Raw genomic sequence first — 144,179 nt, forward strand, 5'->3', positions numbered from 1 at the left:
ATAAACGGAAATATAAATTTGTACCACTTGAGTTGTTCTTTTTGAATTGATGCCGTCCCTTCCAATCTTCATCAAGTAAGGGTGCTAACATGTTGATGTTGATCTTTTCACTTGAGCATAACCATCTTGAGCATGTGACTTGATTCCATTCATCAAGTTTGAATAATCCCAAATGTATCAAGTCACTTCCATCAAATACTTCATCATAGATTTGATCCTTCACATCAATATGACCATCTTAGCTTGATTAGTACCTCAACTGAATGCAAGTACTTTCTTCTTCACCCTAGCTAGGTTCTTTGGCCGCCAAGCCGTCGCTTGCCCTTCACCCTTGCTTAGTACCTCAAAGCCTTTCCTTGCTATCTTCACCATCTCAAGCCATCAAGTCACATCTTGTGTTGAATCATCCATTCATATGTATTGTTATCTTTTTCATTTTAATTTAGCAAGCTTCAAATATGAGACCATTCCATATGCAATCCCTTATGTCTCATTAACTAATAATCATGAGCTTGCTTTCACATAGTACATGGAAATCCCACCATAAACAAGCACTTGCATGAATTCCATTTGCATTGTTGTCTTGTGCTTGAACTAGATTGTTTATACAACAACACATCATGTTGGCTTTCATTAAGTACCTGTGAGATAACCTATTACCTGTCCACACTTAGCAAACGGGTTAGTTCTTTAATCACGTTGTCATTCAATCATCCAAAACCCACTAAAAGCTAGATGCATTTTCAATCTCCCCCTTTTTGGTGATTGATGACAACTTGATTAAAGCTTATAAAATGATATAAACATTTAAACTTTTGGGTTCAATGATTTATGAGAGGCTCCCCCTTAATATGTGCTTATGATTAGAATTCACAAAATGACCTCAAATATCAATTGCACATACTAAAACATATAGGAGACTCCCCCTAAATCATTGCATCCGTGGGGTGCATGTGTGTGTGACAAAGTGAAACCGTGATGCATATGACAAGATATATCACACAAGAATAAATATAAAGGCATCACATCAAATATTTTCATTCTAGCATGCATAGTCCTTATGAAAATAAATATGACACATGTAATTCACACATAGCACTCATTACAAATTTTCTCAAGTCCAGAAACCACTGATATATAGATAAAGATCATGTCTCAAGAGATACATAGATAAAGCATAAGTAAGTCTCATCTCTCACATGATACAATCTATCTCAAATCCAAGATACATCAATGAAGCTCAGAAACAAACTACAACCGGCAGTACATATCTTCAGGTACAAAGATAAGCAAATGAAACTATCCTGAAGCTTTAATCAGTCTCTCTCCCCCTTTGTCATCTATCACCACAAAGGTCCAACAATGACATACTAAGGACAAAGGGGCTACAAGCTGTCACTAATCTCTGGCATCACTCATCATCATCATCATCTCTCCCTGCATCTTCATCATCAGAGCGGATAACACCAGCCGGACGAGAACCACCGGCACCAGATGGGTCGTAGCCACCAGAGCCATAGTAGCCGCCACCACCTATCAAGTCACTCCACCAATCTGTAGCATAGTCGTCGGCAGTGCTGGGACGTGACTGAGAGTGAGTAGGCACACGAGCCTGAAGTGGTAGAGTGTTAGGGTGCTCAGGTGCCTGTTGCTGCTGCTGTCGCTGTATGAACTCAACATACTCTCTATCATATCTAGCCTGCTGCTGCTCCTCAGTCTTAGGCTCACTAGCTGCCTCATCTGATAGAGGAGACCTAGGAGGATCAAGCTCAAGATTAGAAGCAATTTGCTTCAAAGTCCGAGTGTCCTTCCTCCTAGCCTCCCTCTCCTTCTGCTACCTAGTCTGGATGTCACGGCACATCCCAAATATGGAGTTGAAAAGCCTATGGATAGGCGAAGGAGGACTGCCACAGCGTGAAGTAGAACGTGAAGGTGCACGTGGTGAAGGTGAAGCTCCTGCTGGTGCACCACTCCCAGGTGCATCTGCCTCAGGCAAATCTGCAATAATCTTCAGGGCCTTGTGAATCTTATCATACTCAAATGTGTGCCCTGTCACCTGCTCAATCATATGCATGATATAAGGAGCAAAACCACAGCCCTTGAGGGGCCTCTCTCCAACACTCCTGATCTCGGACCAAATAAAGTCAAACACGCTGAAGGGCCGAGCATCAGGTGCCATCCTATGGAGTAGGTTCCTGGAGTAATCAGCAATGGTGCCCTTGTCTCCACCCTTGTAGTCAATAGTCTTCCTGAACATCCTGTCTAGGTACCTGTAGGTAGGGTGAAGACCTAGAACCTTCCCCACAGCTCCTCTCTCACCACCAGGAGGATACATATATGCGAGCTGCTCAGGGGGTAACACCTGCTCGGTGTGGATCCTGTCCCTCTGGAGATCATCCTCAGAGAAGCCAAGGTGGGCAGCAAATACATCATAGTCAACACTGTACCACTAGCCCTCAAGCATCCAGTGCATCCGCCTCTCATCCTCCTCAACGAACAGAGTAGCATAGAACTAAGCTACTACCTCTGTGTTCCAGTCATGCTGGAACTCCATGATCTCATAAACTCCTATGCTCTGGTAGATGGCAATAGCATGATCAACTGAGGCCTTCTGCAACTCTCTAATATATTGCCAGTCAATCCACTAAGACCTGGCAATTACTGGGTTCCTGGTAAGAATCACACTGGAGTAGAAGTCCAAGTGAAAGGCTGTCTGGAAGCGGTGATCGTACTGAACCTTAGGTAAGCTCCTCGGATCAACCCTTCGCTCATCTCTAGCCTTCCTGGTCATACCCTTTCCCCTATAGTCAACTCTGGGAACATAGGAGGGCACATTGGGCAGACGTGTCTCAAGAAGACCATAATGCATCCCCTGACCAGGCTGGTGCTGAACTGGAGGAATTGACTCCTCCTCAATCTCCTGCTCCTCATCTGAGCTGTCACCATCTGATCCTCTGTCAGTGCTCTTCCTCTTTCTTTCATCTCTAGACTCCACTCTGAACTCATCAGTGTCTGTGTCAGAAGAAGAGCTCCCGGACCCCTCTGCATACTGAGCTGCTGCACTAGAGGTAGCCCTAGTGGACCTCCTGCTGGTTGGCTGAAATCCAGGATGCATATCCTGTCTCGCCATCTTGTACTTCTCAAGTGCTAGATCATGCCTATGCTTGGACCTCGACTCCTGTCGTCCACTCATGGCTGCTGTCCTGTATCCAAAGATTTCCAAAGAATTTTAGATACATGCCCATAGCTTATACTTGAATTGTAATTAGACATAGATTCTTTTATCCAAGGTTTTACAATCACCTCGACACACCATTGTCACAAGGTTTGCAAAACATAGATACAGAAGAAACTGTGCCTAATCAACAATTCTAGGATAGCATTGAATCAAAGGAAGCAGAGAGCCTGCTCTGCTGTGTCATACCAGACACGTCCGGTATGGGCGACCAGCAACCCTAACCAGGGTTCCTTGATTCAAACCAACACGGATTAATACCAAACTTTGGGCATTGCTTCTCCATCACCAATGCAGCATAATCACCGAAGAAATTTTAAAATCATGCATTGACCATGTAGATCGGATGAGGTCCATGATCAGGGTACCTTGAGAGGAGAGAAGAGAGAGCGATGTGAAATCCAAATCCACGGGCCTTCAATCCTTGATCCAAGCCTTCTCCAATGCAATCTCCCTCTCGCTCTTTTCCTTGGTGAAATCCTTGGTCGCCCTAGGTGAGAAGAAGGGCGTCGTCTGGTTGGTTTGGAGGAGGCAAGTTTGTTTGGGCCGAAGGGGTATGCTCTGTTTTTATAGTCCCGCTCATACCGGACACGTCTGGTAGCATACCGAACACGTCCGGTATTCACGGGCTGGCCCAAATTATTCCAAAATGTGTTTTGTCTCTTCCAATCCCTTTCTCTGTTGTTGCTCAGTCCAAAAAGGTGTATGATCTTGATCCAAACTGAGTACTATCACTTTTCTTATCGAATGCCATCAATTTATTTTCTCTCTTCCAAATATATGGCATAAACAATAATTTGCTTGCTTGAGAGAGATAAAGTGAGATAAAGTAGATTGTGGACTTAAGAAAACCATGTCATGTGTGATTAGCTGATCAAACAATCAAGGAGAGCTATAATCACCACATGACAGGGCTAGGTCGCAAAGACCAAGATTCAAATAGTTTTTCAAATTCACACCACCTACACATGCTAGTTATGGGTTTTGAAAAACATCTCTCCTATGTCACACAAATGCACATTCTAACATGTAAAGGGCCTTAGATGCACTTACAATACATGTATGTAAAAACATACCTTTGCCTTGAGCCCACAAGAATACCACTAAGAAGATACATGACATGACAATCTTTATGTTGACCTTGATTGCCAAGTAACCATGCTTGATATAAATTCAATTTTTCATCCAAAGGACTACAAAGAGTGCTAGATAAATTTGTTAGTCCACAATGGTGCAAAATAGAAATTTAGCTCCCCCTAAATAAGTGCTTCAAGTATTTTGAATGACTTTCAACAAGCACTTTTATTCTTTTAAGAATTTAGGAGTCAATTTTCTATTTTGACCATAAACTAAATAAAAATTGCCATATTTAAAATTAAGTTCGGGAGATGCTCACAATCCACTTAGATTTAATAAATCACAAGCTTCTTTGTGAATTTGTGATATATGAATGTATATGAAAAAAAACAGTTGGAATCCAATTAGTGTTCTGGTTCTAGTAATACCGGACACGTCCGATAGGTTCAGGACAGAACCAATTAATTTACAGCTTGTAATTTTAGCTCTAGTATTTATTGTAAACTTGCATCTTAACAAATGAATTGCTTTACTAGAGAGCCGTTAAAAGCATCATATGGCAAAGTAGAATTCCTTTTAATTTAATCTTATTAGCCACTTTCATTATTTCACAAATGTACCTATTTGTGAACTATAGAACACGAAACGAACAAAGTGGCTATCCTACAAGGTTTAGGTACTTGTTACCAATGGTGAGGATGAAATATATGAGATGTTCATTGAATTATCTTCGGGTCAACCATATAAGAGATTATGATAAGAATTGGTTGATAGATTGAGTGAATATAGTCAAATTTCTTGCTCAACCACCCCGAAGCCTTCATCCCATCACCAAGTACCTACATCATTAACCTAAGCACACTTTGGTACCCAACTCTTGTTGGGTCCTTTTGTGTTAGTCAATAAGTGCTTAGGCACTCAAATGGCTTTAGCATTAGTTTGTGGTGAACACATCACCTTACTAGTGCTAACTCTATTTGTGGTCTTCCTAAGCATATCATTATAAACAAATGTGTTTGGCTTAGGAGTTTTACCATTTGGGCATTCATAGCTTAGATGCCCCTTTCTTCTACAAGCATAGCATATGCGGCCTTTGTGTGCTCTATGCTTGCTTTGCTTGTATGGACATCTATCAACCTTGTGGCCCATCTCATTGCACCCATAGCATCTTCTAGTTGCAACTTGGGCTTCCTTTCTTGCTTCTTTGTACATTGGGCATTTCTTGGTAGAAGCCTTTTGATTGGCGGCTTCAACCTTGTCGGCCCAACTCTTGTGTGGACACATAGCCCACTCATGTCCATACACTCCACAACCATAGCACATCCTTTTTCCATGTTTCTTGCTCTTGGTTGTGTTGGCCTTGCTTGAGATGTGATACTTTTGTTGGGCTTTGGAGGAAGCAAGGTTTGAACCCTTCTCAAGCTTCTTCACCATGTTATCACGGTTATCTTGAGAAGGTTGTGCTTTCTCCTTACCCTTCAACCGAATCACATCTTTCTTTAATCTTTGCACTTCTTCTTTGAGCTCTATGTTTTCTATAAGATTTAGCTCAATCGAAGATTGGCTTGCTTGAGTAGCACATTCATTAGTACAAGAAATATTTAATTGAGATGGTGTACTAGTGAGCGGATGTATGAGAGGTTGAGAGAATTTTACCGATGTAATCACAACCTCATGAGCCACCTCAAGCATGATGCTTGATTCTACTACTTCCTCATGAGAGCACTTTAGATGAACATAATTTGCTTGTAGCTCATTATACTTGCTTGATAGTTCATCTAGCCTTGCCTTGAGCTCAAAGTTTTCCTTCTCTAGTTGTGAAACACTAGAAGAGGAGTTAGTAACTAAAGCATGCTCAATTGACAATTTTTCATACCTCTCATTTATTGCCTTTAGCTCTTGCAATTTGGAGATGAGAAACTTTTCTTGATTTTGAAGCGATTGCTCTTGCTTCTCAATCTCTTCTTCAAGCGCATCATTCTTTTCAACTATCTTCATTATGATGAACTTGTCTTTATGGTTGAGATGATCAAGGTTGTAGTTGTCTTTAACTTGAACATCACTCTTATCTTGATCATCTACTTGTGCTTTCTCCTTTTCTTGATCTTTCTTGTTATTCTTCTTCTTGCTTTTCTTGGCCATCAGACACAAGTGATGAGTATCATGAGATACTGAGGTTGACTCATCACTTGTTCACCATCGGGCTTGAGCATCGCTGCAAACAGCTGCTTGCTGGTCTGCTGCCTCGGCCAAACCGGACACGTCCGGTAGGCATACCGGACACATCCGGTATGTGCAGGCAGACAGCACATCATGTGCTGCTTGCACTTCTTGCTCCGGCTCGGTGCTCATGAGGTCTTGTGAGGCTTCTTTGCTGCATGAAGACACAATGGACATACTTTCCATTGACTCGACCTCAAGTGCATCATCGCATTTGGATTCTCCATATAACTCAACGAGTTTGGTCCAAATGAGATGAGCACTCTCCGGAGGTGGTTGTCCATTGAATATTGCCTCATCTTGAACCTCTGCACTCAATGTACTCAAAATGATATTAATAGCTTGAGCATTGAGTTGCACGCATATCTCTTCCTCTTTTGATAAATTCTTATAGTTGCTCCAATCAACTATAGGAAGAGGTATGCTTGCAAACACAATATGCTCAACAATAGGACTAATATGTCTAAAAGCATTGAGTACATGAATTGACCAAGGTAGAAAGTTTGAACCATCATTTTGGAGAAGCACCGGCTCCAACTCGATAGGCGTCGACATCCTTTTCTCACGGCGGTGAAGCTTTAGGTGAGAACCTTGCTCTGATACCAATTGAAAGGGCCTAGGATGCCGCCTAGAGGGGGTGAATAGGCGTTTCTAAAAATTAACACCTTTAAAAGCGGAAACAATTAGAAAGGGGAGTTTCCAAAATGGAAACTCCAAATTAAGAGTATTACCACCCCTCACAAGTTAGCCACAAAGTAAACAAGGTATAAAGAATATATCTAGAAGCTACAACCCTGCAACACCAAGTTAAAACAGAGAATAAATAATTTCAGTGCAGGCAGGAAATACCGGACGTGTCCGGTATGAATACCGGACGTGTCCGGTATACACGATTTCTACAGATCGGCCCCGAACTTGCTCCTTTTGATTTCTATCTTCAAACCAAACTGCAGGCACCTAATGGAGATGACAAAATACACAAAGAACCTATAGAATAGCTAGAGCAACACAAATATCAAATGAAATGCGAATTTAGACACGATATTTGTTTTACCGAAGTTCGGACTTGTTCGAGTCCTACTCTCCGTTGAGGGGGCTGCGGGCGACCCAGCGAAGGTCAGCCCTAGAGGGTACCACGAAGGTCACTCTAGCCGGAGTCTTTTCCAACTCCTTTTCCTCCTTCCACTAATTTGATTCCGAGGCGGCGGAATCGACCGTTACAAACTTTCCGACGCAACCACAATCTCTCGGTTGCTCTCCGGCGATGCCTAGCCGTCTAGGACCGAAGAGTCCAAGAGTAACAAATGCAAATCACGAGATTGACAATATGCACAAGTGCTCAAGTGGTGGCTTGCTCTCTTTTTCAAATTCTCTCTTAACCCACAAATTGATTTTGCAATTTGGATCACACACTCACTAAGAGAGGGTTTAGGAGAGTTGGCAAGGCTCAAAAACGTGTGTCTATCTCAGCAGAATCAGCAGCCTGCAAAGGTGGAGGCTTGGGGGTATTTATAGCCCCCTTGAAAAACTAGCCGTTGCAATACCAAACACGTCCGGTATGACGCATACTGCGCCAACGGTAACTAAGTTACAGTGAAATTGTGAGGCGTCGGAACTCCCAAAGAACGCCAGGACTTCCGACCGTCGGAACTCCTGACTCAAGTCGAAACCCCCGACCCTCAGTAATTTTGAAAAACATGTAACTAAGTTAAAGTTAGTGAGGTGTCGGAACTCCCGACATATGTCGGAACTCCCGACCATCGGAACTCCCGACTTACGTCGGAACTCCCGACCCTCACGGCTTTTGAAAGCTAGCCATTGGTTTCTGGTCATCCATACCGGACACGTCCGGTATGACCAGGACAGTGAACCCTCCAAGTCGGTCGAAGTGCGACACGTCAGAACTCCCGACCCATGCCGGGACTCCCGACCGTCGGAACTCCCAACCTACGTCAGAACTCCCGACTAACCAACCCGAGAACAACAATTTTACACCTGCTGGACAAATACCGGACACGTCTGGTATGAATACCGGACACGTCCGGTATTGCCAGACCAGCAAAAAATCAGTTAGCACTTTTGTCGCTCAAATACTCAAAACTCACATGGGTTGGCTTCAGCACTTATGAAACATTATCTATCAACATGATGCATCCCTCTTAATAGTACGGCATACCTATTAAACTCAAGATAAACGGAAATATGAATTTGTACCACTTGAGTTGTTCTTTTTGAATTGATGCCGTCCCTTCCAATCTTCATCAAGTAAGGGTGCTAACATGTTGATGTTGATCTTTTCACTTGAGCATAGCCATCTTGAGCATGTGACTTGATTCCATTCATCAAGTTTGAATAATCCCAAATGTATCAAGTCACTTCCATCAAATACTTCATCATAGATTTGATCCTTCACATCAATATGACCATCTTAGCTTGATTAGTACCTCAACTGAATGCAAGTACTTTCTTCTTCACCCTAGCTAGGTTCTTCGGCCGCCAAGCCATCGCTTGCCCTTCACCCTTGCTTAGTACCTTGAAGCCTTTCCTTGCTATCTTCACCATCTCAAGCCATCAAGTCACATCTTGTGTTGAATCATCCATTCATATGTATTGTTATCTTTTTCATTTTAATTTAGCAAGCTTCAAATATGAGACCATTCCATATGCAATCCCTTATGTCTCATTAACTAATAATCATGAGCTTGCTTTCACATAGTACATGGAAATCCCACCATAAACAAGCACTTGCATGAATTCCATTTGCATTGTTGTCTTGTGCTTGAACTAGATTGTTTATACAACAACACATCATGTTGGCTTTCATTAAGTACCTGTGAGATAACCTATTACCTGTCCATACTTAGCAAATGGGTTAGTTCTTTAATCACGTTGTCATTCAATCATCCAAAACCCACTAAAGGGCTAGATGCATTTTCACCAAGAAGACATTCAAGTGGAGTTTCATTATTGATGACTCTGGATGGGAGACGATTGATGAGGAAGACTGCTATGAGGAAAGCTTCATCCCATAATTTTAGGGGCATGGAGGTGTGAGCAAGGAGAGATAGCCCTACTCTAACAATGTGTCTATGTTTGCATTCAGCTAAGCCATTTTATTGGTGTGCATGGGGACAGGAAACATGATGATTGATTACTATTCATTTGAAGAAAGAGTTCAAGGACTGATACTCTCCTCCCAAATCAGCATGGATGGCTAAAATTTTGCGATCAAATTGTCATTCTACAAGGTTTTGAAAATCATGAAAGCATTGGAAAACTTCAGATTTATGTCGCAAAAGGTTAACTTGCTATGATCATCAATAAAACTGACATAATAATTATTGCGTCCAATCGAAGTTGGAGAAGGACCCCCTACCTCAGAAAAAATAAGATCCATAGGACTAGTATACACACTAGTGGATCGGGGATAGGTCAACTGATGACTCTTACCCTTTTGACATGCATCACAGACTACATTCTTATTCGAATTTTTAACAAAGGAAGCTTGTGGCCACTTAGAACTTTTTAGACTACTGGAGTGAAAGCATGCCCTAGTCTATAATGCCACACGGATGTAGACAGCTTAGTGACAGTGAGCACTTATTTATTTGGTAGTGGCTTCAGGGGATAGAGCCCTCCTTCACATCTGAGGAGAGTCCTCTTCGCCCCTTGTTCCTTAATGACAAAATGACCAGGATAAAATTCAAGAAAGGCGTTATTGTCATGTGCTAGATGATTAATAGAGATCAAATTTTTGCTAGCCTTTGGAACATGTAGAATGTTATTGAGATGAATTTCACGAGTAGGGGGACAAAAAATGCTATGACCAATGTGACTGATCTCCATACCTGCCCCACTAGCAGTGCGCACCTGCTCATTGCCGGTGTACTTGTCACGGTCGATCAGCTTCATGAGTTCACTAGTCATGTGATCCATAGCACGATGTCCATGTACTAGTTGGTGTCGACTCCATATGACATGGTTGTAGAAGCCACACTTTTCTTCAAAGGACTGATGAAGGATGCATCCAATCATTTGTAGCAATGCATGATACAATACCCCTCCTTACCGTAGAGTTGGCAGATGATGCCGGAGGATGCACCATCTTGGCTGCGACCATCACCATATATCCCTTTTAGCTGTGCCTAGAGCCGCAACCAACACCATAGCTGTGGCAGAACCGCCTGATTTCATACGCTCCTAGGAGTACTCATCTTCCATTAGACACTAAGTACCTATGGCAGAACTGCCCGAAATAACATACTCCCAGAGGCGCTTGTCTCCCTCTAGACACTAAACACCCCAAAAGTGGGTTACTTCAAGCAGTTCTGTCGAGCACACCCCAAGGGAGAGCTCAAACCATCCACATTTTTACATCCAGGATCCAATAATAAGAACGAGTTTACAATACTTAGTCCATTTCGTACAACAGGAGTCCATAGAAATAAATTATTACAATACCAAGTTCAGAGTGCGGAATTTAAATAGCGGAATTGAAATAAACATCTAACGATAAAATACAAGGATCCATTTGTGCCCACCAGAAGAATCCTCCACACAAAGCCACTCCTCAAGCTGCACCTGCAACAGGGGTAAATAAACCCTGAGTACACAATGTACTCGCAAGACTTACCCAACTAGTGGGAATAATTTTCTGACTCCAAATGATATGATAGGCTTTATGGTTTGCTGGATTCCTTTTGGCGAAAAGCATTACTAATAGTAAATCCTTATGTATGTGTTTTATTAGCAGTCATGATTAGTTCATTAGCCAACCATTCTATGTAAGCACCTATTCTACTTTCAAGCAAAAGTTGAGCAATCAGATCCATTCATCATCTTTCATCTTCCAATTCTTACTACGGTGCTAGACCATAGCCAAGTCGTACCGTATCACACGGCGATTCATGAACCAATGTATCCCAGCTAGGTACCCCAAAACACACGCCCTGCTTGTACCCCAAGCACAAGCAAGACCAACCCACCGCTCTCCTGTCAAGGGGTCCAGGTCTCCATCCAAACTTGGACTCCAAGCCCCCACACCTGAGTCTCGGACTCAGTATGGTGCTTAGACCTCAACTATCCCCGCCTCCAATCAGTCGGTCCAGAAAAGAGCCAAAACCCATGACAAGAGAGCAACGAGCCTTCCCGCTCTCATAAGCATGTATGTGCTCAGGATAATAAGTCTGTGACCTGACTACCATCCACAGCAATGGACGGTCCTTAACCAACGTGGACAGGGAAATAGTGTAACCAAGCCATGAGCCATTGGCCATGGGACACAACCTATTACACCCACCAATACCCGTACCCTATCCCTGCCCGGTCTCCAAGTCCTTTCACCATTTATCATGAGAGTAATAATAATAATCACCTATTGTGAGTAACAACAGGTTACTCATGCTACCGATAGCCTAAACATAGCAAGTATTCGACCTATGCTAGTAGGATTCATAGGTAGGTTATCTATGCATGTAGTTTCAATATATCCTATAACATAAATGCACATCACATATATATATCTAGTGATTATTCAAAATAAGGGTTATGCATCAGGGCTTGCCTTGGGCAGGCGGGTTGTCAGTTATGTCAGTCGTCGATGGCTCCAAGGCTTCCCCTGTACGAAGACCTCCTCCTCGTACTCCTTGATCACCTCCTCATACTCCTGCTCCCCGACGGTCTCGAACTCCACCAACGCGTTCTCTACACGCATGCAATGATGATGCGATACTTAGTATGTTAGCAACAGCAGCTCTTAAACTAAGAATACATCTATTAAGCTACTAAGCTAGCTCTAATGGCTAAGATACTAGCTACCTATCATTTCCACCAAAACAGGTATGGATCTATCTAACAAGTATTAACTTAGCAACTAAAATGTAGTCTTATTCTTATTAGCGATTTAACTTATATTACACAAGGAGCATCTAACTGTCCTAGTGCTTAGCCTATTCTAGGGCTACAAAAATTACAGGGAGCACATAATAACACAATGAAGCTGCTGTAAAATTTTCAAAGCTAAAACTATCACCATTTTGCCACAAAAATTCCCATAATATTTAAACTAATAATATTAAGCATTTCCACATGATTTAGTAGACCTCAGTTTCATCATAGGTAGGTATGAAATAATTGTACTAACAGGTAGACAATGTTTTTAGGAACCTAACAAAATTAGTTTCATAATTTTTGGACATCTACATTATTTTATATTAATTACCAAAGTTTAGCTCAGAATTAAAATGAAAAGCTATTTCTATTTCCCATGAAAAAGATAAATTGAATTTCGGCGAGCTGGCACTCTTGCAAAAACATCCTTGCGTTATCAGGCAATAGCGCGGGCACTACATGTACTATTTCTATAGAGAACAACTTTGCTATGGAACCCTCATATCTTTTCACCTTCGCACCGAAGAGGTCCCCGAAATGCCGTGGGCGGTGGCACTAGGCGGTACGCCGGCCACCCGAGGCTCACACCGGCTCAGCTAACAAGCCAACCTCCTTCTACGACCCTAACGCCTACCCTAAGTGGTGATGCAGAGCAGCGGGACACACCAAAATGAGCGACCACCGCGCGTGGTCGCCCACGACGACGGCACAGTCATCCCGACGAGCTACAGCGCTAACAGGACGATAGAGATAGGGATAAGAACCAGGGGCACACCGCAAATCCAGTCGAAGTGGTGGTTTAGCCGGTGACTACCTGAGCAGAGCTGGCCATGTGTGTGCGACGAGCACAGCGACAAGCTGCCGCGGACATGGCCGTGTCAGCGGTAGTGGGGAGGCGGTAGCTCTCCCACTAGCATGCGCACTGTGGAGAGGGAGCCAAGGCGAGCTAGTGGTGTAGAGGAATTTGTGCGGGGTGAAGTGGTGGAGGACTGGCCATGGCACGGGTGGTGACGGGTCTTAATGGCGCAGTGGTGGGGCGAAGCTCCAAATTGGAGCTTGGCCTTGCATGGTTCAAGTCTGGGTGGGGGTGAGCAGCGAGAGGACATGAGGGCGCAGGTGCAGGCATGTGGAATTGATGGGGGGTGGCCTCTCGCGTGCAGGCACGCTAGCATGGCTCGGCGGTGGCAGCAGAGAAGAGGATAGGGGAGGAGTGGGAGACGGTTGGGACGTAGTCAAGGCTCGACCTATGCTTGCTTAGCGGGACACGGTTGACACGACCGGAGCGACCACGGCCATGCGCTAGCCGATAGCTAGGTGCTCACTGCCGACGTGACCCGTGCACCACAGTGCCATAAATGGCAAGGCGACAACGACTTGGCCTCATGCACGTAGCGTCAAGGTGGGCCAGCGGCGTAGCGTAGAGGCAGGCACGTAGTGCCACCGGATAGGGAGGTGCAGTGCTCCTATTTCGTGGCGTCCTTACCGCATGGCTCCTAAAGAACTAGTAGAAATGAAAAAGCAGTTAGAGGAATTGTTGGAAAAGGGATTTATCCGTCCTAGCTCTTCACCATGGGGTTGTCCAGCTATTTTTATGAAGAAGAAGGATGGCACTCTTTGGATGTGTGTGGATTACCCCCCTCTCAATGCGGTAACCATTAAGAACAAGTATCCTTTGCCTTGTATTGATACTTTGTTCGATCAGTTGGCTGGTGCAAAGGTGTTTTCCATGATTGATCTTCGTTCGGGTTATCATCAAATTAAGATCAGACCATAAGATATACCAAAGATAGCTTTCTCTACTAGGTATGGGTTGTATAAATACCTAGTCATGTCTTTTGGTCTCACCAATGCTCCTGCGTTCTTCATGTATCTCATGAATTCAGTCTTCATGCCAGAGTTAGATAAGTTTGTAGTTGTGTTCATTGATGATATTTTGATATACTCCAAGAACAATGAAGAGCATGCACAACATCTCCAGATAATACTAACTTGATTAAGGGAACACAAGTTGTATGCCAAATTCAGCAAGTGTGAGTTTTGGTTAGATCGAGTGTATTTTTTGGGACATGTTCTAACACCTGAGGGTATCTCTGTGGACCCAAGCAAGGTGCAAGATGTGTTAAATTGGAAGTCTCCAAAGTCAGTGCATTAGATCCGTCAGTTCTTTGGTCTTGCTGGTTATTATCGATGCTTCATCCCTAACTTCTCCAAAATAGCCCAACCAATGACCAAGTTGCTCCAGAAAGATGTCAAGTTTGTATGGAGTCTGGCTTGTGAAGAAGCTTTCCAAGCTCTGAAGCATTTTCTTACCACTGGTCCTATTCTCGCCCAACCAGGTATTGACAGGCTATATGATGTGTATTGTGATGCCTCGAGAACTAGACTGGGATGTGTGCTTATGCAGGATGGGCGTGTGATAGCTTATGCTTCACACCAGCTGAAAAAGCACGAGGTGAATTATCCCACTCATGATTTAGAGCTGGCTGCTGTGGTGCACGCTCTAAAAATTTGGAGGCATTATTTGTTGGGAAATAAAGTGCATATTTATATAGATCACAAGAGCCTCAAATATATTTTCACTTAGTCCGAGTTAAATATGAGGCAAAGGAGATGGCTGGAATTAATCAAGGATTATAACTTGGAGGTTCATTACCATCCTGGCAAAGCTAATGTGGTAGCTGATGTTTTGAGCCGGAAGTCATATCAAGTTGAAGAAGCACCATTGTCTCTCAACCATGCTTAGGTGCTAGCTCACATCGCTCTAGTCTTGGATCTACTTGAGCAAATTATTATCAAGCAAAGGCAAGATACTTTAGGAATCCCTCACATTAAGAAGTTAATCGCCGAAGAGCATGGTCCACATTTTAGTATTGATGATCAAAGTGTAGTGAGGTTCAATAACAGATTGGTTGTTTCGTCAAGTGAGGAGCTTAGGAGAAAGATTTTGGATGAAGATCATAATTCCAAGTTGTCCATCCATCTAGGAAGTAATAAGATGTATCATGATTTGCGTCATTTGTATTGGTGGTCAAATATGAAGCAGGATATTACTAAGTATGTCTCAGAGTGTGACATTTGTGGAAGAGTTAAGGCAGACCATATGCGTACGCCTAGATTTCTACAGCCCTTGCCCATCCCTGTTTGGAAATGAGAAGATATTTCTATGGATTTTATTGTGGGTTTACCCCGCACGTCCAAGGGTTACGACTCTATTTGGGTCATTGTGGATCGTCTTACCAAGTCCGCTCATTTTCTTTTGGTGGATACTAGATATTCAGCCAAGACGTATGTCAAGTTGTATTTTGACTGGATTGTGACCCTGCATGGAGTTCCTCTTACTATCGTCTCTAATAGAGGATTAGTCTTTGTCTCTCGTTTCTGGGAGCAACTCCAGAAATGCCTTGGTACCCGTCTTCTCCGAAGTTCAGCTTATCATCCGTAGACTGATGGGCACATAGAAAGGGTCAACCAGGTACTTGAAGATATGTTGAGAGCTTGTGTCATTTCTTTTCCTGAGAAGTGGGATGAATGCTTGACTTTAGCTGAGTTTTCCTACAACAATAGCTATCAAGAAAGCATTCGTATGGCACCTTTTGAGGCTCCGTATGGAAAGAAATGTAGAACACCACTTAACTAGGTCGAAGTGAGTGACCATGGATATTTTGTACCTGATTTTATCAAAGAGGCTCGAGAGCAAGTTAGCATTATTCAGAGCCATTTGAAGGCAGCTCAAAGTCATCAGAAAACTTATGCGGACAAGCGAAGAAGGCCCTTGCAATTTGAGGATGGTGACCATGTGTATTTGAAGGTATCTCCCATGAGAGGTGTGCATCAATTTGGTGTTCGTGGGAAGTTAGCCCCTCGCTATGTTGGGCCTTATAAGATTTTAGAGCGATGTGGTCCTGTTGCTTATTGCCTCCAACTTCCAGATATTTTGTCAGTAGTACAAAATATCTTCCATGTTTCCTAGTTAAAGAAATGTTTGAGGGTTCCCAAGGAAGTATTGGAAATTGAAGGGCTTCCCCTCTAGCCCAACTTGTCTTATATTGAGCACCCCGTCAAGATCTTAGATGAAAAAGAAAGAGTGACTAGAAACAATGTGGTGAAGTTTTATAAAGTTCAGTGGCAAAATCACTAGGAGAACAAAGCAACGTGGGAGCAAGAAAGCTATATCTTGAAGCACTATCCCCATCTTCTTTCTAGTTCATCAAGGTAATTATTTAAATCGAAATTAACCTCTTATCTCTTTTTCCACACTAGGCACATGAAATCTCGGGACGAGATTTTGTTTAAGGGGGGAGTTGTAACACCCTCGGTGTTACACCACAAATCATTTACTAAAATACTTCATAAGCATCATGTTTATGTGGTAATGCAAGAGATGAAATGTGTAGATGAAGCATTGTGACTGAAACGACAAATAAAAATGCAAAACAAAAAGTTCCTCCGCGATTCGTATAATTATCACATAGGGTTGTAAAGTAATTTTTTATTGAACAAAAATGCTATAGAACATGTATGTGACACTTAAATGAAGTTTGAAATATGAACTTTGTAGATGATAATTAAATACTTGGTATTGAAGAATAATATTGCTAAGTAGTAGTTTCAATAGCTTAGAAATGCAATTTGAAATAGAATTCAACTCAACACTTAGAAAAATTCTAAGCTTGTGGACAGTTAGACATTGCCTTATTTAGCGATTTATTTTGCAAGATTGGGTTAAGAGGTGGTGTTGTTTTTAGCTTGGTTTAGTAGTCCAATATACCACCTTGAGTATAGTAAAGATGGTTTGGGTGTAGGGTCAACCGTTTAGTCGTTTTGGGTGCTTTAAAAATCTGTGCACAGCGTGTCTTCGGGCTGCTTTTCCCGTCTAGACGCGATCACCATGCTGAGCGGCCTCAATGTCGTGGTGCTTGGTGCGCGCAAGCATGCGTGTGGCCACACCTCTAGCCACAGCACTGGCCGCACCGCAAGCCACCGTGCCCCACCGGTCCCCTCTGCGCCCGGTTGCCCTGCCACCGTGGCTGCGGTTGCTGCTGCCCACCGTGCCATGCCACTGCTGCCACCGTCCCATCACCACACTACGTGCCTGCCTTTGTGCTGCATCGCTGGCCCACCTTGATGCTACGCACATGAGGCCGTGTCGCCGTCGCCTTGCCATTTATGGCACTACAGCGCGTAGGTCATGTCAGCAACGCGCGCGTGGCCATCGGCTAGCGCGTGGCAGTGGTCGCTCTGGTCGCGTCAACCGCATCCCGCCAAGCAAGCACAGGCGAGCCTTGACTGCGTCCCCACCGTCTCCCGCTCCTCCCCTGTCCTCTTCTCTGCTGCCGTCGCCAAGCCGCGCCAGCATACCTACACGCGAGAGGCCATCCCCCATCAATTCTACATGCCTGCGCCTACGCCCTCACGTCCTCTCACTGCCCACCCCCACTCAGACTTGAACCATGCAAGGCCAAGCTCCAATTTAGAGCTTCGCCCCGCCACCACGCCGTTAAGACCCGTCACCCCCCACGCCATGGCCAGCCCTCCACCACTTCACCCCGCATAAATTCCTCTACACCACTAGCTTGCCTTGGCTCCCTCTCCATAGTGCGCATGCTAGTGGGATAGCTATCGCCTCCCCGCTGCTGCTGATGCGGCCGTGTCCATGGTGGCTCGTCGCCGTGCTCGTTGCGCACACGTGGCCAGCTCTGCTTAGGTAGTCGCCGGCCAAACCACCACTTTAGCCGGATTCGCGGTGTGCCCCTGGTGCTTATCCCCTCTCTCTACCATCCTGTTAGCGTTGTAGCTCACTAGGATGACCGCACCACCGTCGTGGGTGACCACGTGCGGTGGTCGCTTGTTTCGGTGTGTCCCGCTGCTCCGCATCGCCGCTTAGGGTAGGCATTAGGGTCGTAGAAGGAGGTCGGCTCATCAGCTGAGTCGGTGCGAGCCTCGAGTGGCCGGCGTACTGCCTAGTGCCATCGCCCGTCACACTGGTGAGCGCGGGGCGTTTTGGGGACCTCTCCGGTGCCAAGGTGAAAAGATCCGAGGGTTCCATTGCAAAGTCGTTGTCTATAGAAATAGTACATGTAGTGTTCGCGCTATTGCCTGGTAACATGAGGGTGTTTTTGCAAGAGTGCCAGCGTGCGTGTGGGCTCTCCGCCGTGGGCCACCTCCATGCGCGGGCCGCGTCAGGCTGAATTCGATTTATCTTTTTCGTGGGAAATAGAAATAGCTTTTCATTTTAATTCTGAGCTAAACTTTGGTAATTAATATAAAATATTGTAGATGTCCAAAAAATTGTGAAACTAATTTTGTTAGGTTCCTAAAAACATTGTCTACCTTTTAGTACAATTATTTCATATCTATCTATGATGAAACTGAGGTCTACTAAATCATGTGGAAATGCTTAATATTATTAGTTTAAATATTATGGGAATTTTTGTGGCAAAATGGTGATAGTTTTAGCTTTGAAAATTTTACAACAGCTTCATTATGTTATTATGTGCTCCCTATAATTTTTGTAGCCCTAGAATAGGCTAAGCACTAGGACAGTTAGATGCTCCTTGTGTAATATAAGTTAAATCGCTAATAAGAATAAGACTACATTTTAGTTGCTAAGTTAATACTTGTTAGATAGATCCATACCTGTTTTGATGGAAATGATAGGTAGCTAGTATCTTAGCCATTAGAGCTAGCTTAGTAGCTTAGTAGGTGTATTCTTGGTTTAAGAGCTGTTGTTGCTAACATACTAAGTGTCGCATCATCATTGCATTCATGTAGAGAACGTGTTGGTGGAGTTCGAGACCGTCGGGGAGCTAGAGTATGAGGAGGTGATTGAGGAGTATGAGGAGGAGGTCTTCTTACAGGGGGAAGCCTCGGAGCCACCGACGACTGACATAGCTAACAACCCGCCTCCCAAGGCAAGCCCTGGCGCATAACCCTTATTTTGAATAATCACTGGATATATATGTGATGTGCATTTACGTTACAGGATATATATTGAAACTACATGCATGGATAACCTACCTATGAGTCGTACTAGCATAGGTCAAATAGCTGTTATGCTTAGGCTATCGGTAGCGTGAGTAACCTACCGTTACTCACAATAGGTGATTATTATTATTACTCTCATGATAAATGGTGAAAGGACTAGGAGACCGGGCAAGGATAGGGCACGGGTATTGGTGGGTATAATAGGTTGTGTCCCACAACCAATGGGGCATGGCTTGGTTACACTGTTTCCTTGTCCACGTCGGTTAAGGATCATCCGTTGCTGTGGATGGTAGTCAGGTCACAGACTTATTATCCTGAGCACATACTTGCTTATGGGAGCAAGAAGGCTCGTTGCTCTCTTGTTGTGGGTTTTGGCTCATTCTGGACTGACTAATTGAAGGCGGAGATGGTGGAGGTCTAAGCACCACACTGAGTTTGGGACTCAGGTGTGGGGGCTTGGAGTCCATGTTTGGATAGGGACCTAGACCCCTTGATAGGAGAGCGGTGGGTTGGTCATGCTTGTGCCTGGGGTACAAGCAGGGCATATGTTTTGGGGTACCTAGCTGAGATACATTGGTTCATGAATCATCATGTGATACGGTACGACTTAGCTATGGTCTAGCACCGTAGTAAGAACTGGAAGATGAAAGATGATGAATGGATCTGATTGCTCAACTCTTGCCTCAAAGTAGAACATGTGCTTACGTAGAATGGTTGGCTAATGAACTAATCATGACTGCTAATAAAACACATACATAAGGATTTACTATTAGTAATGATTTTCGCCAAAAGGAATCCAGCAAACCATAAAGCCTATCATATCCTTTGGAGTCGAGAAATTATTCCCACTAGTCGGGTAAGTCTTGTGAGTACATTGTGTACTCAGGATTTATTTACTCCTATTGTAGGTGCAGCTTGAGGAGTGGCTTTATGTGGAGGATTCTTCTAGTGGACACAGATGGCTCCTTGTATCTTATCGTTAGATGTTTATTTTAATTTTGCTATTTAAATTCTGCACTCTGAACTTGGTATTGTAATAATTTCTTTCTAAGAACTCCTGTTGTACGAAATGGACTAAGTATTTTAACTCGTTCTCATTATTGGATCCTGAATGTAAAAAAGTGGATGGTTCGAGCTCTCCCTTGGCGTGTGCTCGATAGAACTGCTTGAAGTAACCCACTTTTGGGGTGTTTAATGTCTAGAGGGAGATAAGCGCCTACAGGAGTGTGTTATTTCAGACGGTTCTGCCACATTCCCAAACGTGTTAGAGGCTCTAGGTCCCCGCTCAAGCTCAGACTCTGAGTCCCAACACTGCGGCCTATGCGGCAGGTTGGTGCCCTTGGAACTCCACCTGCCCCTGACTCCATACAAGTCAGCCCGAAAAGAACCGGAACCCATGACAAGTAAGGTAGCAAGCCTTCCCGCCCCCATGTAGCATGTATGGGAGAGGGACATTCAAAACTTGACAGGTGGTCTAGACAACGAACGGTCCTTAATTGACACAGGCAGAAACTGTGCACCCAAGATAAAGCCCCGTGGCCACAGGACCCTGACTTGATGCACCAACCACTAACCCAATAACCTTTCCTGTTTCCCAGCCGGTCACCAATTTCTTTCCACCATTTTCCCTGTCAGTAATAAATATCCTATTGTGAGCAAAGGCAGGTCGCTCACACTACCGATAGGTCCTAAGGATAGCAGCTACACGAACCTACAACTAATAGGACTCATAGGATAGTATTTTATGCACGTGGGTTCCATAAAATTTCTGCAACATAATGCACAAACATATATATGCGGTGAATATATATATATATATATATATATATATATATACACGGTGAATATAAAAATAGGGATCATGCACCGGGGCTTGCCTTGTGTAGGCTTAGTGTCAGCAGAGTTAGTCAGCGGCTCCAAGTTCTCCTCCTACATGAGGACCTCCTCCTCGTACTCCTCGACGATTTCCTTGTACTCGGGCTCATCGGCGATCACCTGCTTGATCGGCTCGTGCTCTATATGCATGCAAGGATGATGCAATAATTAAAATGACAACCCACAAATTCTAAAATACATCTAGAGCAAACCAGCAAGCTAGGATGAGTAGCAAAATTTACACTAGTTCACGCACAAGACAAAAAGAAACACTTATCTAAAACTACAAAATGATATTTATGCTAAATAATGGTTGAGAGTAAGAACAATTTATAAGTTGTTCATATGACCTATTCTGGGGATACAAAAATTAGAAGAGGTGCCTTATACTTATTCCAACCTACTGTAAAAATTTCAGGTCAAACACTTTTACCATGCAGGCACTAAAAATAGCACAATAATTATATCAACACATTTAATTATTTATTGCAGACCTAAAAATAGTAAGAACCAGGGGATTTAATTTACTCTATCACAAAGTATACATTATCAGGAGTCTAACAAAACTAGAATCATGATTTTAGGACTTCATTTCGAATTTAAACAGATTTTACAAAGTTGAACCGATTTGATCCATCTTCGAAAAAGAGAAGAAGCTAATAGACACAAATGTGTTGGGAACCCGAACTCCTTTTAAAATTGAATCAGCTCTTTTACTATTCACACTAGTATAGTGCCCGTGCTAACGCCACGGCTTTATTTTAAGGATGCACATTGAAACAACCAAACTACGGTGGTACTTCGTCACATAAATAGAGTACAGCAAGACAATTAAAAGAGATTCCAATTCATTGCATCATTCTTAGTATATTATAGAAACTTGTCCTGTACATACACCATTTAGAGAATGTGTATTATACAGCTAAATTTAACCAAAAAAACATCATAAACATTTAGCCAGGTATAAAACATAAATTCTCAATTCTTGCTACCGCTACCGATCTGCCAATGTTGTCTTCTTACTTCAGGTGATGTCCAGACATCCCAAACATTTGACTGACATTTTGGTCCTGCAATGGCTACTCTATCAGTACTACAGATTAGTGAAAACAGAATGAAGTTCAATTAAGAACGACAAGCTTAGATAAATGAAGTGCTATGATCTTCGATAAATGCAGGGGTCAACAGAAATGTAACATATGATTTCACCACCAAGCCCCAATCAAGCCAAAAAATAAGGCAATGTCAGTGTACAAATTACAATCATTAGTTGCTTGACCGGATTCCACATGCCAAGCATCCAACTCAAACTAACACAGCCTCCACCAATGCCAAATTTTCATTATTTTACAAAACATGCTGGGTGGTAAGCTGAGTACGGAGCTGAGACACGGCGATGAAGGGAACCCCTAGAATGGTGTTCCACATTACTTACCTGATATTCTGTAACTCTCAGATTGATACATGTCAGATTACTTATCTGGAACTCAGTCCTGGCTGAACCATGTGTCATGATACTTATCTGAACCATGTTTTAGAATTACATACTTTATAAACAGGGAGTAGCAGAAAAATAGCATAATTATGTATCGTTTATAGGAGGAGAAAAATGATCACTTACCTCCGATCTTTATTTTAGCAATATGCCTGTCCTGTAAGCAAAGCCAGAGAGCATATTGTCATTATTGGCATTCTATAAGTAAAAAATATTTTAATTTGTACCACATCTGATAGGTGGATATTATGCATTAAAGAGAATGATGCAAAGATTTGTTTCCTTCTTACCCCAACTCACAACAATGAATTTGTGGCTGTTTCCCATTAGTGACTTCAAGGTGTGGGGAATCTATCAAAATTCAAACAGGACTAACATGGTGCCTGATAGCTAACGCTGCGGTAAAATAAAAAAAATAGGATAAAATTTATAAAAAAAGTAAAACGAACAATCAAATTCATTAAGATTCACGTTTCTCGTTGATCAAGTTCCTCCCTGATGAACTATTGCTTTTTGGCCTCCAGCCTCCTGTAGGTCAGTTACTCAAATAGCAATATGAAGATATCAAACAAGTTTAAATACAAGTTCTCAATGGGCACGAGTTCTATCTTTGCAGTTTCATAATGGTATATGCTGAAGTTACATATCCTTACCAAAATAAGAGGCAGGTACAAATTCAAGTTAGATATACCAAAGTTACCGTTTTTTTGTTAAAATCATACCAAGTACACTAAGAACAAGAATACACAGATGTAATTAGAGAAATCACAATAAAATCTGTTAATCTGACATTGCATAGTTCCCAGTCAACAAAAGAGCTTCCAGTATGAAGGCAGGATCAAGGGTGCAGGAACAGGAGGCAGAATCTTAAAAGCAGCGTGTACACACTCAATTTACCAATGGCTTCTATGAATTTTCTCCAAAGGCAGTACATCAGAAACAAAATACAGGGGATATCGAAGTGCCTAATTCCTTAGCCCATGAGCTTCCCAAGGATATTCAAAGTATATTCAAAGTATGAATAACGGAGGTGCAGTATTCAAACTACAATCAACTAACGAAAAAATATAGAGGATTATGTTTGCATGTCTTGCATACTTCTTTTTCCCTACATACAGATTCTCTGGACAAGAATCTAAAACAAAACAAGGCACAGCTTATTCCGGATTAGGAAGTTTGGACAGTTGCTATGCCTAACTTATGCAATTAGGCCTTCAAAAAGAAGCATTTATAATCCCGCACAACATGACATATTCACACTCAATGAAATACAAGAGGGTATATAGTTATGGCTTTATTAAGCTTTTCCATATCATATTCCAGTCATCAACTAATTCCTCATGACGCTAATAACTGGAGGTACCACGGGCTTGCATTGGAGATAAAATGGGTTAGAACCTAGAATTGATGACAGCTAGAGTGACAACACTTGATCATGCAAAAAAACGCATTGCCATAACTGATGGCCAACACGTTCACTCGACAAACTTGTATTAAAATACATTAACTGAGCTCTACATTTACAAGCGTATATGATAGGAAGTGAGTGGTCCCTTTCACAGGGATTTTATGCAATTAGTCCTTTTTTTACCAGGGATTGAAGTACAATGTAGCAAGCACACCACATGGATAGCAAGAGATATACTAGCTGGTACCAGTGAATCCGTAACTGCAAGTATTTTACCTTGGGCAGTGTCTCCAGGAACACTTCGGGGATTTCCATCTCCGCGAGCACATCGCTGTTAATCGCCATGGCCGCCTTCAGTATCTGGTTTGCACAATCCCTGCTCTGCTACAGCTTCCTCCTCGCATCCTCGGACAGCCCCTTGGGCGGCACTCGTGGGTAGGGCAACCACCACTTCTCCTCCTGCCGCACCGACGGTCGGCCACAAGACGAGGAGGAGGATGACGGGAACGGGCCCCCGCTGTCCTCGACCATGACCCCCCTGTCCACGTACCAGAACTCTGTCCCCTTGAACCCATCAATCATGGCGAGAAGCATGGCGTCGAGCTTCCTGAGCGTGGGGAGGTTCATGTAGAGGTCGCTGCGCGGGTGCGGGACCATGACCTTGAACTGGCTGCCGCCTTCGGGGAGCTCATGGATGGAGGGGGTGAGCTCGATGATGGAGTCCGCGACGGAGAGCAGACACTCCATCTCCTGCGTCCACATCGCCTTCCTCGCCATCGCGAGCGGCTCCAGCCTCCAGAGCTCGCCGAACACGGTGGCTGGACGACAGGAATCGATAAAGGAAAACCATCACCATTAGGAATCCGGGCAATGCGGGTGGAGGAGTAGCACGGCGGCGGCGGCGGGCCATGGGCGTGAGCGTACCAGAGAGGTTGGTGATGGCGTTGTAGATGGCGAGCGTGGTGCAGACGCCCTTGCCGCTGCCGGACATGTCCTCGCCGAGCAGGTGCTTCGCGAAGCGCTCCTTCATCATGTCAATCTCTGGTGCACGGTACCAGAAGGCAAGAACAAGAACTTGTTGTGAGAGGAAAGAACAAGAGGGGATTTTGGAGTGAGATCTAAGCAAAATAGCGAGGGGGCGGGGCGTCGCTTACCGGAGAGGTCGGAGGTCGCTGCGCGGGCGTGGGACCATGACCTTGAACTGGCTGCCGCCTTCGGGGAGCTCATGGATGGAGGGGGTGAGCTCGACGATGGAGTCCACGACGGAGAGCAGACACTCCATCTCCTGCATCCACATCGCCTTCCTTGCCGTCACGAGTGGCTCTAGCCTCCAGAGCTCGCCGAACACGGTGGCTGGACGACAGTAATCGGTAAAGGAAAACCATCACCATCAGGAATCCGAGCAATGCGGGTGGAGGAGTAGCACGGCGGCGGTGGCGGGCCGTGGGCATGAGCGTACCGGAGAGGTTGGTGATGGCGTTGTAGATGGCGAGCACGGTGCAGATGCCCTTGCCGCTGCCGGACATGTCCTCGCCGAGCAGGAGCTTCGCGAAGCGCTCCTTCATCATGTCGATCTCTGGTGCACGGTACCGGAAGGCAAGAACAAGAACTTGTTGTGAGAGGAAAGAACAAGAGGGGATTTTGGAGTGAGATCTAAGAAAAATAGCGAGGGGGCGGGGCACCGCTTACCGGAGAGGTCGGAGGCCGGCTTGGAGAGGTAGAAGGCGGTGGCCGATGCTGGGGTGGGGAGCGACGAGGAGGAGGACGCGAGGCGGGAGACAGTGGCGGAGGGCGTCCCAGGCGTGGTGGCGGCCTAGGAACCCTAGTCGCGCGCCGTTTCCCCGCGATGAGAAGAGGAAGTGTGGACGGAATAGAAGGGAAAAAAGAAAAACAATGAGCGTGGGTGTGGAATCGAACTGTGGCCAACGGGAGCGTAGGCGTGGGCGGGGCGTGGACAGCTGGTTGCGGGAGGGCGATGGAGGGCAGACACACTAAACATGAGCCGTTGGATCTGGATGAGTAACGAGAGAGAATGGCTAAGAGATAATCTGGTGTATCCATTTTGATGGTGTTATATTTTCTGGGTGCATTTATGGGTGTGGATGTAGTATAGGTCATGACTGTGGAGCAGACATTTATTGTGTGACTGTAGATTTATTCTAACTGGTGTATTATAGGGTAGGGTAGAAGGGTAGATGTCTCTTCATAGATTCACACATAACCCCCTGTACTTTCCTCCTTTTCTGCACCGCGCTCCTCCCTTCTGTACCTCACACACGAAACAGGGGAGCTCGCGCTCACGGACGCAAAGCACGCGGCGGCCGTGACTCGGCGAGCCGACAGCATGCTTGCGGGCGAGCAACGAGCAGGGGAAATCCTATACTACACGTGCGCGCCGTGGCATGGCTAGCCATGGGCGACGGCCATGGCCGCGCAGTTCACGGCGGTGGCGCGACTGTTCCGGTGAAAAAGTGTCCTGGCGACGGAAACCGGCTGCCATGAAAGTACCAGGGACCTACCACGGACACGTATATGGTGAAGGTTGAGGTCGGCCACGTGCGCGCGATGAGACGGCGGCGCTCCGGAGCTGGCACCCGCGGTGTCACTCCATCTCCGGCGATGCCTCTGGTCAAAACAACGAGAGCATCGGAAATGGTGCCCCCCCATACCCCAAACGTGCTCTGTAACGGCGGGAAGCGAACTGACCGGTAGGCGAGCAAATGCCAAATAGGCCGGCAACAGTGCACGTCTGGTTCTCGATGTGGGTTGGCGCTTAGCTAGCTTCCGTAGCTACTAACTGGTGCGAAGAATCGGGCTGGTTCGTCGTGAGCTGCGCGAATTTGAAAGGAGAAGGGAGCTCTGTTTTCTGCATGAAGGTGTGTACGCGAGCGGCGACGGTGGTGGCTTTGGTCAAGGGGATTTTTTTAAATTTTAACATTTCTTGAAACTAATTTTAAATCTAACACGGTCGTTTTTTTTAAATAAAAAAACTAACACTTTTGGTCACGCCTATTGCCCTGGCGCGGCCAAATGCCTATGCCACGCCATGCATGGTGGCGTGGCAGAGGTCTGACGTGGCGATGACCGGAAACACGACCGTTGACGTGGCAGGGCCTGCCGCGCCACCTATCTTGGCGCGGTAGTGCCGCGCCACGGCGCATGGCGCGGCGGTTCCTAGACGGTTTACCGCCTCCACCGTGCCTCGTGCTTGGAACTGCGCCATTCGCCGTGGCCACGCGCCCATCCACCTATTGCGGCCACTACCGAGGCCTGTGCTGCCAATGAACTTCGTACCGGCGGCCACCCCGTCACTCCATGGCATCGAACTCTGCGCCGGCATCGAGCTCCGTGTTGACGAGCCTTTTGCAACCGGATATTTGACGCATTTCAGATGTTTGTTTCATGTGTTTTCCCTTTCAACGGCCGCTCATATTAACCACCGTAATGACTGGTCTTCATTTCCCCCTTACATGCCTCTCACATTAATTATAGGTGAATCAATCGATCACAAGCACTCGTGGACTCATGGTGTTGCTCCTTAACAACTCATAGGATATATACGTACGTAGTCATCATGGAAGTTCATCAGATGCTTTTGACTTCTGGCCTCCTCCTCCCTGTCTATCTTTTCAGCTCCATAGAATAGATAGAAATACAACTATAAAGCTGCGATCCTGGATTTCTGGTGGATGATCTTCAGGTTGTGGGGATATATAATATGTTCCTCAATTGTTATTCGGTGCTCATCTGTTGTTTAGTATCTTGGGACGCCAGGAAAGCTAATCATGACGGCAGTGCTGCCGCGACGCATAGAAACGAATATGAAGCAAATAAATGAAGTCCGTGCACAACTTCACAAGCTGCCACATAACATTTTTATTGGTTTGACATAAGTTTAACATAGCATAACCAACTTAGCCTACAAGTTTCGGACGCCAATAATAGTTCGACCTAACAAACTAAGACCTAGGAATGTAAGGATCCCTCGGACGCTCCTGTCTCTTTAGATTTGTTGGCAACATATTGGGAGTGTAGCCAACGTCAGTATGGTCGCGTCGACGGTACGTACGGCTCGTACCCTGAAAGTATATGATACGCACGATTACTTATAATTCTTTATGATCGTTAGTTCATGAAGCATATATATTTAAAGAAACTACCTCTGTTAGTACCTGTGAGGCTCTTTGGGTACCAAGCGGGGCACCACCTAGCTGAGACATGCCGATCTCGTCCTGCGATCAATCGTCCCACTGGTCGTGCTGTCTGCGGAAGCCCAAGGGGTCGTCGTCGTCATCGTTGTCCTCGGTTGTAGGGTCCTTCCTAGCGCTATGATGTGGTGGTGTACGCACCACGGAAGTGGCACCTGTCATCGGCTGAGAAGAGTCGACTGGTGTCCTCAAAGAGGCTGAAGATGTGCCACCCGACCGCGCCGAGAGTGGCGGTTCCTCATAAGGAGTGTCCATGCAGCTCAGCTTCTGAGCTAGCTTCCTGCAGCTCTTTTTCACCTTCTGCATAAATAGACGTTAAAGTTAGTGCATTTCCAAACGCATATACACTAAAGAAACATTTTTGGAACGGATAAGTTTATGTTTACCTCCACAAAAGCCACGAGAATGTCTGGCCCCTGCCCTCTAGACTCATGAAGCCGAAACGCTGCTTCATTGGATAGCCTTGACAATTGTGTCGCCTGGGTACAGAAATGCGGTTGGACAGTTTTAGTACACATACTTAATACCAAAAGGATAACAAATTATACCATTCAAGTATCTTACCACGTATCTTTGAAGTGGGACTCTCTATAGCTGTGTGTCCTCCCTAGTGGTAACGTCGTACACATCTTCGATGACATCTTCCTCCAAGTCCTCGTCAATCGCCTCCTCAGTGTACGGGGGCTTGATATGTGTCCTCGTAGACTTGTGAAGCCACCGTAGGTACTTGTTGAAGGTGTGCTGGTCATGTGGAGGACACGCATGGACCGGATGTCGTATCCTGTTCTGCCACAAATGGATGTGCGCGCTATGTGTCATGCGGCAATCCTTGGTCTTGTACCTCTTCCTGCGGTCATACCTGCAACAAAACGATGTTAGTTGTACCACATATATCTCTGAATTATAGCTTTGTTATTAATTGATAACACACCCGTGCAATTCTTGGTTAGTGGAGTAAAGCGGTGGTGGGCAGCCTGTCATTCTTCCAAACTATCTGCAGACCCTGATGGGCAAGTGAATCTCGACCACATGGAAGAAAATAAGAGGGACATCGCAGCGATACTCGTCTGACTCGTCCCTAGTGATAGGACTGAGATAGTACTAGAGCTCCGGTGCATCCCAAGGACACCAATGCACCTGAAATTTTGTAATTGAGTTATGTTGTGATATAGTGTACATCGAACAAGACACAGGTATGATAGTAAAGAGAGCGTAACCTGGTGCTGTGTCAGGACGTCGAGACCGTCCGTTCCCTCTAACTAACTCTGCTTCCGTCCAGATATACAGAGCTGTAGGGAGTGTATCCTGCCCATTCCATCGCTGCATTTAACACGATAATGAATTAGCCATTAATAATCTCATCATATGTAACTGCCTCGAAGATTATAGTGAACCGAAATACTTACCGGTAAACCATTATTAAGAGGCCTCCTAACGGGCCATCGTTCCCAACACCAAACCTAGAGTAGGTAGGAGCAACCTCCAAGGTCCGCATATCCTGAGGTGCGACGGCAGGCAACGCATAGTTGTCGATACGTCTATGCCAGGACTGCGCTGCCCCAGCTGTACGCCGCTATGTTCTTCCACGGCTGGCGTAGTATGTCAAGGAAGATCCAGCTGATGGTGTTGCCCGAGGCGTCTAGGAAGAGGAAAGCACCAAGAAAGTGCCAGAGCCACACTCGAGTGAATCTGTCGATCAGAGCCTCCTCAGCCTGCGGGTCCAAGTAATCAAAGCGCTCTGTGATTCAGGACGACGAAATACCAAAACTTTTCCTAAAATTGACTAAAGAAAATGAGACCCGATAGCTGCAGAAAAGCAATGCAAGTATTAAATAGGCTTGAATTACTCACTTATTTTTCTTGAAAGCCTCGTCGTTCGGTGGAAGAAAGCCAGTAAACTGAGCCACCAGCTCCCTCCAGTGATCGTTGTCAACTATCCCTGTCACTGGAAGTCCCACAACCGAAGCCCTAAAATAGCCTTCACGTCCTGCATGCTCAAGGTCATCTCACCACAAGGTAGGTGGAACGTGTGGGTCTTAGGCCTCCACCTGTTATAAGAATAGAACGACTGTTAGTTGCCTCAAATTTGTTACAAGAAAGTTTACGTACAAATAATGCACTCGCACCTGTCTACAGCTGCAGTAAGTAGTGCTGGGTCAAGGGGCGAAAAATCATGGTTGACAACACGGACAAGCTCGAGGAAGCCAGCACGCCGTATGTATGGTGCATAACGCTTGTCCCACTGGTGCGCCCGGGTGTGCGTGCAGAGCCTTAAAGGAAGCAAGGCCACCTCTGCGTCGTTGTCACTCAAGATGTGTGCTCGGTGCTGGTCGTCGTACTCCACCTCAAGAATGGGGTACAACGGGTGCTGCGTGGGAGTGTCATCCTGTTACAAATTGATAAACAAAGCGTTAGAGTATTTAAATTAACAAAATTCAAATTAACATTATGTAGCATTGCAAAATTTGAACTACTTGTTATGCAATATAAAAGCACATGTATATATTCAAAGTAAAATTAACAGACATATCACGCACTAGTAACATAAACAACTTCACTAGGAATATAAGCATTTGACAAAACTTCATGAAGTCATCAAAATCGACGTATCACACACTAGTAAGTACCGACATTTGTAAACTAGTATCTATACTCAAAATCCCTAACTAAATAACTAACTATAAACTAAATAATAAATACCTAATCAATCCCTAAACCCAAAATCCTAACCTCAAACCTAAAAACTACCTACGTAAATCACAAACAAATTAACTAACCTAACTATCCTAAATCACTATCATAAATCAATAACAATAATAAAACCCTAACTATCATATATTACTAATTATCCTAAATCACTAATTATCCTAAAACAATAATAATCAAAATAACATGAAATCAAGAGGGAGGTACCTTAGGAGCGGGCGGCGTTCGTGACGCGGCCGGCGTGGGCGGGCGCGGCCGCGTGCGGGCGCTGTGCGGCGGTAGGGCACGTGCGGCTGGCGGTGGGCGATGCGCGGTGGCGGGCGGGCGGGCGGGCAGGGGTGCGTGCGGGCGGGGGGCTCGCTCGTGATATTTATTTAGCCCAGCCGCGCCATGCGCCGTGGCGTCGCACTGCCGCGCCAAGATCGGTGGCGCGGCAGAGCCCTGCCACGTCAGCGAACGCGTTTCTGGTCGTCACCACGTCAGACCTCTGCCGCACCACCATGCATGGCGTGGCACAAGCATTTGGCTGCGCCAGGGCAATAGGCGCGGCCAAAAGTATTAGTTAAAAAAATCGATCGTGTTAAATTTAAAATTAGTTTTCAAAAAGTGTTAAAATTAAAAAAAAAATCGTCAAGGGCGGCAGAGGGTTTCAGGCAGCGCAGGGGCGTGGCCACGCGAGGATGCAGCCGAGGTCTCCGGCCTCTAGCGCTCGGACGGGGCGCCATAACTCCGGCTGGCGCACGCGCTGGCAGCGCTCCGCTCGGTCAAGGCGAGCAGGAGGACCGCAGCGGCTCCAGCAGGAGGTAGGGGGCAAAGCAACGTTGCAGGCGAGGACTGGCACGCTTGAAGAGGAACACGACGGCGCAGTACCCGGCGTGATTTGGCTCGGTCAAAAGTTGCGGCGGTGGCAGGGCGTGGCGCACACGCTGGGAGCGGCAGGGGCGACGCGCAGAGTGCGGCAGCTCCCAGCCCACACGGCCGCGTAATGATGGCCGCAGCGTGCGGTACGCCGGCGAGGAGGTGGGCAGAACGCGGAGCCTGTTCGCTTGCTCGTAAACGATCGTAAATTTTCAGCCGAGAACAGTGTTTTTCTCTCACACCAAACCAGCCAGCAGTAAATAATCCACGATACGATACGGCCTCCCGAACAGGCTGAGGTCACGGCAGCGGGTCACCCGGCCCTAGCACGACGAGGCAGCGACCACAGCGACCGAAGCGCAGGGCGACCACATGCACAGCAGCGGCTGAATCAAGTCTTCTATACTTAGGATTTTCTTCGACATGAGATTGGATTAAATTCTAAATTTTAGTTTTTGCAAGCCTAATAATATATAGAAAACACAAAATATTCTAGTGGTTCTAAGATCATGCCCACTTACTAAAACACTACTGCATTTTTCATAACTAGAAGCAACGAAATTTTTATACAAAACGTGCAACGAAGGATAATTATGATCCTCATCACATGATTAAGCATTTTAATTAGTGCTTAACACCGAGGGTGTTACAACAGCCGCCAGAGTTGTTGCCGCCACCTCGACCGCCCTTGGCGGCCATTTTGGCGGAGGACTAGCGGCCTGTTCGGGAGGCCGTATCGTATCGTGGATTATTTACTGCTGGCTGGTTTCGTGTGAGAGAAAAACACTGTTTCTGGCTGAAAATTTACGATCGTTTACGAGCAAGCGAACAGGCTGAGGATCCCCTGGTGGGCAGCTCCATCCTATGCTCAAAACTAACAAGTTAGGTGTACAACTCACCGACCGAGATGGGTTCAACCTCAAAAGCTACAGCAGACACCACCCGATTGAAGTCTAGGTCAAGGCCAGTGAGAATGTAGGACACCAGCTCCTCATCTTCAAGTTTCTTCCCTGTAGATGCCATCTCATATGCAAGGGCCTTCATCTTGGTGAAGTACTCATTTTATGAAGGATGACCCTTTGGACACCATGGCGAGCGTAATGCTTGTGCTGATGATGTGCGCTCGATATTGAGAGGCAAACAGGCCCTCAATCACGTCCCCATGCCGTGACATCTGTCTCTGCAGATGAGACTTGCGAGAGGATATCCCGTGAAAGCAATGACATCAGGTAATTGAGACCCTGCTGATCCTTGGCCACCCAAACCTTATATTCTAGATTCAATATGGGCTGAACATCCTTGTTCTTGTCGTCCTTGGGAAGGGGAAGGAACGCCGGTGCACAAGAAAACTGAGCGAGGGAGACGCAGACGTAGCGGAGGACGATGGGAACACCATGGGTTAGTTCCATTAGGAGATTGGCTCTGACTACCATGTGAGAATGGGTGGAACGAGTTGCCTCACTTGAGGGCTCGGTTGCGTGTTATATACCAGGAACAACCCCCGGTGTGTGGATTGTACAACAAATCTATACCTAATATTACAGAGCTAAAATATCTACTTTTTGTTTGCCCCATTCTAATCTGGCCTAACTATCCGGTCCACTCACTCATGGCTCACTCGCTCGCGGTCCGCTCACATCCAAATTGCTCGCATCTAGCCCACTCATGGCCCACTCCAGCCACCAGTCCGACTCTGAAGTAGGAAAAACACCACACCCATGAGTGGTGTTTCTCTGACGAGCTTGACCTATGTGCACATGCCCTCGATGCTAAACATTGTGCGGCATGAAGAGTTCCAAGCATTGGAGGTAATAGCATGCGCATTACATTTTCTGGCATCGGGAACATTATGGCCTCGTTTAGTTGGTGAAATTTTTTGGGAAATGGTATTATAGCACTTTCGTTGTTATTTGGCAATTAGTGTCCAATCATAGTTTAATTAGGCTTAAAAGATTCGTCTCGTGAATTTCGTCTAAACTGTGTAATTAGTTTTATTTTTTATTTATATTTAATACTTCATGCACGCGTCCAAAGATTCGATGTGATGGAAAATCTTGAAAAATTTTGCAAAATTTTGGGAACTAAACCGGCACTATGTATAGTTTAACCAAACGAGAAATGGGTCCATCCTATCTCTAGAAACAGGGTTTTGACTTTTGAGTTCAACCTATCCCTTCTAATTCCACGACCAAACACATGGCTAAAAAACAATAAAAGCATACTGCTGACCAGCACTGGCTTAATGTGCACCAAACACGGTTATCCGCGCGTGATGCTCGCCAGGCCACTTATGGCCCGCATGATATCCAGCGCGGCACAAAAGCCTGACGGCTCGTCTGGTCGGGGGGTAGTAGGAAGCGGTAACGAGAGTTTAGAGACAGGAGTTTATAAATTTCTTTGTTTGTTTTGTGAAAATAGAAGTTCTGATGGGAAAGGAAATGAGAGTTTAAAGAGCCAACTCTTACTAATCAATTTCTTAGGGGAGGGATGGAAATTGGATGAGAGTTGTGTTTTTAATCAAAGAAAAGTATATTCACACCTTCCATCACGATTTGCCTTTTAATTTTCCTCTCAAAACCCCCATACCATCATCATTTGCCTTTTAATTTTTTCCTTAAAACCCCTATACCAAACAGGGGATATGAATTCTCTCTTCAATTCCCCTTCTTATTTCCTTTCACGAACTAAACAAGGGATTAAAACTAAAAGTCAATTTCTCACCTTAATTCCCTCTATCAACTTTCATCACTAATTCTCATATCTCTTCCCACGTAGTTGCCAAACATACACCGAGAGTCAGCTGATGAAGGTTTTATTCGGCTGATGCTGATACTAATTTATCGTGAAAAGAAAATACTGTTATTTTGTGAAAGAAAAATACTATTATTTCGCTGAGAGACCACGACCAGTAACTTCAAACGAACCGGGCCGAAATCCTAGCACATTCTCTCCTCTCCCTTCCCGATTTTCACGCAAGCAGCGGCTGCTGGGAATCTGAGAGCGAAGCTGCCAGCTAGCGCACGGCTGCGGGGAGGAGACGACGGCGCCGGCGTGGGTCCACTCGCCGGAGCGCGCGTGCGGGCGAAGCCGCGCGCGCCTCTGCCGAGCGGCTCCTCGCCGGTGCCGGTGAAGACTGCGCTCGGGAGGTCTTTAGCACGATGGCGCAGCGGAAGCGGCGTGATGGCCTGGTGCAGCACGGCGGCAGCTCCCTCGCCCTTATGTGCGGCGGCCGCGAGAGCGGCACCTGATGCGCGGCGGGGTCCGTGGTGGTGGCAGCTGCGGCGTCGCCCTGATGCGCGCGCGGCATCGGCGCCTCGGTGCGTGGCGGCGGCGGCACTATGGCAGGCTGGCAGCTCGTGCGTGCGAGCTCACCTACGCACGCCTGATGGCCCGTCCGGCAAGGCTGCACGAGCGGACACCCAGCAGCGACACCAAGCCGAGGTAAATCATCCCGAAGCCATAATCCTTAGTGAAGTTAGGGTCTCAATTTTGGGAAAATTTGGGGAAAATCATGATCTACGGTTGGGGAATTTGGAGAATTTTGTCTGAGATTTACATGATTCCCCCCCTTCTACATGCTGATCCGAACCTTAGCCCCTCAACGCACGTGAATTTTGCCACGGTTGACATAATCCAAGGCTCGATTGCGCATACTCTTGACTAATCAAGGAGCAATTGACATTATGCTCACTGATTTCATACACAATTAGGACTAAAAGTGTGAGCAATTAGGCATCAAATTGGGCACAACATCATTAATCCATGACTAATCATTATGATTAACTAAACCTAGGCCCTAAACATGCATAATTAGGTTTAGGCATGACCAGAGACTTAGGCGTTGTGAGGGGAGTGGGTCGCCACACGTTGCCTAACTGTAATAGCATGGCACCACATGTGTTGCATAATGCATGTCACAATGATATTCTTTTTCAACTTTGCAAATTACTGCATATTGTGCACATTCTTGTTTTTATAATGGCGGGGTTCAACTTTGAGGTGTGAACTAGTCGGAGATGTGCAATTTTCTCAGGATAATCAACATTTCTATCACGATTCATGAATGATGCTACCTATGATATGGGCAACACAACACCGTACCAACTGATATAAGGTCTACAACTCACAAGCAAAAAAAGAAGCAAATACATTATATATGGACTTCGACAATAAATTTAGAGAAACATGGTAGCCAATATATAAAGGTAGTGGTTACTGGTGCAGTCTGACATCACTGAGCACTAACATACTTATCTCTGATAGCATGCATCTCTGCAGTAGCATCGCTTATTGACAAACGCTCTGAGGGCAATTGCTTTGAGCACAAGATACCAAGCTGAATGATGGCGGACAAACATTTCCTGGTTCTTGTTATATGCCTTGTATCATTGCTATTGCTTGCTTCATCATGCAGCCATGGTTGGAATCTGCTATCTCCATAACTTTGTCAGGAAGAGCCGCCTCAGCATAACCATGTAGGCTTATACCATCTCTGAACATATCATCTGTTGGCCACTTTGTTGTGAACATCTCTAGCAAGGTGATACCAAGACTAAACATGTCACTGCAAGTCGACACTGCAAGACCTTCTCCATATTCTGCATTGCATTAAAACATGAACACATGTAGGTATGTACAATATTTGACGGGCATAGGGATAATTTGATGCTATCATGTGAAGCACATGGGGAACAGAACAAAAAATTAGAGTTACCTGGAGCAATGTAACCGATGGAACCTCTTATTCCTAATGTGCTCGCAGAATTCACAGGATGTTTGCTTGTTGCTTCATCTAGAACTCTAGCGATTCCAAAATCTCCAATACGAGCCCTCATGTCCTAATTGAGAAGAATGTTACTTGGCTTGAGATCGCAATGGATGATCGATGGCTGGCAACCGTTGTGAAGATAGTCCAAAGCATCCATAATGTCCACAGCGATATCCAACCTCTGTGACAGGCTGAGTGCTCCTTGTGCATCTTGGCCTTCTAAATTTGAGTGGATCCATCTATCTAAGCTGCCATTAGCCATGAACTCAAAGACTATTGCTCTGAAGTCTTGACCCTAGTGGTTGATGCTAGAACAACATGTAATGATCTTTCGAAGGCATCGATGCCTCACATTCTGCCTGAAAGCTTTTGTAGGACCCTGATTGCTGGACATTAAACACCTTAACGGCGACGACAATGGCTTGATTTTCTAGTGTGCCCTTGTATACTGTACCATATCTTCCCTTTCCAAGCACATTTTCTTCTGAAAACCCATCTGTTCCTTTCAGTATATCGTTGTACGGAACTATTGGAAGCTCTATCTCTGAAAATTGTGGTGGCAAATCTTTCTTCGGTGCTGTCTTGGACTTTCTGTGGTGATATCCAGGCCAAACCAGAAAAAGTAAGATGAGACTTCCTATTGTTGGGATTGCTATTCTAAGAAACTTGGGTATGCCTTTCCTATTCTTTCTTGCATAAGAGCTTGGGCATTTTGGCAGATGGAGCTGTGGTATCTCCCCCCCCCCCCCCGCCGCATAACGCATTGTTACCAACAATTGATAGTCCAGTCAGATTTTTGAAAACTCCTCCTTTTGGTACTTCACAATGTAAATTGTTATAGGACAGATCTAGATGAAGCAACGATGTTAAATTACCTAAAAGCTGTGGGATTGTTCCATATAAATTATTTTGGCCAAGATACAACTCCTATAGGTTGGTAAGGATATAACCAGGTGTCGGTGCAGAAAGTGACCAACTAGTAAATATTTGTCGTTTTGTCGTACGTTGTGATCGGATGTGGCCTAGCACTCAATGACATAGGGTTTATACTGGTTCAGACAACGTGCCCTACATCTAGTTTGAGTTGGTCGATGACTTTATTCCGTAGCCCAGGTGCTCAAAGTTTCTTGTGGGGTTACAAACGAGAGGGAGTAAGACAGGGAGTATTAGAGGCCCGGTCGGACTCCGGACCGAAGGGCCGAGAGTGACGGGAGCTCTGGCGTGTGCTAAGTATTGGAACGTATACTCTGTGTAGCTTTAGAGTGTCTAAAGCTAGCAGAGTGTGAGTCGGATTGATCCGTATGTTGTCTGTTGTTTTTCGAGAGTGATCGATCCCCTTTTTGGAGAGAGCGTATCCCCTTTTATAGATGAAGGGGACGGCTTTACAAGAGAGAGAGTGTGTGCGTGTGCTACCTAGTCTTGTTGTCCACGCCGTCGGGTACAAGACGGTCATCGGCGCCTACAATACTGTTCATGTCAGACGCGTGTGGTAGGTGTTACCGTGTTTACCTGGTATGGCGAAGGATGGCGCCCGCAACACTGTAGGGCAAAAGATGGCGCCCGCAACACTGCTCGAGTTTCGCCATGCCTAGAAGGTTTGCGAAGCACCCTTCTAGCACGGCCTGACAGTATTGTCGTGCAGGTACACAGGGTATGGTCCTCGGTATTGCGGTTAACTTGAACGCCTTCCCTTATCTGCTCCGCCTGACGCTTTGGGTCCTTATCGAGCGGGCGTCCCCGTTCGGTCGTTTCCTAGTCGGTTCCAACCGCGTTGGTCGGAGAAGAGCCGTAAATAGATGTTCGGTGTACTCCCGGTCGGAGAAGCGGGCCGGAGTCAAAAGCGAGCGTCGCCCTTCTCTTGGCCAGGCCTTCTGGTCAGAGAAGCGGGCCGAAGTCAGAAGCGAGCGTCGCCCTTCTCTTGGCCAGGCCTTCTGGTCGGAGAGGCGGGCCGGAGTCGGAAGCGAGTGTCGTTCACCCTTCTGGCATGTCGTTAGGTTTTTGGGCCAGCCCAGGAGTTGTGTGTCGTTCGCAACGTCGTCTGCTGGGCTAAGCTTTCTGCTGGGAAGCAGGTCCATGAGGGACCCCGGGTTTATGAACCTAACAGGAGCCCCCGAGCCCCTGGGTGATTCGGGTAGAATCGTCTGGGGGTTTCATTTTGACAATGGGTGCGTGCGAGTGCACCTGTGGGTATAGCCCCCGAGCTCCCAGACGATTCGGATAGAATCGTCTAGGGGATTTTTTGTTTTGTCAACGGGGGAATTTTTTGCTTTGACAGCGGGTGCGCGCGAGCGCACCTGCGGGTGTAGCCCCCGAGCCTGCATCCGACTGGTGAGTCGGTTGGAGGCTGAATATCTTGGTACTCTTTCTTGGTGCTGTAGACTCCTGTGTTTCTACCATTCGGGGTGTTAGCCCGTGTGTGTCCTGCCCGTGACCTGCGCGGTTTGGTTGATTTCCCGAGTCGGTGTCGGGCGACCGAAGCCCCTGAGCCCCATTGGGCTTGGTAGGGGTTGGTCTAGTTCCATGCGTACAACCAGAGGGGCTGAGCTAACGTTGCTTGCCTCGATGGTTTGAGTGACACGCTCGGTGAGCTCGCTAACGGGCACGTTTGAGTGGAATCCGGGCCCGTCGTTCATGACGGGGTCAGCATAGCCCTCATGTGGCATTCCACTGCACCTTAACCCACGTCTCGGCAGATGCCCGGGTCGTTTTGGAGAATGACCCAGGTGGCTCACTGGCCTCCCCTCGATAGAGATTCTGTGGGTATGGCTCAAGGTTAGGATCGAACGAGAAGGTTGAGATGACCTTGTCTGCTTCAGGGCAGATTGGGCGAGGGCCGCTGGGGCTCATCTACGTTTTTCTCCCCTGGCTTTGTTTGATGCGAGGCGGCCTCGAGCCCTTCGCAGGCCGACCTTCAAACCCTGGTCGGTCGTTGCTCATGTCGAATGAGGCAACTTCTGCTTCGTGACGCAACACGGAGCGTTGTGATGCACTTAACTGCATAAGCGATGCTTCGAATGTATAGGATGAATGAATGAATGCGTGAATGAATGCGAGAATGCATATGCGATGCTCCGGATGTATGAATGAATGATTTGTATGAATGAATGTGCGAATGCCTCAAAAAGTAAAGTAAGAAGGTTTGGTAAGGTTACCTTGATGGCACGAGTGACGGGTTTTAGGGAGCTTTCATCGGATACGTCCGAACGGGATCCATGTTCGTCGTTCGTGACGGAGACAGCATGGCCCACATGGGGCGTCCCACTACTCCTTACCTGTCTCTCAGGAGTTGCCTGAGCCGTTCGATCAGCTCAGGAAGCCTGTTGGTCTCTCCTCGACGGAGATCCCATCGTTGGGCCCTTCCAAGTTCGGCTCAGGAAGGTGGAAGGCCGCCTGTGTGTGGTTACGCCTTGTTTACTACGCCCGACGTGTGGTAGTGGTGGGCCATGCCCAGGCCATGTCCCGTCTGATCAGGTGACGTTTCGTCGGGTAGGGCGCGTCCTATCAGTCAGGACGTGTCCCACCGTATCCCATCTACATTGAATGGGAAGGGAGAGGGTTTTTCGCCCCAACCCCTCGCCTTTCTCCAACTATTGTGTTTCCTCTTTGAATAGGGGAAGGGAGAGGATTTTCGTCCCATTCCTTCGCCTATTCCCCAACTGACGCCCCTCCTCCTTCCTTCTCGCTGAGAGCGTTCGTGTCGTGGCGGTTCCTAAGTGAGAGAGGGTAGGACGAGGGAGAGGAGAACTCACAGATCTATTTTGCGAATCCAGAGCGCAATGTCGAGCTAGAGGCCATCCACTATGGATGAGTCGGTGCTGGCCGCCTTCGTCGGGAAGGGGCTGCTTCCGCCAAAGGAGGTGGTGCACTGGAGGGCTACTACGGGGGAGGACTTCCCGCGACCTCAGACCGGCGAGGTCGTCTCCTTCCTCGCCTTCCATGAGCGTGGGCTAGGATACCCCACGCACTGGTTCCTACACGGGCTCCTCAATGAGGGCCTGGAGCTACAGCACCTCAACCCGACTAGGGTGCTGCACATCGCCGGCTTCGTCACTGTCTGCGAGGCCTTCGTCGGGATGGAGCCGCATGTGGATTTGTTCCAGCGGATCTTCACCGGGCGAGCTTTGTCAGAGGGGAAGCCGGCGAGGACCGACGAGGTCATTTGGGGGCTTCGCCCTACAGAAGAAGCCAAGTTTATTGGGCTCCTACCTCACGTACACCCCCTGTGACTCCAATCAGGGGTGGCATGTGGAGTGGTTCTATATTCGAAACCCAAGAGAGGTGTCATTCCCACCTTTCACCGGTAGAAGGCCAGAGAGGCAGGAGAGCTGGTTGTGGGGCCCCGCCAGCTGGCAGAACAAAAAGCTAGAGATTATTGGGGCAGAGCTCTAGAAGCTGATGCGGCACGGCCTCGATGGGGTGCGGGTCGCCCCGCTGGCGGAAAGGACGCGGCCGATGTGGATGTACATCGGCCGAATGGACCCCGACCGCGCGTCGTCGGAGGAGTTGGCAACGGATGAGGTCTGGAGTCGGCTTGATCAGGTGCTGCAACTAAGGGCCAAAGAGACCTTTGATGGAAAGCCTGGACCTCTTCACGCCGCGAAGCTGTCCAATCTGGTATGCTCCCCTCTCCTTACTCTATGTTCTTTTCCCTTTTGCTCTCCTGTATCTTGACTTTGAGTTGTCCGTTTCGTATGGACTCGAAGTTTACATGTCCCGGCTGCATCTTTCGAAGGGGCCGGAGGGCGTGGCTCGGCAAGCCGCCCTGAAGGAGGCGGCAGTCGAGAAGAAGAAGAGAGCTAAGAAGGCTCGACAGAAGCATGGGAAGGAGATGGAGATCGCCCGGCGTGTGCGGGCCGAGGAAAACAGGAGCGACGTCGAGGCCGAGCTCGAGTCGAAGGATCCTACGGAGATGGGTGACGACGTGATCTCCTTCAAGGATGAGGGAGGCCGGGAGGTTGTTGCGACCTCGGTGGAGCGTCGCAAGCCAGCAGCTGCGTCCGCCGTCGGCGAGCGGGAGGCGAAGCAGACGCCGCGCCCTTTGGAGGCGTCGCCGGCCTTGTCCCCACCTGCTCCGGGCACGGTGGGGAAGCTAGGCGGTCGGAGGAGCGGGCTCGCACCCGTGCATGTTTGGGGTCGGCGCCGGCATGCGACCCGCAATGGGTGGACGCCGCGCTAGCTGCTCTGGTCGTCGTGCCTTGAGCCGGCGGTCGCGGCGACGCGCGGGCCAAGCAGGAGCCGGTCGGGTTGACTCCCCCCCCCTCGGTCGAAGTGAGGGGGCGCGGCTCTCAACCTACGAGCGGCCCTCGTCCGGCGGGCCCGTTGCTAGTGGGGCGGGGCTTTAGGGCCTTGCCCCTTGCATCTATGTATGTGCCCAGGTTTGTTTTGATCTCATAGTTTGAGTTTTTTGAGCGCGACTGACCTGTATTTGTTTGACAGCGGCCTGATAATGGCAGGGTTGAGCATCGCCCCGCCTCCCATGCAGGAGTGGAGGCCCACTTTGCAGCGCGTCGCGACGAGCGGTGCAGAGAGCAAGGTGGCGGCGGAGCGACCTTCCCTGCCAGGGGCTGCGCCCTCCTAGCTAGTCGCAAGTACGGTGGCAGCGGCGGCGATGATGATGGCGGCCATCCTGGTGGCGATGGTGATGGCTAGGTTGGAGGTGACCGTCGTGATCCCTCCTACATCGATAGCGGTGGAAGAGAGGGGGAGACCGGGCTCCCTGCCTCGCCCGGCGGAGGGACGCACGGCTCGCCCTCCTAGTCGGAGTTGGAGGCGCCGAGAGGTGACACGGCCAGGTCGGAGGTGGAACAACCATCGGTGGGCCGCAAGGTCGAAGAGGTGGAGATCCCCTGCCTCGGTGAGGTAGGCACCAGGGTGGAGCCACCAGTCATCCTGCCGTCGCAGGGGCTAGTGGTAGTCCGGTCGTCGGTCGTGCCTTCCAGCGGGTCGGGGGCAACCACCAACCTGGTGTGGCCCTGCCCTGGCAACCCAAGGAAGGTGTGGTTCATCCTTTGGGATGAACAGGAGGTGCAACTCTGGGATGTTCTTGGGGGGAGAGGACTCGCCATGGAGTCCGATCTTGCCCAAACCAGGGTGAAGCTCGAGGAGGCCCTAGAGCGGGTCAAGTCTGTCCAGCAGGCAGTTACTGTCGACCTGCCCTGCATCGCAGAGGTAGGTTTTCTACATTATCCTTGGCTCCTTGGTCTTCCACTGGTTATCTTAGCATGTTTGTCTCTTGTTTTGTTGGGCTTGGAGATGTCGAGCCGCAAGTCTCGCTTCCTCCGGGAGGAGCATGCCCAGGATGCCGCGATGTCGTGGCGGTTCACCGAGCTCGAGTGCAAGCTAGAGTCCGCCCACCGTGAGTCTGAAGGCCGGGCGGCCAAGGCGACGGAGGCGCAGGAGGTGGAGCTGCTTGCGGTCGAGCGGGCTACCGCCGCTGAGCGGGGACTTGCCGCGACGAAGGTGCACCAGGAGGAGGCTGAGGCGGCGCTCTAGAACTCCCTAGCGGAGACCAAGGCGGCGCTCCAGAGTTCCCTAGAGGCCCTAGAGTCGGAGCGGAAGTCCAGCTGCGCGAGCAGGTGACTCGGCAGGAGGAAGGCTCTCCATCCTAGAGAACACCCGGCTTGGTATGTACCTTTTCTACTTTTGGTTGATGTATTGGTTTTTCCTTTAGCTTGCTTCTGAGCTTGTCATCCTTCTTCTAGAGCTGGGCGGAAAGGTTGGGTTGCTGGAGCAGGACCTAGAGACGGCCAAGGCGACGATTGGGCAGAATGCGGAAACGCTAGCCAAAGTCCCTTGAAGAGCGACGTGCTCTCGAGGGGGAGCTTGACCAGCTCCACAACGTCACGCAGGTCGTCGTCTCAGAGGTCTTTGGGTTGGCGCTGAGTACCAGCACGCCCGCTATCCGACTGGAAGATGTCCCAGATGAAGTTCGGGCGCTTATCACCGACAGGCTGTTCTATGGGACATCGGGGGTGCTAACTTTGGTGGCGACGCACCACCTGGGCCTGGACTTCGCCGCCATCTGCAGCGGGTACACCGACGGCTAGAGCCTGGACGCCATCCATGCGCTCAGGGAGAGCTTGCTGCCACATGCACAGTTGGTGGCAGAGCAAGTCTCCGTGCAATGGGTAATGGAGGCTCGTCGTGCGGGCGTGGCTGAAGGCGCGCGTCAGGAGGATGTTGCCAGGCCTGCGGATGGAGCAGAGCCTGGGTCGGAAGCGAACATCGCCCCACCTCCGACCGAACCAAGTGTCGCCCTGTTGGAGAGCGAGCAGCCCTTGTCTTCGCCGGTCGAGTCGGTAGCCGATGCCGCCGGGCAGCCGTAGTAGAATGTAAAGTAAAAACAAGCAATATGTATAAGGGATAAGTTCGTGGGGGAGCCCCCGAGTGTAAACATTTTTGTGTTAATGAATACATTGACTTCATTTTGTGATGGATCACTTCGTTCGAAGAAGCTTGTCCCATCCGTTTCTTACTTTTACCCTAGCATAGCTTTGTTTCTTATTCTTTCTTTTTCGCACCTGCCCGTTTGAACCATAGGCTGCAACCTTAAGAACTCGGGCGTGGTGCGCGAGGCTCAGCCGCTCATAACCGTAGGTCGTGGCAGGATGTGATCGATCAGAATGTTTAAAGCAAAGCTACGTAAGGTCGTTTAAAGGAACAGACTACCCTTTCATTCGGGTAAAAAAGATATTTACCATATGACAGTAAAAAAGAGAGGTGGTATTGCATCCTCGTGGAGCCCCCGAGCGACCTGGGCCAAAAGTGTTCGGGCTAGGGTGCTTGTAGGAGCAAACGTTGAATGAAAGAAAGTGGCATGCCCGAATTTTACGGGAAGAAACTACGTAACGGTTCAATGTTCCAAGTGTTGGTGAGAACGTTGCCGTTGTCGTCCTTCAGTCGATAGGTGCCCAGTCAGATCACTTCGGTCACCATGTATGGTCCTTCCCATGGTGGAGATAGTTTGTGTTTCTCCTTGGTTAATTGGGTCCTTCGAAGCATGAGGTCTCCGACATCGAGGATCCTCCCTCTGATTCTCCTTTCATGGTACCTGTGGAGAGTTTGCTGGTAGCGAGCGGAGTAGATGACGGCCGTCTCATGAGGCTCATCGAGTAAGTCGACTGCGTCTTGCTGAGCCTCTGCGGCTCAGTCGCGGTCGAAGGCCTTCACTCTTGGGGCGCCGTGGTCGAGGTTGGAGGGCAGCACTGCTTCAGCTCTGTAGGCCGGGAAGATGGGTGTGAACCCTGTGGATCGGTTTGGGGTCGTTCTCAGGCTCCAGAGGATCGCAGGGACCTCTACAACCCATCGCCCGGTGTACTTGTTGAGTCGGTCAAAGATTCGTGGCTTGAGTCCTTAGAGGACCATGCCATCGGCTCGTTCGACCTGGCTGTTAGTACGAGGATGTCTGACCGAGGCCTAGTCGATTCTGATGCCGTATCCACCACATAAGTCTAGGAACTTCTTCTCGGTGAAGTTAGTTCTGTGGTCAGTGATGATACAGTTAGGAACGCTGAACCAGTAGATGATGTCGAGGAAGAATTTGATCGCCTCTTCCGAGCGGATGTTGGTGATGAGCTTCGCCTCTATCCACTTGGTGAATTTGTTGACCGCTATGAGTAGGTGAGTGAAGCTGCCCAGGCCCTTTTTGAGGGGTCCTACCATGTCGAGGCCCTAGACCGCGAATGGCCAGGTGATGGGGATGGTTTGAAGCTTCTGTGCCAGTAAATGAGTTTGCTTAGCGTAGAACTGGCATCCCTCACACCTACGGATGACCTCCTCTACATCTCGTAGCGTGGTGGGCCAATAAAAACATTGTCGAAAGGCTTTTCCGACCAACGACCTCGGGGCCGCGTGATGTCCGTAGATTTCAACATGGACCTCGAGGAGGAATTGTTTCCCTCGTTCGGTCAAGATGCACTTCATGAGTACTCTCGACGGACTTCGTTTGTAGAGCTCGTTTCCAACTTCGATAAAGGTCTTGGCGCATTAGGCGATCTATCGCGCTTCGGTCCTTTTGGATGGGAGAATCTCCTCGAGGAGATAGGTGAGTAGCGGTGCTCTCCAGTCGGCTTGATCGAGAGTCACTGTGGCGACGTCGGCGGGCGACGTTGTCATGGAGGCGTCTAGGTCGGAGCCCCCGAGTGGGGAGTCAGAGTCGGACTGTGTCTGGATCGAACCTTCTAGGATACGAGCGGACGACTCATGAAGATCGTTGATGATGACCCCATCCGGAGTCAGAGCCCATCTGGCCCCCAATTTTGCGAGGAAATCGGCGGCATGGTTGTCCTTTCGAGGGACATGATGCAGCTCGATCCCTCGGAATTTGTCCTCGAGCTTGCGCACCTCCTAGCAGTATGCTGCCATGAGGGGGCTTTTGCAAGAGGACTCCTTCATGACTTGGTTGATGATCAGCTGTGAGTCGCCACGGATGTAGAGTCACGTAGCGTCGAGCTCGATGGCGATGCATAGTCCGTTGATGAGGGCCTTGTATTTCGCGGCGTTGTTTGAGGCCAAAAAGTGGAGTCGGATCGCGTAGCGAAGCCTGCTCCCATCCATGGAGATGAGAACCACTCCAGCCCCTGAGTCAGGCGCCATTATGGACCTATCGAAGTACATCATCCAGTACTCGTGGGTGACGTCCAGGGTCTGTAGCTGGACCTCCGTCCACTCGGCGACAAAATCTACGAGAGCTTGAGACTTAATGGCGGTTCGGGGGATATACCTGATGTCGTGGCCCATTAGGTCGAGTGCCCACTTGGAGATACGTCCCACAGCGTCGCAATTGTGGATGATGTCTCTGAGCGAGTACGAAGTGACGATCGATACTTCGTGGTCAGTGAAGTAGTGCAGGAGCTTCTGGGTCACCGTCAGCACGGCGTATTGGAGTTTTTGCACCTGGAGGTATCGAACCTTGGGGTCGGTGAGTACCTCCCCGACGAAGTATACGTGTCGATGGACCTTAAGGTGGTGTCTTGGCTCCTCCCTTTCGATGACCAGGGCGGCGCTCACCATGTGGTTTCTTGCCGCGACCTAGAGGAGGAGGGGCTCTCCTCGTTCAGGAGCGACGAGGATTGGGGCCGACATCAGTGACACTTTGAGGCTATCCAAAGCCTGTTGTGCTTCCTTAGTCTAGACAAAAGCGTCCGTCTTTTTGAGAAGCTTGTAGAGAGGCATCCCCCGTTCGTTGAGCTGGGAGATGAATCGGCTCAGGGCAGCAAAACAGCCGGTGAGCCTCTGCACGCCCTTGACATTACGTATAGGGCCCATGTTGGAGATGGCCATAATTTTTTCAGGGTTGGCCTCAATGCCGTGTTCGGACACGATGTATCCAAGTAGCTTCCCCTTCGGAACCCTAAAAACACATTTTTCGGGGTTCTATTTGATGTTGAACCTTCGGAGGTTCATGAACGTTGCGGCTAAGTTTGTGATCAGGTCACAAGCTTGAGCCATTTTGACCACTATGTCATCAACATAGACTACGATTGTTGGTTTTGGCCACTCGACTTGGTCAGGCTGATCGAGCGGGTTGATTTGATCGGCGAAGCATTGCTGCATGCACCATTGATAGGTGGCGCCAGCGTTCTTCAGACTGAAAGGCATGGTTACATAACAGTATGAACCATACGGAGTGATGAACGAAGTCACGAGCTGGTCGGACTCTTTCATCGCGATCTTTTGATAGCCTAAGTAGGCATCCAGAAAGGATAGGATTTCACATCCTGAGGTGGAGTCGACTATCTGGTCTATGCGTGGCAAAGGAAAGTAGTCCTTTGGGCATGCTTTGTTGAGGTCAGTATAATCAATGCACATTCTCCATTTCCCGATCTTCTTTTTAACAAGAACAGGATTGGCAAACCAGTTGGAGTGGTATACCTCTTTGATGAATCCTACTGCCAGGAGTTTGGCGACCTCCTTGTCTATGGCCCTGTGCCTCTCATCGTCAAAGCGACGCAGGCATTGTTTGGCGGGCTTCGAGCCCTGGATGAGGCGTAGTGCATACTCGGCGACCTCCCGCGGTATGCCTAGCATGTCAGAAGGTTTCCATGCGAAGACATCACGATTGGCGTGTAGAAAGTCGGTGAGCTCGCACTCCTATTTGGCCGGAAGCTAGGTCCTGATCCGCACCATCTTGGTAGGGTCTGTGGGGTCGATCCCCATCGCCTTAGTTTCCTCGAGTGGGCGGAAGGCAGTCGAGGAGGTTGGATTGTTGCAGTCCGGGACTGCTAGAGTCGATAACTCCCTAAGCCATGGGAGCTCGGACGAGTTGATGACGGTAGTGGTGAGCTCGTAATGCTCATGGTCGCACATGTAGGCATGCGAAAAGGTGCTAGCCACAGTGATGACATCGTTTGGTCCTGGCAACTTTAACTTCAGGTAGGTGTAGTTGGGGACCGCCATGAACTTGGTGTAGCATGGCCGCCCCAAGATGGCGTGATAAGACCCCGGGAAGTCTACCACTTCGAAGGTAAGTACCTCCGAGCATAAGTTGGCTCGGTCACTAAATGTGACGGGCAGGTCGATCTGCCCGAGCTGGTACGCCTGCGTCCCCGGGATCACGCCGTGGAAGGGAGAGCTCACTTGGCGGAGCTCCAACTGGGGGATGCGCATGGCATCGAGGGTGTCGATGTAGAGGATGTTGAGGCCACTGCCTGCATCTATCAGTACCTTGGTGAGGCGCTTCTTGTGGATGATGGGGTCCACGATGAGCGAGTAGCGACCCGATCTGGCGATGTGAGAAGGGTGGTCCCTCTGATCAAAGGTGATCAGAGATTTCGACCAGCGAAGGAAGGTGGGGACGACCGTCTCAGCGACGCATGCCTCTCTGTAGCGCACCTTGTGCTGGTGCTTGGAGTAGATGGCATCGGTCCCCCAAAGATCATGATGCATTCTTCGGGGTCGGGAAAGTTGTCCCCATCCTTGCCTGTCGCGCCTCCTTTCTTGGCTGCTGCCTCCTTGCCCTTTCCTTCTTTTGGCCCGCTAGCCTATCGTAGGAAGCATTTGAGGAGCTCACAGTCCTTGTAGAGGTGCTTGACGGGGTAGGCGTGGTTGGTGCATGGACTGTCCATGAGCTTGTCGAAGTGGCTGGGCTGGCCCTACTGGGGCTCCTTGCTCACATGATCAGTTGCGGCGACCAACGCGGAATTGGCCAGTCGACGTCGATCCTTCTTGTTCTTTTTGCCCCTCTGCATGGAGGGGCCCTCGTCTTGATCATCGCGCTTAGCCTTGCCCTTGTACCGTCCTCCGTTAAAGACCGCTCTGACTACCCCCTCGCTAGAGGCGTGGTTCGTGGCGACGTCGAGCAGGTCGCGAGTGGTCTGGGGCTTCAGACAGCCAAGCTTGTGAATCAAAGACTTATAGATTGTTTCGGAGAGGAACATGCTGATGACGTCCGCGTCGATGACATCAGGGAGGGAGTTGCATCATTTTGAGAACCTGCAGATGTAATCCCGTAGGGACTTGTTGGGCTCCTGCTGGCAGCTCTTGAGGTCCTAGGAGTTCCCTAGGTGGACGTATGTCCCCTAGAAATTCCTGATGAAGATCCTCTTGAGGTCCGCCCAGTCACGGATGCTGTCGTGCTGGAGGAATTTGAGCCACGCTCGAACATGTTCCCTTATGCAGATGGGGAGGTACTGAATGATGAAGTGGTCATCATCCATTCCTCTAGCTCGGCAGGTGAGCCAGAAGTCTTCGAGCCATATGTCGGGGTTCATCTCCTCGGTATACTTGGCGATGTTGGTAGGCAGTCGGAAGCACTAGGGGAACGGCTCTCTCTAGATGCGTCAGCCAAAGGCCCATGGTCCTGGGCCATCTGAGCTGGGACTCTGGTCGTCGAGTCGGCGACTACACCTAGGGTGCGTCTCACTAGTCCCCTCGATGGTCCGGCTAGAGCCCGAGCGGCCTGCTCTCGCCACCCTCTGATAGACGTCATCATCATGACGAACCTGGCGCTGGTTGTTGATGACGCTATGAGCGTCTCGGTTCGGCCCGAGGCGTTCACGCATAGGTGGCCGGTGTGGAACGGGTGTCGGGTCGAGCCGTGGTGCAGCTGTGGCTTCCGGTTTCACGCTCGGTGACTGTGGTGGTGAGCGAATGGAGCGATTTGACTAGTGCGGCCCTATTCCCCTGGTAGGGAAAGAGGCTACGGGTCGGTGTCGTGACATGGAGCTATCCACCTATTGAACAGCGGCGGTTTCCACCAGGGCCCAGAGGTTCCAGTGGACCGCCTGCTGCTAGGGGTCGATGGGCTCAGGAAGGCCGCGCAGAAGCATCGCCGCAGCATCGATGTTCTAGCCAGCCTGGGCGAACTATGGGGGATCATTCCACCTGTCCATGATTTGCGCTGGACCTGACGGGCGCAACCCCAGGCGTCGCTCGCTAGGTGACGCACATGGGGCGCAGCGGGCTGCGCCGAGCGCGCTGGCGCAGGTGGCGGTTGGTTCCACCGCCTTTGTCGTAGCTCCTCGCCGTGCTCCTACGCACACGCGAGAGCCTCCGCACGAGGGTCTAGAGGGGTGTGAGTCTGTAGAGACTCCGCAACTACCGGAAGCTGTCCCGGAGCATCCGCCATAGCGCACTCCCGGGACAGAGGGTGGCTAGGTGCCACCATGTCGCCGATGCTGGAGCCGTCGCTCTCAACATCGTCATCTATTAGGTCGTGGAAAGAGGCGGGAGCGTAGACCGCCATCCCCATGAATTCAGATGTAAGAGGGGGCGGCGTTAGCATGTTTCGAAGCCCCCGTGTGTACGTGTCCACGGGGGACGCAAGGCCGTAGGGGAACCGATTGCATGGCAGTTGCGGTGGGGACAAAGGGGTCCCTCTAGAAAATCAGCGGAAGATATAAAAAAGTGAGTAAAGAACAGTATGTATGTTACTCACTGTGGGGTTTGAGCCCTGAGTGGGCTCGGTGCGAAGCACAGGCGTCTCATCGTTGAAGTCACCGAGTGTCCCGGCGTCAAGGGAGGGCGCTCCTCCTCAGACGGGCGCTGGGACAAGTGCCTCCTCGTGGAGGCGAAGCACGATGAGCCGGTCAGCGATGAAGTCCAGGCTTTCGAAGAGGAAGGCCTGGGACGGCTCGATGACGGGAGGAACCCACATCCCAACGGGTGGGAGCGCGGGAAACTCCAGTGAGCCAAAGCGAGTTGTATCGCTTGAGCCCGCCATGCCAAAAACGATGGAAAGGTGGTCCATCCGATGACCAAAGGTGTGAACGTACGGCGTCCTTTCCACGGACGGCGCCAACTATTAGTGTGGAAAGTGACCAACTAGTAAATAGTTGTCATTTTGCCGTACGTTGTGATCGGATGTGGCCTAGCACTCAATGACACAGAGTTTATACTGGTTCAGGCAACGTGCCCTACGTCCAGTTTGAGTCGGTCGATGACTTTATTCCTGAGCCTAGGTGCTCAAAGTTTGTTGTGGGGTTACAAACGAGAGGGACTAAGACGGGGAGTATCAGAGGCCCGGTCGGACTCCGAACTGAAGGGCCAAGAGTGACGGGAGCTCCGACATGTGCTAAGTATTGGAACATATACTCTGTGTAGCTTTAGAGTGTCTAAAGCTAGCAGAGTGTGAGGCGGACTGATCCGTATATTGTTGGTAATTTTTCGAGAGTGATCGATCCCCTTCTTGGATAGAGCGCATCCCCTTTTATAGATGAAGGGGACGGCTTTATAAGACAGAGAGAGAGTGTGTGTGTGTGTGTGTGTGTGCGCTACATAGTCTTGTTGTCCACGCCGTTGGGTACAAGACGGTCATCGGTGCCTACAATACTGTTCGTGTCAGACGCGTGTGGCAGGCATTATCGTGTTTACCTGGTATGGCAAAGGACGGCGCCCGCAACACTGTAGGGCAAAGGACGGCACCCGCAACACTGTTTGGGTTCCGCCATGCCTAGAAGGTTTGCGAAGCACCCTTCTAGCATGGCCAGATAGTACTATCGTGCAGGTATGCAGGGTACGGTCCTCGGTATTGCGGTTGACTTGAGCGTCTTCCCGTATCTGCTCCGCCTAACTCTTTGGGTCCTTACCGAGCAGGTGTCCCCGTTCGGTCGTTTCCCAGTCGATTCCAACCACACCAGTCGGAGAAGAGCCACAAGCAGAGGTTCGGTGTACTCCCGGTTGGAGAAGTTGTTCGCCCTTCTGACCTATCGTTAGGTTTTTGGGTCGGCCCAGGAGTTGTGCGTCGTTCGCAACGTCATCTGCTGGGCCGAGCTTTCTACTGGGAAGCAGGTCCATGAGAGACCCCGGGTTTATGAACCTGACACAAGGTTTCCAGGGATGCTTCCATTTAGTTTGTTGTCCGTCAAATTAAGTACAATCAAGCCTACCATATTCTTGAACATAGCAGGTATGCTTCCTTGGAATGAATTGCCATCCAGTAAGAGGTTTTCCATAACCCTGTAGTTGCCAATAGTATCAGGTATCTCACCTGACAATTTGTTTCCTGATAGGAGGAGCTCTTCAAGATTTACCAAACCACCGACTTCTGATGGAAGTGGTCCCTCCAGCATGTTGTTGGACAAATCGAGAACCATTGAGATTGATCGTAGTTCCATAATTTCATTCGAAATCAATCTAGTAAGGTTGTTATTTTGTAGAGCTAAGCCTAAAAGTTTGCTCAAGTTTCCAATGCTTGGTGGAATTGGCCCCTCCAAGCTGTTGCCGCTTGCATTAAGTTGAAGTAGACTATAAAGGTTTCCGATGGAGGATGGTAGATGTCCTGAGAGGTAGTTTACATAGAGGCCTAGCTTCTGCAATCGTGTAAGCTTCTCGATGCTTTCAGGAATGACCCTAGTGAGTAAGTTTTTGCCAAAATCAAGCATCTCAAGACCTGCCAAATTTCCAATATGTGATGGGATGACACCGGATATGCTATTGTTGGAAATCTGCAGCCACTTGATATTAGTAGACAGATTAACCAATGAGCCTGGCAGTTTTCCTGAAAATCTGTTCCATCCAAAGGACAGTTCCTGTAATATGCTACAATTTGCCAAAGAACCCATAAATTCCCACTCTTCCTCATTATTTGCTTCTAACATGTTATGACCCATAGCAAACTCTTCAAGATTTTGCAATCCGCCCAATCCAGAAGGAACAATTCCGATAAAACTATTGAATGGGGCATAAAGAGCCTGGAGCCTAGAGAGATTGGTCAGTGACTCTGGAAGAGTTCTAGTAAATCGGTTTCCTCCAATCACAAGCTGTTGGATGCTGGGAAGGCTTTTCCCTAGGTCATACGGTAGACGACTGTAACAACCCAAAAATCCATACACCAAAAATACCAACTATCAAAAATTTTCTGAATAAACCCATGATTGGTGTATGGCATGCTAGGAAGCCCACCTAGTTGCACAAGTAGACCCTATGTTAGTGTTTAGAAGCATATGCATTGTAATCAACATGTGATTGGCTCTTTTTGATTTTATGTGATGTCAATAAAATCCATCAAGACCCATAACTAAAATCAATTAACATGCAAGAATATATAACGGTTAACCAAAACTTGTGTAGCCAACCCTTGGCTTTGGACTCCCTAAACCCTAATGACCCTTAGTGGACCCCACTAGGATGTATTCATGCTTGGCAACGCATGTATACACTCATAGAGACCCAAGGTATAGTTAGAATGGAAAAGTAGAAATAGAAAAGACTTAGAAAAGAGGAGAAAATGGAAAAGGCCATTTCGGCCAAGAGCAACCACGCGGCCCAGCCTGATCAGCCTGCTCATCCCCACAGTCGGTCCAGCATAGCTCTTTGCGGCTCGCTCTTGCGCAGCAGCTGCAGCCTACCCCACTGCCTAGCCCAGCCCCGCGCGTTCACACATAGGCCGACCCAGTAGAACAACATCCCTGCCCACTCGCCCTCGCATTCCAATGACGCCAGCGCCAACGTCATCGTTTTTCCCCACGACATCGACAGGAGGGACCCGCTTGTCATCCCCTTCCTCCCTTGGTCCCCCCCTCGCCCCCTCTGCATTTCGCGAAGGCAGAGCAGCCGTGATGCCAGGATGGAATCCCAGGGCTGCCCCGTTCGAACCTAGCCATCCCTGCTCCAACCAACTCCGATGCCCCCTTGGATGGCTGCCACGTCGCCGATCCGCGGCGCCTGGAACCACGTCTAGCCTCGCGCTCGCCTGGCGCGCAACAGCCATGGCCATGGATGACGCCACCACCTGCCACCCCTGTTCCCTCCTTGTCGAGCCACGGTCTGCGAAATTTAGGAGCACCAAAGCGCCCATGATCGCGCCGCGGCCCCAGAACCCTAGCCCAGCCTCGCTAGAGGCCCTCCGATCACCCCTCGATCTCCATCCGCCGTTCATCAAGCTCCATGGATGAGGCCCGCTATAAAACCCCTAGAACTGAGGCCCTAGCCCTCTCCTAGCCTTGCGCCGCCACCCAGCGGCAAACCACTTCACACCGAGCCAGAGAAGGGAGAGGGAGAAGGGAGAAGGAGGCTCCATCGGAGCACCTCCAAAGCCGCCGGAGCAGGAGACGATGCCACGATCGGCTACAGCAGCGCTATAGTTCTCCCTGCATGGCCACAACTCACCACTGCACTCACCTCTCCCTGCGCCAATAGCTTCCTTCGTTCAACACCTATGGTGAGCGCCCGACTCCCCCTTGCTCGCCGTCGTAGAGCCAACCATGAGCTCCGTCGCGTTTCCCCAACCTGGGGAAGCACAAGGCCGACTTCGAGCCCTCGGACACGCGCGTACACACATACACAGCTGACCAAGCCAAGGCAAGGCCTTCCCGAGCATCGAGCGCACGGGAACGCCATGCGCGACTGCCCTGACCGCCATTGCCACTGTGGCCAAGACCTTCGCGCACCATTCCACATTCCGGCCATCACAGAAACATAGAGGTAGCGCAAGCCTATGAGACAGGGTCACTTCAGTATAGAACGACAGAAGCCCTTGCCCTTTTGACTGCAGGAGCCCTGTTCCGCCGGAACCTTGACCTCGTCGGTGCGGACGCGCTCTAGAGCTCCACCGTGCCAAGCTCGCCCTCACCACCTCCAGCCGTCTCGCCCGTTGAGAGAACGCCGTAGGGCTTCACCTCGACTGTAGTACACCACTCCCGCTAGAAGATGGAGGCAGGAAGGACCTGGGATCGCTGCTCGCAACCACTTCGCCGAACCAACGTATGCCCTTGCCGCCATCATGCTGTGGTTGCCCTACCCATCTCCAGCCGCCTCGCCTGATGAGGCTTGGCCATCGAGCTCCGCTCCATCCTAGCGGACCTAGCCGCCCAAGAAGATGGAGAAGAAGGCGTCGCCTTGACCGAGTTTACCGCGACCAAGACATGTCGCTCGCCGGCACGACCGTCCGTCGGAGCGCCGCTGTGGCGCAACTGCCCTCGCTGATTCTGGCCACCTCGCTCCACGGGGAGTGGCCGATGATGCCCTCCATGACCCCGTTCGTCCAGACACCTAGTCGGCTAAGGCCGTAGTCCCACCTAGCCCCTCGCCGCCGCCAAGGTGACCTTGTTGGAGCTCTGTTACGAGCGCCATAGTGGAGCGGACCCCGCTGCATGCCCTGGACACTAGAGAAGCCGCCTATAGGCCCTCTCGGGCCACAATTAGACGGAAGAAGGCACCCTTGGCCCCAATTGATCCGCAGCCGCCTTGCTGCCATAGCCACCGTGCCCGCCGTCGCGGCGCTGCCGCTCTGCTGGACCCCAGCCATCCTTGTGGCCATGTGTGCACTCAATGGAGTTCCTGGGAGTGTTTGCACCTCACCAAAGCCCCGCAGTGGCCCCGTACCAGCCTCGCCATCGCTCACCATGCCATCGACCGCCTCGCCGCCCTGCGCCACCGTGCTACTCGCGTCGCCTGCGCGGAGCTCCATTCCCAGTCTTGTGCCCCCTTGGACTCATCGTAACCCCACAGTGCTGGTGCACCCGTCAGTCACCCTACCAAGCCGCCGTTGCGCAAGCTCGCCGCCGATGGATCACTGCCGCGCAAAATAGAGGATGGGGAAGAGAAGGGGGAGCAGAGGAATGGCGACCATGCCCTGATCCTGTTCACCGTGAACCTAAGAGACAGGAGGAGAAAGTGAGCCTGGTCCACGATGGACTGAGTCAGTGGTCCATCAGACCCTTGCCTACCGGTGCACCGTGAGCCAGCTCCATGCACCGAAGCCCGCTGGAGGCCCAACTAGCCACGTGGATGGTGTAACTGAGTGACACGTGTCAGCACGATATTCATTCAGCCTTTTCCATTTTTAGAAATGGATTTAATCTTCAGAAATCCATAACTAATTCATACGACCTCAGAAAAATTTGAAACCAGGACCAAAATTCATCTAAAATCGAGATCTATGCAATGAACCCATGTTTGAGTGCATTTGACTCTTTTGAATTTCCATTGCTTCTTTGTGCTATTCTATAGACATCGCTAACGCGACTGTAATACGACCGTTTGTAGACTCGGAGGAGAATCAGACGGACGAGGATTGTGAGTACCGTGAGGAGTATGGAGACGACTACACTGAAGGTGCCACATCCCACCCAACCTCGTAGCACTTATTACGCATGGCTAATATAGAACTGCTATTGCTTTACTTTACTGTTATAATCATACTATGATAGGACTTGCATGGTAGTATGCTTACCTGATGGCCACTACCTTGACGCAACCTTACCCCTGCATACCCTGCTATTAGGCTAGACACACGCTTACTGCTATATTTCATTGCTTGTACTTCTACTACGCTTATACAACATTAATGCGTGGTGTTATCTAGACTATGGGGAGAGTGCTACGTGTGTGACTTGGGTGTGTGGAGGGTGAGGGTTGTGTTGACCAAGTTGGAGTATACGACGAGCCTGGGGCAAGTCTTGCCGCGGGGTGCTACCTGGGCACCCCTGGAAATGGATACCTGTGGTGGGTAAATGGTATATGAGGTGGCCCTGGGTGTGAACCTGTGATGGTAGGAGCCTGGGGTGGAGGTGCTGTGGTGGCACGATAAATGGAAACCCTGATGAAGACATTCTGGCTTGGTCATCCCTAAGGACTTACTAGTACTCAGATTCACCGGGAAGCCATACGTACCACTCGCCCTATATGGTGCGGGACGGCCGGACTACTTGGTAGGATATTGCCACTACTGCTAGGTTGATAGCGGACAGTGTAAGGAGGTATGGGGCACGAAGGATTTCCTCCACACCCTTCCGAGACTTCATGGAGACCTTGTGGACCCAGCTCATGACTCAAAGTTTCAGCCACCCCAGACTAGACTTGGGGTGTACCAGGGCTGAATGGTAGAGTGGCATTAACCTAGGCTAGCAAGCGGCCGGAATCAGCCCAGTTGATGATGGTCAGCGAGGAAGGCGGATCTTGTGGTTATATAAAACCTCTGCAGAGTGTATGGTTGATCGATCGATACATGTGCCGACTTGTCAGCTATGGACCTTTCCTGGGTTTCGCTTAAACTAGATTGTGAGATGAGTCCTTCTCTTCTTCCCCCGTGAGAGAGTGTCGTTCATAGCTAGGGGCTATGGTTTTTAAGACAGTGCCGAGAGGGAGTTGGCCTGTCGATTGAGAGATGGTATGGTGATGGTGTGGATGGTGGTATATCGGTCCCAGGATCGGAACCTAGCTCCGGAAAGGGAATGGGGTGGAATGTGTGTGGGAATGGTGTTAAAACTTGACTATACAATAATATACTTGATATGCTAATACATAGGAAACCCCATCCTTATAGGTTCCTTTTGATTATATCCAACTTGCATCCAATTTCCACAAAGCATAGCTCATAGGGTGGGAGTGGCCAGTACAAATCGTACTGATAAATTTTGGCACACAGGTTCTGTTGAGGAGTATAGCTCCGAGGAGTTTGATGGTTGAGGGGTTCGTGCCTACGCTCGAGTTTGGCGATCTTATCTTCAAGCTATTCTGAATGAATGCTACTTTTGATTCCGCCAATGCGGCGATGTAATAAATTATGTAATTTCGCACTATTTGTACTCTGATATTATCGTTGTATGGATGTGGTATTTGACTGGAATTTGGGTAATATGGTCTACAATGGTCTTATTATACTTCGACTCTATGGATTTTCCTTCATGGAAATCAGGTCGCTTTAGTTGGTATCAGAGCCATACTTGACCATCGGACGAAACCCTCAGAAATAGACGATAGAATAGGACGTGAACAACCCTTCTTTCGGTTATATACCGACCCTGCATTTACTTTTATGCAAGGCTTATCTATTATTGACCTGCTAACACCTGATTCCTTAAAACATGCAGATGGCAACGAACGTCGACTGGCCGCCTCTAGGACCGCTACCTCTGGACCACGCCAAGCTTACCTTCAACCTATGTGAGCTCGGGGGTTTTGCATAGACCCTCTGCCGAGTTCTCATCATGTTAGGAGTCCTTGATGATCTTGTCAAGGTCACCTGCACCGGGAAGCCAGCTCAGGAAGGAGGAATCGAAGGACCGATTGTCACCTCAGTCGAGTTCTTAGCTAGCACTACCTTACCTTCTGTCCCAGCTTTCACCGAGATGACTACAGAGGACACAGTCGAGGAGGGACTACAAGCTATCTCACACAAGGCACTTCGTAGAGTGATGAGGGACCACTACGAGCACTTGAAGACGACAGAGTTCCGTCTACTTCCCCAGGCCCTTGACCTCAGCCTTACCCCTAGTGAGAAGAGTTTTGTAGCTAGTAGAGTTATCTTTGCCGAGGAGGACAGATGCCTTCGCATCTTGGCTATCCACCTACTGGAGCAGGATAGGTACGTGACCCAGCTAGAGTAGAGGAGACATCAGGACTAGGCCCTTCTATGGGGGTACTAGGAGCGAGACTCGTAGGGAGCACAGGAGCGAGCTAGTCTACTTGAGACAGTTGCCAAGCTACAGGACGAGCTCAACCGTCGTGAATAAGTCCATAGAGCCAAGGTCACCGACTTACAGGATAAAGCCGCCGACCTAGGCAATAGGAACTGCTATATCGATAGCAAGGTCTTGGAGTTGCAGAGAGAGTTGGACGACAAGAAGGCCGAGTTCAACCACAGAGGAGACAGAGAGAGGTCCAAGGGGATTGATATGCTGAAAATCCAATCTCAGAACAAGACCATGGCTCAGGATCTAGAGGAGTTCAGGAAGAAGTCCGTTCGCAACCAGGGTCACCTGATCGAGGTACTCAGGCAGAACGAGTACCTATAGGACAAGTGTGAGAGGACTTGGCAGGCTTGGTAGAAGTCTGACAAGAAGCGCCTTAGGGAGATGAAGGGTATGTGGGACTAGCTACCCAAGGAGATTTGCAGCAAAACGAAGCCTAGGATAGAGGAGTTTGAGTTAGCCCCAACTCACCTCAACCAAGATGCCTGCCCTACCCTACCTGGAGCCAAGCCTACTGAGGAGCTCGCCGAGGCCTTGAAGTACATGTCCCGACTTCACAAGTCTGACAAGGAGATCGAGATTGAGAATAGTCGTATCCTAGCTGCGGTGTACGAGTTAGAGTAGATGACCCTGCGTGGTCATGAGTCATGTCAGTGGCTTCCATAGGTTGTACCCCTTGATGTACCCCTTATGAGATGTAATATGAGACACTATGCGTAGTATGATTCTCGCAAGTCTTCAAGTGTAGCTACTGGAGATGATGCCATGTAATAAAACCCATGTAATGAATATTTTGGATCTTATTGCATCTTGTGGATCTTAATGCTTCTTTGTAATGAATGTTGGATAGTATAAATGTTTTTCTTTAAATCGTCAAAAATCATGTAATCATACTAAATTATAAGCACTTATGGCATAAACACTAAAATTCCTATGATTCGTGTTGCAGATGCCGAACCGCCGATCTAATCGCCTAATGAACCATGGACGTGTGCCCACCCCCGAACCAGTTGAACCAAATGGGGGGCGTGGCAGTAACAACCGTGGCCATGGCTATGGTCGTGGACGTGGAGGGATACCCTTCAACCTGGAGAATACCCCGCCGCCTGAGGAGAACCTTCCGCCACCACCACCACCGAACCTGGCAGAAGTGATGGCACAACAGACTCAACTTCTTGCAGCTCTTGTTAACGGAGCAAACCGTCGCCAGGGAGGTCAGCAGAATGACTTCCAAAGGAAGCTGGAAGGATTTCTGAAGCTAAGGCCACCTACCTATGATGGCACCGACCCTGAGCCGCTTGTAGCTGATGACTAGCTCAAGGAGATGGAGAAGAAGCTTGACCTCACTACTTTCACCAATGATGAGTGTGTTGGAGCAGCCGCACACCAGCTCACAGGTGTAGCACGCGCCTGGTGGGATAGTTTCAGTGATTCCCATGAGGACCCTGCCAACATCTCGTGGGATGAGCTCGCCAAAGCATTCACTGAGTATCACATTCCCAAGGGTATCATGGAGGCCAAAGCTGAGGAGTTCCGCAACATCAAGATGGGAAAGGATAGGGTGACTGAGTACACTACTCGTTTCACCAATCTTCTTCGCTATGCACCTTCCTATGTTTTGAACTCTGAGAAGGAGAACCTGTACTATTACCGCAAGGGACTTAACCCGCACATCAAGTTGAAGTTTGGTGGTATTGAGAGTAACACGTTGCGTGCTCTGGTGGATCGCTGCATCCAGATCGAGAAAGATCATGCTGAAGCTGGAGAGGAGTATAGGGAGAGGAAGCATAAGCCTGAGGAGTCCTTCCGTGGCTGTGATCGTAAGAGGTTCCATAGAGATGCACCATCTAGGGAACGCTCTCGCCACAATAGGGATGACAACCCTAGATCGAGTAGGGGTAGTGGAGGCTACACCGCCAAATACTCCCGCCCTACTCAGGATTGTTACACCCGGGACCGCTATGCTCAGGACCGCAACACTTAGGACCGTTTCAACCGTCCCCGCTTAGCGAATGAACACCCAGCACAGAACTGCCCTGCACCAAGCACTGGAAACTGGAAGGCACCCGCGCCAATCCCTACAGGCGGTACGCCTTTCACCTGCTTTGCTTGTGGCCAACTAGGTCACAAAGCCGCTGAGTGCCCACAGAACTCAGCTGCTCAGAAGTCTTAGTTCAAGGGATCTGCTACCCGTGGATGTCTCAACCATCTGGACACTGAGGAAGCACAGGCTGCCCCTGACATTGTATACAATATGTTTTTAGTTAATGGTAATACTACATTAGTTCTATTTGACTCTGGAGCAACTTGTTCTTACATATCATCCAAGTTTGCACGAGAGCATGACCTGCCTATAATCCCACGTGGAAAGCCTATCATCACCATCTCACCTTTAGGAGACCTAAAATGCACCCACATCTATAAGGGAGTGAGTCTTACCATTGAGGGTCTTATCTTTAAAGCTGACCTAACCCTGTTACCTTCCACAAACCTAGATGTCATCTTAGGTATGGATTGGTTAACCATTCACCAAGGTATCATATCATGTTCACCTAGATATGTCCAAGTGACCCACCCATCAGGCCAAGTTATTAGATGTGAACCTCAGTCTAGAAAGTCCACTTCCATCCTATGTGCCCTTAAAGCGAGTTCAGAATCGCAAAAAGAGGAGAAGATAGTTCATGATATGCCTGTGGTCAGAGATTATCCTGATGTATTCCCTAAAGAATTACCGAGTATGCCACCAGACCGTGATGTAGAGTTCATCATTGATCTTTTGCCAAGAACAGGACCCATTACCAAGAGACCCTATCGCATGTTAGTTGATGAACTGGCCGAGCTCAAGAAACAACTTGATGAGCTCATCTCGAAGGGATATATCAGACCCAGTGCTTCACCCTGAGGATCCCCCATTCTGTTTGTTAAGAAGAAGGATGGCTCAATGAGAATGTGCATTGATTACCGAAACTTGAACATAGTCACCATCAAGAATAAGTACCCTCTGCCAAGAATCGATGATCTGCTTGATCAGCTTCGAGGTGCTATGTATTTCTCTAAGATTGATCTCAGATCTGGCTATCATCAGATGAAGATTCAAGAGAGTGACATCCCAAAGACAACTTTTGTGACTAGGTATGGGCAGTTTGAGTTCACTGTGGTGTCCTTTGGACTCACAAATGCTCCCGCATACTTCATGAACATGATGAATAAGGTTTTCATGAATGAACTAGATAAGTTCGTGGTAGTATTCATTGATGACATCCTTGTCTATTCATCCACCGCTGAAGAACACGAACATCATCTAAGAACTGTGCTTGAGAAACTAGCCCAACATCAGCTCTACACAAAGTTCAGCAAATGCGAATTCTGGCTACAAAGAGTTGCCTTCCTAGGCCATGTACTATCAGCTGAAGGTGTCACAGTTGACCCAACCAAGATTGAAGCTGTGAAAGAGTGGGATCAACCCCATAATGTGACAGAAGTCAGAAGTTTCTTGGGATTGGCTGGATATTATCACCGATTCATTGAGAACTTCTCCAAGATAGCCCGTCCAATGACCAACCTTCTGAAGAAGACTAAGGAGTTTGAATGGATGCCCGAGTGCGAACAAAGCTTCTAGGAATTGAAACAGAAGCTTACCACAACTCCTATGCTAGCATTGCCTGATATCAGCAAAGATTTCGTAGTCTATTGTGATGCATCCCGTCAAGGACTTGGTTGTGTACTAATGCAAGATGGAAGAGTGATAGCATATGCGTCTCGACAGTTGAAAGAACATGAGAACCGTTACCCTACTCATGATCTTGAGTTAGCAGTAGTTGTGCATGCCTTAAAGATCTGGAGACACTACTTGATAGGCAACAAGTGTGATATCTACACTGATCACAAGAGCTTGAAGTACTTTTTCACTCAAGAAGATTTGAATATGAGGCAACGCCGATGGCTAGAGTTGATCAAGGACTATGACCTAGAAATTCACTATCATCCAGGAAAAGCTAATATAGTCGCAGATGCTCTCAGCCGCAAGAGTTACTGTCACACTTTGATCACTGAATCCGTACCACCTGAGCTCAAGGAAGAGATTGAAGATTTCCAACTTGAAATACTACCGCTCGAATTGTTGAATGAACTTCGCATACAGTATGATCTCATAGATCGCATCCATCAAGCTCAGAAAAGTTGTGAAGAGATCGAATATTTCCGTAGTCTGATGAAACTAGGCTACAAGACCAACCACCAAGAAGATGAATAAGGAACCATTTGGTTCAAGGACAGAATCTATGTCCCTTCCGAACCAGCACTACAAGAGGAGATTCTGTCTGAAGCCCATGATTCTAAGTACTGTATTCACCCTAAAAATTCAAAGATGTATCAAGACTTGAAGAAACACTTTTGGTGGAAAGGCATGAAGACATACATTGTGGGACATGTGGCATGATGTGACACCTATAATAGAGTCAAGGCTGAACATCAAAGGTCTGCAGGTTTGCTAAAGCCTCTTGACGTTCCCGAGTGGAAATGGGAGAGCATATCCATGGATTTCATAGTTGGATTGCCCCGCTCACAGAAATGCAATGATTCCATCTAGGTGATTGTTGATCATTTGACCAAGATTGCTCACTTTGTACCAGTTAAGACCAAAACTAATGCCAAAAAATTGGCAGATCTATATATTGAGCATATTCTCAGACTGCATGGAGCTCCCTCTAGAATTGTGTCTGATCGTGGTCCTCAGTTTGTGTCCCGATTCTGGGAAGCCCTGCACAAGTCCATTGGAACCAAACTTGATTTTAGTACCGCTTACCACCCACAGACAGATGGACAAACTAAACGAGTAAATCAGATTTTAGAAGACATGCTTCGCGCTAGTGTACTGAATTATGGCTCTGATTGGGAGAAATGCCTACCCTATGCAGAGTTCTCTTACAACAACAGCTACCAAGCCAGTATCAAGATGTCGCCATTTGAAGCTCTATATGGCAGACCTTGTAAGACACCTTTGATGTGGTCCCAACCGGGAGAAAGATCATTCTTTGACTCCACCAAGATTCAAGATGCCGAAGAAGGAGTTGCCCAAGTGAAGGAGAACTTGCGAATTGCCCAAAGTCGATACAAGAGCTATGCTGACAAAAGAAGAAGAGAACTTGAGTTCAATGTGGGAGACTTCGTCTATCTCAAGGTATCCCCGCTACATGGAACTATTAGATTCCATGTGAAAGGAAAGCTAGCCCCTAGATTTGTTGGGTCATACAAGATGCGCAAGAGAATTGGAAAACTCGCTTACAAACTTGAGCTACCTAAGGAATTGGCGGGTGTACATCCTGTATTCCATGTCTCACAGCTACGCAAGTGTTTGAGAGTGCTCGATGAAGTAGTTCCAACTGATACACTTGACATTCAAGATACACTTGAGTATAAAGAACGTCCTATCAGAATTCTGGGGAGAGACACCAAGGAGACCCGAAGCAAAACTATTCCTATGTGCAAGATCCAATGGAGCAACCACACTGAGAGAGAAGCAACATGGGAGAAAGAGTCTGATCTCCGACTAAACTATCCTTATCTTTTTGAAGGGTACGTACCATTTTAATCTCGGGGATGAGATTCTGTTAAGGGGGTAGGACTGTAACAACCGAAAAATCCATACACCAAAAATACCAACTATCAAAAATTTTCTGAATAAACCCATGATTGGTGTATGGCATGCTAGGAAGCCCACCTAGTTGCACAAGTAGACCCTATGTTAGTGTTTAGAAGCATATGCATTGTAATCAACATGTGATTGGCTCTTTTTTATTTTATGTGATGTCAATAAAATCAATCAAGACCCATAACTAAAATCAATTAACATGCAAGAATATATAACGGTTAACCAAAACTTGTGTAGCCAACCCTTGGCTTTGGACTCCCTAAACCCTAATGACCCTTAGTGGACCCCACTAGGATGTATTCATGCTTGGCAACGCATGTATACACTCAGAGACCCAAGGTATAGTTAGAATGGAAAAGTAGAAATAGAAAAGACTTAGAAAAGAGGAGAAAATGGAAAAGGCCATTTTGGCCAAGAGCAACCGCGCGGCCTAGCCTGATCAGCCTGCTCATCCCCGCAGCCGGTCCAGCACAGCTCTTCATGGCTTGCTCTTGCGCAGCAGCCGTAGCCTACCCCACTGCCTAGCCTAGCCCCGCGCATTCGCACATAGGCCGACCCAGTAGAACAACATCCCGGCCCACTCGCCCTCGCATTCCAATGACACCAGCGCCAACGTCAACGTTTTTCCCCGCGATGTTGACAGGAGGGACCCGCTTGTCATCCCCTTCCTCCCTTGGTCCCCCCTTGCCCCCTCTGCATTTCGCGAAGGCAGAGCAGCCGCGATGCTAGGATGGAATCCTAGGGCTGCCCCGTTCGAACCTAGCCATCCCTGCTCCAATAGACTCCGACGCCCCCTTGGATGGCTGCCACGTTGCCGATCCGCGATGCCTAGAACCACGTCCAGCCTTGCGCTCGCCTGGCATGCAACGGCCATGGCCATGGATGATGCCACCACCTGCCACCCCTGTTCCCTCCTTGTCGAGCCACGATTTGCGAAATTTGGGAGCACCAAAGCGCCCACGATCGCGCCGCGGCCCCAGAACCCTAGCCTAGCCTTGCTAGAGGTCCTCCGATCACCCCTCGATCTCCATCCGCCGTTCACCGAGCTCCATGGATGAGGCCCGCTATAAAACCCCTAGAACTGAGGCCCTAGCCCTCTTCTAGCCTTGCGCCGCCACCCAGCGGCAAACCACTTCACACCGAGCCAGAGAAGGGAGAGGGAGGAGGGAGAAGGAGGCTCCGTCAGAGCACCTCCGAAGCTGTCGGAGCAGGAGACGACGCCACGATTGGCTACTGCAGCGTTGCAGTTCTACCTGCATGGCCACGACTCACCACTGCACTCGCCTCTCCCTGTGCCAGTAGCTTCCTTCGTTCAACACCTACGGTGAGCGCTCGACTCCCCCTTGCTCGCCATCATAGAGCCCACCATGAGCTCTGTCGTGTTTCCCCAACCTGGGGAAGCACAAGGCCGGCTTCGATCCCTCGAACACGCGCGTACACACGTACACAGCTGACCAAGCCAAGGCAAGGCCTTCTCGAGCGTCGAGCGCATGGGAACGCCATGCGTGACTGCCCTAACTGCCATTGCCACTGTGGCCAAGACCTTCGCGCACCATTCCACGTTCTGGCCATCGCAGAAACATAGAGGTTGCGCAAGCCTGTGAGAGAGGGTCGCTTCGGTATAGAACGACGGAAGCCCTTGCCCTTTTGACCGCAGGAGCCCTGTTCCACCGGAACCTTGACCTCGTCGGTGCGGACGCGCTCTAGAGCTCCACCGTGCCGAGCTCGCCCTCACCACCTCCAGCCGTCTCGCCCGTCGAGAGAACGCCGTAGGGCTTCGCCTCGACTGTAGTACACCACTCCCGCTAGAAGATGGAGGTAGGAAGGACCTGGGATCGCCGCTCGCAACCACTTCACCGGACCAACGTATGCCCTTGCCGCCGTCATGCCGCGGTTGCCCTGCCCATCTCCGGCTGCCTCGCTTGACGAGGCTTGGCCATCGAGCTCCGCCCCATCCTAGCGGACCTAGCCGCCCAAGAAGATGGAGAAGAAGGCGCCGCCTTGACCGAGTTTACCGCGACCAAGACCTATCACTCGCTGGCACGACCGTTCATCGGAGTGCCGCTGTGGCGCAACTGCCCTCGCCGATTCCAGCCACCTCGCTCCGCGGGGAGTGGCCGATGATGCCCTCCATGACCCCGTTCGTCCAGACACCTAGTCGGCTAAGGCCGTAGTCCCACCTAGCCCCTCGCCACCGCCAAGGTGACCTCGTTGGAGCTCTGTTACGAGCGCCATAGTGGAGCAGACCCCGCTGCGTGCCCTGGACACTAGAGACGCCGCATATAGGCCCTCTTGGACCACAATTAGATAGAAGAAGGCACCCTTGGCCCCAATTGAGCCGCAGCTGCCTTGCTGCCACAGCCACCGTGCCCGCTGTCGCGGTGCTGCCGCTCTGCTGGACCTTGGCCATCCTTATGGCCATGTGTGACTCGATGGAGTTCTGGGGAGTGTTTGCACCTCACCGAAGCCCCGTAGTGGCCCCATACCAGCCTCATCGTCGCTCGCCACGCCACCGACCGCCTCGCCGCCCCGCGCCACCGTGCTACTCGCGTCGCCCGTGCGGAGCTCCATTCCCCGTCTTGAGCCCCCTTGGACTCGTCGTAACCCTGTGGTGCTGGTGCACCCGTCAGCCGCCCTGCCAAGCCACCATCACGCGAGCTCGCTGCCGGTGGATCACTGCCGCATGAAATAGAGGATGGTGAAGAGAAGGGGGAGCAGAGGAATGGCGGCCATGCCCTGAGCTTGTTCACTATGAACCTGAGAGACAGGAGGAGAAAGTGAGCCTGGTCCACGATGGACTGAGTCAGTGGTCCATCGAACCCTTGCCTACCGGCGCACCGTGAGCCAGCTCCATGCACCGAAGCCCGCTGGAGGCCCAACTAGCCACGTGGATGGTGTAACCGAGTGACACGTGTCAGCACGATATTCATTCAGCCTTTTTCCATTTTCAGAAATGGATTTAATCTTCAGAAATCCATAACTAATTCATACGACCTCAGAAAAATATGAAACTAGGACCAAAATTCATCTAAAATCGAGCTCTATGCAATGAACCCATGTTTGAGTGCATTTGGCTCTTTTGAATTTCCATTGCTTCTTTGTGCTATTCTATAGACATCGCTAACGCGACTGTAATGCGATCATTTGTAGACTCGAAGGAGAATCAGATGGACGAGGATCATGAGTACCATGAGGAGTACGGAGACGACTACACTGAAGGTGCCATATCCCACCCAACCTCGTAGCACCTATTACGCATGGCTAATATAGAATTGCTTTTGCTTTACTTTACTATTATAATCATACTATGATAGGACTTGCATGGTAGTATGCTTACTTGATGGTCTCTACCTTGACGCAACCTTACCCCTGTATACCCTGCTATTAGGCTAGACACACGCTTACTGCTATATTTCATTGCTTGTACTTCTACTACGCTTATACAACATTAATGCGTGGTGTTATCTGGACTATGGGGAGAGTGCTGCGTGTGTGACTTGGGTGTGTGGAGAGTGAGGGTTGTGTCGACCAAGTTGGAGTATACGACAAGCCTAGGGCAAGTCTTGCCATGGGGTGCTACCTAGGCACCCCTGGAAATGGATACCTGTGGTGGGTAAATGGTATATGAGGTGGCCCTGGGTGTGAACCTGTGATGGGAGGAGCCCGGGGTGGAGGTGCTGTGGTGGCACGATAAATGGAAACCCTGATGAAGACATTTTGGCTTGGTCATCTCTAAGGACTTACTAGTACTCAGATTCATCGGAAAGCCTTATGTACCACTCGCCCTATATGGTGCGGGACGGCCGGACTACTTGGTAGGATATTGCCACTACTGCTAGGTTGATAGCGGACAGTGTAAGGAGGTACGGGGCACGAAGGATTTTCCCCACACCCTTCCGAGACTTCATGGAGACCTTGTGGACCCAGCTCATGACTCATAGTTTTAGCCACCCCAGACTAGACTTGGGGTGTACCAGGGCTGAATGGTAGAGTGGCATTAACCTAGGCTAGCAAGTGGCCGGAATCAGCCTAGTTGACGACGGTCAGCGAGGAAGGCAGATCTTGTGGTTATGTAAAACCTCTGCAGAGTGTATGGTTGATCGATCGATACATGTGCCGACTTGTCGGCTATGGACCTTTCCTAGGTTTCGCTTAAACTAGATAGTGAGATGAGTCCTTCTCTTCTTCCCCCGTGAGAGAGTGTCGGCCATAGCCAGGGGCTACGGGCTTTGAGAAAGTGCCGAGAGGGAGTTGGCCTGTCAATTGAGAGATGGTATGGTGATGATGTGGATGGTGGTATATCGGTCCTAGGATCGGAACCTGGCTCCGAAAAGGGAATGGGGTGGAATGTGTGTGGGAATGGTGTTAAAACTTGACTATACAATAATATACTTCATATGCTAATATATAGGAAACCCCAGCCTTATAGGTTCCTTTTGATTATATCTAACTTGCATCCAATTTCCACAAAGCATAGCTCATAGGGTGGGAGTGGCCAGTACAAATCGTACTGATAAATTTTGGCACACATGTTCTGCTGAGGAGTATAGCTTCGAGGAGTTTGACGGTTGAGGGGTTCGTGCCTACGCTCGAGTTTGGCGATCTTATCTTCAAGCTGTTCTGAATGAATGCTACTTTTGATTCCGCCAATACGGCGATGTAATAAATTATGTAATTCCGCACTATTTGTACTCTGATATTATCGTTGTATGGATGTGGTATTCGACTGGAATTTGGGTAATATGATCTACAACAGTCTTATTACACTTGGACTCTATGGATTTCCCTTCGTGGAAATCAGGTCGCTTCAACGACCATGTTGTCTCAACATAGTAGGTCCCAAGCCTTGGTAAAGGAGGAGGGTTGTGATAGTCGTGGCGAGCCAACGTTATCCCTAGCCATTCTAATGGAGATGAAACCCGAAAGAAAACCATTGGGGTGTAACCCTCTTAGCGACGCACCATATTGGAACCTAGGTATGGTGTTAAATGAGCAAGGGCCGGGTTGTCACTCCCATGACGCGCCGTATCGTGATCTAGGCACGGTGTCAAGTGAGCAAGGATCGGGTCGTCACATGTTTAGTGGCGCGCTACATCGACGCTCGGGTGTAGTGAAAAATGAGCAAGGGTCTTCACATCTAAGTCGATGGGTGCGAAGGGTAAGGAAGCTAGTTGAAGCAACTAGGATCCATTTAGGTAGTTGGAATATAGGGTCGCTTATAGGTAAGTTAAGAGAATTAGTTGATACCATGACTAGGAGGCGTGTAAATATATTATGCGTTCAAGAGACTAAATGAAAAGGTCAGAAGGCGAAGGAGGTGGACAATACAGGTTTCAAGCTTTGGTACACAGGGACAGTCGTGAATAGAAATGGAGTAGGAGTTTTGATTGATAAAAGCCTCAAGAATAGTGTGGTGGGAGTGAGAATGTAAGGAGATAGGATTATCTTAGTCAAGCTTGTCATTGGTGATATGGTCTTGAACGTAATTAGTGCGTATGCCCTCCAAGTAGGCCTTGACGAGAGTGCTAAGAGACAGTTCTAGGAAGACTTAGATGGCCTGATTAGAGCTGTACCTAGTAGTGAGAAGCTTTTTATAGGAGGAGATCTTAATGAGCATATAGGTACTACAAGCGTAGGTTTCGAGGCAGTTCATGGAGGTTTTGGGTATGGTAGTAGGAATCAGGAGGGGGAGGAAGTTCTAGACTTCACGGTAGCTTTGACCTGATGATAGCCAACACTTTCTTTAGAAAGAGAGAATCTCATCTAGTGACCTTTAGTAGCGGACAACACTCTAGCTAGATTGACTTTGTCCTCGCAAGAAGAAAGGACAAACGAGCATGCTTGGGTTGCAAGGTGATACCAAGGGAGTGTGTTGTTTCTCAACATAAGCTTTTGGTGGCAGACTTTTGTTTTTAGGTGCGTGCCCGTAGGGATAAACAAGCTAAGATTGAAAGAACAAAGTGGTGGAAACTGAAAGGGGAGGCGATAGAGGTATTCAGGGAAAGGGTTATCAAAGAGGGCTCTTGGAAGGAAGAAGAGGACATAAACAACATGTGGGAGAAGATGTCAACCAACATTCGGAAGGTCGCCTCAGAGGTGTGTGGAGTAACCAAAGGAAGTGAAGGCGAGGCTAAAGATACTTGGTGGTGGAACGAGGAAGTCCAAAGGGCTATTAAGGAGAAGAAAGAATGCTATAGTTGCTTGTACCATGACATGAGTGTGGACAACATAGAGAAGTACAAGGTGGCAAAGAAGACTGCAAAGCGAGCTGTAAGTGTGGCAAAGGGTAGAGGGTACGAGGATTTTTACCAACATTTGAGTACGAAGGAAGGAGAGAATGACATTTATAGGATGGTTAGGGTTCGTGAGAAAAAGACAAGGAACTTCAACCAAGTTAAGTGCATTAAGGATGAAAGTGAGCGTCTCATGGTGAAGGAGGATGAGATCCGACATCGATGGCAAGAGTATTTTGACAAATTGTTCAATGGTGAGAATACGGATACAATATTTCAGTTGGATGACTCTTTTGATGACACAAATAGGCGCTTTGTGCGGAGAATCCAAGAATATGAGGTCAGAGAGGCGTTGAAAAGGATGAAAGGAGGTAAGCCGATGGGACCGGATGGTATCCTAATCGAGGTGTGGAGATGCCTTGGGGACATAGCTATAGTATGGCTAACCAAGCTGTTTAACCATATTTTTTGATCGAACAAGATGCCTTACGAGTGGAGGAGAAGTATATTGGTACTGATCTACAAGAATAAAGGGGATATTCAAAGTTGTACTAATTACCGAGGAATTAAGTTGATGAGCCATACTATAAAGCTATGGGAGAGAGTTATCAAGCATCGCTTGAGAGTAATAACGCGAGTCTCTATGAACCAATTTGATTTCATGCCCGGAAGGTCAACCATGGAAGCCATTTTCTTAACAAGCTAAGTTATGGAGCGGTATAGGGAGAAGAAGAAGGACCTACACATGGTTTTTATTGACTTGGAGAAGGCTTATGATAAAATAACAAGGAATGTTATGTGGTGGGCTTTGGACAAACATAAAGTCCCAACGAAGTACATCGGGCTCATTAAGGACATGTACAACAATGTTGTGACTAGTGTTCGAACAAGTGATGGAAACACTGATGACTTTCCGATTAGGATAGGACTACATCAAGGGTCAGCTTTGAGCCCTTATTTGTTTGCTTTAGTGATGGATGAGGTCACAAGGGACATACAAGGGGACATCCCTTGGTGTATGCTTTTCGCGGACGATGTAGTGCTAGTTGATGAAAGTCGGACATGAGTGAATAAAAAAACTGAAGTTATGGCGGGAGACTTTGGAGTCCAAAGGTTTTAGACTTAGTAGAACTAAAACTGAGTATATGAGATATGACTTCGGCACTACTACTCGGGAGGAGAAATGATGAGTACAGGCCCGATCTTCCGAGAGGTAGCCGGTAAGTTCGATTTGTGGAGATCTCGACGTTGGCGATCCGGCTTCAAATCAGACACGATTCGAACCCTGCAACCGTTACACCACTGCTCCGTTGGTTATCAACCAAGCACAACTTGATTGACCTCGCCAAGAAGGCTTTTCCTGCAAGCGAATCAAAGAGCACAAGCAAGAAGGTAAAACACGCAATCTGAAATTGCAAATATGAATGACACGAATATCAATAAAGGATTCAAGAACTCGGTTCCAAAGGACTAATCGACACAGTGGAGGAGATCAAGAACGGGGGCCCTCGATCACTGTAAAAGGATTTGTCACCACAGTTACAATGAACGATTCAGTTTCTCGATGGAAAACTAAACTCTAAACAAAACCCAATTGTGTAGCAGCGGCGGCGGCTGTGTTTATAGTCTAAGACTCGACCTAGGGTTGGGGACGGCCAGGGGTTGGGCGCCCACAACTTGGGCTTAAGGCCCGACACGATACATGGCCAAGTTGGCCCAAATAGGTGATGCAGCACCTTGCCGTGGTCACACAGAATGATCCACGGACCTTCTGGAGCTGGGACTAGATCCAAAACGATGACATCGTCGTCCCCTTTCCAACGCATCCAAGAACGGCCCGTTTCGATGTTGTATGAGGAAGTTATGATCGAAACAGTGACGACGTGTCTGCTGAATCCGAGGGCGACGTGGCAGCTGAGTTGGGAACGAATTGGAACTTGGGGAAGACCATGGCGTCGGTGTGTCCAGCGTGGCGATGTCCTCATCATCCTCCCCTTCTCGAATTGGAGTCGTCCTCGACTCCATCTTGGCGATATTAGTTTGGAAGGTTAAGTAGTGCCTGGAAGGATACCTTTCGATATTTAGGATTAATGCTACAGAGAGATGTGGATATTGATGAAGATGTTAGCCATAGAATCAAAGCAGGGTGGATGAAGTGGCGCCAAGCATCTAGTGTTCTATGTAACAAAAGGGTACCACAGAAGTTAAAAGGCAAGTTTTATAGAACGGCGATTAAGCCTGCTATGTTGTATGGTGCAGAATGTTGGCCTACGAAAAGACGACATGTTCAACAGATAAGTGTCGCGGAAATACGTATATTGCATTGGATTTGTGGTCATACGAGAAGGGATCGAGTTCGGAACGATGATATACGTGATAGATTAGGGGTAGCACCAATTGAAGAAAAGCTTGTCCAATACCGGTTGAGATGGTTTGGACATCTCTAACGGAGACCTCCAAAGGCACTAGTGCGTAGTGGAATCTTAAGCCAGGATAGTAACGTGAAGAGAGGTAGAGGAAGACCGGAGTTGACTTGGATAGAGGCAATAAAATGAGACTTGAAAGAATGGAATATATCCAAAGTCTTAGCTTTACATAGGAGTGATTGGAAAACAGCTATTCACGTGCCTGAACCTTGACTCCTTCTGCTGGGTTTCAACTCTAGCCTATCTCAACTTGTTTGGGATTTAAAGTCTTCGTTGTTGTCGTCTTGTATACGGTAGATGGCCATGGAGCTGGTTGACAGCCACAGAAAAGAGAGAAACATTTGATAGGTTGTACAGGGAAGAAGGGGGCAAACCAGAGATATTGTTAGCAGAGAGTTGAAGCCATTTGAGATATGGATTGTTGCCGATGCCTGCAGGGATTGGTTCCTCCAGGAAGTTGCTTGTCAAGGACAGGACGGCCAGCCGGGAAAGGTTCCCAAGAGACGACGGGATGGTTCCGGTAATGCTGTTGTTGTCCAGCGATAGAACCGAGAGCGCCGGCAGGTTACCAATCTCGGCTGGGATGCTTCCCTGCAGGCCTTTGTTGTCTTGGATGACAATCTCACGGAGGCTGATGCAGCGGCTGATGTTACTTGGAATGACACCAGTGAGCGTGTTTTGCATCAGGTAAAGGCGTCGGAGGCGCCTGAGGGAGCCGATGCTGGCAGGGATCTCGCCTTGAAGGCTGTTGTAGCTCAGCTCGAGTATGCGCAGGAAGGTGAGGTTGCCAATGGCGGGGGAGATGGTGCCGGCGAGCCCCTGGGAACTGAGGTTCAGGGCTACCACCCTCCACCGCTGCCTCCTGCCGCAGGTGACGCCCTCCCAGCTGCAGTAGCTGGTGCTCTGGTTCCACGAGTCCAGCACGCCGGAGTGGCCATAGATCTTGGCCTTGAAAGCCACAAGAGCTCTCTCGTCGTCGCCATGGCCTGACGAATACAAGGCTGCTGAACTGGTTGTCGCCGTGGCGGAGATCAGCAGGAGCAGCTGCAGCAGGCGCCTGCAGGCTCTTAGTCTTAGGAGCAGCATGGCCTGCAGAGCTTGCTGGTTTCTTTGCGTTGGCAAATCATTCTGTATATATAATACGATGGCAGATGAGACTCTAATTTCAAAAAATAGAAAATCTTTCAATACGATAGCGGATGAAGATAATTTTTATATGCAAATTGTAGACCTCGATGAGATCTACAACTTTGTAGTTTTGAGTTTTTTCATTTGAGAACAGTAAGATGCTCAAAAAAAATAATATAAAATTTCAGCACCATAATAATCGTCAACTAGCGCTTGCCGCATTAGAGCACTAATATATTATTTGTATGGAGTTAAATGAAAATACTTTTTATACCAAAGTTGTAGCTCTCAATGAGATCTACAACTTTATAGTTTTGAGTTTTTTCATTTGAGGACGTTAAGATGCTTAAAAAATAATATAAAATTTCGGCGTCTCATGAAAATATTAAAAGTACTGTTTATACACAAAACCGTCCAGAAGGATGAAAGTTGAACTTTTTTAAGAGTTGGAGGGCCAAAGTTATCCGGTTTTGAAGTTCGAGGTTGAAATCTATACTTTGGCGATAGTTGGAGGGTGTAAATTATACTTTACCCTGTATAATATAATATATGATGATGATGATTTCGCTCACGTTCCGTAGTGGCTAATCATTATGTATATAATAATATATCCTTGTTGCCTGTTGTGCAGGGTCGTCTATGCTGTATGGAGACTGGAGTTGGTGCGCAAGGATTTTTTTTAGCAAGCAAGAATGGACCGTTGGTTTGTACTTTCTGATTAGTTTGACTAGATCACGTGGAGTTGTTCTATGCTTCTATTGATTCAAAAGTTTTTTTTTATAAATAAAACGTAGCACCATAGTTCAACAATGAATAGATTGTTACATTCGATGTGTTTGGTGTAGACAGAACCTACTAGAGGTCGATGGTAAAAGCGTCATGTTAGGTACAAACGAGAATGTGAACACCATAATCTGCATACTTTTGTCTTTAGAGTTAAGATTCAGCTTCGTGGTGGCGTTCAAATGCATTCAATACCACTCAGCCAAGCTCATCGAGAAGAATTGTACTGTAGGCGAACAAAGAGTAGGAAGGGGACGACGTGTGGACCCATGCGTCAGCTCGTGGAAAGAGAGAGACAAGCAGACCATACAAAAATACAAAGGTGTTCTTATGTCTGTATGTGGAGCCAAATACACTGCGAGCATACAAAGATGTTCTTATGAAGACGATGTCTATGCCCATAAGATATTTCGTCTTAGAATACCTATCGCCCCCTGCATAGGTTGAAAGCAAATTATAAAGGCAAAGGGATGACAAATACAGTGAGGGATTTGAGGAGACAAAAGCTAGATCCCAGGGTGCTCCATACAGTGCTTCAGATTACATGTTTCACAGTCTCTGGCAAGATTTTGATGAATATGTAATCCTCACCAAAGAAGACAGGAGTCAGTGTATTGACTGGAACTACATGCAGAGGAAGAATGATATTGTATTCAATGAAGTGACAGTTGCATGTTTACAAGATCAAGAAGATAATGGGCTATCAGCAAGATTGGAATGATGAAATCATTGCTCAGTTATATGCCACATTGTATGTTGAAGATTCTTGTAGTGTTATGAAGAACTAGAAGATGCATTGAATGACTGAGGGCATCAGGCATAGCGTGAGCTATCCTCAGTTCAGGTGGTTGTTTGGGTGTGGGAGCGGTGATTTGAACCGTCCCAAGATACATAATGAGATTGCTCTTCCACCCAAGGATACGAAGTTTACGTACCCTCCAAGAGATGAAGGTCTCTTTGGCACCGTCACTGGCATGTATACTGTATACATATACATATGATTCCTATCTCAACAGGATGTTTAGGAGGACCCTCACTCCTAAAGATGGTGATTCTATGAACATCACATTCTATACCAAGAATTTGCATGCTCGGATGGCTTCCAATGCCTTGTCATTCAGTGTGTTCAACTTCATTTGGGAAGAAATCAAGTCTATCTCTCAGAGCCCATTGAGGAATTGTGACTATGCTTCCACTACCGGATTTAGGCGCTTTGCCGAGTGCTGGCAAAGGCTACTTTGCCCTCGGCAAAGCCTTTGCCGAATGCAGCACTCGGCAAAGAGCCTCCGGTAAAAAATCCATCGGCAAAGAATTCTTTGCCGAGTGCCCGACACTCGATAAAGTTGGAACCGAAAAAAACCTGAAAAAATTGGAAAAAAATGAAAAAAAATGGATTTTTTTTTAATCGGTGGAGGCCCCCACCGGCCATCACCCGCCCATCTCCGGCATTTTTCGCGTAAATTTTGCAGCAACGCGGCCGACGGGATTCGAACTCGCGACCTCCCATGCGCGTGAACCTCCTCTACCACTACACCACACTGTCACTTATGTCTGGATTCTGTTTTAGTTCCCAACATATTATACTAAATCGAGTGTAAATTGCTTGTTTGAGGCCCTAAACGAATTCAAATAAAAAAGTTGTAAACTACAAAGTTTTATAAATTTTCGAGATCTACACTTTTAGTTTAGGAAGTTTTTCTATCCGAGGTCGTTTTCAAAATTTTGAAATTCAAATGCAATTTTGCATGACAAGATGATTTCAAATAAAAAGTTGCCAACTACAATGTTTCGTAACTTTTCGAGATCTACAGAGTTTATTAGATTTGGAGTAATATTGAGCAATATTATGTGCTAAGCCTGTTCGCTCGTTGGTTTCAGACAGGGCTTATCAGCCATGGTACAGTATTTTTCTCTCACAACAAATCAGCCCTACAAACCAGCACAAACGGCTTATCGATCCAACGAACAGACTGACGGTTATATGTGACCTTATTTGTGCAATATTGTTCCAAATTAAAAAAGACAAGCTAAACTCCGTATTTTATTTTTTTCGTCGGGGGTAAAATAATCGACTTAACACCGTTACAAGTAAGTTCGAAAAAAAAGGTCATCAAATGAAGACATATTATTTTGAGGGCTAATATTATTCTTCTCTCAGCATCTGGACGTTGAGGCTCCACGGCCCACAGGCCACGGTCCACACAATCAACAATTCTGCTCCCGAGAGAGTGCATTCCAATTTCCATCTCTACCCGCTCCGATTTTGAATTCGATTGGGCCCACCGCGGGCCAGCCTGACACCCTAGCCCCACCATCTCCACCCGCAGCCGGCAGCCCAATCGATCCCCTTCCGCCCCTCCGAATCCTCGCACCCCGCGGCCCGCGCTCCGAAATCGAATTCGTTCCCCCTCCCCCCGCAGGCTCGCATCACGGCACGCCGGAGCCATCGCCGCCGCCTCGACCCCTCCGCGCGCTGCCTACACCCTGAGCTGGGCTTCCAGGTCCCAGCGCCCGCGCCGCTCGTTCGCCACCTGAGCCCCTCGCCGGCGGACCGCCCCACTCACCCCTGCGGGCACACGGGACCTCCATGGCCTCCACCGCTGCCGGTAAGTCCTCTTCCCCCGGCTCCATTCTAGTTTCTCCGCCCGTCCACGCCGCGCCTTCTCAGCTTCGAGCTTCGGCCCATTGAACCAGGAGGAGGTGCGGCGCGCGGTGGCTTGAACCCTCCGCACCCGAACCCTAGCGGCGATGGCGGCCCTAAGCTCCGGTCGCCGCCGGGGAAAGGGAATAAGCCCGTTGCCCTCGCCGACATCACCAACACTGGGAAGCCCAACGCCGCCAGATCCATCACCGCCCAAGACCTCGTCAAGGTGAGCTTCGTCACTTTAGCTCCAACAATTCAACTGCCGTATCGAGGTTACTCATGCCATACCAGTTTGATTACGTTTTTTATCGGACAATCTATTCGCTGAGCTCGGTATTTGCTTGCATTGTCGCAGGAGAACGGCAGGTTGATGACTCTGCTCAACGAGAAGACGTATGTTGCCTTGCCTCTCCATCCCCTCCTTGTTTGTTGCTGTAGATGTGTGGGTGTGAGTGGGGGACTTGCTATTTCTTTCCTAACTAATGTAGCTTAGCTTTCCTTCTCTGCAGGAAGATCATTGACCTCAGCAGGGTTGAGATATACAAGCTCCGTCTTGCGCTGCAAGCATCGAAACAACAGAATCTACACCTTGCGCAAAACAATTCGCAGATGCTTGCGGTTTGTCTACATCTCCATCCACTCCGTTTCTCACCATGGATGCATTAACATTGATCTTTTACTCTTGTGTGCTGTTCCTTTGTTGGCAATCCAATTGAACGGCATGCTATCCTGCGAGTTATGCCTGTGCACCACAATAACACTATTTTTTAAAAAGGACAAGTGCTCAATTTTGGCAGTCCAGATACAGTTTTCCCCCAAATTATGCGTTGAGTTTAACTCCATTATGTTGGATGTGAAAAATTGAGTAAATTGTGTATGCCATCTTTTTACTTTATACTATTATACTATCTCTGATCCCAAATATAAGTTCATTTAGGTTTATCTTAAATTAAGCGTTTTTAGCTTTGACTGTTAATACCAAAAAAACAAAGAGACAAATAACATAAGGTTGACACAATAGATTCATCTGAATAATGTATAACTCTTTCTATTAAAAATATTATGTATTTATATATGTTATATTGGTCTAAGTGTCATATCGGACAGACGGAGACTGTGAATGTCCTAATGGGCGTAGATCTACATTTAGGGTCAAAGCATTACACACATAGTGCTTATTTTGTGGTGCAAAATAGATCACTGCCTAATATTTCTGTTCTGTGCTTCATTGCAGGAAATAAATGCAGGGAAAGATCGAGTAAGTTGTCAGATTCTTCTATGTTTTGGCATCCATTGATTATCAGTACTGAATATGGTGGTTATTGATTTCGTAATTTGAGGATATGATCTGCAGATTAAGATATTGCAGCACGAGCTTTCTTGTACAACAGCACTGCTTAAAGTAAAGGGTTCAGAGCTTGATGTAAGTAAGAGTATGGTTTAACTTGGCTTCTTTTTCATTATAGATTCCATGATTTTATACTCATATATGTTTGCAGAGAAATAAAAATGCTGCCAAAGGACAGCAAAAGGGAGTGAAAGCTCAGGTAGGTATTAAATGTGTAAGTAAAATGACTCACTTTGTTAATATACAACTACTATAATTCTGAATTTTTTCCTTCTGTAATGGAATTAGGTCTTGAAAGGCACAGCTTCCATAGTCGCAGGAGTTGACTCGGTAACCAGTGGTGTTGAACACCATTTGGTTGAATCTCAATGTAAATCTCACTCTATTCTCTTGCTTTATTTTGTGGATTTTTATTTTTCCATACTGCACTTCATGTCATCTGTGTTCAACATAAAGCATTGTATATTCTACGTCTTTATTGACTTTGAGTCAGGCACTGTTAAGGTTCTAATTTTCACTTGATTCAATTTCTTCTCAGCTGCCGTATCATCAAATACCGTCTGCCTAGAGCCACCACAAGATGGAAAACAAAAGAGGTATATTTTATCTATTTACTAATGTTCGAGCTGCAACTGCATCTAAATCAAGATAGCATGATTTGGCCATGAGGTTGTTCTTGTTTATGGAATGTGTCTTTGCAGCAACACTATCTGATTGAAACTTTTTACTACTGTTGGTTAATTGTATGATCAGAATGCCTCAACGGAGAAGGTCTTCGAGACTGAACCAAGGTTCCTGTGAGATTGGCGGAGTATCTCAGAATACATTGCATGAGGACACTGTAGCGCCTCTAGCTCCTTCCACTTTAAGTGTTCAAAAACAGTATGGGCAAACCACTGGAAAACATATGGTAAGACTATTTCATATGTTTTGCTTCTCTAAAAGGATTAATTAATATTGGGTGGTTCTGATCTGTGCAATATTTGGTGATATACTGTGCAGGAGAAGTCACTGCAAAATGAGTGCAGTGCAACAGTGCATGAAGTGGTAATGGCTTCAGAATTCGAGGTACTATATGTCTATCTTGCAGTTTTATTCATCTTCTAGTCATTGATGTTAATTAATATGTTGTCTTTTGACCCCTGGTGTCTGATCCTATCAGGAAACTGAGATAAATGAGCAACCACAAAAAACAAATTTGAAGGTATGGGGTGCATTTAATAACCAGTTAAAGATTAATGATGGAACCACTAGCAGATTTAATCTACTTGTTTCCTACAATGTAATTCAGGAGATACAGGAAGCATGTTCCAGGGAAGCTGGAGTTCAGTCTCATAAAATTGGTGATAAGGCCTTCAATAGTAAACAAAACCATTTGACAGGAAGTGAATGTAATGGCCCTCATCTTTCCATATTTTCAACATTTCTTATGTGCCACTTATTTATAGTTATCCAGTTAATTCCAGATGAAACAATTCCAATGTCCAGTTTGAATTGATACATTCTGGTCTATTTCTTCTCCTAAGCACATTGTATGCTAGAAATTTAATCTTAAACCCCAAGGATAAATCCCAACCACATGCTAATTGCTGCAGCTTTTTCTGAACACAGAATTTGAAGAATTATTAATCTTCACCCAATTACAATTCTTTCACAGCATCTTTGTCATTCAATACCGTTGACCCCCCCGAGCAACCAGAAGACAACGCTATGAAGCGGTAAGGATCATCCTTTTCATTGTTGTTTAAGATGCAATTGTAGCCAGAATTGAGAAAACTGGTAAATTGCTGGGATGGCTCAAACTGTCTGGTCTGGTTTTCACCCCCAAAGGGCCTTTAACAGGATTTATTTTGGTCCATTAAACTAAATTGAAACCTAGAAGACTTAGAAACCCTGATTTATCTTTTGATAAAATACAGAAATCTGTTTGTATCTCATTTGGACTTCACATAATTCTCCCAAATCAGCTGTTGATCAGAAAGTTTATGTGCAGGTGCTCAAAAAAACGGTCGGCCATAGAGGATGTAAATGCCAAACTAGACACGACTACCCGTGAACCATTGCGCCACGAAGAAAAGAGGTTAGTCTTGCCTGCTTACTGCCTGCATTCAGCTAATGCAATTGTCTCCAACCGGAACATGACAGCCTTGTTTGGCCTTAATATTTGCAGAAAATCTCAAAGGAGAAAATCTGCAAGACTGAATTCAGTATCTTCTGAGGACACGGATATCACTGTTGAGACTGAGCACAAAGATGTAGCTTCTTTGGCCGGTTCCAGTTCAAATGCCTCGATGGAGCAGAGGACAAATCAAGAGCAGAATGATGGTTGGTGCTCGAGGAAATCTAATGTAGAGCAGATATCAGGGAGGAGGTCTCTAAGGCGAGCTGCTGAAAAGGTTGTCTCATACAAGGAGGTACCCTTGAATGTTAAGATGCGGCGACCTTAACTACCAGGAGGATGGTAGCTTGCTGTCTTGACTAGCCTTAGCAGGTACCCTCCAGTTTTTTTTTGTGCCCCAGAATCAGTGATTGCTTGGACATCTCGTTCTGCTTCAAACAAACCACCAAAACCTGTATCCACCTTGTCAATATGGCTGCAGCCAGTGTTGTGACCTTGGAGCGGTGTAGCTAGCACTAGTGGAGATATACCATTCTCCTTTCCTAAAATATGTTGTCTTCTTGCTCACTGTTGTTCTTGCTAACTCGATGTAGTATGATTTATGAACAATTGCCATTGTACATGCTGAGCTCGCAATTAATTTGGCTAGCTTCTGCTATTCTGTACCCCTCAAACTTTATTTCGTTTTGTCAAACTACCAGATCCTCCTATTCATGGATGGTTTGTCCTTGCTGAGAATTGATAACCTCTGGGGTTTGTGTGTTTGGCACGCACATAGGCTTAGTGCCTACTCACAATGCAACGCGTTCTTTGTGAAATGTTTTAGCTAATGTATGCAACCTGTCAGTTTGCTGCTTTTTGAAGGTGATTGAATCCTCATACAGTTGGCATGATGACCCTTAAAACCTCACTCCCCCTGTAATGCTGCAAAAGGTGTATCTGTTCATGTTCGTTCATATATGTTTGTACAGCTAAACCATCTCTTTCCTGGTCATCTCTGTGCATCTTCTAATTGATCAATTGCTTGGAGGACATGGCTGTGGAGCAACAGAACAGTACCCGATTTCATCCATTCCGCGTTCTGACGAGTGCTCTTGGCATCACCATTGCTGCCCTTGACAATCAGCTTCACGTTCTCCAAAGCTAAGCCATGGCAAGGCACGCCAGCTTGACAGCGTATGTCGATGCATTTGCGCCCCCTTAGGTTCTTGAACAGCACACATTGCTCACCTCTACCGCGGATCTCTGCAAGAACAACAAAATTGGTAAGTCAAGCATGCTCTGCAGTCTGCACATTTAACTTGAAAGGACCAATTTTCTTTTACTCTATCTAAAACTAGTTCCTGTTTCGTGCAATAGCTCTGGTCGACGATGATCAGGTTGCCATGTCTTGATGCGAGCGAGCGATGTTTTCTCGTCGTTCCATGCAGCCTTGCTCTGTCGATGGTGACATCGATGAGATGATCTTCAGAGCCATGATCGCCCTCTAGTTGTGGAATCAGGGTTTCCGTATATTACGCACCAGCAACAGAAAAAACCCGTTTATTGGATTGATTGACTCGCTGTAAAGTCCTCTCCAACCCAAAATCTGTAATCTGTATTCGAGACAAAAACATCTGTGTGCATGGGTAATCACCTAGCACCGGCATCATCGCGGCACCCACACCCCAGTCCGGATCCAGCAGCCAACAACGGAGGCGTCGACGTCCCGGCCCTGCCACAAGACGTCCTCTTCGACATCCTGCTGCGCGCGCGCCTCCCTGCCAAGCAGCTCTGCCGCCTCCGCGCCGTCTGCCGGTCGTGGCGCTCCGTCCTCTCCGACCCACTCTTCGTCGCCGCCCACGCGACCGGCCACCCGGATCTCCTCCTCGCGGCGGCGGACGCGGACCTCCTGGACGATGCGTCGTCGTCCGGCTGCCGCGTCGTGAGGCGGGTGACGAGCCGCGCCGCCGCACTACCTTCGTCGCGCCCGCGCTACCCGCAGCACATGCGCGCGCACATTGGCCGTGTCCTGGTCGTCGGGGCGGACAAGCGCCCCCGCGTTCTCAATCCGGACACCGGCGCCGAGTCCCTCCTGCCTTACCACGTCGACCAGAGCGAAAGAGATACCTTCTTCGTTCTCGGATGGGCGGCCACTCCAGGAGAAGGAGGGTACAAAGTGCTCAGCGTCACGCGAGACCGTGGACGTGACGTACAGGTCTGCAAGGTGCTGACACTCGGCGGCGGCCTGTGGAGGGAGGCACCGAGCACGCCGGTCGACGTCAAGAGTGAACCGTGGTGGGCGGCGGTCGCCAACAACGGGGTGGTCTACATCCTGGCAGGCTTCGGCCGCATCCGGGCGGAGTGGATCGCGGCGTTCGACCTCAGGACGGAGCGGTGGCGGCGGGGGCTCATCCGAGGCCCGCCGAGCAACGCACTGTCCAGCCTGACGGAGACGGGAGGCCGCCTCGTCGCGGTCTCCGGCTCCTTCTCCTACGCCTCCGCCGTGCACCTGTGGCGTCTCGTGGGCGGCGAAGACGACCGGGAGGCCGCCGTCTGGCACAAGATGTGCACGGTGCACATGTCGCGGATACAGCGCGGCGGCCACCATGAGAGATTCGACATCGCGATGCCCCCGTGGGTGCTCGACGGCGGGAGGATCGCCTTCCTGGTGTGGTCGCCTGTGCGGTTGCACGGTTCCCTGCTTCTCGTCAGTGCGGCCGGTGACAAAAACTGGGTGCTGCGGGTGTATGATCCGAGAACCAAGGGTTTCGAGGATGTGGCGCATGTCCTACTACATGGACGTTGCCATTGGAGTCTACGGTGCCAATAATCTGCTTCGCACTCAGGGAGTTCATTAAGAGTTCGTTTTACTTTTACTTTGCTAGTATAAAGAGCAATTTCATGAAAGACTATATCATATCCAGTGGCGGAGCTAGGATTCTAAACTTGGGTATTCCTACTTCCACATTAAAAAAAATACTTTCTAGAATCTATATTTTTGGTTGAAAATTGTAGCTGCATAAACAAAAAGGTGAACAACATGGAGCCTTGACAAGTGGAGAGTGGTCAGTGGAGACTGCGGAAGCCAGGCTGAAAAGCCGTTTTTTCAGCTGTTTTGGGCTAGAATGAGCAAAAGTATTATAGAATATTGCATTATACATATGTATATACAAGTATACATACATATATACATAAAGGTGTACCAAAATAGTTGGGTATTCCCAAGAATACTGGGGAATACCCTTGGATCCGCCCATGATCATATCACTCCGTGGTGCCAGGGATAGATATTTGGATGGAAAAAAAACAGGAATGCTATACTACACATGTGTTTTAGCAATAAAAAACACATGAATTTTCTCTCTCTCCCTCTCTCTTTTCAACTGTGGGCAGCCGTGGTCCATCGTGTAGCAGTCTGTCACGTAGCAGCGGAAATACCACGCCGGACAAGTGGGCCTGGTGGAGAAGTAGCAGTCCGTCATGTAGCAGTCCGTCATGTAGCAGCGAAAGTACCACGCCGGCCACCGCGAAAATACCACGCCAGCCACAGCGAAAACACATGGATTTGTTCTCTTGTCCTTGTATAGAAAAAAAATTGTTTCTTGTGATATGTAGATCTGTGATCTTGTGATTTGTGATTGTCTGGAGGTAGAAGAAGGCTGGAGGTTGTTGAATCTTAATTTTATAGTGTAAAAAAATTCATGTGTTGAAACTGTATAAAACACATGGTTGCTGGGTAGACAAACTCAAAAAAAAAACATCTCTGATAGTGTTTTAACTAGATCTCGAAATATTTTGATCCAAGCGGAGCTAGCTCCCCAAAGTGCCAAATAAAGATATAGAGAAGTTTTTTCTTGAACTGTAATAGAGGGGATTGAATCCCTACCTGAATATATATTGATATATATCAACAGCCGTGTTTTCGGGAGGGGAGGGGGGGGAAGTGAAAGGTCCTAATGGCTAGATGAGGTAAATAGCCTGTAAAAATTCCTAGAACAACACTAGACAAAGTGGTTAGACAAATATGAGGCAAAGTGAATGTTGCGTTAGCCTACTAAAAATACAAGTTACCTACCATAATTCTAGTTGCTACAGTCCCTAAGCACAAAAAGACTATGTCACTACACTAAGTTAGTGAGCTCTCAAAGACTAACTAAAGAGCCTCACTAACCACACAAGACCGACACTTGCTAGCCCTCAAAACTAGCTACACTAAAGGGCTTAGCTACACTAGAAAAGTAAATACACGGGGGAGATAGAGTGTTATACCGCCGTGTCGAGGAATAAGCCAATCACAAGATGAAGCCAATCAATTACAAAGAATACCCGATGACAAGAGATGATACAATGATTTTTCACCAAGGTTCACTTGCTTACCGGCAAGCTAGTCCTCGTTGTAGCGATACACTCACTTGGAGGTTCATGCGCTAATTGACATCACACGCCAAACCCTTAATAGAGTGCTGCACAACCAACACAAGATAAGGACCACACAAGCCACGAGCAATCTAGTAGAGTACCTTTTAGCTCTCCGCCGAGGGAAGGTCAAGAAGCCCTCACAATCACCGCGATCGGAGTCGGAGACAATCATCTTCCTCCGCTCGACGATCCTCGCTGCTCCAAGCCGTCTAGATGGCGGCAACACTACAAAAAATCTGGGCTTGTATGACAAACCGAAATTGTCATGTAAAGTACTGAATTTGTCATAAAATGTATTATATGACGAAAATGCGGCGTCACGCCGGTCGTCATATAACGACCGTCACATAATGTACCGTGTGACGATTGTATGAAAAGCCGTCACAAAATGTGATGACCTTTTGTGACGGTACCATTTGGTCATCACATATTGTTACCTTTTATGACGATAGTATTTGTCACATATTATTTAGTCAACCCGTCACTCAATATATTAACCGTCACAAATGCCGACTACGTATCCTGGTTAATGCTCACTATTATGACGATAAGAAGCCGTCATCTATAGTGTAGTTAACCATGGTTAAGAAGCGTCGCGCATTATATATTCATTCAGTGATGAATCTTAGCACAGGTCATATAACATAGACATAAAAGTCACGCCATCATTCACTTAGAACCCAAATCATATGATATATTACATAGCGCAAATAGGTTCAACCATCACACAAGTTTGTCTTTTGCATATGCAAATAACTTCATATAGCTTATGATAAGACAGAGTTTGTAGTTCCAGCAATACATTAGCCCCCATGTCCTTTACTACAAAGTTGAAGAATTTGCACCTTGCAAGCATTTATAGCTCACATGTCCCTCACTTCTCTCCTTGCTGCAACTTTCAATTGAACAAAACAACACAAAACAAAATAACAAATCAGCAAGTATGCATGCTTGGTGTTGGATTCTTGAAAAAATTACAAAGAATGTAACTTAATTGGAGATATCAATACCTTGAAGAGGACATAGTAGATTTAATTAATAGATCAACTAAGCTTCACATTGGCACAATGGATCTGTCTGGCACAAATAGCAAAACAACTCCCTTTAAAAAAATAGCAGACCATCATACTGGTTAGGGGCAGGAAATAAAAACCTATGCAGTGATACATGAGCATTATATGAACTAGTATAATGCCCGTGCTAACGCAACGGATTTATCTTGGAGACACACATGAAAACAACAAATGTTTTTATTCCATAGTTCAACTTTTACACAATATCTTTGAGCATGTATACAATCCGGGAAACTAAGAAGTAATAGTAAAGTTTTTTCTAAAACATTTGGTCTCATAATTACGGGGAATGTTAACATGAAAGGTGCAAAAAGATTCCCTGTTCTACATAGGATGTTGATTACATCAACAATATTAAGACAGTGCTAGTGGATGGCCTTGTGCTGCCCACATGACAGGACGCCTCAATTATAAACTCATACTTTTTATCACCAAAACAAGGCTTACAGCTGCTCGGTTTCGCACAGTAGCGAGGGAATAGAAGGTGCGAATACCTGGTGGATTAGTGCCATATGGTGTTTCAATATCCGTAGAACAACTTGACATTATATATTTTAGTCATCTCTCTCTATCCCAATCTGCAGAAGGGAACCATGAGATCTGCCTGTTGCTAGGTGTTTTATCAGCATCAGAAGAGTTGTTCTTTTCAGCATCTTGATAAAGCACTTACAATCCAATTGATTTTAAAGGGATATGAATATATTATAACAGGAACATACAATTTACATGCTACCGTTGCTGTAACCTGAAGAAGGTAGAAAGAGAAGAACCATAACCTAGTAAAATTCCTTATATTCCGATCTACACATTCAAAGGCACACTAACCTTAAAGTCTCATGTGCCTATCTGTTCAGCAGAAGGGCATGGCTGGCCGGCCTGGTCATTGGGACGGAGGAACAGCAGCAGGACCTCTTCCTCTTTAGCTGTGGAGAAGAACTGCAGCAAGGCCTAGTGGGTATGTTGAGCGCCGGTGATCGCGCCGGTGGGTATGATGCAAGAGACCAAAGAATGCATAATCAGATAAACAAATGAACTCTAAAATCACAGTATTTCTTACAGTTGTTCTGGTCTCTGCTCTTTCCTAGCTATTCTTGGTGCCCTGAGTCCTGTTGCTATTCTCCTGGATCTACACAAGAAATTTTCTCCTATATCCATGCAAGAAATTATCGGATGAAGTTAAAAAGCAGAATTCAGAGGACGCATGAATAACTAATGCACCAAAAATCTCCTCACCTTTCTGTTTGTTCCCGGCCTGGCTTCTGCTCTGTCACTATGACTCTAAGATGCCTATCTGCAAGAAAGACGCAACGCAGAGAAGACCGATGTATAAGCATCAATAGCACGACCTCGACAGTTCTACTCAAAATCCCACATTAATCCTCTACCTCCAAGGGCGAGACACGTCTGAAGAAAGCAATTTGGGAGCAAAACCAACAAAATCAGCCCAAGAACCAAGCAAATCCCACAACCGTTTACAAAAACGGTTTCTTACCTCGTCGATCTTGTATGAATCCAGATTAACGTCGGTGAGAGACAACCCCGGGTACAGCATCTGCAATCAACCAATACGAGCGAAACCAGACAGGATTGAGCAACGGCGGCCGAAAATCCGCGCACCAGACTAGAACATGCTAGAGGGGAGAGAGGAGGTAGAAAAAAAATCGTTACATTGACTGGCGCTGCACGGCGTGCGGGTGCTTCTTGGGCTGCCGCGGCGGGCGGCTGCCGCGGATGGCGGTGAAGTCCGCGGTGATCTCGTCCCTGGTGAGCGCGGCGAAGGCCCTCTTCGTGGGCAGGGCCGCCGCCGGCGGCGGCGGGTGCCCTCCACACGCCGGCGCGGACGCCTTCCCCGAAGCGTCCGATCTCGACGCGAGCAGTGCGGAGGTTCCAGGGGCACGGGGGCTGCAAAGAGGCCGCGGCGCCGGGGAAGGAGGCCTGCTGCGGGTGCTGGTGCGGCGGCTTCTCCTTGTCCCGCGACGGCGTTTGCGGGAGCGGCGACGGGGACGCGGGGCCGCTGCCGTCCTTGGAGCAGCGGAGGCAAACAGATGGGGATGGAGGCCGAGCGGTGAAGTGGGGAGATCGGGGGTGGGAGATCCAAACAATGTGAGCAGTTGGTAGGGTTTAGGTTATTTATTTCAAGCGGAATGAATGTGAGCCGTCCGTTGATCGATCCAACGGCCAGGAATGATATGCAGATCAATTTGGGATGGGCTGAATCTACGTTTGGGCTGAATCTGATGTTAATACAGCGCGTTTATTATGTTTATAATTTATCGTAAAATTTATGATAATTATTTTAAGAATATAAATTAATTCAAATGAAAAAGTCGTCAACTACAAAATTTTAGAACTCATCAAGATCTACAACTTTCATATTGGTTATTTTCCCATCCGTGTTTATTTGAACTTTTTAAAATTTGAATTTCAAAATATTTAGAATTCAAATAGATTTTTGAGGTTATAAATGATTCCAGCCGGAAAAGTCATCAACATCAAAGTTGTACAACTCATCAAGATCTACAACTCTTATTTTGGTCATTTGTTCATCCGACAAAGTGATAGTAACATTGTTCACAAATTTTACATATCTCTCTCAAACTTTCATAAACTAAGACAGAGATGTAGAAATTGTGAACAACGTTACTACAACTTTGTCGGATTTGTAAATCACCAAAATAAAAAAAGTTAGATCTTGATAAGTTCTACAACTTTTATATTCATCACTTTTTCAGCCGAAATCATTTTGGGTTTTAAAATTTGGTTTGAAGTTGTCATTTTACAAAATTCAGAATTTGAGTTCTTCAAACTTTGACACATGACAACAAGAATACAATAACTACATAGATCATGATTTTAGAAAAATTCAGAAAAAAAAATCATCGCATTTGGAGTTACTATGTGGGAGAAAAACTTGTTACAAGTTTTAAAAGGAGATTAAAAAGAGAAATCATTCTTGTTCGTCACTTGTTAATGATGAAGAACAAGTGATTTTTCTTTTTAATCTGCAGCTAAAATTTGTAACTAGTCTTTCTCCCACATACTAACTCCAAATGCGATGCTTTTTTTTCCTAATTTTTTCTAAAATCATGCTCTATCATTGTATTTTGTTTATGTTTCAATGTGACAAAGTTTGAGTAATTTAAATTTTGAATTTTAAAAAATTACAAATTGAAGCCATATTTTAAGACCCGAAATGATGTCGGCTGAAAAAGTCATCAACATCAAAGTTGTACAACTCATCAAGATCTACAACTCTTATTTTGGTCATTTGTTCATCCGACAAAGTGATAGTAACATTGTTCATGAATTTTACATCTCTCTCTCAAAGTTTCGTAAACTAAGACAGAGATGTAGAAATTGTGAACAACGTTACTATAACTTTGTCGGATTTGTAAATCACCAAAATAAAAAAGTTAGATCTTGATAAGTTCTACAACTTTTATATTCATCACTTTTTCAGCCGAAATCATTTTGGGTTTCAAAATTTGGTTTGAAGTTGTCATTTTATAAAATTCAGAATTTGAGTTCTTCAAACTTTGACACATGACAACAAGAATACAATAACTACATAGATCATGATTTTAGAAAAATTCAGAAAAAAAAATCATCGCATTTGGAGTTACTATGTGGGAGAAAAACTTGTTACAAGTTTTAAAAGGAGATTAAAAAGAGAAATCATTCTTGTTCGTCACTTGTTCATGATGAAGAACAAGTGATTTTTCTTTTTAATCTGCAGCTAAAATTTGTAACTAGTCTTTCTCCCACATACTAACTCCAAATGCGATGCTTTTTTTTCCTAATTTTTTCTAAAATCATGCTCTATCATTGTATTTTGTTTATGTTTCAATGTGACAAAGTTTGAGTAATTCAAATTTTGAATTTTAAAAAATTACAACTTGAAGCCATATTTTAAGACCCGAAATGATGTCGGCTGAAAAAGTCATCAACATCAAAGTTGTACAACTTATCAAGATCTAAAACTCTTATTTTGGTCATTTGTTCATCCGACAAAGTGATAGTAATATTGTTCACAAATTTTACATATCTCTCTCAAACTTTCATAAACTACGACAGAGATGTAGAAATTGTGAACAACGTTACTACAACTTTGTCGGATTTGTAAATCACCAAGATAAAAAAGTTAGATCTTGATAAGTTATACAACTTTTATATTCATCACTTTTTCAGCCGGAATCATTTTGGGTTTCAAAATTTGGTTTGAAGTTGTCATTTTATAAAATTCAGAATTTGAATTCTTCAAACTTTGACACATGACAACAAGAATACAATAACTACATAGATCATGATTTTAGAAAAAATCAAAAAAAAAAATCATCGCATTTGGAGTTACTATGTGGGAGAAAAACTTGTTACAAGTTTTAAAAGGAGATTAAAAAGAGAAATCATTCTTGTTCGTCACTTGTTCATGATGAAGAACAAGTGATTTTTCTTTTTAATCTGCAGCTAAAATTTGTAACTAGTCTTTCTCCCACATACTAACTCCAAATGCGATGCATTTTTTTCCTAAATTTTTCTAAAATCATGCTCTATCATTGTATTTTGTTTATGTTTCAATGTGACAAAGTTTGAGTAATTCAAATTTTGAATTTTAAAAAATTACAACTTGAAGCCATATTTTAAGACCCGAAATGATGTCGGCTGAAAAAGTCATCAACATCAAAGTTGTACAACTCATCAAGATCTACAACTCTTATTTTAGTCATTTGTTCATCCGACAAAGTAATAGTAACATTGTTTATAAATTTTACATATCTCTCTCAAAGTTTCATAAACTAAGACAGAGATGTAGAAATTGTGAACAACGTTACTATAACTTTGTCGGATTTGTAAATCACCAAAATAAAAAAGTTAGATCTTGATAAGTTCTACAACTTTTATATTCATCACTTTTTCAGCCGAAATCATTTTGGGTTTCAGCCGAAACGATTGTGAAGTTGACAAAGTTTTAAAATTTTAAATTTCGAATTCCAAAAAAATGAAAACTTCAAACCAGATTTTGAAACCCAAAAAAAGAAAAATATCTCTTGGCCCTAATATTTTAGGCCCAGCCTGTCTCCCTCCACACGTGCGCCCTCCACATTTTTACATGGTCCAAGGCCTAGCTCCGAGCCCAACAGACATTGGTCAAGGGTCCATATCCTACTGGGTATTTTATGACGTTGGGGTCGTCATATTTGATAAAACATTCAGTGACGACTACTATCGTCACATAAAAACTATATGAATCGTCATAAATTCACAATCGTCGACTGGCTTCTGGCGCCTGCCATTTTGTGACGAAACTTGGTACCTTTACGTGACAAAAAAAATGATGTCGTCATAAATAGTTTTAGGTCTTCTAATTTTATGACGCTAGAGAAATTTTTGTCATATTATGTTACATTATATGACAAAAACAGGCCCCGTCATGAGGCATTTTGTCATAGAAAGACGGATTTCTTGTAGTGCAACCATCAAGAGTAACAAGCAAAATCCGCAGCAAAACACAATCACCAAGTGCCTCTAGATGCAATCACTCAAGCAATGCACTTGGATGCTCTCAATCTCACCAAAGTGATGATCCAATCAAGCTATGTGAGTGAGAGAGTGTTGGCTAGGCTCACAAGAGTGTATGGTCAATGCAAATGGCAAGAGTCTGAGAAAGAGCCGGCCATAGGGCTTAAATAGGAGCCCCTATGAAATAGAGCCGTTGGGCTCAAGGGGCAACCCACTGCGCACTGACTGGACGCGCCGATTGGGTTGACCGGACGCAGCCCAGACAGTGTCCGGTCATAAGATGGAAGCCATGTGGCCTCCGCGTTCAATCGTGGCCGCGCGATCCCAACGATCAAGTTGAGATGGGACGCGCCAACACCTAACCGGATGCCGCACTCCCGCTTCCGCTCGCGCATTCCCGCGCTGCCTGCACGCCACGACCTGACGTGCTGCTCTTCTGACCGGATGCTCCAGCAACATGGAGTCCGGTCGACTCCAGTAAGCATCCAGAGAGGAAAAACCGTGACCGGATGCATCAGGTCACGAATGACCGGACGCGGACCCGAGTCCGGTCCTCTCTGGCCTCACACACAAACCTACATCAGCGTACGTCATCCTTCATCGGACACACCCCCTGCGTGTCCGGTCATCTTTTACCTTCTACGTCCGGTGCAACACCCTAGCGCCGCTGCCTCTGCTAGTACTGACCGGATGCGCCTGCCGAGTCCGGTCGCTACCACCGCAGCGTCCGGTCACCTCGGGACAGCTCCACCACTTCACCAAGTTCGCCACCCTTGCTCAAATGTGTCAACCACCAAGTGTATCACCTTGTGAACGTGTGTTAGCATATTTTCACAAATATTTTCAAGGGTGTTAGCTCTCCACTAGATCCTAATGTATATGCAATGAGTTAGAGCATCTAGTGGCACTTTAACAACTGCATTTCACGACGAGTTTTACCCCTCTTAATAATATGGCTGTCAATCCTAAATGTGATCACACCCACTAGGTGTCTTGACCACCAAAGCAAAATGCTCCTATCACTTATACCTTTGCCTTGAGTTTTTTGTTTCTCTTTCTTCTTTTTCAAGCCCGAGCATTTGATCACCATGGTCACACCACAATCTTGATCATCTCCATCTTGCTCTACCACTTGGAATGTGCTACCCCTATCTCATGATCACTTAGAACAAAGGGTTAGCACCTAGGATTTCATCAATTCACCAAAACCAAACTAGAGCTTTCAATCTTCCCATTTTTGGTAATTGATGACAACCCTTTTCTCAAAGATATAAAATAAAATCATTTTGAATTCATGTTGCTTGCCTAAGCATTTTTACCATCTATAAAGGATTTGGACAAGTTTCATGAACCCGAATTGGTAGCATTGCTCCCTCTACATATGTGCTAAGAGTTTGGATAGAAAGCTTGCACATATGCATAGATAGGAAACATTGGATGCAATGACTACCAAATGATGCTAAGGCATAAGAGATGGACCTTTGAAGCGTGATACCATTCGGAGTGCACCAAATATACCATCCTTAGCATAATTAGTAACTAGACATGCACAAAAACTAGAATACCCCGTGAGATCAACATTAGAAGTTTTCACAAGAGAAGACCAAGTCTAGTTACCAAACTTATGCATGCTAGTTTTTCATTTCATCATTCAAACCTACAACTAGCATACACCACACAAGCATGTATCTTGAATTTAAGCTTGACAAATGCAAGCATACACATGAGAATACACATTCAAATGCATCATGCAAGTCCATGAGCTTGCTCCCCTTACTTGTGTGCTCAAATTTTAATTGATCCCCTTCCTTTATCATTTCTCTCCCCTATGTCTATTTTCTCCCCCTATCACTTCTATCTTTGTTTCTCTCCCCCTTTATCATCATTCATCAATGACCACAAAGGTTCAATTTTAGATAGGTTAAGATTATCAATGTCAATCAATGGGGTGAGGATCATTTTCCCAAAAATTGGTTCAATCTAGAACACTTGCCAAAGATATTTAACTCGATTTGATCAAGGACAAGCTTCTTCACACCTCCAAATAAGGATTATCTTGTACCATGTTGAGTTAGACACTTATAGCTCATTTTCTAGATCAAACCTAGATTTACAAGCCCACAAACATGTCATATGCTACCACTAGATCAAGTCAAGCATAGAAGCAATAGTGGTACCATATAAGCATCAAATTCATTTGATTTTCATGAATTAGCCTATAAAACATGAGGAATGACTAGATGCACTAAAACATGTCCTTAGCAAAGGATGGATGCATGCCAATCACCTTTTACCTTGGATTGCTCGAAGGAGAAGCATGTCATATAAGTGGAGGTGCATCAACACATATTTAAGAAATCCAATATGTTCAACTCATTCCTTAGCTTGCAAAATCTTTTCTCATCAAGTGGCTTGGTGAATATGTCGGCAAGTTGATCTTCGGTGCCCACACTCTCAATATAAATGTCTCCTTTTTGTTGATGATCTCTAATGAAGTGGTGGCGGACATCAATGTGCTTTGTTCTTTCATATTGAACCGGGTTGTTGGTGAGCTTGATAGCACTCTCAATGTCACATAGCAATGGCACATTCTTGAACTTGATTCCAAAGTCATTCAAAGTGGCCTTCATCTAAAGAATTTTGCACAACAACTACCGACGGCTATGTATTCAGCTTCGGCGGTTGAAAGTGCAACACTATTTTGCTTCTTTGATGACCAAGAGGCAAGTGATCTTCTAAGTAGTTGACATGTGCCCGACGTGCTTCTTCTCTCAACTTTGCATCCCGCATAATCCGAGTTGAAATAACCAACTAGCTCAAACTTTGCACCTTTGGGATACCACAAACCAATATTTTATGTATGCTTCAAATACCTTAATATTCTCTTTGTAGCCGTCAAATGACTTTCTCTTGGTGAGGCTTGAAATCTTGCACACATGCATACACTAAACATGACATCTGTCCTAGATGCGGTCATATGGAGTAGGCTTCTAATCATAGAGCGATACAACTTTTGATCCACCATGTTGCCACTTGCATCACAATCCAAATTTCCATTTGTTCCCATTGGTGTACTAATTGGCTTTGCTTCATTCATGCCAAACTTCTTGAGCATGTCTTTGATGTACTTGCCTTGACTCACAAATGTACCATTCTTCAATTGCTTGATTTGAAGACCAAGGAAGTAACTCAACTCTCCAATCATGGACATCTCAAACTCATTAGCCATCATCTTCCTAAACTCTTCACAATAGTCTTGATTGGTTGATCCAAAGATAATATCATCCACATATATTTGCAACACAAATAAGTCCTTGCCAATCTTCTTAGTGAAAAGAGTGGTGTCAACCTTGCCCATAATGAATCCTTTAGAGAGCAAGAAATCTCTCAATCTCTCATACCATGCTCTAGGTGCTTGCTTCAAGCCATATAATGCCTTCTTCTACTTGTACACATGGTTGGGCTTCTTGTCATCTTCAAAACTGGGAGGTTGCTCGACATATACTTCTTCATTGATGTAGCCATTGAGAAATGCACTCTTGACATCCATTTGATAGAGCTTGATGTTGTGGGCAAAAGCATAGGCTAACAAGATCCTAATTGCTTTCAATCTTGCAACCGAGGCATATGTTTATCCAAAGTCTAAACCCTCTACTTGAGTGTAACCTTGAGCGACTAATCTTGCTTTGTTCCTTACAACTATCCCATCTTGATCTTGCTTGTTGCGAAAGACCCATTTGGTTCCAATCACATTGTGTCCCTTTGGCTTCTCAACTAATTTCCATACTTGATTTCTTGTGAAGTTGTTCAATCCTTCATGCATGGCATTGACCCAATCAACATCCCTCAAAGCCTCTTCTACCTTCTTTGGTTCAATAAATGATACAAATGAGAGATGCTCACAAAATGATGTCAATTTTGATCTTGTTTGTACACCTCTAGAAATGTCTTTAATTATAGAGTCCAATGGATGATCTCTTGCAACATTGATTGGTTGGAGCACTTGAGCTTGATTGCTTGCACTTGGTTGAGATGATGCACTAGCCACTTGTTGATTTTGCGCTTGAGATGATGAACTAGCTTGATTTGTATCGACTTCTTCATTTGAATTAGAGAGCACTTGCACATTGTCATCTTCATCATCATTCATCCACGTTCTTCATGGCATTTGAAAGTTGAATGCCCCTAACATCATCAAGATTTTCATTCTTATCTTGGGAACCCTTGGTTTCATTAAATTCAACATCATGAACTTCCTCAAGAGTACCACTATCTAAGTTCCAAACTCTATATGCTTTGCTTGTAGTGGAGTAGCCAACTAGAAATCCTTCATCACATTTCTTGTTAAACTTGCACAATCTAGTGCCTTTCTTCAATATGTAGCATTTGCAACCAAAGACCAAAAAATATGCAATGTTGGGCTTTGTACCCTTCAAGAGCTCATAAGGTGTCTTCTCTTTCAATGAGTGACAATACAATTGGTTGATGTAGTAGCATGCGGTGTTGATTGCTTCAGCCCAAAAAGATTGACTCACATTGTACTCACTAAGCATAGACCTTGCCATATCAATAAGTGTTCTATTCTTCCTCTCAACAAGGCTATTTGATTGTGGAGTGTACTTAGCCGAGAATTAATGTCTAATTCCAAAGTCATCACATAACACATCAATTCTAGTGTTCTTGAACTCACTACCATTATCACTTCTCACTCTCTTGATGGTTGTTTCAAACTCATTGTGAATGCGCTTGACAAATGATTTGAATATTTCAAATACATCACTCTTGTCCATTAGAAAGAATACCCATGTGTATCTAGTAAAGTCATCCACTATCACAAAGCCATACTTGCTTCCACCAATACTAGTGTATGTTGTTGGCCCAAATAAGTCCATGTGCAATAACTGAAATGCTTTGCTAGTACTCATCATACTCTTCTTAGGATGGGTGTTCCCAACTTGTTTTCTGGCTTGACAAGCACTACAAAGTTTGTCCTTCTCAAATACCACATCCTTTAAGCCTCTAACTAGATCATGCTTAATCAATCTATTCAATTATTTTATTCCAACATGACCAAGCCTTCTATGCCATAACCGACCCATGCTAGATTTGGTGAACAAGCATATTGACAATTGAGTTTCACTAGCATTGAAATCAACCAAGTATAGATTCTCATATCTAAAGCCTTTGAAGATCAAATTAGAGCCATCTACACTTATGATTTGTACATCATCTACTCCAAATATGCACTTGAATCCAAGATCACACAATTGAGCCACGGATATCAAATTGAAGTTCAAGCTCTCAACTAGCAACACATTGGATATGCTCAAGTCATTGGATATTGCAATCTTACCAAGCCCCTTGACCTTGCCTTTGCCATTGTCACCAAATGTGATACTATCATAACTATCATTGCCACTTGAGCTGATTGAGTTGAACATTCTAGCATCACCAGTCATGTGTTGAGTGCACCCACTATCAAGAACCCATTGCCTTCCTCTAGCTTTGTAATTTACCTATAAAAGAAGATCAATTCATTTTAGGTACCCAAACTTGCTTGGGTCCTTGAAGGTTAGTAACCAAGCTATTTGGCACCCATATGGCTTTCTTCTTTGAGCCCATCCATGATGCACCAATGAACTTAGCATGAACTCCATTAGTACCCTTATTAAGAACATAGAAAGTGTCAAGCTTAATTGAGGATACATTAGCTTGTGATTTTTTGTTCATGCATTGTTACTCTATGTGACCAACTTGCTTGCAACTTTTGCAATATCGGCCATTGTTCCTCACAAAACTAGTTTTGTGATGAGCAAAGGCGGCCTTGCCTTTCTTGGGGGCATAGCCCAATCCCTCTTTATAGAGAGAAGCTCTTTGACTACCCAAGCACATAAGCAAGCGGTCCTCACCATCATAGGCCTTAGCCAAGGTGTGATTGAGCTCTTTTGCCTCCTTCTTGAGTGTCTCGTTCTCAACCATTAGTGAGGCATCACAAGTGAAACCATCACTACTAGATGAGGTAGAAGTGGAAGTGCTACAAGAAGGGTTAGTTGAACTAACAATGATAGGCTTATAGAATGATTATTCAATTATATCACATGTTAAGCCTACTTCACATGTCACAACATACTTCTTCTCATTTTGCTCATTAAGTAGAGAGGAATGAGCTTTTTCAAGCTTCTTGTGAGCCTTGCCAAGCTCCTCATGGTCTTCCTTTAGACTCTGAGCTCATCAAAGGCTTTCCTAAGGGCTTTTAGTTCCTTAGTCAAGGCTTTGCATTCCCTTCTCTTAATGTCAAAATGTTCTTTAGCATCTTCTAACATGTCAAATAGTTCATCTTTAGTTGGTTCATCATCGTCACTTTCACTTTCATTTTTATCATGTTCTTCTTCACTCTCATCATTAGATTGTACCTTAGTGGCCTTAGCCATGAAGCATGTCAATGGAGTGTCGAAGAGAGAAGGCTTCTCATGGATAACAATGCTTGCAAGATCCTTCTTCTTGGTGGTCTTGTCATCATCACTTAAGGAAGCATCACTATCCCAAGTGACCACATATGAACCACCCTTCTTCTTTTTGAAGGTCATCTTGTCTTTCTTCTCTTTCTTTTCTTTCTTGTCCTTCTTCTTGCTCTTCTTGTCATCATCATCATTGTTGCTATTGTAGGGGAATTGAGCAACAAGATGATCCTTGCTACCATACTTGAAGCACCTTCTTGATTCTTCTTTGTTCCTTGATGATTTCTTCCTTCTTGCATGATAGCCCTTCTTCATCATGAACTTGGCAAACTTCTTCACAAAGAGAGCCATCTTCTCATCATCTAGCTCATCAAAGGAGAATGAGCCCTCATCTTCACTTGATGATTCTTGCTTGGCCTTGCCCTTGGATGAAGATGAAGCCTTGAATGCCACACTCTTCTTCTTCTCATCTTTCTTCTCCTTGTTCTTTTCTTCTGTCTCATCATCATCTCTATAAGCACCATCGACCATTATATCTCCCAAGATTTGGTTTGGTGTCATTGTGTCCAAACTGGTCCTCACTAGCAAGTGATTGTTGGTGTTTATTAACGTGTCACTTGTTTAAATTACTTAGTCACCTATTATAAACCTATATCTCCTAACGTTACTAGGTTGTCATCCCTAGTGATGATGCCAGAGAGATGTGTTGGTACTACATAGTATTACTACTAGAATAACACTAAGTAGTTCTTTATTAATGTAAGTGACTAGATGTGGCAGAACCGCATAATTTAATGCTCTCACAAGAGTACTCGTCTTCCTTTAGACACTAAGTACCCAAGCGAAAACACCAAACTTGCAGTTCTATCGAGCACACCCCGAGGGAGAACTCGAAAATCCACATTTTTCCATCAGGATCATAAATAAGAGGATAAAGCTTACAACATTCTTAACCATTTCTTACATCTCTTTTAATGCAACATCAGAGTATTACACCAATTGATTATAACAGCGGATTATACAATGTTATCAGAGTTTTAGCAGAAATAAAAATCATTTAATGACAAGTTAAACATTAACATGATGAGCTATTATATACCTAATAATAGGTTATAAGTTCTTCCGTTGTAAACATTTTTGTGGAAACTTTAAATAAACTCTATGTCCGCAACGTAAAGGAAATCCTCGCTGTGCCCACCAGGAGGTTTCCGCACACAAGTGTTAGCTCTAGCATCCAGCTATCACCTACAACAGGGGAAATAAAACCCTGGGTACTCAATTGTACTCCGCAAGACTTACCCGTCAGGAGGAAATAAAAGACTCCAAGGATATGCAAGGCTATCTGGCTTGTGGGTTATTGCATCTGCAGGAGCATTACTAAACATGCATCCTTATATTAAATTCTTATTAGCAGTCATCATTAGTTTGTTAACTAACCATTCTAGGTAGGCACCTATGCTACTTTCAAGCAGTTGGATAAATAATCAAACCATTTTTATCATCTTCCAAGTTCCAGTTCTTACTATGGTACTAGACCATAGCCAAGTCATACCGCCTCATAGGAACGGCGATTCGTGAATCAATGTATCCCAGCTGGATACCCCGAAACACACACCCCGCTTGTACCCCAGGCATAAACGGAGCCAACTTGTTCCTCTCCTGTCAAGGGGTCTAGGTCTCCATCCAAACTTGGACTCCAAGCCCCCCACACCGGAGACCTGGTCTTCGTATGGTGCTTAGACCTCCACCTAAAATCCCACACCTAAAGTCGGTCTGGAAAGAGCTAGAACCCATGACAAGAGAGTAATAAGTCTTCCCGCTCCCATAAGCAAGTATGTGCTCAGGATAAAAGTCTGTGACTGACTATCATCCACGGCAACGATCTGTCCTTAACCGACATAGGCGGAACGAGCGCAATCTGAGACTTGCTCAGTTGCCGAACCAAGTCCAAATCCAAATCCAAAGTATGGTTCCACCTGGTCTCCAATTATTATCTAGATATATTCCTTATAATAGTAACATGATAATAGTAATAATAATACCTTTTCCTATCTCTTGCGAGTGATAGGAAATCACTCGACTTCTATCGGGATCCAATAGCATAGCAGGCTACACGTTCCTAGCATACTAGTAAAACTCATATGATAAGGATAAGGATATATATATATGCAAGTGGGTTTCATTCAATTCCTTAAAACATAATGCACAATCAAAAAATAAAGTGCAGAATAATAGGGGTTATGCACCGGGGCTTGCCTGGGTAAGATATAATCACAAGTTAGCATTCCCTCATGGCGACACGATCTCCAAGACACCATCTTCTCCGCTACTCCGGTCGACTCCACGATCCGTCGTAGTTCCTATCATGATATTCACAAATGCAACGCAGAGACGTAAATAATCAACAACCGTAACTCTAAAATACGATTACGCCTCGAAAGCTAATGAGCTAACTCTACGACTAACGTACTAGGCTATGTGTCTACGTTATCGATTAAAACGTTCTTTCCCAACAAACCCAAGGTTTTGCTTTATTCCTTTTATTGATTTAATATATATTGAAACTAGGGCTGTTTAACTATCCTAGCAAACCAATTAATCTGAGGCTCCAAAAATTACAGGGAGCACCTAATGATACAACAAATTTACTGTAAAACTTTCAGGGTCAAAACTATCCCTAATTTACCACAATAATTCCTACAAGTTTGTGTTTTAATAATATTTAGTGTTTCAAATTAATTAGATCACTCTTGAAAATTCTACGAAGCTAGGTGAACAAAATATACTAGCAGATAGATCATGATTTTAGGAACTTAACAAAATTAGTTTCATAATTTTTAGACATCTACACAAATCTATATTGAATTTATAAATTTACCTTAGAAACTAAATAAGAAAATGCTTTAGAAAAAAGAAAAGGGCCGGTGGCTAACGATTCGGCCCAGTAGCCTAAGCGGCCGCGCACGGGAGCGGCCGCGCGTGTAGCAGGCCATCCCAACAAGCCCGCGCGCGCACCCGCACTTTTGTAGAAAAACCCTCAGCCCCACATATTATCACGCGGCGTCACTGAGCATTATTACGCTAGAGACGAGCTTTGCACTAAGGACCCCGGATGTTTCTGCCTTCACCACGGGAACATCCCTGCTCTTCCCCACGTTCACCGGCTTGGTGATCGGCGACATGGGCGGCTGCGCTGAGCACTCAAAGCTCGCTGCGACGGGGGTAAAGAGCCGACCTCTGCCTACAGCTAAGTGCGCACTCCTAGGTGGCGGTTGGGAGCTTAACGGCGCACTACCGAGGGCTAGCCCCGGTGATGGGCGGAGGCATGCCACAGTGTGATCATTTCGATGGCCTAATGGGCTATTGAGGTGGTGGAGGTAACAGATGAGCACCAGTAGTTCACCAGAGTTCATGCTGCGGTGGCGGTTGAGACGGAGGAGCGACAAGGTGACCTAGCCATGTGTGCCCACACCTCACGGTGGGGTGCCGAGCGTGGCACCAGCACGTCACCACATCGATGGTGGACTTCCTAGACAAAACAACATGAGCACCAAGTGGAAGGGGTCAAGGAGAGTTTGTGGTCTCAAGCAATCGAACTACTATTGCTCCAATTGACCGTCGATAGCTCTGGGCCAGGGGTGAGAAAGATGGAGCGCTTAGTGGGCTTCTAGAGCCACCTACTAGCGCAAAGAATCAGGTTATGGAGGACCGGAGCTAAGCAGATTGGAGGACGGCTAGGCGAGCTCTGGTCGTGCCATGCCATGGAGAAGCACACGCACGCGGGCGGATGGCTTAAGATGGGCCAACTCTGGTCACCTGCTGTGACATGGGCACGTGCACACGACTGGCGAACATGAGGCTTGGTGCGACATGCTTAACTCAGAGTGACCGGACCCGAGGCGAGCTCTCCATGGTGGCTAGCGGGGTAAGGCAGGGCAGGGAAGCGTCCCATCGCTTTTGCAGTCGAGCCACCGATTCGACACGGTGGTAGGGCTCCAATACATGGACTGGCGTGATATGTAGAATGAGGGGCAGGGTGAGCACCATGTTGCCCACGCGCTATAGCCGCACCCACGGCATGGACTGATGGCCAGCAGCGCGCACGCACCACCCTCAGCAGCGATCGCTCCTAGGCTGCCGACCATCGCAAGACCTAAGCCGTGCGGCCCTGACCGAGCACGCGCTGGCCCACGGTCGTAGCTAGCCACGGCGTGCTCGACACCCGCCATGCACGCGTGCATGGTGACTGCGCCCACAGGAGCCAAAAAAGAAACGTAGCGCGCACAGTTTTTAACGCGGAGCAAAAATTGTTAACGATCCCAATCGAAGTTCGACCAACTCCCCTATCCTTAAGCCCGTAATACCAACCCCCAATGATGTGATCAACAAGTCGAGAGGGCAACCCGAGAGTGAGATATAAGCATACCAATATGAGCTCGTCCCGCTGAATGCCAGTTCACAAACAGAGCATCGAAATGTGGTTCGCTGCGCGTTCTAAGGGGTTTTGGGAAAATTTTAAGGGTTCAAGTTGACATCCAACTCAACTATGACCTACAGCTCACCCAAGTGCTAAGTTAGAAGCAACCAATGATACAAGAACATGATTTTAGTGCATAATCATTTTTGTCAGAATTTGGATGCCAAAATGGCATTGTCAGCAATCTTTTTCCGACTTAGAAAGAGCAAGGGCTTAGTTAGCACTACAACCTTTAGCACTTTTGTCATCATTTTTTTAATATGTCTAAACCTAATTAATTTCAACCCCTAAGCATTTCATACCCTAGTCCATACGCCATACTAACCCATAGTAGACAAACATTCAAGCACCTTTTAACTACTTTGCTCAATATAAATCACCAAAAATGGAATTTGAAACATAAGTTCAAGTTCCATCGACTCAACAAAAACTCTAGTTTTAAATTCTGGATTCGATGCTTGAGCTCCCAAAAACATTAGTTACAATATTTATCCTCCAAAAATCCAAGTTGCATTTTTATCTACATAACTTGCTCATCAACTTTACTTAAGCACTATGCTCAAGTATCATTTTATTTTTGTTTATAAAATTTGTTTTCGTGCCAATGTTTTAAACTACTTATTCTACTCTTCTTGTCAGGATTTTTCATTAACACCTATATGCATTTAAGCAAATTATCTCACTATATCTATTTGACTCGCCCTCTCTCTCTCTCTCTCAGCAAAAGTGAGCCACATAAGATTTGTGTATCGTTTCAGGTGTGTTTTAAACCAAAAATCTGAGAAACTCGTTTCGGTAATTCCTCTTAGGTCTAAATCTTGGGGCTAAACAAGCTCGTAATACCAGGGGTGTTACACTAGAGAGAATATATATAAATCTATGAATGAAAAGTATCCGCAAGCGCACAGATAATATACCATTGTAGCATTTTACCCAAGAGTATTCCAGGTATCATTATTTATATTTTTACCATAGGGAAGGTCTAGCATTGATGTGTATTGATAACTTATACTATTGAAGGAGAAGTAAACCATAACAAATACTCTACTCATAACAGGGATAAGTCATAGGATAAGAGATATATATAATAAGTAATGATAATGATAAATCACTCAGAGCACTCCTTTCTATGGCATTAGCATGGTCACGTAGAATATTAGAGGAATAATTCCTAAGTCATTCTTAATTATAGGTCAAAGCAAACATTTGATTAGTGCAATTACACCTAGTAATTATCGCTAAGATCATTGTCATATCTACACATGAGGGATATTACTAAGGCAGATCAAGGGCAGAGCTTGCACTACCTTCATAATTGGACCCTACGTGCGCCTATATTCGGGGAGTGGACTACAAAGGACTCAATAGGAGTGTCACATCTGCGATCTACCACATGAACTCGAATATAGGGTGTATCTGTAGGTAAACAATGTATAAGCACTACGCTTACACAATGTCGACCACCCACCCATGGTACCCTAGAGTGAGCGCTATACAAACTTATGCATAAATATAATGATAAACTAGCTATACTAAGCATATAATCAAAATAGACGATGAACATCATAATGAAGAACATGAATACGATGAATACTGATATTGTCATAACAATTGTAACTAGCATATAAAAATAATGGAGAAACAAGAGAGAGAGGGGTACAAAGTTTATACCAAACCACACTCTTGACAAGATCGGGAATCCAAGCGAAGTCCTGCTTGCCTCTCTCTAAATCTATCCTAACTAGCTATGCTCTAGAATATGGAGGAGGAGCTCTGAGGAGATTAGGGTTTCTATCTTCTCAAATGACTTGATGACTAGGGTTATGCCTAGAGGGAGAGCCAGGGGCTGGACTATATAGACCTGAGGTCCAACATGAGCCCTTAGATCAAACCGACTTAAGCAACGGCCTAGATGCATCCTTGAAGGTGGTGGGAGACCGACATACGAAGTTGGCTGATAGGTGGGCTCATGGGGGGGCCGAGCGGCCCCACATGTCATACCCTTGCTCTTTGCTTTGTTGACATGGCTTCTAGACCCTTCTAGAGTCTTCCCACGTAGGTACCGTGGTAAAACTCCGCATTTTTCTTTGACGATTAGGTCCACCTTGGCGGTTTTTCTGATTAAATCCTGCTGGAAACACAGATTCACCAAAACTTGTGAAATTTATTAGTTTAAACCCCTAAACCTTCATTGGTGATTATTTATGCCCTTATGCATGTTGAATTGATGGTTTATATTGGTTGTTAACTATCATCAACAGTGATCAATATGCTAAATCTTGTGGGTAAGCATCTCAAGAACTTATGAGAGACATCCTTGTCCTCCACCTTCTCACCAAGTGCTTTGAGATCATTGACAAGCACCTCCATCCTATGGAACATGTTCGGCACACTCTCATCTTCTTTCATCTTGAAGTTAGCAAACTTCTCCTTGAGAATGTATGCTTTTGCACCCTTTATTGCCTTGGTGCCCTCAAATGATTCTTCCAACTTCTTTCAAGCCTCATGAGCCATCTCAATGTTCTTGATTTGCTCAAATGTTCTCTCATCAATAGCATCATGAATAGCACTAAGAGCAATGTCATTGTTTTGGAGCAACACTTCTTCGGCGGCAGTGGGAGCCTCTAGATTGGCTATCTCAATTTTGATCTCCACCACCTTCCATACTCTTCTATTGATTGACTTGATGTGTGTGGTCATCTTTGACTTCTAATATGGATAATTTGTGCCATCAAATTGAGGTGGCTTCTTGGTGTTGTTGATTTGAGCTATTTTAACACCATAGGTTATTAAGACTCAAATCATGGTGACCATGGCTCCGATACCACTTGAAAGGTCCTAATGGCTAGAGGAGGGTGAATAGCCAGTAAAAATTTCTACAACAACACTAGACAAAGCGGTTAGACAAATATGAGGCGAAGCGAATATTGTGCTAGCCTACTAAAAATACAAGCCACCTACCATAATTCTATTTGCTATAGTCTCTAAGCACAAAAGGCTATGTCACTACACTAAGTTAGTGAGCTCCCAAAGACTAACTAAAGAGCCTCACTAACCACACTAGATCGACACTTGCTAGCCCTCAAAACTAGCTACACTAAAGGGCTTAGCTACACTACGAAAGTAAATACATGAGAGAGATAGAGTGTTATACCACCGTGTCAAGGAATGAGCCAATCACAAGATGAAGCCAATCAATCACAAAGAATACCCGGTGACAAGAGATGACACAATGCTTTTTCACCAAGGTTCACTTGCTTGCTAACAAGCTAGTCCCTGTTGTGGCGATACACTCACTAGGAGGTTCACACACTAATTGGCATCACACGCCAAACCCTCAATAGGGTGCCGCACAACCAACATAAGATGAGGATCACACAAGCCACAAACAATCCACTAGAGTACCTTTTAGCTCTCCGCCAAAGAAAGGTCAAGAACCCCTCACAATCACCGCGATCGGAGCCAGAGACAATCACCTTCCTCTGCTCAACGATCCTCGCTGCTCCAAGCTGTCTAGGTGGCGGCAACCATCAAGAGTAACAAGCGAAATCCTCAGTGAAATACAATCACCAAGTGCCTCTAGATGCAATCACTCAAGCAATGCACGTAGATGCTCTCAATCTCACCAAAGTGATGATCCAATCAAGCTATGTGAGTAAGAGAGTGTTGGCTAGGCTCACAAGAGTGTATGGTCAATGCAAATGGCCAAGAGTCTAAGCAAGAGCCTGCCATGTGGCTTAAATAGGAGCCCCCATGAAATAGAGCCATTGGGCTCAAGGGGCAGCCCACTGCGCACTGACCGGACACAGCTAGGCTAGCGTCCGGTCGCTAGATGGAAGCCACGTGGCCTCCACGTTCAACCGTGGCTGCGCGATCCCAACGGTCAAGTTGAGACCGGACATGCCAACTCTTGACCGGACGCCATGCTCCTGCGTTCGCTCATGCTTTCCCATGCTGCTTGCATGCCACGCCCTAACGCACTGCTCTTCTGACCAAACGCTCTAGCAATGTGGAGTTCGGTCGACTCTAGTAAGCATCCAGAGAGGAAAAACCACGACCAGATGCGTCAGGTCACGCATGACCGGATGCAAACCCGAGTCCAGTCCTCTCTAGCCTCGCGCACAAGCCTACGTCAGCGTATGTCATCCTTCATCAGATGCATCCCCTATGCATTCGGTCACCTTTTACCTTCTGCATCCGGTGCAACACCGTAGTGCCGTTGCCTCTGCTAGTACTGACCGGATGCACCTACCGAGTCCGATCGCTGCCACCGCAGCGTCCAGTCACCTCAGGACAACTCCACCACTTCACCAACTTCGCCATCCTTGCTCAAATGTGCCAACCACCAAGTGTATCACCTTGTGCACGTGTGTTAGCATATTTTCACAAACATTTTCATGGGTGTTAGATCTCCACTAGATCCTAATGCATATGCAATGAATTAGAGCATCTAGTGGCACTTTAACAATCACATTTCACGACGAGTTTCACCCCCTTAATAGTATGGCTATCAATCCTAAATATGATCACACCCACTAGGTGTCTTGACCACCAAAACAAAATGCTCCTATCACTTATACCTTTGCCTTGAGCTTTTTGTTTTTCTCTTTCTTCTTTTCCAAGCCCGAGCACTTGATCACCATGGTCACACCACCATCTTGATCATCTCCATCTTGCTCCACCACTTCGAATGTGCTACCCTATCTCATGATCACTTAGGGCAAAGGGTTAGCACCTAAGGTTTCATCAATTCACCAAAACCAAACTAGAGCTTTCAACGAGCAAAACCCTTTCGCTCGGTTAATTTTGAAACACCGGACTAAAACCCATACAACAGTCCCAGCACAGAGGTGAGGTTGTGGCACGTCCACAAGTATGAAAAAACAACAACACATCCAAGCATAAGGGCAAAGGTGGCACAACCACAAATACATCAAAACAAGAAGAAAAGGGGAAACAGAGAGCTCTCATGAAAAGCATGTAGGTCTTCACCAACTAACACCACCACCAAGCGGCAAAAACTCCAGCGATCTCCACTCCAACGGTGGCTGTTTGAAAGGTCCTAATATGGCTAGACGGGGATAAATAGCCTATTTAAAAATCTACAAACCAACTAGAGCAATTTGATTAGTATGACAAATAGCGAAATGAAAACTTGCTCTAGCTCTACAAGGATTGCAAGCCACCTATCCAACAATTCTAGTTACTATGATCATTAGGCACACAATCGGCTATGTCGCTACTCACTAAGAGCTCTTAAACTTGCTATACTAAAGAGCTCCACCAGAGGAACTTAAGCTACAATGCAAGCTCTCAATTCTAGCTACACTAAAGAGCTTGCTTCAACTAGTTTGCGGGAAAGTAAATGAGTGAGCAATGTGATTATACCGCCGCACAGAGGAGTGAACCAATCACAAGATAAATACCAATTCAATCACCGGGAGAATACCAAAGGGCAAGAGACAACCAATTTTTCTCCTGAGGTTCACGTGCTTGCCAGCACGCTAGTCCCCGTTGTGTCGACCAACACTTGGTGGTTTGGTGGCTAAGAGGTGTTGCACGAACCTCATCCACACAATTGGACACCGTAAGAACCTACCCACAAGTGAGGTAACTCAATGACACGAGCAATTTACTAGAGCTACCTTGTGGCTCTTCACCAGGGAAGGTGCAAGACCCCTCACAATCATTGGAGCTGGCCACGAACAATCACCAACACGTGCCAAAGCTCCTCCGCTGCTCCAAACCGTCTAGGTGGCGGCAACCACCAAGAGAAACAAGAAATTCACAGCCACAACGATGCCCAAGTGCCACTAGATGCAATCACTCAAGCAAATACACTAGGAATCACTTCCAATCTCACTATGATGATGAATCAAATAATGGAGATGAGTAGGAGGTGTTTGCTTAGGCTCATAAGGATGTTAAGTATGTCAAAGTACCAAGAGGGAGAGCCCAAGGCCGGCCATGGTCTATTTAAAGACCCCCAAATGAAATAGAGCCGTTAGGCACAAGAGGGGGCTCCCTACGCAACGACCGGACTCGCTGGTCAGGATGACCGGACACGTTAGGTGCATTGTTGGAATAGCCTACGATGCAAGTTGCAGTAGCATCCGATCGAAGTTGCAGTAGCGTTCGGTCATTGTTGCAGTAGCGTCCGGTTGCATACTTATTTGAATTCGACTATTGGCGCCCAACGGTCCTCTCATTGTAGTAGCGTCCGGTCATTATTGCAGTAGCGTCTGGTCATTGTTGCATCAGCGTCCGGTGCGATCCAAAGAGGTATTTTGGCGACCGGATGCGTCCGGTCACTACTAACTGGACTCACCCAGCGTCAGGTCATCCAACTACATGTGTTGCGTGTCTGTGAACAGTTGCATAGGCGCGTCCGGTCACATGTGGAACTAGCATCCGGACAATGTTTCAATAGCATCGGACGCATGTTGCACTAGCGTCCGATCCAAGTTGCAGCGTCCGGTCACGCCTGAAACCCTCCTTTTCAACTCAAACTTCACCACCCTTGCTTCCATGTGATAACCACCAAGTGTATCACCAATGTGCATGTATGTTAGCATTTTCAAGGGTTAATTGTTAGCACACTAGGTCCCTAATGCATATTCAAGAATCATATCACCTAGTGGCACTCGATAACCGCTTAGCCAAAGATTTTCCCTCTTTATAGTACGGCTATCTATCCTAAGCACACTCACACCATCTATGGTATTTTGAGTGCCAAAACAAAAACCTATTTGATACCTTTGCCTTGATCAACCTTGTTTTTGTTTTTCTCTTTCTTCTTTTCAAGTTGGAGCTTGATCATCATCAACACATGTCCATCTCTATCTCCATGGACTTCATCACCATGCTCCATCACTTGGTATGTACCAACCTTGCTCACATGATACTCGTGACAAAGGTTATTACCTAGGTTTCATCAATTAGCCAAAACCAAACTAGGGCTTTCATTGTTAATCTTTGAGTCAATACGACAGACGACAGTCATGATTGCAATGTCATTGAAGTGCATCTAGGACCCAATTGACGCCCACCAACGCCCATTGAGGTGAGGAAACCTCAATGGATTGAGGGCCGGCAGAAGGGGCGCGAGGAGGTCCAATAGAGGGGACCATGGTCTCGTTACCTGCATTTGGTGAGACATGTCAAGCAAGGATCATGGAGAAAGGCAAAGTTAGGGCACTGGCAGTGTAGTTTGCTGGTTAGAATTTGTGTTGATCAGAATAAAAGGACAACTGCAACATCATGGAACAAGAACTCTTCAATGATGCCTCCAAGAAGGTCAATGACGCCAGAGCGTAATCATCGTCGGCCAGCGGGAGCTTAGCAAGGCTTTTTCCTGAGTCTTGTGCCGAGGATAGTTGCAATGACCTAGTAGACCGAGGAGGCAGCAAGAGGTTCTTCAGCGATGCCTTTGAGAAGGAAATCGTCGTCGCTGGCCCAACCTAGAGCAAGGCTGAGCTTTCACCCAAAACCCTCGCAAGCGCTCTTGCAACTGACGTCCCGACGCCATCCCACGCTTTTGCCACCATGGGCATGGCATGGTCAACACCACCACTCTGAAGAACTAGAGCTGTACTCTCCCCTACAACAGGCACAGGGGGAGGGCGCCTGTGGACACGCAGCCCCGCCACCGACTCGCCCACGACCAAACTGCACGCACAGCACACACACACACGTGAAGAAGAGACCGCACCGCTGCAAGGGTACCACCTGTGCCCCAGTCCCGGAGGACAAACAGCGGCTCCACTAGATTTGGGCTTACGGTCACCGAATCCAGTGAAGGGGCACCCATAGGCACACAGCCCCGCCGCCGGCATGCCCGCAGCCAAACCACGAGCCCAGGGTCCCTGCACACACACAAGAATACCATCGTAGCACAGAGTAGCACCACCAGATCCTGCGTGAGGACATGAATCAGGTGATGGGGGTGCCTAGTCATTAGCCTTGTTGAGCAGACACCAGTGCAGGGGGCTCCCACACCTGGGAGCACCACACGGGGATCCTGCAGACCGGGGACACCGGCAGGCCGGAGGACGGGATCCCGTTGATCGGAAGTCACGCCAGGGGCGAGTTCGGCAGCATGCATCCGCACACTGTGGAACCTGCCTATCTCCAACACCACGCTAGCCCGAGGCATAGGCTGTAGATCCTGGCCCATGGTGCCCAGATCCGGCCGCTGGTCACTTGAGCTCGCCAGTGCCGACGGGGAAGAAGGGGCACGAGGCAGGGGATGCGCTGGCCGACGGTCGGAGCGAGGCAAATCTATCCGTAGGCCGCCCAACCTCGCCGGAGCCGACGGAGAAGAGGAGGATGAGGCAGGGGTGCTCGGGAGAGAGGAGGGAGGGAGATTGGTGCGAGCGGCTCCCCATTTTTAGGTTGCTGCCGCGGGCCGCCGCCACCGCTGCACGCCGTGGGGGCGGCACAACGGCCGGAGAGAAGGCTCGGAGGGGGTGGGGTGCGGCGCCGGTGAACCTGCCAAGGTGTCCAGGTCTTTCTGTGGAAACGATTATCATTTCTTGCCTTCCATAAGTTGCAAAATAAAGAGATTCATGTGTTGAATTGGAAATAAAACTTGGAAGTGTTAATTGCACACCGTCACTTTCTTGTGGAAGGTGTCAGTGCTCAATGGTGGGTCTGCCGAAAATCAGACAGCCCGCGGTAGGTTACAGTGAAAGAAGAGATGTGCATCATCTTCTACTGCACCACAGTAGGAGCAATGTTTATCAATATGAGTGGAATTCCTGGCTGCCCGATCAGCAGTGGCTAAAGCTCTTCTTATAAGCCTCCAGGTGAAGGCCTTGATGAGAGGGGGTAGATCCTTACTTTTCCACGCTCTCTGCATAATTTGGTTAGCTTGAGGTTCGATGCTTCTAGATTCTTGCTGGGGAAGGCTGACCAAGAGCTGGGACGACATGTGCCTGTAAATACTTTTGGTAGTGCAAAGACCGTTCTTGGAAGGTGTCCATCTAAGAATGTCCTGCTGATCACTAGGAACAGATTTGATGGTGGTAATGGCTTGGACAGCCAGTTGGCGGATCCAGTGGGTGGTCTGGGTGGTCCACCGACCACCCTGTGGCCCGCCCGTCAATCAAAAATAATAGAAAAAATGAAAAAAAAAACAAGCCGTCCTGTTCATAGTACGTGAGTGCGGCGTCCGTTCGACGTTCGTAGTACGTGAGTGCGGTGTAAATGCGCGCTCGTGCTCGATGGGCCGGCCCAGCTCGCAGGGGGAGTTGGATCGGCAGACGTCGAACTGTCCAGGGAGGCCGGGACTCGGGAGGGAGTCGGATCGCCAGACTCCGCTCGCGGCCGCGGAGCGTTCTCGCCGCGAGCCTGTCGCAGACGCCGCCATCGCCCTTCGGCCTTCGCGGATCGGCATTGCGGCACCAGGCAGCCGATCGGCGATCAGGTGACAGGTGATCCTCGTTCCTCCCCGTCCATCTCCAGTTCTTCAGTCTCCACCCTTCCTCAGTTCCAGGCGTCCGTTCATTAGTTTTGCTAATTGGTGATTTTTTTAAATTTTCAGAACTCTTGAATAGTTGAATTATGAAGAGAAACGGAGACATTCGATCGCTTTTTCAGAATGCAGCAAAGAAGGCGGCTGCTGTTGCTTTGAACCCTGACCCACCTCCGGCTCCGGATCAAAGTATTGTGGAAGAGCACAATCAAGAAGAAGATAGAGTACAAGTTGAAGAAATTGCAGATCCTTTGCCCTCACCCCCGCTAGCATCACCGCCACCCCCCGCATCAAAGCCACCGGTGTATGACATCAATCGCCTTCCATATGATCCAAATGAAAGGCTACCCATTGAAAATTATCATGTTAATGATCAAGATGCAATCCGTAGAGCATATATTACTAAAGGTGCTTGCAAACCTTATATACATGATTTTCCATACCGAAACATTGGAGGTGTACCTCGTCGATTCAGTATACAATGGTTGTATAATTATGAGTGGCTTGAATATAGTGTCAAGAAGGATTCTGCATTTTGCTTCATATGCTACTTGTTCAAGAAGGGCAGTGGGTCAAATACTTTTATGGTTGATGGATGGAATAATTGGAATATAGGAAACACAGCACTTCTTAAACATTGTGGTTCTAGGGCACATAAAGCAGCTCAAGAGAGGTACATTGGTTTTATTAATCCCAAGGTTGCAATTGATTATCACATTGACAAGTGGAGTGAGGAGGAGCTTCGTCTTTACAAGAAAAGATTGACATATTCACTTAGATGTATCAAGTTTCTTTTGCATCAAGGATTGGCATTCTGTGGACATGATAAAAGTGAAGAGTCTAGCAATAGAGGCAACTTCATTGAACTTTTGAAAGGAGAAATTAAAGGGCTCAAAATTTTAATCATGCAAGAATCACCTTCTGCTTATTATATTCATTGCTTTGCACATCAACTCCAACTAGTTCTTGTCGCTGTTGCCAAGGGAAATACTGACTGCAAGACTTTTTTTGATCAAGTATCTATCTTGTTGAACATTGTTGGGGTTTCTTGCAAGCGTCACGATATGCTTCGAAATGCAATGCTTGAGAATGTTAAGAAAGCACTAGAGTGTGGTGAGCTTGAAACAGGGAGGAGATTAAATCAAGAGATGGGTTTGCCTAGGCCTGGTGACACTCGGTGGGGCTCACATCCGAGTGCTTGCAGAGAAGGGATCAAGATATTCTTAATGCAATCTCACTTGTTAATGTGGCAAAGAGCAGAATGCAGGAGTTGAGGTCTGATGGTTGGGATAATTTTCTTCAGAAGGTCACTTCTTTTTGTATTAAACATGGTGTTGAAGTTCCTACTATGGATGGTGCTTATGTGCCTTATGGAAAATTAGCGCGGTATGCCCGTGCCCGAAACCAAACAAATGATGACCATTTCAGAAGAAAAGTATATATTGGTGTCATTGATCAAATTAGTCAAGAGCTTGATAATCGGTTTGATGAGATCAATATGGAGCTACTCTCTTGTATGGCAGCCTTCAGTCCTTCCAACTCCTTTGCTTCTTTTGATGCATGGAAGGTACGTAGATTGGCTGAATTTTATCCTAAGGACTTCTCCAACAATGATTTGTTAAAACTTGAATTGCAACTTGATAATTATATTGATGACATGCGACAAGATGCTAGCTTCCAAGGTCTAGACAACATTGTTGATCTCTCAGTTAAGCTTGTTGAAACAAAGAGGCACAAAGTGTATGATATGGTGTACTTGCTTCTCAAATTGATATTGCTTTTACCGGTGGCAACTACGATTTCTGAAAGGGTATTTTCTGCATTGGTTATAGTGAAAACAAAGACAAGGAATATGATAGGTGATACTGTTTTGAATGATTGTCTAGTCACATTTGTTGAGCGGGATATTTTCTTCCAAGTTGATAAAGATGATATAATTGAGACATTCATGTCATTGAGAAAACGGCGGATAAACAAGTAATATTGTAAGTCTCTCCTGTTGCTATATTTTGAAGTATTTGTATTTCATTTGAACATTTTATATCAAGATTTGGCGTCGTTCGTAGCTTAATATTTGAATTTAAATCTTATTATGTTATTTAATGTAACTGGTTTTAATGAATTATAATATGATTTTACCGAATTGTAAATGGTTTACCGAATTGTATTAGAAATTTTTTTGCAGCGCATACCCAGAGGTAAAATTCTGGGTCCGCCACTGTGGACAGCCTGGTTAGTAAAAGTGTTGGAGAGAAGCTCCATATTCCAGGAATGAGTGTTAGGAATCTAGAGATCAGAAACTGTAGAAGGCAAGGGATTAGTAGTGACAGGCAGGAGGAGATGGTCGTGAATGGAGTTCCATATAGGACACCACGGAGCAGACTAGATGGAGGTGTTACCTGCATGAATCTGATAGACAGCATTGATGCAAATATCTTTTTTAATCTGCATAATGGAAGACCAAAAAATGGACCTAGGTCCAGCATTAGTAGCAGTCCAGAAAGAGCTATTGTGGTAGTATTTAGCCCTGAGAACAGAAGTAAGAAAAGGATTTTTGTTATTAGCAATATCGTAAGCAGCATGAGTAAGGAGGCTTTTATTGACTGTATACAGATCCCTGATACCCAGCCCCCCATTTTCCTTGGTCTGGCAAATGTCCTCCCAAGAGCGAAAAGCAATAGGAGAGGTAGGGTTGTCATCCTGAATTGCCGCCCACCAAAACCTTCTAATGATGGAATTGATTTTTTTCAACAAAGGTCTCGGAGAAAATAACCGTGGACATATAATAGACCGGGATGGAAGCCAGGTCCGATTTAATGTAGGTGAGCCTACCAGCGTGGTTGAGCTTGTTGGCTTTGACAGTGGTCAATTTAGCTCTAAACTTGTTGATGATGAACTCATAAGCTTTGTTCCTGTCATTGTGATTGAAAATGATGGGGTGACCAAGGTGCATGGTATGAGGGCGGAGATCAGGAACAGGGAAAATGTCTCTGATCTGAGCTCTGGTATGGCTATCAACATGCTTACTGAAAAGGATGGAAGACTTCTGGAGGTTGGGGGTCTGACCAGGCATGTTACCGAAGTCTTACAGGATGCGGCGAATATTAGAAGCCTCATGCACCGAGGTAGTACGACAAAGGATCAGGTCGTCAGCAAAAAGGAGGGAATGTATGGGGGGCAATCAGGGCCAGGGGTGATACCAGAAAGATTGGAACTGTGAAGGTCACTTTGCAGGCAGATGGAGAGCTTGTTAATGGCCACAACAAAACGGTAAGGTGACAGAGGGCAGCCTTGACGAATTCCACGTTGGGAGGAGAAAGTAGCAGTAGGCTCGCCATTAACCAAGATGGAGAACGTAGGTGGAGATACAAGCATGAATAAGACGAATGAAGTTGTTATGAAAATCCAATTGCCTGAGAGTAGCAGCAGTGAAGTCCCAGTTGAGACGGTCGAAGGCTTTAGCAAGGTCGAGCTTGAAAAGGAAATTGTTGTGAGTCCAACTCTTGCGATGGGGAAAGAGTGGATAATTTCTTGGGTGATGATAATATTTGAAGAAATGTGCCTATTCTTGATAAAAGCAGCTTGGGAGTGGTCAATGTAGTTGGGAAGATGAGGCTTAAGCCTATCCGCAAGAGATTTCGCAAGAACTTTGTAAATCACATTACACAAACTTATAGGTCTAAAATCTTGAGAAAGAATAGGTTGCATTTTCTTGGGGATAAGAGCTACGAACGTATGGTTGAGCTCAGGATGAAGAAAAGCTGAAGTGTAGAATTCACGTACCAGATTGTGGACGTCGTCTGATATCCATGTCCAAGCTGATTTATAAAACGCCGCATTTAGTCCATCCGGCCCGGGAGAGGCATTGCTGCGCATGTATCTGATGATTGTATGAAATTCCTGCTCATCCGGGATGGAGTTGGTGTACTGATCGTCTCTAGGACCTGTAACGTGGGAACCTGCATGCGTGAGGTTAGTAGTATAGGTAGCAGCAGTAGAGGTAGTGATTTGTTGAGGATGGCCATGAGGAGAGCGGTTGCTGAAAATATTCTGAAAGTAGGCAATGAGAGTATCGGCTAGCTGTTCAGGTGTTGTAGAATGGGAGCCATGAGGGTTATGTAAATAGGAGATTCTATTCTTCCTGGTTCTTGGTGATAGATAGGTGGAAGAAAGGGGTATTGCGGTCACCATGGATGGCCCAATTTTTTTTGGCGCGCTGAAGATGAAATTCGTCTCTGTTGCATCTACATGTGCCTGCAATGACAAGAGAGGTTGGCTGGTTCATATCGTTGCTGATTCGTTGGCTGGTTTGTGTGAGAGAAAAATACTGTTCCGGCTGGAAATTTACGATCGTTTACGACAAGCCACAGCCAAACGAACAGGCTGAAAAAAAAACAGGTGTGCGAGGAACTCGAAGGCCTGTTTGAACGTAGGAAAATTTCTCTACTTCTACCTTTTTCATGTGAAATTCTTGCGTGAGTCTTGTAAAATTCATGCGTTTTAAGTGGGCTCTCGGATTTGGAACCTACTCCATAGGCTGGAGCCCCGTCTACACGTAGAGCTAAGGAGCTGTGAAGCAGTGGCCCGTACGCGAGAACTAAGGTGGTACAGAGGACGCGCCCTCCTGGTGGATGCGTTCTTTTTTCAACCATCAGAAGTCCTCTATCGAAGCTAGTATCTATAAACTTTTTTTTAGCTTGGAGCAAGTGTGACTGAACCACTCAAACTATGCCAACTTAAGTGCACCTGTCATTATCCTCCAAACTTCTGACTCAATATGCACTTGAATCGGATCACCACTACAGCGTAGAGACATAGTAACACCAGCTTATGTTCCTATAGGACGAAAAAAATGTTATTAGCTCTCTTAGTACATATTTTTTGTGTTCTAATTGGCTATGTTACTATAGACTGGTTTATTGAAACACAAGATATATGTTCTTTTATATCAAAAAAGTGTTACTATATTATAACACATTTACTTGTCTACAAGAATATTTGTCTAGTGTTACAGTAAGTTTTTGTTGTAACACTTTTTTTTTCTCTAGCAACACTTCACATTATGGTAGAATGCATAGTTTGTACACATTTACTAATCTATCGGAACATTTACCTAGTGTTATAGTGATTGTCTACTGTAACATTTTTTTAGTTCTAGTAACACTTCAACATTGTGGTAGAGCACAGTGTGGAACAAAGGAACACATGGTTTGTACACTTATTTATATCTACTGTAACACATTCAGATTATGAAACAAATATTTATTTCCCTTATACATGTGGCACACAAATTATTATAGAATCACACAAACATGACACATTGCAAAATCACATAAACCACGAATGTCAATAATCATAGCAAGATTCTCATGTCTAGGACGATTTCAAACATAGTGCTTGTTCAAATCAAATCATAGTCTATGTACATAACGATATGGCTCTAGAGAGCAAACACACATAGTCCATACTAGAAAGAAAAAAATCAAGAACTAGTATCCATAAATTCCATTGCTTCTTCTTCCATTCTTTATACATATCAATGTAGGAATTCAACCATTAATTTGGTCTGGTTTTCACCCCCCCCCCCCAAAGGGCCCTTTTTTGGTGGAACAAGATTTATTTTGGTCCATTAAAATAAATTGAAACCTAGAAGACTTAGAAACCCTGTGTTGACACTCAAAATTGTCGAGAGTGCATAATGGACTTCATCGTCATGTTTCTATCATCAAGACAGCCAGAGAGCATACTTGGAACATCGCATTTGGTGCTTGGGCGAAGAAAATGACTGTTCGGGTGCTGAACCAGCCAGAGTCGGCTAGGCCAAATTGACCAACTTCCTCAAATGCAATAATGGACTTCACCATTGCGTTTCTCTTGTCGAGCTGATTGAAAAACATATATTGATCGTCTCGTTTGGAGTCCGGATAAATTAATTATGAATTTCGAAAGCTTTTCACCTGAAATTTCCAGTAACCAGTCGGCTTAGCCGAGCCCCCAAGTGGGCTACGCCAACTCTCCCTGTTATCAGCCCAGAAACAGCGTCCCGGGCCCATGGAAGTCAGCTAAGCTGGCTTTTCTGCTGTTTCCGAGCCGGTTTGACGCCCAAGTCGGTCTTGGACCTATTTTGGACGTGGGAAACTTGGAGATTACGATTTGGACTTGTTTCCTACTGAGATAAGACCACCCCTCTATATATACGAGAGGATCATGGTCGATTGAGCTCCCAACTATCCAATCGACACAAAACCAATCTACTACCTCTCTTTTAACCTCTTCACCAACCTCCATGTTGTTCATCCCTTTATCCGACAACCAAGGATGGCGCCCTAGGCTTGCCGGCCGACCTAGGGCAACCCGGCGACGTCCTTGCCCTGACGGGGTCCCTCCCGGGCGGGGTCCCTCCCAGGCGAGAGCTTTGTAGTGGAATCTTCTTGCCCTAGCCCTACTCCTCACTGATCTATCTTCTTGAGCTCACCATTACCGTTGCACTTGCTATTGGAAAATTCTTCAAGGCGGTCAAGTTCTAAATCATAAAGTACCAAGGTGGTTCATCACAAAACTACTACAATCACCCCGAGGTACAACTTGCAAATGCATAATATGGTCCCAATAGTTATTTTGCAAGTTCTATGAGCTCTCATGTTGGTGTTGCTAGCTATAATGATACTAGATATGTTACATTGGGTAATACTTTTGTTAATGCTCCTCATCGTAGACATCATAATTATGAATATTATGGTCAAGAGCCGATGTCAATTATAGATTCTTCAAGTTTTGATGCTACTAGCAACATACAACATGTAAATCCTTGTTCATCAGCTATAAGTTCACAATGCGTGGTTCCACCATAAGACATGACGATGAATGAGAGAATTGCCTATGACAATGCAAATTATTTAGCCAATTGCTCTCAAAATTCAGCACCATATGCCAATGCTCCTGTTCATAATTCGACTTCACATGTTACTCCCAACTCAAGCCGAATTAATGAAAATTTAGCAAGGTATTTAAGTGCTAATACTCATGATTCGGCTTCATGTGTTACTAGTAACCATAGTCGAATCATGGAAAATTCAGCACCTTATACAAGGATCAATGCCCACAATTTGGCTTCGTATTTCGCTCATGACCATAGCCAAATTAGTGAAATTTTAGCAAGACATTCGAGTGCTAAAACTTATGATTCGGCTCCACATATTGCTAATAATTATAGTCAAATCAATGAAAATTCAGCGATGTGTGCACATGTAAACAGTCATGATTTGGCTTTATATGTTGCTCTCAAATCAAGCCGAATCGATGAAGATTTAGCCCACACTAGAAATCCATATGGTTGCTCTAAATGGAAGGTGCCCGCTTATCATAGACCATACCCATTATGCTATGATTACTTGAAAACTCCTGATGGTTGGTGGGTACCTGCTTGTTATGAATTTAGTGGTGAAGATGATAAGACCATTGTGGAACACATTAGTATATATCGCTCACAGCTGGGTTTTGCCAGTAAAGAAGACTATATGAGAGTGCGAAATTTTCCTTTATCTCTTACTGGTATTGCCTTTGCATGGTTTACATATTTTCCCCGGTGTACTGTTGGTTCAAGGTCTCAATTAGAGGAGCAATTCTAAGAATATTTTGGAAAGACCAATGAGAAAAGGCCGATCACAGTTGAGTCATCGGCTACAAGAGGATTGCTAGAGGGCATGAAAGAAAGAATTGATTTGGATGTAAGCAAATTGAATTCATATTGTTCATCTTATGATTGTGTCAATATTGAATCTATTGCATATATTCAACCCAAATGCCATGACAAGTTAGTGAAGTTCAAATGTGCTACAACATATAAGTGCTATAATTCAAGTTGTGGGTGATTTATTGAAATTATTTGGTGGCTTGCAAATAATTGTATTGAAAGCTTGCTATGGATGATCATGAGCTAACCAAGGTATACTCTTTGTTGATCTAATTCATTTAGGTGCATATAAGTTGATTGAATTGGATATATATGCATATGTTGCTTTTGCTAAGAGATGATTGAATGGATTAAATGTTTAGTAATCAAGTTTGGATGGATTTGAGTTGGATAAGTTCATAAGATGACTTTTGGTAAGTGGATTGAATGGATTTATATCTTGTGAAAGTGTTCAAAAAAGTCTATTTCAAGTTTGGTTCAAATTGAAGATAGATAGCTCAATGTGTTGAAATCTGTCATTTATTGAAAATCTGAGCTAGCTGAGATCAAGTCTGAATTCGAGTGATCAAATCTTATTGAATTGTCTTAAAATTTGGTATGCATGCTCTACACTCATAATATTTGTTTCTGTATGAATTTCATGAGAATTGGATAAGAATTCCTTTAGCTTTGGAGTGGATCTTGTCAGCTATAATGCTGCAGTTTTCAGCATGTAGTAGTGTGGGAAGATGTGAAAACTGGTAGCAATCTAGAAGTCCAATGAAGCTCAAATTTTATGGTTGTTAGATGACTTAGTAAAGCACATCTCCACCAAATTTCATGGTATTTAGATCTGTATATTGGGAGTTATGGATTATTCATTGAAAGGTACAGAATCTGCCAGAAAAGTGACAATTATTGGAGTAATTTAGAGTCACTTTGATTGAAAGGTCCTCAAGTTGGAAACATATTTATAAGTGGTTGAGGTACCTCAGTTTTGTTTTGGATTGATCTAGAAGCATGATAAGTGATGAGTACAAGGCCATTTGATTGAGAAGTGTATTTGGCACACATTTGGTACTCAAATTGAAGATCAAGATCAAACTCAAGATGAAGATGAAGTTTAAGTTCTAGTGACTATTGGAGATCATTAAGTAGAAAGAAAGGGACTTAAACAAGTAGAAAAAAAAGAACTTAAAGAAGGATTTAAGGTTACACATCAAGTTAAGTCCATCATTTGGATCAATCGAACAAAGTCAATTCAAGTAAGTGTCAAGGATGGTTCTTTAGAGGGAGGTCACTTCTCCCTAGTGTAGGGACTTGCTGCCTTTTGTAGGTAAACCAAGTGTGGTGCTTGGAAGGCTAAAATAGAAGTGGTGATCTAAGAAACATTTGAGATGCTTAGTTGGAGCAAATCAAAAGGATTGACCTAGAAAGCAAGCAATACCTAAGAGAGAGATAGTCATGATATTTCAAGTGGTATTATAAATAGTTCTCTCTTACAAGCATTGATCAAAAGAAGAAGCAAGCCAACCACAACAAGAGATAGTGCACTTGATCATTGGTGATTCACATTTCATATGGGTGAAGAATGGGATTCAAATATTGATATTGATCTTCACCAAGCTTATAATTGGACTTCACATTGCTATTGTAGAGTTTAATTGAAATCTAATGACTATCCTCTACTCCAAGATAGCAAAGGTATCATTATAATGTGCATGATCATCCTCATACCTTACTAGCATGCAGTTAGTGCATATAGTTCATGCCAAATAGGATCATGCATTACAAATGAAATTTTAAAATTCATAGCATACCACTATTGCTTGAATGTTTAAAATTGATCTAGTGGTAGTATATGAGTTTGTTCATGAGCTAGTGAACCCAAGTACTTGATTTATTTTGGATTGCCAACAAGTGACAAGTACAACCTCGATAAGATAACCGCTTAATGTGTGTGAAGAAGCTTAGAGAGGGTTCAAACCGGACTTGGAAACTTAGGCAATTCAATCAAGTTCAAGTCAATGATAGAAGCTCATGAAGATGAGAAGTGTACAAGAAAAACGCAACAATGCAAATGGATATCAAGGTCAAAATTACAAGTGGTATCTAGACTCGAGTGGTTTTTTCAACTCACAAGTGGTGTTTAGATCAAGATCTCAAGTGGTATCCTATAATTCTACAAGTGGTTCCATGATAGTTGCTACAAGTGGTATATCTAGATTATCACATTGTTACATGTGGTATTCATACAAGTGGTATCTAGCACATCAAATGGTGGTTCCACAAGCGATCCTCAACTTTAAGTGATCATCAAGTGAAGAAAGTTCCCTCACCAACAAGAGCTCAAGTTTATCAAGTGGTATGACCCATGTTTGGACATAGGGGGAGGTGCCCCACTACAATTGGTATCAAGGTCAAAGATCCTACAAATGGTGTCTAAAGAGCTATAAAAGTGGTGTGCATAAAAAAAATACAAGATTGAAGTATCAACCATCTACCCCAATGCAATCCTTTGTATCAATAAGAAGCACACCTTTTATGGAAATTGATGACAAAGGGGGAGAAGTTGAAACAAAGATATGTAAATGCATCTTGGGGGAGAAGTAGAAGATGGACATGGACAAAGAGGGAGCAACATTGAAGAATGGAGAAGGATCAAAATTCTTGGACAAGACAAGAACACAAGTGGGGGGAGCAAGCTCATGAACTTGATTGGTTGCAATTGATATGTGCATATTCATTTGCTTGCTCGCATTGCATAAGTTCTTAAATTCGATATACATGCTTGTGTGGTGTATGCTAGTTGTAGAATTTGATTGATGAAATGAAAACTAGCATGCATAGGATGATAGCTAGACACTTGGTTTGTTTTCAAAGTATTACTAGTACCTTGCTTCTAATGTTGATCTCACAGGGTATCTAGTATTTTTGTTTTCAAGTAGTATCTAGCTAACCATGGTGCTAAGGATGAACTTAAAGGTGCAACTCTGATTGGTATCATGCTTCAAAGGTTTACTCTATGCATCTGAGCATCATTTGATAGTAATCACTCTTCCACAATTTTAATCTATACATATGTGCAAGCTTTAAACCAAACACACTAGCACATATGTAGGGGGAGCTAATACTACCAATTCAGGGTTGTGGTACTTGTCCAAAATCATTTACACATGGTAAAGTTTCTTGGGCAAGCAACTCAAATCCATTTGAGCTTAACTTCCATATCTTTGTAGAGTTGTCATCAATTACCAAAAAGGGGGAGATTGAAAGGTCCCTAGTATGGTTTTGGTAATTGAGTGACAACCTAGGTAGACTAATGTGTTTAAATAATGTGAGATACACATGTGATTAGTCTACAGGTATACTTGTGTGAGCAACTCATTCCATGATGGTGAAAACGGCTTGGATTTGTTGCAAGGCTCACACATGTGATGAAGGAGCTCATTGCATATGAGACATGACATTGAGTCATGTGACTAAGGTGGAGAAGATCAAGACAAGACTTGGCTTGATGGACCGGTTGCAAGTGTGAAGGGCAAGTTGAGTGATGACTTGGCGCCGATGGACCAAAGTAATGGTGAAGAGCAAGTGAAGTCAAGATCGATGAACCAATACGGTCACGTGACGATATGAAGTGGATCATATCATTTGTGATTGGTTGGGGCATATGTTGCATCAACATTGGAGGAGATGGATTGGAATGAGCAAGGCAAAGGTATAACCTATAGGGCATTTCATTTTCACCGGTCATAGGTGTGTAGAGAAGTTTATGATCGTGTTTAGGATAGATGGTCGTACTATCAAGATGGGCAAACTTGTTGCATATCAGTCATCTAGTGTCACTCGAGTGATCTAACTTTGCATCGTTGCTAGGATCGAATGGCGTGGTGAATTGAGTGACTAATTCTTTGAAAAATATTTGTGAAAAGTTAACACACATGCATAAGACGGTGAACACTTGGTGTTGTTAGCACATTTGCAAAGGTGGTGAAATTGGAGAAGAAATAGCACTTAAAATAGTAAAATTAGTGGTGCTATCTCTCAACAAGCAACTCCCATTTCTCACCAAGAAATTCTTGTTGAGGAATAGTGCGAGGGGACAAGCTTGCATGTGTGTCAGTGAGAGAAGAAGCTCAGCAAACAATTCTCTTTTCTCAGCAAGAAATTCTAGCTTCGTGGTGTGTTGGTATATTTAACGCACACAGATAAATCCGCAAGTGCACGGATATCGCTGTAGCTTTCACCCGGAGGTATTCAAAGTATTGTATCCACAGGAAAACGTGTGAGGTTAACTACGGTCCAACTTAACCTGGAGTAGCAACAAGACTTAAGAAAGTCAGGAGTGTAGAGGAGATCGCTAGGGTCTTCTAGTTCTAATCTCAATAAGCTATGTCTTCTATTATTCAACTAGGGATATTACTATAGATTACATAGACATAGTATGATTCCTATAGCAAAACTGTCCTACTAGGCCTACAAACAGGAGGTGGACTACAGAGGATTCAACGAGGCTATAAGAGTCATCCTCGCGAGCTACCACCGATCTAGAATATAGGTATATCCACAAGTAACCTAGTCTAAGTACCACGCTTACACCTACAATTACTACTTTAACCTATAGGGTCCTATAGATTAAAGCACTCAAAGAGCTATGAACCAAATGAACAATATAAACACGATGCTTACTTAAATTAGAAGTTGATTACTAGAGAAATCTCAGACATAGGTTAACTTCCGCCAAGGTACAAGCCATAGAGAGAGCACCGATAGGCCGGCATCTCCTCCAAACTCTTCCTTACTCTCCATCTCTCTATTTCTAAAGACTAGATCCTATGGAGGTCTAATCTTCTCTTGATAGCTAGCTCTGATCCTCATGAGAAGAATATGAATTAGGGTTTCAGGATGGCCTCCAGGGAGGGGGGCAGAGGCTGGTTATATAGCCCTGAGGGTGCAACATGAGCCCTTGGATCAAACTGACTTAAGCAACGGTCTAGATGCGTCCTCAAAGGCGGTGGGAAACCAACCATCGAAAATGGCTGACAGGTGGGCCCGGGGGAGGCCGGCCAGCCTATAGGTGGGTGGTGTTTTGCCCTTCGCTTCGGTGACGTGGCTTCTAAACCCTTCTAGAGCCTTCCCACGTAGGTGCCACAGTGGAAATCCGTATTTTCCTTTGACGTTTAGGTCCTCCTTGGCGGTTTTCAGATTAAACCCTGCTAGAAACACAAATTCACCAAAACTCATGGAATTTATTAGTTTAAACCCCTAAACCTTCATTGGTGATTATATTTATGCCCTTATCCATATTTAATTGATGGTTTATAATAGTTGATAACTACTGTCAACAATGCCCCCAAGCTTAACCTTTGCTAGTGTCGGATACCGTGAGAAGGGGTACCCTAAGCAAAATCCAAAAAACGACTGCTTAGACTTTGTAAAGATCGAAACCAGCTAAACGCTGCTGGCCTCGGCCGATTCTCCGACTCGCCTGAGGCTCCAAGGGCCTCGGCCGACTCTCCGACTCGCCCGAGGCCCATCGCCGCAGGCCTCGGCCGATTCTCCGATTCGCCCGAGGCCCCCTCGCTACCGACCCCGAGCGATTCCCCGCCAAAGGCCACGGCCGGGCCACCGACCCTCCGTCTCGCAAGGCAGGCTCGGCAGCACTCCGCCGCCTCTTCCTTCTCCCGTCCCTCTGACAAAACGTCGTGTCACATCAACTCAGCCGACTGTCGCCCCTGACGACCACCGCACGCCCGGCACAGTACAGCAGAATGGCCGATGGGACAGGAGGCAGGACTGGGCAGGGGTTACCCGCCACTGTACTAACCACCGTGACGCCCATGCCTCACTATGCTGCCAACTCCTGCACCGAGGACAATGCAGCGTGGGGAGCCACATCTGGGCTACTGTAGCCTCGGAATCAGTACCCAAGGCCAATAACTCCCCCCAAGGACCTCGACAGTTTGCTTCACGGGCTCGGCAGCCTGAGGGTCCATGACCACCGAGCCCCCCGCGATGGCTCGGCCTCGGCATAGCCGCTGCCCCCTACGACGTCATTACACGGCAACCCGCACGTCGCCCGCCATGTCCTGCATCAAGCCGTACTGGAGCCCCACGACGCACAAGACCGAGTACGACCAGCATGTCGCTTCCGCACGTCCCATCGAGGCGCTCAACCACTCCGACAAATCACACGACGGCGCAGTGCAGCGACGTGGCAGACCAGACGTCCGTCACGTCAGCACCCTGCCATCCACGACGGGACTGTGCAAGGGTTACCGGCTACTGTGCTGCCTAAACTCCTGCACCAAGGACGGACACGACGTGGGGAGTCAGAACCGGGTTCCTATGACCTCGGGGCCAGCGAACCGACCGCTCCGCCCCGCTCGAGACCCCCGATGAGCCTCGGATTCCGCCTCGCCCGAGACTCCCGGAAGGGCCTCGGGCGAACTGGCCATGCTCCGCCTCGCCCGAGGCTGGGCTCGTCCCGCAATCTCGTCACCTCCGCCTCGAGAGTCACTCTGGCAGGCTATCGCATCCAATTAATGCACCCAGCTGCCCTCACTACGAAAGCCACGATCGGCAGTATACCACGACAGGACAACGGTCAAACCGCCTTTTTACCATCCCTTACTGACAATACAGGGCACCATATCCTGTAGACGCATGTTCGGCACTGTTCCGCCCAAATCAACTATCGGCGATGGCCGCCCAGATCTCACATTGCCACCCGCTAAAGGCCTCGGCGCAGCAGGCCTCAGCACAGTGGGTCTCGGCCTCAGCGCGATAGGTCTCGACACAGCCTACTACAGCAGCCACCAGGCCTCGGCATTTCACCAAGTCAACAAAAGTACAAGAGCGCAGCATGTCGTCAGCCTTGAAGACCATACCGACTAGACATCGACTGGAACTCCCACGACGCCATACTGCTTCAGGGAGCGGAATACGTCAGCAAATAGTAGCCTTCTCATGTACCTCTCGCTTCCTCCTTGTAACTATAAAAGGAGGTAGCCAGGGCCATTTCTGGGGGGCGGAAAGACAAACACACCGATAGAATCGCGCACTCCCACGCTGCTTGGGAGCAACGTCCCAAGCAGTTCGCACCACCCTCGACTACAAGAAATTCTTCTTTTTATGACAAAATCCCTCATGACGAGGCCTGTTTTCGTCATATAATGTAACATAATATGACGAAAAATTATGTGTTGTCATAAAATTATGAGACCCAAAAGTATTTATGACGACATTGTTTCTTGTGTCACATAAAGGTAGCAAGTTTCGTCACAAATTGTCAGGCGACAGGAGTCGGTTGACGGTTGTGAATTTATGACGATTTATACAATTTTTATATGACGACAGTAGACCGTCACTGAATGTTTTATCAAATATGACGACCCCCAATGTCATAAAATACCCCAGTATGAGGTGGAGCCTTGACCCATGACAGTTGGGCTCGGAGCTTGGCCTAGGCCCATGTAAAAATGTAGAGGGGGCCCAGGTGGAAGGAGGCAGGCCGAGCCTAAAATAGAAGGCCCGAGAGATGTTTTTCTCTTTTTCTTTCTTTTTTTAAAAAATTTATAAATCACTTGTTCATCATGAACAAGAACGATTTCTCTTTTTAATTTCTAGTTAAAACTTGTAACTAGTTTTTCTCTCACATATTAACTCCAAATGTGATGATTTTTTTCCTAAATTTTTCTAAAATCATTATCTATCAAGTTAATGTATTGATTTTGGTCATCTTTTCATGTGACAAAGTTTGACCAATTCGAATTTTAAATTTTAAAAAAATGACGACTTCAAACTAGATTTTGAAACCTAAAATGATTTCAAATGAAAAAGTTATAAACATAAAGGTTGTATAATTCATCAAGATCTACATTTTTATTTTGGTCATTTGTTCATCCGATAAAGTTATAGTAAAGTTGTTCACAAATTTTACACATCTCTCTTATAGTTTCATAAACTACGAGACAGATGTGTAAAATTTGTGAACAACGTTACTATCACTTTGTTGAATGAACAAATGACCAAAACGAAGCTTGTAGATCTCAATGAGCTTTACAATGTTCTTGTTGATGACTTTTCATTTGAAATTACTTAGTACCCTAAAATTATGTTTGAAATTCTAATATTTTGAAATTTAAAATTCAAACTGTTCAAACAATGTCATATGAAAAAATAACCAAAACAAAGAAGGTAGATCTTGATGAGTTGTACAAACTTGGTATTCATGACTTTTCTAGTTGAGACCATCTAGGGTTTCGAAAACTGGTTTGGGGCTGTCAAAATTTAAAAATCCAAAATTTGAATCGTTCAAACTTTGTCAAATGAAAAGTTGACCAAAACAACAAATGTAGATCTTGATGAGCGTAACAAACTTGGTATTCATGACTTTTCTATTTGAAACAATTTAGAGTTTCAAAAACTGGTGTCAAAGTGTCATTTTTTTAAAATTTAAAATTTAACTTGGTCAAACTTTGTCAAATGAGACACTAAATGACCTCAGATGAAAAACCTTTGAATACAAAGGTGTTATAACTCATCAAGATCTACAATTGTTATATAGGTCATTTTTCCATTTGAGAAAGTGTTAGTAAACACTAGTCACAAAATCATGAATCTCACATAGAGTTTATGAAACTATATAAGAGACTTGTCAATTTAGAACTAAACTTTCCTAACACTTTCTCAAATGCAAAAATGACCTATATAACAATTGTAGATATTGATGAGTTGTACAAACTTGGTATTCATGACTTTTCTAGTTGAGACCATCTAGGGTTTCGAAAACTGGTTTGGGGCTGTCAAAATTTAAAAATCCAAAATTTGAATCGTTCAAACTTTGTCAAATGAAAAGTTGACCAAAACAACAAATGTAGATCTTGATGAGCGTAACAAACTTGGTATTCATGACTTTTCTATTTGAAACAATTTAGAGTTTCAAAAACTGGTGTCAAAGTGTCATTTTTTTAAAATTTAAAATTTGACTTGGTCAAACTTTGTCAAATGAGACACTAAATGAGCTCAGATGAAAAACTTTTGAATACAAAGGTGTTATAACTCATCAAGATCTACAATTGTTATATAGGTCATTTTTCCATTTGAGAAAGTGTTAGTAAACACTAGTCACAAAATTATGAATCTCACATAGAGTTTATGAAACTATATAAGAGACTTGTCAATTTAGAACTAAACTTTCCTAACACTTTCTCAAATGCAAAAATGACCTATATAACAATTGTAGATATTGATGAGTTGTACAAACTTGGTATTCATGACTTTTCTAGTTGAGACCATCTAGGGTTTCGAAAACTGGTTTGGGGCTGTCAAAATTTAAAAATCCAAAATTTGAATCGTTCAAACTTTGTCAAATGAAAAGTTGACCAAAACAACAAATGTAGATCTTGATGAGCGTAACAAACTTGGTATTCATGACTTTTCTATTTGAAACAATTTAGAGTTTCAAAAACTGGTGTCAAAGTGTCATTTTTTTAAAATTTAAAATTTGACTTGGTCAAACTTTGTCAAATGAGACACTAAATGAGCTCAGATGAAAAACTTTTGAATACAAAGGTGTTATAACTCATCAAGATCTACAATTGTTATATAGGTCATTTTTCCATTTGAGAAAGTGTTAGTAAACACTAGTCACAAAATCATGAATCTCACATAGAGTTTATGAAACTATATAAGAGACTTGTCAATTTAGAACTAAACTTTCCTAACACTTTCTCAAATGCAAAAATGACCTATATAACAATTGTAGATATTGATGAGTTGTACAAACTTGGTATTCATGACTTTTCTAGTTGAGACCATCTAGGGTTTCGAAAACTGGTTTGGGGCTGTCAAAATTTAAAAATCCAAAATTTGAATGGTTCAAACTTTGTCAAATGAAAAGTTGACCAAAACAACAAATGTAGATCTTGATGAGCGTAACAAACTTGGTATTCATGACTTTTCTATTTGAAACAATTTAGAGTTTCAAAAACTGGTGTCAAAGTGTCATTTTTTTAAAATTTAAAATTTGACTTGGTCAAACTTTGTCAAATGAGACACTAAATGAGCTCAGATGAAAAACTTTTGAATACAAAGGTGTTATAACTCATTAATATCTACAATTGTTATATAGGTCATTTTTTTATTTGAGAAAGTGTTAGTAAACACTAGTCACAAAATCATGAATCTCACATAGAGTTTATCAAACTATATAAGAGACTTGTCAATTTAGAACTAAACTTTCCTAACACTTTCTCAAATGCAAAAATGACCTATATAACAATTGTAGATATTGATGAGTTGTACAAACTTGGTATTCATGACTTTTCTAGTTGAGACCATCTAGGGTTTCGAAAACTGGTTTGGGGCTGTCAAAATTTAAAAATCCAAAATTTGAATCGTTCAAACTTTGTCAAATGAAAAGTTGACCAAAACAACAAATGTAGATCTTGATGAGCGTAACAAACTTGGTATTCATGACTTTTCTATTTGAAATAATTTAGAGTTTCAAAAACTGGTGTCAAAGTGTCATTTTTTTAAAATTTAAAATTTGACTTGGTCAAACTTTGTCAAATGAGACACTAAATGACCTCAGATGAAAAACTTTTGAATACAAAGGTGTTATAACTCATCAAGATCTACAATTGTTATATAGGTCATTTTTCCATTTGAGAAAGTATTAGTAAACACTAGTCACAAAATCATAAATCTCACATAGAGTTTATGAAACTATATAAGAGACTTGTCAATTTAGAACTAAACTTTCCTAACACTTTCTCAAAATGCAAAAATGACCTATATAACAATTGTAGATATTGATGAGTTGTACAAACTTGGTATTCATCATTTTTTCAGCTGAAATCATTTGGGGTTTCAAAATCTTGTTTGCAGTTACCCTTTTTTTTAAATTTCAAAATTTGAATTGCTCAAACCATATCACACAAAAATATTAACAAAATCAACACAATTAATTGATAGTGCATGATTTTAGAAAATTTTAGGAAAAAAATCATCACATTTGGAGTTAGTATGAAGGAGAAAAACTAGTTACAAATTTTACCAAAAGATTAAAAAGAGAAATCACAACTTTTTCAGCAAAAAAATAATTACTTAAATACTTGAAATTGAAGAACATGAAACAAAGTTTTCGGCCCGTTCAACTGTTATTGGGCCGGCACTATGCATCCCAATATATTCGAACCGTTGGATGGACCTTTGATGAATCAGAACCGTTGGATCAAAAGCCCATGTATATAAGCACATCCTGCCTCCCAAACCCTAAACTCCTCTCTCTCGGCCCCGACTGCGATACTCGTCGCCCCTCTCCCTCTGCCAACATCGGCGCCCCTCCCTCTCCCTCTCACTGCCTCCCACAGCGCCGCCCCTCCCTCTCCCCCACAGCGGCGGTGCCGCTCGCTCTCCCGCATACCCGCCGTGGCTCTAAAACCCGAGCGTTCCTCCTTCAACCTCTTCCCCATGACCAGGGCGTGGTGCCCCTCACCCACGGTGACGGCGGCGGCCAGGTAGAGGAGCGGGTGAACCAGATCCGCCGCACGTGACCCCTCCAGCATGATGCGGTCCAGGTACTGCTGTCTCTCCCTCCTTCATCTCCATGTTCTGAGGTCGCCTCCAAACCCTAGCAACGCAGCCCAAGCTCCGGTGGAAGCCTAGGGGTTCTACTGCGATTTGTTTTGATTTTTCCCTTTGGAGATAAGTGGTGGTCCAGAGATTTATTATTCGTCCTTTCACCTCCTTCATGTACTCATTCTCACCTTGCACTCATCATGGCGATCTATGGCCAACGATATCATCCTTCCCAAGAAACTTCATTTAACTGTGTCACAAATATGCTGGATTCAGGTCATCTATGAATATGTTTCTCCTGGGATTCGCAGATGTAGCCTTACATGTCAGGCAGTTCACAGGCCATGGCTCACGCCAGGTGGGGATGATTCCATATTTATGTGATGCCGTGCACAACTCATAACCTCATATGAATGTCACTGAACTCCTGTTGCAGTCTGGTATATTGTGCCCTTCAAACCAATACAGTCCTCATATCCATTTGGTAAGATGCATTGATTTGAAATGATTTACAGTCCTCTACTCATAATACACACTATTTTTTTGGGTTTCTATTTGTGCAGGTCGTCACTCGTCAGTGATTATTCCCATCTGTGTCATTTGAACATTTCCTCCATTGGTTTTCACATCATGACTAAACATAGCCAACTTTATAAACTCAACTTTACTGCAGCCAGCTCCATGTATTATCAGAAATTAGAAACAGTTCAGCCCTCACAATATTATTTCTGCTATAACATGGGAGAAATGTGTATGCCACATGGATAAGAGTAGCATCAGTTGCATTCTTCCCTTCCAATCAGCATTTTTTTATTACATAGCTGATTATTTGCTTCGTACAAGATTTTAAATGTTAAATAGTCTGAAGAATAAATAACTATGCTTAGCGACATGCTTTTGTGTAGACACATGCTATGCTTAATGATTATCCTTTCTAATATTTCTCATTTTAACTCATTTGTCTTCTCATAGATCAGTGAGATACATAAAGACTGGGGAATGGATTCTGAGTGACGGCATTGGATGAGGTAACAAATAGAGGCAAGGCATCAGCATTGTTGCTTATTCCCAGATCCTACTGTATTTGCAGCTTATTCCCAGATAACATGCAGCTGATTTACATTTACATTTATTTGCATGTATGTTGTAAGCATGTCAGCTCACTTTTCGAGTCCTCTTCTATAGAAAAGCTTCATAATATCAGGCCATTCCTTAAAGAGGTTGATAGTTTACTATTTTCTGTAAAATACTAATTACTTCGCCACTACAGATTGTAAATCTAAGACTCAATGAAGAATGTTAGCCACTGCAAGGTTGTAAATCTAAAACTGATTTATCTTCTATCGAAGGAATTCATAGGAGCCTAAAATCATTCATGATACATTCAAAGATTACTATGCTTGCGGTGGTTTTTGGATTCAAAAATAACATGTCCATTGCCCACTTATGTATAAGGACGATTTCACTATATATGTGCAATGGTCAGTCCTGCTTTCTAAATTTTATATCCTTTGAACATTAGCATGCTGTTATTTGAATTGTGTTGTCAGTCTATGACCCCACTTCTAATTGTGCCACAACTCCTTTTTTTTGACCTTGCTGTCTTGCGTCCGCGGCAACGCGCTGGTTCCTGCTAGTATGTATAATTTTCTGTGGACTATGAAATTTTACTTGTGGTAGTTCTCTTTAGTAATTTATGTATACTAAGTATGCACTTGTACCAGTAGTAGCAGCTTAGATGGTGAGATGCAGAGGCCTTTTCAATGATTTGCCTGCAATACTTGTACTAGCAATAGCAACTACAAGCACCCTTCTTACTGTTTTGGATTACATAGTGCTTTTATTCTATTAACTTTCCATTTTTGTTTAGTGACTTTTTCTTCCATCATGGCTATGTAATTTATAGTAGGTAATGCCTTGACACACTTATATCAATGTTGACAAAGCAGCTGATGTCTTGTCCACTAGAAGGTCTTACCAGAAGCAAAGGATCCTGATAGGTGACCTGCATTCCATGTCTGTTTCTTGAGGGTAAAGCTCTTTCTTTTGTTGCTTTGATAGGCGACCTTCACTTAACTTTTGGTCTCCATAGCTTTGTATTTATCTAATACTACTACTATAGCATAGTGAAGTTGATTCTTGTATGACTTGATTGTACTGTATGATGAGTCGTATAATATCATGTAATAAACAAGATGTACAATATCATTTGCGTTGTATATAAGAACCTGGCAGCAGAATATATAATGCATGACGGCTTTTTAACCATGGTTAACTACCCTATACATGACGGCTTCTTATCGTCATAATAGCGAGCATGAACCAGGGTACGTACTCGGCATTTGTGACGGTTCATACATTAAGTGACGCGTTGACTAAACAATACGTGACAAATACTATTGTCATAAAAGGTAACAATATGTGACGACCGAACGATACCGTCACAAAAGGTCATGACATTTTGTGACGGCTCTCCATATTATTGTCACAAGGTATATTATGTGACGGTCGTTATATGACGACCGGCATGACGCTGCTTTTTCGTCATAAGATACTTTTTATGACAAATTTTGTACTTACCATGACAGTTTCCGTTTGTCATACAAACCCAGATTTTTTGTAGCGCCGAGACCTGGGGCTAGCTCCCTCTCTCACTCAGCTTGTAACCCCCTACCACGAGCACTCCGGTGCAAGGAATACAAGATCGATCTCTCAGACTGGACGTAGGGCCTCGACTGCCCGAACCAGTATAAACCTTGTGTCTCTTTGCATCACCATCCGGGATTAGGGACACGCAGTACAAATTCACTCGTTGGTTGAGGGACCCCCGGTTCCAAAACACCGACAGTTGGCGCGCCAGGTAGGGGCCTCTGCGTGTCAGCTTCGTCATCCTAGCAAGTTCCGGATGGCAGACCACATACGACCATTGCGCCTCGGCACCATAGTTTGGTTCGGGAGCCTAGAGTTCATGTCTCTAGGGCATGAGTACGACATGGTGCTCCTCGCTCCTCGAACCCCACCGTCCGACGACGAAGTCACGCCCCGGCAGCCCAGGCGTAGGCGGCGTCCGGGCGGCCGCTCTCGCCACGCTCGCCGGGCACGGCGCGAGCAAGGCCACCCCGACGCTACGCGAGCCCGGGGCAGCACGACACTCCCCGCCGATATCCTGCGACCAGCTGTTGGTACGGGGTCCCTGACTGGGGACCTGTCTGACCTGAGCCTGGACAAAGGAAAATCGCCAGGGGCTTATGACGATGCCCAGTCATCTAACCCCGCTCCGCCACTCCCTGAAGAACCGACTCCTTCTGCAACAGCTCCGGGACACTCTCGAGCAGGAGCAGCGAGGGCGCGGTGAGGGCGGAAGAGCCCGAGGGCGGGCCTGCGACGTTCATCACCGCATTAACGACAACGAGGGCGGAGAGCCACCCCCAATCTTTAACCGCGCTAGCCAGAATGTCGCAGCTGCTGCGATGCTAATCCGAGCGATGCCCGAGCCCTCCACCACCGAAGGGCGATGGGTCCGCGGAGAGCTCCGCGGCCTCCTCAAGACCGCAGCAGTGCAGCAAGCCGAAAGTTCCGCCTCCCGCCGGCGCGGAGGCACTTCGGAGCAACCCACGGCACGACCTCGCCAAGGCCAGGATGCCTCGATCCGTCCCGAGCCCGCTCGCGCGCCGACGGTCAACAGGGCCCCCTCGGTGCGCGACCGACCTGGACACCAACACGAGGTACAAGGCGACCACGAGGTAGTTGGCAGGCGACGGCGCCACGACGACGGAGCCGCCCGAGGCTACCACCCGCACCGAGGCGGTCGCTACGACAGTGGTGAGGACCGCAGCCCCTCCCCTGAGCCGCCAGGACCTCGGGTCTTCAGCAGGGCCATCCGCGTTGCTCCTTTCCCCGCCCGGTTCCGACAGCCGGCCAACCTCACCAAGCATAGCGGCGAGACGAACCCTGAGCTGTGGCTAGCTGATTATCGCCTGGCTTGTCAGCTGGGTGGCGCGGACGATGATCTGCTCATCATCCGCAATCTCCCTTTACTCTTGACGGACTCGGCGCGAGCCTGGCTTGAGCATCTCCCTCCCTCGCAAATCCACGACTGGCGCGACTTGGTTAGGATCTTCGTCGGGAACTTCCAGGGCACTTACATGCGCCCTGGGAATTCCTGGGATCTCAAGCACTGCTCACCAACCCCCCCCCGTCCTGGTTCCGCCCACCGAGGGCGAACGCCTCTTACTCTACGTCGCCGCGACGACCCAAGTGGTCAGCGCGGCCGTAGTCGTCGAGAGGCAGGAGAAGGGACACGCTCTGCCCATCCAGCGACCTGTCTACTTCATCAGCGAAGTGCTCTCCGAGACTAAGACACGTTACCCGCACATCCAGAAGTTAGTTTACGCCATAGTCTTGGCTCGACGCAAGCTGCGTCACTACTTCGAGTCCCACCCGGTGACTGTGGTGTCGTCTTTTCCTCTGGGAGAGATAATCCAAAACCGGGAGGCCTCGGGTAGAATAGCCAAATGGGCTGTCGAACTCATGGGGGAGACCTTGTCTTTCGCGCCTCGGAAAGCGATCAAATCACAGGTCCTGGCCGACTTTGTAGCCGAGTGGACCGACACACAGCTGCAACCCGTTCAAATCCAATCAGAATGCTGGACCATGTACTTCGACGGGTCTCTGATGAAGACTGGGGCCGGCGCGGGCCTGCTCCTGGTCTCGCCCCTCGGAATACACATGCGCTACATGATCCGGCTTCACTTCGCCGCCTCCAACAATGTCGCCGAATACGAGGCCCTCGTCAACGGCCTGCAAATCGCCATCGAACTTGGAGTACGACGTCTCGACGTACGGGGTGATTCGCAGCTCGTCGTCGATCAGGTGATGAAAGAGTCAAGCTGCCACGACCCCAAAATGAAGGCGTACTGCGCGATGGTACGTCGTCTGGAGAACAAGTTCGACGGTCTCGAACTCAACCACGTTGCACGAAAGTTCAACGAGGCCGCGGACGAACTGGCAAAGATGGCGTCGGCACGGACCCCGGCCCCTCCGAACGTCTTCGCCAGAGACCTCCACAAGCCGTCCGTCGACTACGCCTCGGCGACGGAAGAGGACCCATCGACCGAGCCCACCGCAGGGCTCGAGGCCCCCTCTGCCGTCGAGACCCCGCCAGCCGAGCCTGAGGCGATGGCGATTGACGAAGAGCCTCCCAAGACCGACCAAGGAACGGACTGGCGAGTCCCTCTCCTTGATCGCCTCGTCCGAGGAGAGCTTCCTGCTGGCAGAACCGAAGCCCGACGGCTTGCGCGACGCGCCAAGACTTACGTCCTCTGCGACGGCGAGTTATATAGGCGCAGCCCATCTGGTATTCTCCAACGATGCATCACCACCGAGACTGGCCAATCCTTACTTCAGGACTTACACGCGGGAGTCTGCGGGCACCACGCGGCGCCTCGGGCGCTCGTAGGTAACGCCTTCCGCCAAGGTTTCTATTGGCCAACGGCGGTGGCCGACGCCACAAAGCTAGTACGCACCTGCGAGGGATGCCAGTACTATGCTCGACAGACGCACCTCCCGGCCCAAGCCCTCCAAACCATCCCCATCACATGGCCATTCGCTGTGTGGGGACTGGACATGGTTGGGCCTCTGCAGAAGGCACCCGGGGGCTATACCCATCTGCTGGTAGCTATCGACAAATTCTCTAAATGGATCGAGGCTCGTCCGATCGCTCAGATCAAATCCGAGCAAGCGGTGCTGTTCTTTACGGATATCATCCACAGGTTCGGGGTTCCTAACACCATCATCACTGACAATGGGACACAATTCACCGGGCGCAAATTCCTAACGTTTTGCGACGACCACCACATCCGGGTGGCCTGGGCGGCCGTAGGGCACCCAAGGACGAATGGCCAAGTAGAGCGTGCCAACGGCATGATCCTACAAGGCCTTAAGCCAAGAATATTCAACCAGTTAAAGAAGTTTGGCAAGAAATGGCTTGCCGAACTCCCGTCAGTCATCTGGAGCCTAAGAAATACCCCGAGCCGAGCCACGGGATTCACACCGTTCTTCCTGGTCTATGGAGCCGAGGCCATCCTCCCCACTGACTTAGAATACGGCTCCCCGAGGCTACAGGCGTACAACGAGCAAAGCAACCGCACTGCCCGCGAAGACGCCCTCGACCAACTGGAGGAAGCCCGCGACGTCGCGCTACTACACTCAGCCAGGTATCAGCAAGCCCTACGACGCTACCAAGCCCGGCGCGTCCAAAGCCGGGACCTGAAGGTGGGCGACCTAGTGCTGAGACTGAGGCAGAGCAACAAGGGCCGCCACAAGCTGACCCCACCCTGGGAGGGGCCGTATATCGTCGCTCAAGTGCTGAAGCCCGGGACCTACAAGTTAGCCAACGAGAAGGGCGAAATCTTCACCAACGCTTGGAACATAGAACAGCTACGTCGTTTCTACCCTTAAATTTCCAAACGTTGTTTACATTGTTTCTCGAAATAAATAAAGAAGCGTTCTTTAATTGTCATAATCTTTCGAGGAACCCCCTTATAGACAAATCGGCTGTATAGAACCCAAGGACCGAAAGATCGTCTCAAGGGCGAAAAGGCCGGCCGAGTCGTGAGAACGGTCTATGCCTCTAGGCTACGGCAGCTCCCTCACCACCGTTTCGCCCAAAGGACAGCTTAGGTTCCGAGGAAGTTCTTTGCAGAGAGGTTATCTATCGATAGGGGCTCGACGTCACTATAACGCAATAAGGGAGACTCGGCTCTACCTCTGCAAAGTCGAGCCTCCCTCGGGGGCTAAAAAGGGGGAACCCCCCTAAGTCCCGCACACCATTTCTCAACCGTTTTTCCGAAAATTTCCACACCAAACTCTCTCGCGCTCCGACGGGACCTTCACAAGAAACCCAAAGACCAAAAGCCTGTCTAGAGGCCAAAGGGCCGGCTGAGTCGTGAGAACGGCCTACGCCTCTGGGCTACGGCAGCTCCCTCACCGCCCTTCGCCGAAGGACGGCTTAGGTTCCGAGGGATTTCTTCGCGATCGGGACAGAGGGCACGAACTTAGAAATAGAATGGAAAACGGTTAAGAAGCACACATACGCAAATACTTTAAGGGCCTCGACGGCCACAAAAAAACGTCACGATTCGGCAACTAACTCGATCCGGTTACATGGCCCCTTTTGGCCCAGGTCAAAGCTCAAGGATCGGCGGCCGGCGCGGGAGGAACCACCTCTTCTTCGAACAGCTTGGCCAACGCGGTGCCAGGTGCCTCGGCCGCCTCCAACAGCCTCACGACCTCTGCATCAGCCTCCTCGTCATCTTCTGGCAACACGTAGCCGTCGCTGACAGCCTCGAGGTTGATGGCGTAGTGCGAGGAGACGACGGCCAGGGCGCGCTTGACACCCATGTGCAACGCCCCTCGGAGTCTCTCGCGGACGTGGCCGCTCAACGCGATGAGGCGGCTCCCAAGGGAGCTAGCTGATTGGACCTCCTCGACGTCCAGAGCCTCGCAGGCAGACCGGACAGCGCTGCGCAGCGCCTCGTGCTCCCGGACCTCGACATCCAGCGCTGCTTGCGCCGCGACGGAGGCCTCAGCCGCCTGGGAGGCCTCTTTCTCCAGATCTACGTCGCAACAAGGGGTCAGGAGTCAAGCGCGATCCAGGACAAAAAGAGCAAATGGAACGAGGAACATGGTTCAGCGGAACTTACCCTCGGCCTTGCCCTTCCAGGCTGAGACCTCGACCCGAGAGGCCTCGGCCGCCTTGGTAGCCTCTGCCAGGGCGACTTTTGTCGCCTGATGCTCGCTCTACTCCGCACCCAGCTGCCCGGCTGTAGCCTTCGCAGAGGCCGTCGCTTCTTGGGCCCGAAGCCTGAAGGAGTCTCGCTCCTCCTCCAGTTCCTTGATCTTGGCCACCAGAGGGGCGGACTGCTCCTTAGCCATGGCCAACTCCGCCCGAATGTCGGCACAACGAAGGCGGAGGTCCTCCACTTCTGCACTCCGCGCCGACAATAGTCCCTGGGCATCGGCAAGCAAGCCCTTCTGGCGCCGGAGCTGGTCCCAGATATCCCTCTCATTTCGCAGGAACACCGATTTCCCAAGGGATCGGGTCTCGAGCTCCTAAGGAGGCAAAACAAAAAACACACGTCAAAACACTGCGAGCGGGCTCGGAGAGAAAACAACGCGGCACGAGAGGGGAAAGTACTCACCCGAGTGACACCAGGCAAGTCCCTTTCCATGACAGTCATCGCTGTCTGCAACGACCGCACGGCCAATCGGCGATACTCCTCGAGGGTATCCCAACGCCCCCCCTCGGCGACGTCCTCAAGGGCGAACACAGGCTCCCCCTCGGGATCAGCCTGGTCCCGCCAGAAAACACGCGGGAAGTTCCACCCACGGGGCTCGGGCCGTAGCGGGACAAGGGCCGAACTCCCCTCGGCAGGATCTGGGACTTGTTGCTCCGCGGTACTGGCCGCCTCGACGTCCGCCGCCTCCATCCCTCGGGAGGAATCATCAGACGAGATTGTCTGAACCAGGGGCGGCGCCAAAATTTGCCCCGTCTCCACCTCCATCGCCTCGGTCTCGACGGACCCGAGGGCTCTGGCCTCCGCCGTCTCTACCTTGATGGCCTCGGCGTCCACCGCCCTGACATCGGAGGTCTTGGGGGCTCCGGCCTCGCCCTCAGTAGCCTCGGCAATAGCAGACGCCCCAGCCTCCTTCGCGGCCGCCTCGGCCCCCTGTTCCTGGGCAGCCTCCTCCTCCACTCGCTCCGCGGCCGCCTCGGCCCCCTGTTCCTGGGCAGCCGCCTCCTCCGAAACGGCCTCACCCGACGCCGCGCCACGTCACACGCCTGCCTGCGCCTCCGCTGCCTGATGGGCGGAAGAGCTAACGTTCACCTTGAGCGCCTTACGGGGCGCCAAGGGAGGGTCTCCCACCAGAAGCGTCTGGCTGCAAGAAAAGACACTCCCAAGGTCAGCATGCAACCAAGGGGCAAACAAGAAGCGGACTCCGCCAGGAAAGACGCTTACCGCGAACGGGGATGCAACCGCTTCGACACCGTCCGCCTCCTCTGCAACGGCGGCGGTGGTGGCAGCAACACGGCCTCGGTGTCCACCAGCGCCAGCTGGTCCCCGTCGGACCCCGGCACCTCCTCGACCCTTCGCGGAGATAATGGGGTCGCCCCCCACCGTCACCCGCTCAACCTCCACCGTCGAACCCATCGGGCCGACGGCACGCTCCTCCGACACCCGCGCCTCGGGTGTGCCGGCCTCGGCGCCGGGACGGGCCACCACTGGCCCCGGGACACCTCCTCCTTCTCCTAGGGGCGTCAGGCTCCTTGCCGGCGCCCCGAGAACCATCTCCCTGATGTCGGGGAGGTGTTCCAGGCAGGCCGTCCCCACCTCGCACCCACCGCCGTCGCTCGAAGAATCCGACACCGACGGCGAGGGAGACGGCTCCAAAGGGAGACCGTCGAGCCTCTGGCGCCGGCGACGGGCGTCCAGCTTTTCGCGCGCGAGGATCTTCTTCGTGCGCTTCGCCTCCTGGGCATCTTTCTTCTTCTTCTCCTCCTCGGCACGCGCCCTGTTCACGGACCGCCGCCGGGCGTCCTCAGGAACGGGCGGCGGGGAGCCTCGCACGTCTCTTATCCCCTGTGAGAGCGACGAAGTAAGACAACAGACCAAAAAGGCGAAAAACAAGAAGGACGCGAAAGCCTCGACAACATCCAACTTACCAGCGAGACATACCCCCGCGACGGGCGCATCGGGAACGGCATCAAGTCATCGAGCCTCGGCTTCCCGTCTACCGCCTCCCTCACCCGACGCAGGGTCTCGTCATCGGTAAGGGCGAAGGCGGACATCTTGATACCGGCGACCGGGTCGCTCGGCGTCATCTCGAACAGCCGCCGTCACCGGGCCATTAGCGGCAACACCCTCCGGCGGTGAAAGGCCGCCACGACCACGGCCGCCGAAAGGCCGCAGTCACGCAGCTTCCCCAAGGCCCTCAAGAGCGGTTCCAGCCTAGGCTGGTCGACCTTGATGACGCCGTACCCCCATTTCTCCGGTTGACTCTCTACAACCCGCCCGGTATAAGGGGGAAGTCCTCCGCCGTCGTTGCGGAGGTAGAACCAGCCGTCATACCAACGACGGTTGGACGTCGACAGCTGGGCCGGGATGTAGAGGGACTGCCGGTCTTGGCGCACGTGGAGGGTGCAGCCGCCGGCCCTCTGCGCCTTCCGAGCCCCCCTCGTTCCCCCCGGCTTGGAGGTGAACGTCGCTCGGAACAAATGGAGCCACAACTCCCAGTGGGGAGCGATCCCTAGATACCCCTCGCAGACGGCGACGAAGATGGCCGCCTGCGCGATGGAGTTGGGGCTGAAATTGTGCAGCTCCACGCCATAGTAGTGCGGGAGTGCCCGCATGAAGCTATCCGCCGGCGACCCGAAGCCTCGCTCATGGAAGACGACGAAGCTCACCACGTAACCGTCGCGCGGCCTCGGCTCCGACTCGTCCCCCGGAGCAATCCACTCCGGCTCGTCGGGGTCGGTGATCGGGCGAAGAAGACCGGCCTCCACGAGCGACTGCAGCTTCTCCTCGGTGACGTCGGACCGCTCCCAGGGATCCGCCGGGAGGATGACGGGACCACCAGCCATTGCGCGGCGGAGGACGCTGCTACAGCGGTAATCTCTCTCCCTCTCTCTTTCGATCTCTCGCCCTCACACTTCTCTTCCCCGGCGCTCTATGCTCTCAGCGACGGCACGAAGGCAGCAAAGGCGAACGCGGAAAAGGTAAGGAGGGAGAGGGCGAGGCTGTTTGCGTATTTATGCAGGGACGAATCGAAACCACCGGGCGACGAAATCGGGGAAGTTTCCCCCAGGAAATCCGGCGCGGTTATCCAGATCCGGTCTTACCGCCCACTCCCTCCTCATTAATTGCGCGTGCAGTTACGTCCCGTCGACTGACGCCACGTCACGCCCAACCGCAGCAGCAGCAGGCGCCGTCCCACCTCCCCGAAAAAGCTGCCTCAAAAGGCGCGCCTGCCGTTGCTAACCGCAGGGAGAGAGGTAACCCCCACCCGATTCCTTTCAGGCAAAGGGACCAGGCACCGAGCCCGTTACGGTCCAGGGGTTCGAAGGCTGGGCCCTCAGGGGTTTCGACAGCCACCCTAGGACAACAGAGTCAGGGGCGACTACGGGCGAGCCTATGTGAGGCCGAGGCCCAAGCAAGCGAAACGCTTGGGATGCCCTGTGTCGTGTCCGAGACCGGCAGGGAAGTCTCCGAATGGGATCCCACCGTAGGGAGGCACCGAGCCACCGAGGCCCAGCGAACGGCCTCGGCACCCACTAGAGAAACCCTCCGGTACTCTTGGAGCGCGTCTCCGGACCGCTAGCCGACCCCCAGCGAACGGGGTACGGGCCTCCACTCAGACTTACCCGATAACAGCTCACCGGAAATGCCGTCGCTCGCGCCCACCGAGGGTAGCGTGGCGTCTTCCACCCCTCCTTCTGAGCGAAAAGGAAGCGCGAGGGTCGAACAAAAAGTCAGGAGAATCCCTGACGGCCCTCTCGCTCCGCGCAGAGGCTAAGGGACTCTTCCTGCGACACATTGCCGAATCCCAGCGACTTGGGCTCGCACACGAGGGGGCTCGGCAATACAAACCCTCCTTCCAAGCGAAAAGGAAGCGCGAGGGTCGTTCAAAAAGCCGGAAGAACTCCTGACGGCCCTCTTGCTCCGTGCAGAGGCTAGGGAGCTCCTTCTGCAAAAAGACGCCGAGACCCCGCGACCTAAGCTCGCACCCGAGGGGGGCTCGGCGGTCAGACCCTCACACGCGAGGGGCAAACCAAAAGCCAGGGGACCTCTGACCGCTCTCTCGCTCCGCGCGAGAGACTCGGGGGCCCTCCTGCAACTTTGCCGAGACCCAGCAGCTCAGGCTCGCACACGAGTGGGCTCGGCAAACAGCCCCCCCCGTCCGAGCGAAAAGGACGGGCGGGGGACGGGCAAAAAAGACGGGAGGACCCCTGACCGCCCTCTCGCTCCGTGCGGAGGCTCGGGGGCTCTTCCTGCATCCGAGATAAAGACAAGCGACCCAAGCCCGTTACGGTCCAGGGGTTCGAAGGCTGGGCCCCCAGGGGTTTCGACAGCCGCCCCAGGACAACAGAGTCAGGGGCGACTACGGGCGAGCCTATGCGAGGCCGAGGCCCAAGCAAGCAAGACGCTTGGGATGCCCTGTGTCGTGTCCGAGACCGGCAGGGAAGTCTCCGAATGGGATCCCACCGTAGGGAGGCACCGAGCCACCGAGGCCCAGCGAACGGCCTCGGCACCCACTAGAGAAACCCTCCGGTACTCTTGGAGCGCGTCTCAGGACCGCTAGCCGACCCCCAGCGAACGGGGTACGGGCCTCCACTCGGACTTACCCGATAACAGCTCACCGGAAATGCCGTCGCTCGCGCCCACCGAGGGTAGCGTGGCATCTTCCACCCCTCCTTCCGAGCGAAAAGGAAGCACGAGGGTCGAACAAAAAGTCAGGAGAATCCCTGACGGCCCTCTTGCTCCGCACAGAGGCTAAGGGGCTCTTCCTGCGACACTTTGCCGAGACCCAGCGGCTCAGACTCGCACACGAGGG

General features: G+C 46.9%; 5 protein-coding genes, 1 non-coding gene and 1 pseudogene across 10 annotated transcripts; 3 read left to right on the forward strand and 4 right to left on the reverse strand.

The window, feature by feature from the left end:
- Positions 1–22,037: 22,037 nt before the first annotated feature.
- Positions 22,038–24,996, reverse strand: LOC136545474 (rop guanine nucleotide exchange factor 1-like). Of its 5 annotated transcripts, none has more exons than XM_066537492.1 (3): positions 24,460–24,996; positions 22,902–22,927; positions 22,038–22,802 (listed from the first exon to the last, which is right to left on the reverse strand). In XM_066537492.1, exon 1 carries the CDS (start codon positions 24,958–24,960, stop codon positions 24,568–24,570), a length of 393 nt encoding a protein of 130 aa, XP_066393589.1. In that variant the 5' UTR covers positions 24,961–24,996; the 3' UTR covers positions 22,038–22,802; positions 22,902–22,927; positions 24,460–24,567. The 5 variants fall into 5 exon arrangements, with proteins under 5 accessions (XP_066393589.1, XP_066393590.1, XP_066393587.1 ...); XM_066537493.1 differs by having other exon boundaries at positions 22,038–22,350; positions 22,902–22,932; XM_066537490.1 differs by having other exon boundaries at positions 22,902–22,932.
- Positions 24,997–32,821: 7,825 nt separating this feature from the next.
- On the reverse strand, positions 32,822–32,960 carry LOC136547759 (small nucleolar RNA Z247). The gene has a single exon (XR_010781716.1). It is a non-coding gene; the product is annotated as a small nucleolar RNA Z247 (small nucleolar RNA).
- Positions 32,961–36,186: 3,226 nt separating this feature from the next.
- On the reverse strand, positions 36,187–73,969 carry LOC136545476 (probable LRR receptor-like serine/threonine-protein kinase At3g47570; annotated as a pseudogene).
- A 3,139-nt stretch (positions 73,970–77,108) lies between these two features.
- LOC136545477 (shugoshin-1-like) lies at positions 77,109–81,563 on the forward strand. The gene is made up of 16 exons (XM_066537494.1): positions 77,109–77,400; positions 77,489–77,664; positions 77,794–77,831; positions 77,948–78,056; positions 78,673–78,696; positions 78,793–78,861; positions 78,938–78,985; positions 79,075–79,156; positions 79,325–79,382; positions 79,540–79,696; positions 79,789–79,854; positions 79,949–79,990; positions 80,078–80,177; positions 80,444–80,504; positions 80,780–80,866; positions 80,957–81,563. The coding sequence occupies exons 1-16, from the start codon at positions 77,382–77,384 to the stop codon at positions 81,231–81,233; spliced, it is 1,413 nt and encodes a 470-aa protein (XP_066393591.1). The 5' UTR covers positions 77,109–77,381; the 3' UTR covers positions 81,234–81,563.
- Positions 81,564–82,529: 966 nt separating this feature from the next.
- On the forward strand, positions 82,530–83,717 carry LOC136543553 (putative F-box protein At4g09190). The gene has a single exon (XM_066535966.1). It carries the CDS (start codon positions 82,530–82,532, stop codon positions 83,715–83,717), a length of 1,188 nt encoding a protein of 395 aa, XP_066392063.1.
- Positions 83,718–86,987: 3,270 nt separating this feature from the next.
- LOC136543554 (uncharacterized) lies at positions 86,988–98,885 on the reverse strand. The gene is made up of 7 exons (XM_066535967.1): positions 98,608–98,885; positions 98,218–98,418; positions 88,048–88,426; positions 87,872–87,931; positions 87,765–87,783; positions 87,613–87,670; positions 86,988–87,524 (listed from the first exon to the last, which is right to left on the reverse strand). The coding sequence occupies exons 1-7, from the start codon at positions 98,883–98,885 to the stop codon at positions 87,506–87,508; spliced, it is 1,014 nt and encodes a 337-aa protein (XP_066392064.1). The 3' UTR covers positions 86,988–87,505.
- Positions 98,886–113,567: 14,682 nt separating this feature from the next.
- Positions 113,568–114,287, forward strand: LOC136543555 (uncharacterized). The gene has a single exon (XM_066535968.1). It carries the CDS (start codon positions 113,568–113,570, stop codon positions 114,285–114,287), a length of 720 nt encoding a protein of 239 aa, XP_066392065.1.
- Positions 114,288–144,179: the final 29,892 nt, after the last annotated feature.

Source organism: Miscanthus floridulus, chromosome 3, assembly GCF_019320115.1.
Source record: "Miscanthus floridulus cultivar M001 chromosome 3, ASM1932011v1, whole genome shotgun sequence".
Classification (NCBI taxonomy): Eukaryota; Viridiplantae; Streptophyta; class Magnoliopsida; order Poales; family Poaceae; genus Miscanthus; species Miscanthus floridulus.

Coding starts and splice junctions, on each gene's coding strand:
- LOC136543554 (XM_066535967.1), bottom strand. CDS start 98,885: ATGGTCGATGGTGCTTATAGAGATGATGATGAGACAGAAGAAAAGAAC. Junction 88,427..98,217: donor AAAGATGAACTATTTGACAT/GTTAGAAGATGC, acceptor GCCTCCATCCCC/ATCTGTTTGCCTCCGCTGCT. Junction 87,932..88,047: donor GCCGTGCAGCGCCAGTCAAT/GTAACGATTTTT, acceptor GGTTGATTGCAG/ATGCTGTACCCGGGGTTGTC.
- LOC136543555 (XM_066535968.1), top strand. CDS start 113,568: ATGCAGGAGTTGAGGTCTGATGGTTGGGATAATTTTCTTCAGAAGGTC.
- LOC136545477 (XM_066537494.1), top strand. Junction 77,832..77,947: donor ACTCTGCTCAACGAGAAGAC/GTATGTTGCCTT, acceptor CCTTCTCTGCAG/GAAGATCATTGACCTCAGCA. Junction 78,057..78,672: donor ACAATTCGCAGATGCTTGCG/GTTTGTCTACAT, acceptor GCTTCATTGCAG/GAAATAAATGCAGGGAAAGA.
- LOC136543553 (XM_066535966.1), top strand. CDS start 82,530: ATGGGTAATCACCTAGCACCGGCATCATCGCGGCACCCACACCCCAGT.
- LOC136545474 (XM_066537492.1), bottom strand. CDS start 24,960: ATGGCGAGGAAGGCGATGTGGACGCAGGAGATGGAGTGTCTGCTCTCC.